Source organism: Cynocephalus volans, chromosome 12, assembly GCF_027409185.1.
Source record: "Cynocephalus volans isolate mCynVol1 chromosome 12, mCynVol1.pri, whole genome shotgun sequence".
Lineage (NCBI taxonomy): Eukaryota > Metazoa > Chordata > Mammalia > Dermoptera > Cynocephalidae > Cynocephalus > Cynocephalus volans.
In genome coordinates, this window is record NC_084471.1 from 67443958 (window position 1) to 67585083 (window position 141126).

At 46.2% G+C, this 141126-nt stretch overlaps 6 protein-coding genes across 9 annotated transcripts in view; all 6 read left to right on the forward strand.

The window, feature by feature from the left end:
• Positions 1–8530, forward strand: part of KRT77 (keratin 77) — a 12825-nt gene extending 4295 nt beyond the window's left edge. For both annotated transcript variants that reach the window (XM_063115804.1, XM_063115805.1), the window contains 8 exons: positions 731–945; positions 2213–2273; positions 2769–2864; positions 4038–4202; positions 5566–5691; positions 5806–6026; positions 6473–6507; positions 6970–8530. In XM_063115804.1, the coding sequence (XP_062971874.1) occupies positions 731–945; positions 2213–2273; positions 2769–2864; positions 4038–4202; positions 5566–5691; positions 5806–6026; positions 6473–6507; positions 6970–7223 (1173 nt within the window). In that variant the 3' untranslated portion in view covers positions 7224–8530. The remainder of the gene's footprint in view (positions 1–730; positions 946–2212; positions 2274–2768; positions 2865–4037; positions 4203–5565; positions 5692–5805; positions 6027–6472; positions 6508–6969) is intronic.
• A 7950-nt stretch (positions 8531–16480) lies between these two features.
• On the forward strand, positions 16481–21933 carry LOC134391882 (keratin, type II cytoskeletal 1-like). Its single transcript, XM_063115802.1, has 9 exons — positions 16481–17146; positions 17993–18207; positions 18517–18577; positions 18986–19081; positions 19247–19411; positions 19530–19655; positions 20219–20439; positions 20980–21014; positions 21107–21933. The coding sequence occupies exons 1-9, from the start codon at positions 16559–16561 to the stop codon at positions 21451–21453; spliced, it is 1854 nt and encodes a 617-aa protein (XP_062971872.1). The 5' UTR covers positions 16481–16558; the 3' UTR covers positions 21454–21933.
• A 29009-nt stretch (positions 21934–50942) lies between these two features.
• LOC134361244 (keratin, type II cytoskeletal 2 epidermal-like) lies at positions 50943–58699 on the forward strand. 2 transcript variants are annotated; one of them, XM_063076263.1, is made up of 9 exons: positions 50943–51557; positions 52622–52836; positions 53219–53279; positions 54087–54182; positions 54855–55019; positions 55330–55455; positions 56250–56470; positions 57618–57652; positions 57753–58699. In XM_063076263.1, exons 1-9 carry the CDS (start codon positions 50943–50945, stop codon positions 58250–58252), a joined length of 2034 nt encoding a protein of 677 aa, XP_062932333.1. In that variant the 3' UTR covers positions 58253–58699. The 2 variants fall into 2 exon arrangements, with proteins under 2 accessions (XP_062932333.1, XP_062932335.1); XM_063076265.1 differs by having other exon boundaries at positions 57618–57650; positions 57766–58699.
• Positions 58700–86929: 28230 nt separating this feature from the next.
• On the forward strand, positions 86930–97166 carry LOC134361293 (keratin, type II cytoskeletal 73). Its single transcript, XM_063076333.1, has 9 exons — positions 86930–87376; positions 88868–89082; positions 89910–89970; positions 90583–90678; positions 91376–91540; positions 94046–94171; positions 94541–94761; positions 95721–95755; positions 96571–97166. Exons 1-9 carry the CDS (start codon positions 86930–86932, stop codon positions 96825–96827), a joined length of 1623 nt encoding a protein of 540 aa, XP_062932403.1. The 3' UTR covers positions 96828–97166.
• A 5915-nt stretch (positions 97167–103081) lies between these two features.
• On the forward strand, positions 103082–116996 carry KRT72 (keratin 72). Of its 2 annotated transcripts, XM_063076375.1 has the most exons (9): positions 103082–103507; positions 105095–105309; positions 110389–110449; positions 110848–110943; positions 111758–111922; positions 112533–112658; positions 115114–115334; positions 115959–115993; positions 116806–116996. In XM_063076375.1, exons 1-9 carry the CDS (start codon positions 103082–103084, stop codon positions 116994–116996), a joined length of 1536 nt encoding a protein of 511 aa, XP_062932445.1. The 2 variants fall into 2 exon arrangements, with proteins under 2 accessions (XP_062932445.1, XP_062932446.1); XM_063076376.1 differs by lacking the exon at positions 112533–112658.
• Positions 116997–128665: 11669 nt separating this feature from the next.
• Positions 128666–135822, forward strand: KRT74 (keratin 74). Its single transcript, XM_063115536.1, has 9 exons — positions 128666–129136; positions 129761–129975; positions 130381–130441; positions 130933–131028; positions 131558–131722; positions 132925–133050; positions 134451–134671; positions 135115–135149; positions 135626–135822. The coding sequence occupies exons 1-9, from the start codon at positions 128666–128668 to the stop codon at positions 135820–135822; spliced, it is 1587 nt and encodes a 528-aa protein (XP_062971606.1).
• The last annotated feature ends 5304 nt before the right edge of the window (positions 135823–141126 follow it).

The following is a 141126-nucleotide window of genomic DNA, read 5'->3' on the forward strand; positions in this document are numbered from 1 at the left end:
AGATTTTTTATTTTTGTTCCCACAATATCACTGCCATGAGCACAGGGCTGTGAATGAGTGTTGAATTGATTCTCCACTCCCTGGGAGTGCCACCACAGAGTAAAAATAGACAGTGGCAGGAATTTCCCACGAGGGTGTCGCGAGCTGTGCTGACAAGCCCATGAGAGCTGATTGCCTAATCTCTTGCTTTGATAAAGCCAGCAAAAATAAGCCATGTGAAATAGTATTCTCTTGTGAACATTTTCCAGCCTACAGTCAGAATCCAAAGGGAATTAACAAGGGCTGGCTCCTCAGATGGTCAGAGTTCCTTCTCTCCTCAATCACAATGCATTTCAACCACAAAGAGAAAGAAACTTGGATGGATTAGTGCTTCAGATGTTCAGAATACCATTTCCTTATGTTGGCCTGGATAAATTGAATGTGGAGGGTGGGAGCTCTATGATGTAAATGGTTGTAGCTAAAGGAAACAAGGCATTCAGTTGGAGGTAATCTACCTTCAAAAGCAGAGTGTTAATTTTAGGCACGTTGACCTTATAGTCATTGGTCAACCATCAGAAATGACATTGCCTTCTGTGTGTCCTGGTCTTAGAGAAAGGGAAGCTCTCCCACCCCTAGAAGAGCCATCCTGATTCTCTAAGTTCTGGATATGCTGTGGGGCTGCTGATTCCCTGCCCATGGGGAAGCTGCTCCAACCCATAGCTTGGGGTGGACTGGGGTCTCTTGCTCTTAGGTGCGATTCCTGGAGCAGCAGAACCAGGTGCTACAAACGAAATGGGAGCTGCTGCAGCAGGTGAACACCTCAACTCGGACCAACAACGTGGAGCCCATCTTTGAGAACTACATTAGTCAGCTGCAGAAGCAGGTGGATTTTCTCAATGCAGAACAGATGCGCCAGAACTTGGAGGTCAGGAGCATGCAGGATGTTGTGGCGGATTACAAGACCAAGTGAGGCTCCAGGCGGGGCAAAGGGGTTGGGGGGAAGCATGGCAAGGATTCACAGGGGCAAGACATTCTGCTTCAGTTATTATGTGTAAGGGGTGGGACCAGGGTCACTAGGTGCAGTCATGCAGACTCCACACTGCATAACTGCAGGGGGTGCCATTTTGCATGTGGCAGCCTTAATAGGATGGTATTGACAGTCAGCTCTCAATTGTGTTGAACAGGGAGGGCAGGATAGCTTCATGGGCATTGGAGCCAAATAAGCCTGAGTTCCAGTGTGGGCTGTGCCCCTTACTAGGTGCCTACAAGTTCATCTCTTTAAGTCTTTAGCTTTCACATTAGTAAAGTGGGAGGCAGTAAGTACTTTCCTTGTTGGATTGTTGTGATAGGTAGATCTGTGATTTCTCAAACTTTGGTGTGCATCAGCTTGCTGAAATCAGATTTCTGGGCCCTACCCCCAGAGTTTCTGATTCAGTAGGTCTGGGATGGGGCATGAGTGTTTGCATTTCTAACATGTTTCCAAGTGACCAAGTGATGCTGATGCTGGTGGATTGGGGACCACACTTTGAAAACTGGTGGTTTAGATGGGATTATGCTTAATAAGTCGTTAGCACTGTGCCTGCACACACTAAACACTCAATGAGCTCTAGCTATTATACCATTAATAATGATGGTAGGGGTGACAGTTGTCCAATTCTATATCAGCTGTTCCTGCGCTGTGCAGGCAACCAAGCAGCTTCTCCCTCACTTTTCCTCCCCATGAGGGGTGTAGCGTGTTTCTGTTAAGACCACCTTAACGTGCTTACCGTGTTGTGCCAGAGGAGAGTTGAGTGTGTGTGAGTCACAGGAAAATTGAAATTCACATTTGGAGGTGTTGGGGGGCAGAACTGTAGGTGAAATATTTTTCCCTTTGAAAATTTTAGTAAAAGTGGTTGTTACTTTATGTTCTCAATTGAAAAAAATGATAGCGTTTGACACATTTACAAAGGTAAAATATCAACATAAAAATGGGCTCTTTGTTGGCATTCTGTGTGGGCTCTGGACTTTCCATGTTGGGTTATTGTCCCCTCTGTTGGCTTGGAGAGCCAGGAACTGGCTCCAGCTGCTCATCAGTGAGAGCACCAGGCTCTTGTCAGGGCACAGTCACGATCAGGGCTCTTTGAGAGCAGGACATAAGGATTTTGGGAAGTCCGAGCTTTCTGCTGTGAGGATAAATTTCAGGGTGCCAAGGTCAGCCCTGCAGTCTGTCTGTGCTTCTTGACTCCCCCCACAGGTATGAGGATGAAATCAACAAGAGGACCAGCAGTGAGAATGACTTTATCGTTCTGAAGAAGGTGAGGGAAAGGGAGTCCCCAGGGGGCTGTTGACCTAGGAGGCTGGGCACAGCAAGGAATCCCTGTGGGATGCTCCACAACATGGACATGGGCACTTCTGGGGCCAACGTGTTGTGTGTGTTGCCCAAATGTGGGGCCCTTGCACTGAGGGTAAGTCTGAAACTGACGCTGATATGACTAATTATGAATCCTTGAGTTCTTATCTCTCCAGGGCCCTGAAAGTGCAACTAAATTAACTGACAGCTCTTGAGCATCAGTTGTGTGGCCTTGGGACTTGGGGAAGGACCTGGGATGCTTTGACGTGTGGGAGTTGTTGTCACCCCTACTTCTGGCTAGGAAAGCCAGAGTTTGCAGTTCCCTCATTTGAGTGAGGCAATGAATTTTCAAGCAAGAAAATAAACCCAGAGAGGTTTTGCCACCTGCCTGGGCCACTACTGAACTGGTGGCAGTCAATGCCTAGGCAATAAAGCCAAACTGTCTTTGCTTGCTGTTCAGGATGTGGACGCTGCTTATATCAGCAAAATGAACCTGCAGTCCAGGGTGGACACTCTGTCTGGGGAGGTCAATTTCCTGCAATATTTATTCATGACGGTGAGCTCAGCCCTTATGTGAAACCCCTTTCTTTTCTGGTGTCTCACAAGGAGGATGGGCTGTACGAGGGGGAGGCCTGAAACCCAACAATTACTTGTATAGTCATTCTCTTATTTCTAAAGTAAAACGTGCTTGTTACCGAAATTTTAGAAATTACGGTTAAAGATTACCCATTTCTCACTACCACTATTAATATGTTAGTATATTTTCTACCAATTCATTGTAGCTAACATTCATTGAGAACGCATATTTATTGGAACTCATCTCCCCAGTCACCCTACCTCTGGCCTGGAGTCAGCCATCCATCCCCTCAATCCCCAATCCTCAGGAATCCGGGTGGGGGCAGTGGAGATTGGGGGCAGGGAGAATCCTGAGAGAGGAAAAAGTGAAGATGACCCTGCTTCGTGGCTTCCAGTCTGTCTGGAAATGAGGTTAACACCAGGACGCACAGGAGCAAAACCAACCAGAAATCTTCATTAATTCGGGGGAGTTGATAGGGCCATTAGAGGACTCTGTAGGAGATGACACTGGATTGTAAAGGGAGTGAAGACACAGTGCAGTGGTGACGGATAATGTACTCCCCCAGCCCTGGTCCCCCTACTGTTCGTGTTTAACTTGGGGGTACCTGCTCTGGGCCAGATGATTTACTTACATTATGGGTATCTTCATTCTACAGATGAGAAAACTGAGGTGCTGAGATATTAAATGACTTGCTCAGTCATCCAAGTAGTCAATGGTAGAGCCAGGACTCAAAAGTGAGTCTGAGTGGCTCCACAGTAGGAGTCCTTTCCGTTGCCTCTGAGAGCTCATGTGGGTTCCAGGAGCAGTCTGTCTGTCAGAGGTCCCTCTGAGGGTGGTGGCCAACCCAGAGCAAGGCAGGGATAGAGGACAAGGAGAGGTGTAAGGGGGGTGGGGGTGGTGTCTGTAAGGCTCGAGTTCAGGCTCCTTTCTTCTCCCTGGAGGCTAAGTGTGGGTCCTATTATTTTTAGTTGAGGCAGTTAAGACTCTCCCCATTACCTCTCCTTGCACACAACAATTCAAAGAACTTTTCCCCAAGAATCTCATCTGGCCCAGGTTTCTGGCTTCCCCAGAGAGCCTTGAGGGAGCAGCAGAGGGAAGCTGAAGCCCCGGGAGGAGAGTGGAAGGAATCAGCCTGTGCTCCCTGCCTCTCAGGAGCTGTCCCAGATGCAGACTCACATCAGTGACACCAATGTCATACTGTCCATGGACAACAACCGCTTCCTGGACCTGGACAGCATCATCGACGCAGTGCGGACCCAGTATGAGCTGATTGCACAGAGGAGCAAGGACGAGGCTGAGGCACTGTACCAGACTAAGGTGAGCGCTGGCCTTGGACTTGGCACCAAAATAGAAATGAATATCTAACAGAACTTGTATTGTCGTTCTCTTATTTCTAAAGTAAAATGTGCTTGTTACTGAAATTTTAGAAATTACGGGTAAAGATTACCTGTATTTCACTACCACTATTAGTATGTTGGTATATTTTCTACCAGTTCTTTGTAGCTAACATTTATTGAGAACTCATATGTTCCAGGCACCACACCAAGTGCTTTAAGTATTTTATTTCATTTAATCCTTACATCAGCCCAATGAGGTAAGGATTATTATCCTCATTTTTCATATAATACAATGTGAGGTTACCTGATTTCCTGAAGGTCTCATAGCTAGTAAATGGTAGAGCCAGAACTTAATTAAACTCAGGTGTGCTGTCTACAAACCCATGCTTTGTTCTGTAATGGTATATTAAACTATTGTTCTGTACTTTTTAATTTATCACTTATGAATAACTTTCTGTGACAGTAAATAGTCTGCATCATTTTTAACAGTGTGATATTTCATTGTGATTATATCCTTATTTATTAGATACGCATGCTTGTAGCTAAGTCATTGGGAACATCTTTGATAACTTCTTTATCATAAATTGACCTGGGCCTTTTTAGATGGTGAAGACTCTGTAGCTGAAGGGACAAAGGCTGATAGCCCAGTCACTAAATTTTGAACAACTGACACTTGATGATCTGCTTTGTGAATTACTTGTGACTCACTCCAATCCTGGCTGACCTCTGTCCCACTGTCCTGCAGACAGGTTTTCTGGGATGGAATGGATTTCAGCACTGAACTGGGGAGGCAGGTAGTCAAGAGTGAAAACATCAGGATGCAGAGATTCCCTTGAGTCAACTCCCCCCCCAACCCCCTTTAAAACCATGTCCTGTAGGTAGAGTTCTGATCGATGGGACAATGTAGACACAGTAACTGAAATAGAGAGGAAAATGTCAATGAACTTGGAGCATGCTGAAGGCCTCTGAGGACATAAAGTTTTGACTGCTAGGGAAATCATCCTGGAAAAGTGTAGGGAGGAATATGTTGGGGTGGAAAAAGAGAGGGGTCTCAGTGTGGGTAAGGGTCAGTGAGAAAGCTTAGGTGTGTGAAAAAGGAGGCAAAAAGGGCTTCAAGAAACAGGTTTGTCTGGCTGGGATGTGAGCTTGCCCAGAGACTGGTGGAATGAGGGAGGCTTGGTGTGGGTGTGGGTGTGTATTTGGCCAGGGTGTGTGGGGGGGCATAGCTCTAGGTGGGCTTGCTCTGGGAACCTCCCTGGGGAGAGCAGCACAGACCCCTTCCCTCCTGGAGGAGCTTGTGGTGAGCAGCAGGTGCTGACCTTGACGCTGCCTTTGACCTTTAGTACCAGGAGCTCCAGATCACGGCAGGGAGACATGGAGATGACCTGAAAAACAGCAAGATGGAGATTTCCGAGCTCAACCGCACAATCCAGAGGCTTCAGGCAGAGATCAGCAATGTCAAGAAGCAGGTGGGACGGGTGCTCAGGGTGGGCTGACCAGACGCACCGCCTCCCACAATGCCCTGCCAGATTGGGCTCCAGAAATTCAACCTGCACACTGTTCTCCAACTGTCTCTGGAGCAGATTGAACAGATGCACTCGGCCATTTCGGGTGCAGAAGAGAGAGGAGAGCAGGCCATCCAGGATGCACGGCAGAAGCTGCAGTACATGGAGGAGGCCCTGCAGCAGTCCAAGGAGGAGCTGGCCCGGCTGCTGCGTGACTACCAGGCGATGCTGGGGGCCAAGCTATCCCTGGACATGGAGATCGCCACCTACCGCAAGCTGCTGGAGGGCGAGGAGAGCAGGTGGGTCCGGCAGCCATGTCTCGGGAGCCAAAGCTCAGGATGCACCCACGAAGCAGTGGGACCGAGTAACTGGAGAGAAGCTTTTCTGGAAGATCAGTATCTCAGGGTGAGCAGAAACATTTAAATTAGAAGCAGAGGATGCGTGAGTTGGCAGAGTAGAGAGGTGGTTGCTATCATCCCCCCGCCTCCAAGCTGAATGTCTCCATACCCCAACTGAAGCCATCACAGCCAGGTGGTGACCTCCAGTGCTATCAGGTTCCATGAAAATCCTGCAACCCCTCTGGCCCCACCTGCTCCCTGACCTCTGCCCATGCATACACTTTTCCCTAAGGCTTGGGAACAGCTCTCCCTTCACACCTACGTCTCTGCTCCTGCTGTCTTCAGGCCCCTGCCTTCTTTCCTCTGGCTCTGTGGGTCTGGCTGATGCGTGTGCTTTGGTTTTGTAGGATGTCAGGAGAGCTGCAGAACCATGTGAACATCTGTAAGTAGCAGAGTCCAGATACAGAGTCTGTCTGGTTGGTGCTGGGCAGAGAGAGGGTCGGGGAGGGTGGCCAAGTGACCGGGAGGGAACTGGCAGTCTGGCATTTTAGCTTCTAGTCCCATACAGTGAACACCAAAGTAAGCAAACATAACCACAAATCCAGGAATGATTCGTTGAGACAAATGGTTATGATTTCAGGTCTGCTTATCTTAATTTTTATACCGCCCTAACAATCAGCCGTGGCTAGAGCTATTTAGGGTATATATTCAATAAACAATGAAAATGTGTTACTTAAAGGAGCCCTGACATCCCTCTGTAGTAGGAAGAGTACTTTTTAAGTGGGAATACTTTCGGGCGCTACCGGTGATCAGGGATGTAGGGAGTTGCAGGTGCAGGGGTGGGTGCGGGGTGGGGCCCCTGCCGGGTTTTCCTGACCTGTGTGCGCCGCCCTCTTCCCCACAGCGGTGCACAGCAGCCAGGTGAACATCGGCGGCGGCGGCGGTGGCGGCGGCGGCCGAGGCTCCGGAGGTTACGGCGGCGGCGGCGGCGGCGGGGGAAGTTACGGGGGCGGGGGCTCCCCAGGGGGCCGTGGAGGTGGTTATGGGAGCGGCAGCGGCGGGAGCTACGGAGCAAGCAGCAGAAGCGGCGGCGGCTCGTCCCGCGTGCAGATCATCCAAACTTCCACCAACACCTCCCACAAGCGAATCCTGGATTAGAGGCCACCCTCCTGCGACGCCGCACCAATCTCTCCTGTCCCTCGCACCCCGCTCCCCTCGCCCCACGCCCTGCCTGCCTCCCTCTCGCTTACCTTCTGATGGATCTCGATAGTTTTGCCAATAAATCCGAGTCTAGGTGGGGAAGCAGGGTGGAGAAGCCCAAAGGGCAGCTCTCTCGTTGGAGGGCACTCAGCCACATTCTCACTCAGACTCCGCTCCTCTGGCGCTGCTCCCGTCCCTGGGGACATCCAGAGGCCTACTTTTGCTGCGGGGAAAGAGAGGCTTAGAGCATCTAAGAGGAGGATAATCTGAGTTGATGTCTCCACCCCATACTCCCTTTCCTGCACTCTGTAAACAATAATCCACCGGGGCGCTCACAAAATGATCCCTTCGGGCAAGTAGCTGGTTGCAAGGCAACTAGCTTGGACAGGGGAACCTCCGCACCAGGGGACAGTCCCTGCCTCTTGGTCTGCAGCCTGTTACTTTTATGTTGATGGAGAGTGTAGATTTGCCGCCTACTCAGATGCCTGTAAGTCATGTCTGTTCTGATTCTGAATCTCTGTCTGGAGAAGCATCGTCCCCTGGGTTAACAGACCAAGGTGGGATTATTTCAGAGGGCATGGGGGCATGAGTACTCATCCAAAGGAAGGACTGTTCTTAGCAGTGGATGGAGGAGTGGATGGACAATCAAGTTCTGCTTCTGTCCTGTACCCTCCCGACAGCTCCATGCTTTGGAAGGCTGAACCTTCCTGAACTCTGCTCCATAACGACCCTACCAAGAATAACTCAGCTGGCTGAGCACATGCAGTCTAGCCCTGCTCCATCCAGGTGCCCAGGCCTGAGTGGTCCAAGAATCTGATTTGGGTCTTGGGAGGGTTCCAATCCTAAGCCAGTTTGGAAGCTGCTGTTTTTTGCAAGGCAGTATACTGCTCTTTCCCAGACCTCATAAGTCCTTTCTACCTCTGTTCTCTGTGGCTCTGAGCATTTGTGAGAATTTGACTCCTAATTTTGGGTCTTATGTAAGATGCTTGAGATGGGCTGGAGGGAGCAGGAAGGGGGAAATATCAGCCAAGTGATGCGCCTTGAGAGAGGGAATGTGGCTTTACTTCTGAGATCTAGAGTCATCTCCGCTTGCCTGCATAGTCCTCACACAGCCTCCAAGTCCAGATTCTCTCGGGGCATCTGATGGACTCAGTATGGGTCCCTTGGGGAATGCTTGTGATTACATCATTACCTGGTTCAAAATTGTACCTTGAAGGGCTTGGCATTTTTGGTGTTTCCATAATAAAATTTTCTGTTATCTCAAACTGCTGTTTGTACAGGAGACGAATTATTCCTTTTTGAATTTCTGTAGGCCTCTGAAATTGCTCATATTTAGGAACTTCGAGTTTACTATTTTTACTATTTTTTCATTGCACAAGGAATGCATGATCTTAAAGAACCTTGTGGATATAATTTTATTAACCCTTAAAGCAGCTGATCATTCAAAAGTCAATTACACATTTGTTCAGTGGGCATTAGTTAAGCTCCTACTGTGTGATAGGCAGTGGCCTAGGAAGTGAGAATGCAATGTCAAATGAATCTTCTGAAACTTAAGGTGCTCACAACTCAAATTATATATTATGGGGAAGGGAAGGTTCAGAGGGAGGAGAAATCAGAGTGTGTATGTCTGTGGACCTCCTAGCCTGAGGGTGGAAGCAAGGCCTATCCTGAGGACACAGGCAGACCCACCAAAACAGGAGCAGTGGGACCCGCAGCAAGTGCCAATGCTGGGGAAGGGAAGTTTGGTCCCAATAGCCTTCCGGAGGACTGGAAAGTAGAACAGGGTTGGGGAAGAGAGGTGCAGGCAGGGAGGTCCTGGAAGGGCCCTCTGGACAGGGGATTAGTCGGCTCAGAGACTCAAAGATAAGAGAAGGTGAATGTGTGTGGGCAAGAGGGAGCAGCTGGGCAAGAGAAACCAAACTGGGTGGGACAAGGGGCTGAGGCCCATTAACTGAGTGGGGGTTGTGAGCAGGAGTGTCGTTAATCGATGCCTCGAGGGAAGCACAGATGGACCTAGCTGAGGCATTACCTTTTCCTATGTGGTATTTCTGAGTCTGTGTAAAGGAGTCACATAAAAGATGTGACCTACTTTCTCATTCCCCGTAGGAATACAGATGGAATTTGAATATGGGATTCATTGATATATGATGGCAACCCATACTGATAAAACATTGTGTTCCCAGGCACACCCCTACATTCTCTCTGAGAAGTTTCTCCCCATCTCACCTATCTTGGTGGCAGGCCTGTTGGGGGACAGGCTGAGAAAGGGAAAGGTGAGCAGAGGGGCTGCCCAAAGGAAGGAGAGAAGGTGCAGATAGATGCAATGCCCTACACTTGAAGTCAAAACGCAAGAGCACAAGGACGAGGAAGGGAAGACACGGGCAGATAGCAGTGGCATAAAAATGATTTAGCATGAACAGCTGACAGTGAGAACACATGAGTCAATAGGGCGTGGTGGCTGCTGGGACAGCCATGGGAACCAGGAAGAGAGTGGTGTCTAGAGCAGGTTCAGGCTCTTCTGTAGTTAGACCACTCTGGGGGCTCTGAGCCCAAGGACAGTAATAAATAGGAACCTCTTCAGAGGGCAGTGACCAGGACACTGGTGGTGGAGAGTCAGAAACGTGGCCACATAGGAATGGTTGAAGACTCTGTGGAGAAAGTGTCTTTGGGGAAGATGTGACAGTGAACTGTGGGAATCTGAAGAACTCCCACAGGAAAGGAGTGGACCCCAGCTCATGACCCAGATAGACAGGGGTGGGGTGGGGGCAGGGGTGGGAACTACAGCAGATTTGGCTCGATGTAAGAACCATCTTTTATTGATCCCGAAATGGGAGCAGGTACCTGAGGAGTTATCAAGTTTCAGGCAGAGGGTGGTTCACTGTTTGGCAGGAATTTAAGGGAAGGAGTTAAGGAGGGTGGGATACGTGCATGGAGGCACATCACATCTTTGCTGCTCTAAGAGTTCATGTGGTGGAGCCTGAGGAAAAAGGAATTCTTTTATGTTCACTTTATATGGGAAGAAAAAGGTCAGATGCCGGGGAAGGATAAAGTCATGGGGAGGCCGAGGGCTCTAGCCAGGACTGTAAAAAGAATCTAAGTTTTCTGGCACCACCAGACCCATTACAGGGAGTCGATCTGTTATCCCTCAGATCGTGCATTTGTGCATGACGTTCTAAGGGAATCCAGATTGGTTCTGAGAAAAAGCACAGGGGAAAGGCCAACGAGAGGTCATCTTACCCATCCCCCTGGGCAGGAATTGGGATTGTCCCAGAAAATATGGTCCTGCCTTTTCTCTTCAGAAGACTTGACCATCTTAGTCATGGAGGATGGGGGTCAGATGGAGGTGACAATATTCTCGACTCCTAGGAACATTGGAACAGAGATGCCACAGGGCAGGGGTGTGAGAAATAAAGGCCAAAGGGGAGAGGAATCAGCCCAGGCAGGGATCTCAGAGTGTGAATGAGAAGTCTTGATTTGATGTTCTGGGCAAGAAGGAGTTATTCTAGGGACCTGAGCAATGGTGGCTGGCACTAAAAGTCACTGGAGGAGGTTCCCTGGTATGGACAAGATTCCTGTTAGAGACAATGAGAGATCTCCTCCAGAGCAAATGCCTCTCACCTCCAGATCACCCCAGTGAAAACAACAAGCAATTCTATAAAGCATGTACAAAAGCCCCCATGACATTCTCTCACATGATTCTCACTGTCCCTGGGAGGGGTCTAGGGAGACAATGTGTGGAGGCTTTGTAGTCCTTCCAGGGACTGTGAAGCACTCCATCCCTGCCCCTGATCAATGCTATTCCCACGAGGGAGAGCAAAGCAGGCACATCCATGAATCAAGCAGAGGGCCCGTAGGAGGAAGCGCGGCTCTCAGGGAGCTGAGTCCCAGGGAGGGTTTGCCAGCTGCTCCTCCCCTGAGAAGCTGTGACAGGGCGGGGTGCTCTGGAAATCTAAATTTAATTTCACCAGCCTCTCATCTACAGAGATTTTGATCTCAGGACATGGTGAACAGGAGGAGCAACCATTGGCTCAATAAAATTCTAACTCTGTCTGACCCTGGACAAAGCGTACGTTTCTGGGCTGGGAAAGATCTTGGTCTCAGGAAGAGTCTTTTGAGAATGTCACCTCACCCTCAATTACCCAGCCCTTTGGCCCAGGATGTATCTTCAGGATGAGCTGTGTGCCCTGGCAGTCCCTATTCAAACTCAGTGTAGCTCCCATTATTTTGTTGGATTTGTCACCCTGGTTTTATCAGCTTTCTGATCAGTCTGAAAAACTGGATGTCTTCAGGTTGATAATGATCTGTTGCAGGGCTGAGCTGGGAACTTGGGGTGTTGGAAGATTCTCTATCATGGTTCTGAACAGCCTAATCCTAAGCCTGGAAGGGCTCCTAGGGGACTCCGAGTGTGCAGCTGGCTTCCACACTTGTTCCAGTGTGCTCAGGCCTGGGGCTCGTCCCCACCCTGCAGAGCCACCATTCCGCAGTGAGAGTAAGGGCCCAGCCAGCCCTAGCTCCCTTTAGCCCCAGGCACACCTAGCATCCCTTCTTCTCTATGATGGGCCCCTAGCTTCCCTAAGACAAGTTTGTGGGCCCCCCCAAGGCTTTCTCTCATAAGATGGCCTCATTTCAAGAACTTAAACTTCCAGTGAAACAGGGCCTTGTTCCAAAGTTTTCCTGATTATTATATCAGCTTCTGGGTCCTTCCAAATGCAAGGTGAGAGAGAATCCTTCCTCTTCACTTTGTCTGTCATTACTACACTGCAGTTTTCCTGGAAGGTAGATATAGTGCTCGTTTTACAGAAGAGGAAACTTAGGCTCAGAGAAGGTTAGTGATCTGCCAAGGGCCACACAGCTAGAAATGTGCAGAGCCAGGAGTGGGATCCTTGTGCGGGCACAGGGAAGGACAGGCTCCACTGCCTCTCTCCTACGTGCTCATATTCAGCTTTCTCCTTTCTGGCCTCTGCTCTGCTCCAACGTTGCTAATGAGGGACTCCTGGGGACTCCTTCTCCACTGTCTGTCCTAAACAGGGCTGCCCCTAGGTCTGTGTCTCTCCCTCCCGCATAAGAAGCCTCGGCCCCTCCTCTGCTGGCTGTTGGCTTTCAACATCTCACCCCACCTCCCAATTGTCTGTGATTCTCCTTTACTCCTCCCAGCTTTGGCTTTCCCCACTCCTCTGAGATTTCCTTCTCCCACGTCCCTGGTGGAGTCCCGCAGGGCTGGGTGGCTTGTCACTGCATGTCTCTTTTCAACTCTTTTCTCAGTCCCATCCCTCAAAAAGCTCTCAACACATCACCACACCTGCCCCCGCCGTGCCCCGCAGCCAGCCCATGGCAGCCTCATTGCAGCCATCATTCTGGGGTGTGTGTGTGTGAGTCCCTGGGTTGGAGGCATTCTGGCACTCTGTCACCCAGCACTGCTGGGGGTCCCCCTCAGGTGTAGGAGGCTGTGTGGGAGGCTGGGAGGGCACCCAAAGACACTGGGGACTTAGTCTTGCTTGCAAAAGTCTCAGCACAATTGAGGGGCCAGCAAACACACAATCAAACACACACACACACATAAGAATGAGTCAACCAACACACCAACATGCACTTGAATTTGGTAGTAACTGAGCTCAGGAAAAGAAACCAGCAGAGCAGCTGCCTGGTGTTAATCAAGGAAAACTACCTGGAGGAGGTGAGATCTGGACCTGTCCACTGCCCGATGGGGCAGGGGACATGAAGACTTTTGTTCTGAAGCCCTGATGCCCTGGAATAGGTTCAGCCAAATGCGTGGGCATTGAGGTCTTTGGTGCCCCAGGGGTGTGAAGTGAGTTACTGAAGCATCTGGAAGGCCTTCCAGAGAGGAGAAGAGTAAAAGTGGGCTTGGAAGATGCATAGGAACAGAGTGGAAAAGGGGCAAGAGTGATGAAGATCTGGGCACGGCATGGGGGAGGAAGGGTCGAGGCACGAGTCTGGGCGAGAGGGTGAGCAGGAGATGAAGTTAGGCCATGCACAGGAGGAGGCCGTGGGTGAAGCAGGTGGGCACGCTGGAACTGGGCAGCATGGTGGGTCAGTTGCCAGCTGGGTGACCTCAGGCTGTAGTTTAACCTCTACAAACCCAAGTCGTCTTTTCTTTAAAGTGGGGCTGCTGACTACAACCACATGGACTTCCTGTGCTGTGTGAATGAGACGTAGCTCCTGACATGTAGTGGGTCCCTGTAGATGGTAGTGCCCCTCTCATTTTGTCTTTATGTTATAAATCCAGAGTACACAAATGAGCCTGGAATGAGGGTGTGTGTTCACACCTTTGTTCCATGTTTGTTTTTTAATATCTTCACACACCCACCACAATCTGGGGGACACCATGGGAAGCGGAGCACTGGGTCAGCGGCTGCGCTGCACTTCCAGCCCACTGCGTTGCCTCACAAGTGAGCAGCGTGAAGAGGATAGGAGTTTGATTCAGAGATCGGAGGATTCCCAGGAATTGATTGTATGATTGGACAATTTTTTTTTACTTCTTTGGACCTGCATTCTCACTTCTCTGCTAGGCAGGGTAGATGGTGTGGCCCTTGAGTCCCTGTGGGCAGGAATATTCTGTGATCCTTTGTGCACTCGTTTACAGGAACCACTTCCACTTGCCTGTCTTGGAGCCTCTTCTCCAGTTCAAAAGGAAGGCCACTGAATTGAAACCGGAAAACCCAAGTTCTAGATTCAGATGTGTCTTTTCCTAGTTGGAGTGTCTAGAGCAAGCCACTTAATCTCTCTGAGCCTCAACTTTCTGTTTCATAAAATGGGTTGAGAGCAGCTTGGCTGTCTTGTTCTCAGGGCTCGTGGGGACAGTGTTTGTGCGTGTGTTTGGTGCGGTGAGCTATGCAAATGTAAGCTGATGGTGACTTTTATGCCTCCTTGTTCTTTCTAGTTCCTGCGTTTCTCCCTTTTCACAGTAGCACCTAGAGTAAGTTTTATGGCTCTGTAAATTGTCTACTGATTGCCTGGCCATCCATCTCTTTGATTTTTCTCTATGTCAGTTTCTTAGTTTGTGGACAGAAGCACGAATCACTGCAAAGATCTGTGTTTGGCTGGCACACACATGCATACAGACATGCATGCTACACATATGCACACCCTTCCAAAATGCTAGAAGAATCGATTGTGCAGAACGATATGTCTCATGAGGGAGTATGCTGAACTAAAAAATTTTGATTGCCTGTCAGAAAATGATTAGGCAACAGTCATTACCATGCCAAGACCATCCCAGGCCCGATTGTTTTAAACAAGACCTGGATTACTCATTCCCTAAAGAGGTATTGGTTTAGCAGCCTAAGGATGTCAGTGCTAAGACAGAGTCCCAGACAACAGTGCCGTGGAGATGGGGGGCAAAGAGAGGAGATGGTGGAGAGTGAGGGGCACTTACTGGAGGAAGGTGTAGGGCAAAAACCATGGGAGAAGAAGAGGGACACAGCTCAATGGTGGGGGTTGGAGTGAAGAGGATGGACAGTGTCCTGGTTCAGAGCCACAGGGCAATGGACTGATGGGCCTCACAGACTCCTTTTCTCCTGCTGATCTTGCATTCCACTGTGGAGACTTCCCATGCATGTCTGTGATTTACCACTCACAGAGCTGCTTGGAGTCAGCTAAAATTAGAGCTGGCTTCACCCCCTGACTCTTCAACTCTATATTTACATGCAAGTGTGGGGAGAGTGCCAGGATTCTAAGAAGTCTCTGAATGAGAGTCTTTGTGGGTTCTGGTCTTTCCAGATGTCAATACCACCACTACCCATTGATACTGATCAAGTGCTGCTCCCCAGGAAGGCCCCTGGGGTTTTGTGGCTCATCACAAGGCATTCTGGGTCCTCCTGCACCTGGACAGAAGCAAAATCTCCTCACCGAACTCTGTGCTTCCAATCTCCCTCCTCAGAGTGAACTGAAGAAATATTTAAGTACTTGCATGTGCCAGGAGCCAAGGATTCAAAGGCATGAACTAGGCCTCCTGCCCTTGGAGTTCTCTGCAGTGGGACAGCAGGCAGGGTAACAAATTCAGTTGCTGTGCTGTCATACGTGGGTTAGGATCTTGCACACTGTAGCTAGGTATTCTCAGTTCAAACCCCAGCTATGCCACTTACCAGTGGACCTGGGCAGGTTATTCAACCCCTGTGCCTCAGTTTCTTCATTTTTGAAATGGGTAGAATAATAACATCTATCTCAAAATTGTGAAAAGTGAGTTAAATACATATAAAATATGCAGAACAGTGCCTGGTACATGGTCAGTTTTTGATACATGTTAGCTATTATAATTATCATTGCCTCCAGAAACAATTTAAATGTCTCAGATCAGGCTTTCCAGACTGCCATCATTGTCCTCCCTTCCAAATCCACATTCATCTCTTTTTAAGTCCAGTGCACAGCTTGAACCCACTGTCAAGCCTCACCTCCACTCCTTTGCTTCACATAATGTCCTAAATGGCTTCTATTTACTCATCTCTCTGCTCCACATGCTTTTTCACCAGGCATCTGCATGCTGTCCATTGGCACCTGTTTTCTGTTGCTGGTGTCTCTGTCGTGCCTCTGGTGTCTGTCTCCTGCCCTTGTCTATCTTTGAAGAAAAGGAACAACTGGGAAACCTAGAAAATAACATGATTTCCCCTCCTTATCTCTCTAGAGAACCTACCCATCCATCCTGTTTGATGACAGCTTCTCTTCCTTTAACTAGTCAATGCAGCAAAAAAGCTTTAAATGTTTTAGTTATTAAAGACTTTACTCTATGTCAGGAGATATAACTTGGTGAGCCCTGGGTTTTGTAGGGCAAATCTCAGAAATGGGCAAGACAGCTCCTGAAATCCAATCATGGGGCATTGCACCTGCTGTGCATAGGGAGAGAGTATGTATGCTTAGTAGATTAGAAGGGCAAGGCAAGAATGGAAACTTACATACCTTTGTGATGGGGGTCATGAAATACTGCCAAGAAACACCAGGTAGCAGATGTGGGGTCCTATTTTCACAAAATCATGAACACTTAAAGAGAGATCTTGTCTGATAAAATGATTACCACACTAGCCAATCTTGCATGAACAGCAATTTTGAGAGCCCATCCTGGGAGCTAGGTGTGTAGTGTTTATCGTATTGTTGAGGCTCGTAAAAATCTTGTATGGCTGCAGGCAAGCCAAACCCTTAAAAGGCACCGCATCTCCGCTGACTCCAGAGGACCAAGCCCAAATTTCCTCCCTGTATATAAGGGGAAGTATCTGTGCTTGGGGTAGAGGAGTGTTTAGCTCCTTTCTTCTTTCTACTTTGCTCCTACTTTTCTCTGAGTCAACATGAGTCGACAGTTTAGTTCCAGGTCTGGGTACCGGAGCGGAGGGGGCTTCAGCTCTGGCTCTGCTGGGATAGTCAGCTTCCAGCGCAGGACCACTGGCAGCTCCACACGCCGCAGCGGAGGAGGTGGTGGGAGATTTTCAGGTGGATTCTGTGGTGGTGGAGGTGCTGGTGGCGGTTTTGGAAGTCGGAGTCTTGTTAACCTTGGTGGTAGTAAAAGCATCTCCATAAGTGTGGCTAGAGGAGGTGGACGTAGTGGCTTTGGTGGTGGTTATGGTGGTAGCGGCTTTGGTGGTGGCAGCTTTGGTGGTGGCGGTGGCTTTGGTGGCGGTGGCTTTGGTGGTGGTTTTGGCAGTGGTGGTGGTTTTGGCAGTGGAGGTGGTTTTGGTGGAGGTGGTTTTGGGGGTGGTGGATATGGGGGTGGTTTTGGGCCTGTCTGCCCCCCTGGTGGCATACAGGAAGTCAGTATCAACCAGAGCCTTTTGCAACCCCTAAATGTGGAGATCGACCCTGAGATCCAAAAAATAAAGTCTCGAGAAAGGGAGCAAATCAAGTCACTCAACAACCAATTTGCCTCCTTCATTGACAAGGTGAGTTGATCTGCTCAGTGCACTGGAGAGTGGCTCCTGGTCCATTTGCGATTGGTGCAGCCAAGACATGTGTGGATTTGAACCTTGAGTTTTGTGTTTGGATGATTAAAAGCATATTTTATGGAGTGATCTTCTGGGAGTTATGTTAAAAGTGTGCTTGTGAATGTTGCTAATGACTGAACTCTCTCTTGGACAAAGGGGTCTGTGGTCTACATAAACATGGGTCAGTCTGAAATTACCTTTAAGTGTTTTTTATTCCGTTTTTTAGCTGTATTGGGACTTACATTTATTGAATGAAGATAATAGAAATGGGGCTAACTGAACTTTCTAGGGTACAAATGAGAATCCTAGAAAGGTTTTCCTAATCATAAAAAGGGAGCTGAATATGAACAGAGAGCATTGTGATATTATAAGAAAAAGTATGTAGTAAATCAGTGCCAAGCATCTTTTGCTGTCAGAGGCGAGCTCTACCCTCTGAGAATTTTACATTGGTACTGTAATTTCAAATTCAATTTTGGATTTATCCAACATACTTTTGAACTGTGTATATGCCCAGGGAATGTAAACCAATTTTTATAAAAAATTAGAAGGCAAATCTCTTAAATATCATGTATCTATTTCCAAGCATAATTGCAATAATTTTGTATGTGCTTTGCTATTGGTATTTGTATAGCTACTCCCTTCCAAATCTGCTCTGAGTTGACAATGAGTTGGGTTTCATTATGAAGATGGAATTAAAGTTCTTTTCCAAGTGAAGCATGGGCCTTGCTCTGTGCTGGCACTTGGCACTCAGTGGCCATGGGACCTGATTTCAGCACCAGGAGTAATGGGGTCTTGTGTTCTTAGGTGAGGTTCCTGGAGCAGCAGAACCAGGTGTTGCAAACAAAATGGGAGCTGCTGCAGCAGATAGATACCACCACTAGAACCCACAATTTAGACCCCTACTTTGAGACACATATCAACAATCTTAGAAGGAAAGTGGACCAACTGAAGAGTGACCAATCTCGGATGGACACAGAACTAAAGAACATGCAAGACCTGGTGGAAGATTACAGGAACAAGTAAGAAAGTCCTGAATCTTGCTCTAAAAGATTTCCAGAAATTGATAAGTTAAGATAATGAAGCAGCATGTAGCTATGTCCTTTCTTAGGTTAGAAGAAAATCAATTTGGCATTTTTAGAAGCCTCCATAGTCTCAGAAGATGGAAATGGTCTAGTGATTTTCTTGTCTAGAAGAAAGAGGTGGCTGAGATGTCTCAGCCTAATAATTTAATAGAGAGATAATGACAGGCAATGCCACTTTTAGTCTAGAATGCTGGACTTCAGGCCTCACTGCCTTTGCATCTCCTAATCATTTATGCTTTCCTGCAGGTATGAGGATGAGATCAACAAGCGAACAAATGCAGAGAATGAATTTGTGACCATCAAGAAGGTGAGCAAACTTTGTAGGATAGAACTCACATCTGAAATAAATAATAGAAGAGGGTCTCCAATTAGTAAGCAGAAAGAAACCATGATGTGGAGAACAAGGTAGTGGGCCTGATGAATACCTGGAACAGAGGTTTTTTTTTTTAACATTATCATGGACCTGGACTTATCTAGGCACTCAGCTTCTCAATATTTCCCAGCACCTTACATAGTAAGTGGGAGGCAAATTCTCAGAAAGGCAGGCCAGCTCCCTTGACTGGGGTGAGGCAATCTAGGAATTATGATCTATGTGGAGTAAAAAGGTGAGGAGTAGACCCCAAACTCCTCTTCTACTTGGAAAATCCACTCACAGCTAGTGAAAGGGACCTGCCTTAGAAAGAATATGGCTTCATGATGTCCTTTGTTCCTTTAGGATGTGGATGCTGCTTATATGAACAAGGTGGAGCTTCAGGCCAAAGCTGACAACCTGCAGCAGGATATTGATTTCTTCTCAACACTCTTCCAAGTGGTGAGTTTTCTAATTTCCACCAAGTTTACCTAAATGGAGGGCCTTCAAGCCTGAACCCACCACTGCCCAGAAGAATAGAGATGTATCTTCCATCTCCTGTTCCCTCCCTCTAAGTTGCTTTTTGTTTTAGCACTATTAGACTCACTGCACTATCATGTCTTGCAGGAGTTGTCTCAGATGCAGACTCAAATCAGCGAAACCAATGTTATCCTCTCCATGGACAACAACCGCAACCTTGACCTAGATAGCATCATTGCTGAGGTCAAGGCCCAGTATGAGGATATCACCCAGAGGAGCAAGGCTGAGGCTGAGACCTTGTACCAGACCAAGGTGAACGGCCTGAATGCGTGGCCAGTTTCTCTGAAATGTCTTGTCTTGCTATCCTGTGTTACCTATTCGTGTGCCTGAGTCATGCCCATGTCTAACTGATGTGATCCATGATTTTTAGTATGAAGAGCTGCAGATTACTGCTGGCAAACACGGTGACAGCGTGAAAAATTCAAAGATGGAGATTTCTGAGCTGAATCGGATGATCCAGAGACTTAGATCTGAAATTGACAGTGTTAAGAAGCAGGTACATACTTCCTTCTTCTAGCACTCAGCTGCATGGAATGGGGGTGGCCTTCAGGAAATGGGGGTGCTTTCCTAGTTTTGAATGTTGCAATCTATACTAAGGCTACATTATTATCCCCAGTTCCTTTGATGACTATGCTGGTTTCCAGAATTCAGCGGTCATGCTGGGTTCTCTTTAGGGCAACTTGTGAAAATGGCCTAGTAGAGAAAGATGCAGTGATCAGAATGAGTGACCTAGCCCATGACCCAAAGTGAGACTTAAGAGTTGGGGGGTGAGAGGAATGGCAGCCAGGAGGTTTTAGGGTAAGCATTTAGAAGCACGCCAAGTTTGTAAGGGTTGGACGAGTCTTGACTAAGGGCTAAGAGAGGTTCTGATGTCCAAGGTCTTTTAAGGAACATGATGATGAGCTATCCAGAGACAGGTGAGTGTGGGAGATGGCTGAAGGTCCAGTGGTCCTATTGGACTCATGTATTGGCCTCACTGGGGTGGGGAGCTCAATCTGAGATGAGAAGGCCAAGTCGGGATTACGCAAAGGCGTAATGTGCTGGATTCTCCTTTCTCAGATCTCTGGCTTGCAGCAGTCCATCAGCGATGCTGAGCAGCGTGGTGAGAATGCTCTCAAAGATGCTCAGAACAAGCTGAATGAGCTAGAGGAGGCCCTGCAGCAGTCCAAGGAGGACCTGGCCCGCCTGCTACGTGACTACCAGGAGCTGATGAACACCAAGCTGGCCCTGGATATGGAGATCGCCACCTACAGGACCCTCCTGGAAGGAGAGGAAAGCAGGTGAGGAAGGGACCCTGGTAAGAAGTGGTAAGACCACTGCTTATGGGCTTTCTTCCTTGCAAGCTCATTGTGCTTGAAGTTGCAGCCATCTGACTGCAGCTTGTCCTGGGGATGGGGAAATAAAGAGTACCAGTGGCAAAAGGAAAGACTTGGTTTCACTTTGGGAGCCAGAGTCCCAAGCTTTTTCTTTCTCTTTTTTTGAGGGCTATAACATCTCTATGAAGAACTTTGAAATGCAGTAATTTATTCTTCATCCGGGATGCCTCAGATGTCATCTGGCCTGAAGTCAGTGACTTTAGAGGTGGCCCTCATTAGTTGCAATACTCTTGTCTAATTTATATGGTGATTTCTCCCTAATTTGTACTCATGCTGAGAAAAATGACAGAGGTTTGGGAGTCCAGAGGGAACTGGATTAGGTTTCAGATCAAGTGGATTGGAGGAGCCCCAGATGGAGAGAGTCCTCAAGATGGCTGAGATGGCATGGGGAAGGGGTTTGTAAAGCTGGAGTGTCATGAGAGATTTGCTGTTTTTCTCCTACAGGATGTCTGGCGAGTGTGCCCCGAACGTGAGCGTGTGTAAGTATAAGCCGATTTCCCAGGGGTACCTGCAGGCTCTTTTGGGTTGGAGAGGGAGTTAGGATTAAAGATAACTGAGTCTCCCCTTGCAGCTGTGAGCACCAGCCACACCACCATCAGTGGAGGTGGTGGCCGAGGAGGCGGAGGTTTCGGCTCTGGCGGCGGCGGTGGCAGTGGTAGCTACGGCTCTGGAGGTGGCAGTTATGGTTCTGGAGGTGGCGGCGGCGGCAGCTATGGCTCCGGAGGTGGTGGTGGCGGCCGCGGCAGCTACAGTTCCGGAGGCAGCATTGGGGGCCACAGAGGTGGTTCTGGAGGGGGTGGTGGGAGCTCTGGAGGCTCCTCGGGAGGCCGGGGATCCAGCTCTGGGGGTGCCAAGATCTCTGGGGGCAGTTCCAGCGTGAAGTTTGTTTCCTCCAGTTATCCCCGAGGAAGCAGATAGAGAGGTGCTCTCTATCCCGTGAGCTCTCCGTCTCCATCACTACCAAATATACTTGGCAAGACCAAGGTCAATTGTACCAGCCTTATTGGAGAAAAGAGCTATGTTAGTTATGCTGGTGCATCCTATTTCCCCAGCTCTTTCTTTTCTGCTCTGCTTCCCAAAGAAGTTTTCAGATCAGTGGCAATCTCAGTACCCTGGCTATGACCTACTTTCTGCTTTGCCTGAGAAACAGTTCAGTAGTTACAACCGCACACATGACGTTTCAAAGCACCTCCTTAAGCCAGCCAGAGAAAGGCCAGTTAGATCCAGGGTTTCTTTGCTGTGATGGATCAGAGTACATGCTCTGGACAGCTCCTTAGTATTCTATCTCTGTGCAGCTTTGGTTTGTACATAAGGTGTAAGCAAGTTGTTTGTCTTTTGTGGAGATGTCTTAAACTCCCCATTTCCTTGTTTTGCTGCAATAAACTGCATTTGAAATTCTCTCTGCATTTCAGTCTCTTTTGTTTATGGCACTGTCTATTCCGGATGGGTGTTTTATGGGAGTGAAAGAAGACACTAGAGCCACATGGCATATGGGGGAGTCAGGACACAATAAACATGAGCAAGACGGGGAGGCTGATTAGGCAACACTTAACTAGAGTGGAATCACAGAAAGCAAGCTCTTCCCCAGAGGGTGGGGATGTCATGGAGAAATGCAGACACTGGGGTGGTAGGTTTGATTCATCAGCGAAGGTTTCTTGAAAAAGGCAGTGAGCAAGCACATTGGGAAGGAGGGGTTTGGCATTGTGAAGACGGCAAAGTACTGGATGGAAAAGTAATTGTTTATGTGGAACATCCAGGGATGAGAGGGCCAGGGGTAATGTAGGGTCAGCAGCTACTGCAGCCAGAATACAAACATTGGCTTGGGGAGTTCAAGAACCAAGAGTGGTAAGAGAGAGTTGGACGTGCCATTTTTCCTCTCTTTCAGGCCACCATCCACAGCTCTGCTTAATCTAAGAAGCTCCCTGTTTGACACATAGCCTGTACTTGTGAATTAGTACAACGGGCTAGCACAGGAGTCAGAAGCACAGACATTTGGACTCAGATAAGCTTGGGTTTGAATCTTACCACCACCATTTACTAGTTCTATGATAATGTACAAGTTAAAGACCTGTCTACACCTCACTTTTAGTATCTCTAAAATGGAGATAATAATGCCTTCCTTGTGGGAATTATTGTGAGGATTGAATAAGATGATGAATGAACATGGCTGAGCACCACCACGTAGTGCTGACTGGCTATTGTAACATTGCTTGTTGGATGCCAGACAGCTCAGTAGATACTTGTTCAAAAGAACAAGTGAACATCAGCTTCCCAATGATTCTATGACCATGAAAAACTCAGTTAACTTCTCTGAGAATCAATTTTCTTAGTTTCCTCTTAGAAAAGATCTTCCTAGCTCCAGTGTCAGACAGGGCTAAGTGGAATGAGGAGGGTATAATCGACAAAGGTGTCACATAACACAACCCAGGTGAGCTTTATCCTTCCTCTCCAGTCACTCCTTCTGTGGGGTCCCCCAGTTCCTCCCACTTTCTTCCTTGGTCTTGACTAAGAAACACTGAGTGTGTTAACTGCTCTGTGGCCCAACCAGCCATATGTTTTCCCTGCAGTCTTGAACCCAAGCTGGAGTCTTGAACATTTCCAGGTTCTGACAAATCTGTTTAGGTTGTTGCTTGAAAACACTGAGAATTAACCCTTTTGCTAAACACACAGCAACTAGTCTCTGCCCTGAACTCTCAATTCCTTAAATCCTCATATAAACGTCATAACCCAAGCCCCTTATTGCTGACATACCTAAGTCGAACATTCCTTGTTTTGCTGTACACCATGTGGATGCTGCAGCCCACTCTGTATGTAAGTCCTCCTAACAAATAGTTTGGACCAATCACTGTGGTGCTTAGTGCTTCTTTCTTGGGAATCCCAACTGGCCCTATCTCGGGATGGTTTGGGACATTCCCCTCATGGAAACTCCCTGGCCACTACTTTTGGGGTGACACCAGCTGTGGGTTTAGCCAGACAAAACACCTTCACCAGATCTGTTTCTACCTGGACTGAAGTGAGAATTTGGAAAATATTATAATGGAGTAGAAAGGACAAGAAAATGTGATGCAGAGAGCCTGGGTTTACTCCACTGTGATATTTAAAGGGCAAGCAAAGAAAAATAATCCATAGCTTACAGGATGTGCGGATCCTTGGTCAAGTCACTCAGCCATCCCGAGCTTTAGTTGTCTTGTAGGTGAAATGGGGATCAGAATATTTGCCTCTAGACATCAAGAGGATAAAAAACACAGTGTGAAAATACTTTGTGAACTGAGAATGTGTTATACAGAAGTAGTTAAATGTCATTAAAAGGAGAGACAGAAAAGGTGTCTGGTTACTCTGGGCCACCAAGGACGGAAGCACCTTGAGGTCATCACTGTGTCCTTATGAAAGCTCTATAGGGACATCACGAAATTAATTTTCTAATGCACCCAGAGTTGAATGTGCTCCTGAGGACTGATCTATGTGTATCAAACACACAAGAGATGGATGTATCAACCAGAATGTCTACACATTAGCTTCTGGGAGTACCTATATTTCAGTGACTGAAATGCCAGAGTCTCTCCATCTTGTTATCAAGATGCCCGGGACACTAAATTATTCCCAAAAGGTGGCCTAGTACTTGTCTATTTAGAACAATGGGAATTAGGTGGCCTTAGGGGACATGATTTACCATTACCCTCTTCCACAGAAGAGCTGACCTCTGGGACCAACGAATGCAGCACCTCTCTCCCAAGGACACGGTTGAATGAACAGTGATGTATTTTTGTACTCTGGCTCATATTTTCTAGATTCTTTTTTGGCTTACAACATTTTTGGCTGCATTTTAGTATTGGGGATACTCCTGTTTATCTTGTTTGAACTTGGTTTTTCTTTGTAAGGTCAGACATGAACCAGAGACCAATATAACTTACACTGAAACTTATCAAGGCTCGTAAGGATACAAGGATCAAATGAAAACCTGTGTAAGATACATAATGCAGAACTAAATTGAGTAAGATCAGGTGCATCAATATTAGAAAGACAACAAGGGAAAAATACGGATTCAGTTCTGTTCAGAAAACATTTCCTGCATAAATACTACATGTCAGAGACTGGGCCAAACATTGGTGATACTATGATGATTGAGACATGGTTCTTGCCTTCAGAGTGCTTAGAGACTTGGGTGATAGGAGTATGTAACATGTCATTGCAATGCACATGACCCATGCAATGATAGAAACTCATACAGGGCACAGAAACAGTACCTACAGAAGTAAGAGTGATTAAAAGTGATGGTAGGTTTTTAAAGAACGAATAGGAGTTTTTCAGGCAGATAAGGACCATCAAGGCAGAGGGAATAATATAGATATAGAAATGGGAGTAAAATTGCCTGAAGTGTTTGAGCATCTGAAGGGGTATGAAATTAGTGACAAAAAATGTGGTTGAAGAAATATCCAGATACAACCAAGAAGGGCCTTATAGGCATTCTGTGGAGTCTGGACTGTAGTTTGTGGGTGGGTCAGAAGTTCTCAGATGGGGTTTTTGGACCTATCGACTTATTACAACCTACCATGTACAGGGCCAGCGGGAGAGAAAGGAGTTGCTTTACCTCTAATAGAATAGGAATTGGGTATGGACCACAGCTTGTCTTGTTCCTGAGTATTCCCTAAGAAATCTGGTCTGCCTATGAGAGATCTGTTCATGGAATATCTTTTTTTCTCTAGGAATTTTATGGCTAAAACAACTGTTTTAGGTGAGGAGAAGTTGGCAAAAGGATTTAATAGGACAGTGACCTGGTCAGATTAGTGTTTTAGAAGGATCACTCAGGGCAGATTGGAGAGATCCATAATGGAGGCAGGAAGACTTATCAGGAGACTATTGCACAGGTAAAGGCGAAAGATGATCAGGACTTGCCCTTTAGTTCAAATTCTTGGAGGTGTAGAGCAGCCAGGAATAAAGACATGCATTCCAGAGGTAGTTAGGAGTCAAATCATCAGGATTTGGGGATGGATTGGATGTAGGGTGGGGTGGGGAGAGGCAAAGGAAAGAATTGAGGGAAGTTTCCACATTCCTGGCTTGGGTAATAACAGAATAAATAGCAAGAGGGCTTGTGGGGAGAGATGATGAATTAGCAGGTGCGTCTCCTCCATTCAGGTAATGTCTAGGCCTAGAGGTATAAACTGAAGAGTAATTAGCATCTGAAAGGTAGAGTAAATCATTAGATAACTCAGGAAGAAGGGGTAGAGGGATAATTACAGAGAATCCCGAGTAGGAAACCAAGAGGTATATGGGAGAAGCTTGCTCGAATGGAGAAAGCTTAAATGATATGAGACCAATCAGAATTCTTCAGGGACTATCCAGCAAAGACATTGAGGTCCCCCAGATCTAATGATGACCTTTTGATATCCTAGGCTTCAATATTTCATCCCTTGGTGAGCCTACTGTGGATATGATGCTTGGTGTTTATCCAAGCAATAATATTCAGCAGGAGGGAAATCCACAAACACATTGTGTTGTAAAAATTCTATCATCTACCACTGAATTTCCTTTCTTTGTGGCAACTGCTGTCCTGTTTCTTGGGTGTCCTTCCAAAGGTGCCTGTGCACAAAAAATGCACACATATATTTATTCTCCTTTCTCATATGTCCTGCCACCTGGCCTTCCCACCCCAGCGGACCTGACTGTCTCCACCCTTTTGGGATTTGAATTTCACATTCTTCAGCAGATAAACCTTTTGGAATTTTACTGTGGCTTCTTACAACCCATTGCCCAATTTCTGCATTTTGAACTTACATTAAGATATCTGCAGATAATTCCTCTCTCTGGGTATGGATTCATGTGTCTCCCCCAAAGTGTTGCAGCTGGAAGTACAAAATCTTGCCCTCAGCCCAATGGCCAGCTGAGCCGTGGGGTTCTCTCTGGGTCATTCTTCCTTAAATGGGCACAATGTTGCAGCCATCAAGTCAGTGACCAGTCCATCTTCCATAATTGGCCAATGTTCTTTTTTTTCTTCTCATAACCATGTGGCTCTTACACAGTCACTTCTTTAATAGAGATTTGGGATTCATCTAACTCCAGAGAATAATGGATGTCCCACCTTCCTCTGTCCCGATACACTAATTGGTTCCTCTCCCAAAATTCCAGGCCTTAGACAACTGCTTAGTGTCCCTGGGAAAACAGCAGAATCCAGCAACTCTCCCTGGACCCCTTGACTCTCAGATCCTAGCTCAATTCAACTCTGCCATCCTGACTCCTTCCTATGGGGAAGAGTTTTCACTGGTCTCGGGGGCTGTTTTCTTGCACTTTGGAAGAGAGAATTCTAAAAGATGATCTTGAACTGGAGCCTGCAGTATTCTTGGAATTTTAGGAACTCAAGCACTGCAGGAAAGACTTCATTGAAATAGAAACCTTCTGTTGGTCCTTTGGAGGAATCATAAGCAAGTCTCACACAACTGCCCAATTCTATCAAAAACAGGTGTGGGAATTTTACAGGAACTTTAAGGACACTGATAAAAGTTCCTTTTGAAAAAGAATATTCTGTCTTTAGGTCAGCAGCTGTAAAGGTATCAGTCCCAGTGCTCCTTGCCTTATAGCAAAAATTAAAGTAACACATTTTACTGTCAGGAAAAGAAGTGCATAGATATTTCATGATTACATATAATTTAAAAAAATCAACATAATATACCAACTTTAAAGGAGAAATTAAAGGGAAAAATTGGTAATAATACTATACATATTTCACTTTGTAAGCTCTCTGGCGAGACTGCACTGGCAGACATAATGAAGCAGTCAAATGTTTGCACCTATACATAGACTTATTATGCATTCAATCACCTACAAATGCACAGCAAGCCTGCTCACAGCAGCAGAGAGCATGCAGGGGTGTTCAAGCCACCCAAATCCACGTGCTCCTTCCTCAGGAGTTCAGAGTGCTGCTTGACACAGAGGACTAACCCACACCATGGAGAAGGTGCAGGGAGTGAACCAGCACTTACTACTGTGCTCAACCAGATCCAAACCTACGATACCCAACTGGACTTTCAAGATAGATAACTTCTACAGGTAAGTGTCCCTCCCCTGAAAAAGTACCCCCAAAATTAAGAGAAGGAACTATACCACCAGATGCCCTGACATCAACACAGAGATACAAGCAGCATGAAAAAATAGGGAAACATGACTTTCCCAAGAGAAGACAATAATTCTCCAAAACCAGACTGCAAAAAACAGGAACCTGGTGAAATGACTGAAGAGGAATCCCAAATGGCAATCTTAAGGAAACTCAACATGATGCAAGAAAATAATAGATAGAAATTACAATGAAGTAAAAACAAAAATGAAAACAAAAACAAAAAAACCAAACCAGGACATGTATGAGAAACTCAACAAAGAGATAGAAACCATAAAAAAGAACCAAACATAAATCCTGAAACTGAAGAATTCACTCAACAAAATAAAAAATACAACGGAGAGCTTAAACAACAGGCTAGAACAAGTGGAAGAAAGAATTTCTGAACTAGAAGACAGGTTTTTTAATTAAACCAGTTGCACCAAAAAAAAAAAAAAAAAAAGAGAGAGAGAGAAAAAAAAATAATTTTTAAAAAATGAAGAAAACTATGAGATCTATCAGACAACCTTAAGCATCCAAATATCCATATTATGGATGTACCAGATGGGGAAGAGAAAGAAAAATGCATTAAAAGCCTATTTTCATTAAATAATAGCCCCAAACTTCCCAAGTATTAGAAGAGAGATGGTCTCCTGGATCCAAGAAGCTCAAAGATTCCTAGACAGATTCAACCTAGAAAGGACCTCCCCAGGACACATTATAATCAAGTTGTCAAAAGTCAAAGACAAAGAATTCTAAAAACAGCAAGAGAAAATAAGCTAACTATACTGATCTAACCACCACACATTCTACACGATTATTGAAAATCCATGTTGTACCCCACCTGTATTTATAATTAAAAACAGAAAAAAAAAAGAAAAACATCAAATCATGTATAAGAGAATTCCCATCAGACTAACAGCAGACATCTCTACAGAAACCTTACAAGCCAAGAGAGAGTGGGATGATATATATTCAAAGTGCTAAAAGAAAAAAAACTGCCAGCCAAGAATACTATACCCAGCAAAGTTATCCTTCAGAAATGAAGGAGAAATAGTATTTTCCCCACACAAACAAAAACTGTGGGAACTCACTACTACAAAACTGGCCCTACAAGAAATCCTCAAGGGAGTCCAACATCTGGAATCAAAAGAATGATAACTATCATTATGAATACATGGGAAAGAATGATATCCTTTAGTAGAACAAACACACAAATTAGAGAAAGAAAGTGTATCTTATTACTACAAAAAAGCACCAAACAGCAAAGACAAACAATAAAAGGGAAAGAAAGGAACACAAGAAATATATAAAATGACCACAATAAATTAATAAAATGGCAGGAATAAGGCCATACCTTTCAATAACAACCCTGAATGTAAATGGATTAAATTCCCCACTAAAAATATATAGATGAAGGGCTGGCCCCGTGGCACACTCGGGAGAGTGCGGCGCTGGGAGCGCAGCAGTGCTCCCGCCGCGGGTTCGGATCCTATATACAGATGGCTGGAGCGCGGTGCGGCCGGTCACAAAAAGACAAAAAATAAATAAATAAATAAAATAAATGCTATTATAGAAACAGAAAAACATAAACATACTTAAAAAATATATATATATATAGATGAGATGAATGGATTAAAAGACTAGACCCAGCTATATGCTGCCTACAAGAAACTCACTTCAACAGTAAAGGCACACAGAGATTAATAGTGAAGGGATGGAAAAAGATATTCCATGCAAATGGAAACCAAACATGAGCAGGATTTGCTGTACTTACATCAGATAAAGTAGACTTTTTAAAAAATTAATATTATTATTTTTTTACATTCTGTGATGTTGTTGTGGAGCAGTTGGGAGGGAAGGGGAGAAGGGAAAGGGGAAGAAAATGTGATGGAGGAAGGAGGCGGGGCAGGATTGTGGCCTGTGGCACCCCTCTCATTTCCACAGGGGAGACCAGGGGGCTTCCAGCAGTGGCTTGGTCATTGCTAGGCTGGGTGCAGATGTCAGGGCTGTGTGGCAAAAGCCCTCACCCCCTACCACCCCACCTTGGGAATGTGGGGCCCTTCTTGCTGTGGCTCGGTGGTCATTGCTGGGCTGGTTGCACATGTCAGGGGGGAGCATGGCTGAGGCTCTCAGCCTCCCACTGCCCAGGCCCGGGAGAGCCTGAGGCGCTTCCTGTAGTGGCTCATGGTCATTGCTGGGCTGGTTGTGGGTGTCAGGGGGTCATGGCTGAGGCCCTCGGCCCCCTACCACCCAGGCTTGGGAGAGCCTGGTGTGTACCTGTGGTTGCTCAGTGGTAATCACCAGGCTGGTTGTAGGTGTTGGGGGGACATGGATGAGTCCCTTGGCCCCCCACCTTCTGGCTTGGTACAGCCTGGGGCACTTCCTGAAGCAGCTCAGTGGTCATCATAGGGCTGGTTGCTGGTGTCGGGGGTGTGTGGCTGAAGCCCTTGGCCCCCCACCACCCCGGCTCAGGGCAGCCTGGGGCACTTCCTGCAGATGCTCAGTGGTTATTGCTGGGGTAGTTGCACATGTCAGGGGTTTGTGGCTGAGGCCCTCATCCTCCACCCTTGGGTCTGGTCATGGGTGTCAGGGAGCATGGCTGAGACCCCCGGCCCTTCCCCCTTTCTGACTTAGTAGCCCAGGAGACTTCTGGTCCTTCTAGGTGTTATAGGTGTACTTTGGTGAAATGAGACCTTTACTAGGTAATATCAAACTTTGTCTCTGGTTGCGGATACTTTGTTTTTACTTTCAGTTCTGTGTTGGATTATTTGCTGTTCCCACCACTTAAACCGTGCTCTGGAACTAATCTGTTGTCCTTTGTTCACTTCTAAAATGGGAAAACTTCCTGTAGGGACCAGTACTTGAGCTCTGTGGTTGAGCTAAATTGCTGCTTTGCTGATGATTCCCTGGGGAAGGCTTTTTGTGCAGCTCAGGTTTTAATGGTTGACTTTATAGGTACTTCCAGGTCTAGTGAAATCTGGTGCACCTGGGTTATGTAGAAACTCTGGTCTGGGCCTGAATCTTTTCACCAAACTGTACCCTGTGCAATTCTATATTCCTGACCAGTCTCCTCTGAGTGGTCCTACACTGATTGGGGGGCAGATCAGTTGTCCTTGCTGTGCCCAATGTTACCCCAGTGGGCCTATCTCCCCCACTGCCAATGCTCCAAACATTTCTTATGAGATGGGCTGCACTCTTGTCCCTTGTGATTACTCACCAGCCTCTGAGTGGCTCCTTTTCATTCAGTTGTTGTAGCTCCTTGCTCCTATGTGGGTCCATGGAAACCCTGTTAGTGGTCTTGCTGGACTGGGGGCCACCAAGGAACTCTTCTCCCCTGCTGCCTCCAAGCAACTTCATTTGAAGGGCACAGCTGTGGCTTTTGCCATCTCCTGCTATGTGTGTTTAGCAGCTCCAGCCTGGAAGTGGCTGGGATTCAAAATGGTCAGAGAGGTTCTTTCTTTCTCTCTTCATGGTTTCTCCTGCCTTCATGCACTTCATAGGTCTCTCCTTCCCTTCCCCTGAGCTCTAGTGGCCCCAGCTTGGTTGTTGTTGCTTTTTTATAGTTGTAAATTGGTTGATTTGTGGGAAGGAGTGACACTGGGGACCATTTATTCCACTATCTTGACCAGGAGTCAGATAAAATAGACCTTAAACCTAGAACTGTAAAAAGAGAGAAAGGAAGACATTATATAATAATAAAAGGATCAATACCGCAAAAAGATATAACAATCATAAATATATATGCACTCAACATTGGGGCACCCAGATATATAAAGGAAATGTTATTAATTTAAAGGGAAAGATAGACCCCAATGCAATTGGGGACTTTAACATACCTCTCTCAGCATTGGACAAATAATCTAGACAAAAAACTAGCTGAGAAATATTGGATTTAACTGGCAGTGTAAACCAAATGGACCTGACAGACATTTACAGAACATTTCATCCAACAACTGAAGAATATACATTCTTCCTATCAGCACATGGATCATTCTCCAGAATAGACCACATGTTAGGCCACAAATGAAGTCTCAAAAAATTGTAAAAGATTGAAATCATATCAAATGTTTTTTCAGTCCACAATGGAATAAAACTAGAAATTAACAATAAACAAAACTTTGGAAACTGTACAAATACATGGAAATTAAACAACGTGCTCCTGAACCATCAATGAGTTGGGAAAAAAAAAGTAGGAAATAAAAAAATTCCTTGAAACAAATGAAAAACAAAACACAACTTACCAAACCAATGGGATACTGCAAAAGCAGTACTAAGAGGGAAGATTATTACAATAAGTCTTACATTCAAAAAAGTTGAAAGGTCCCAAATAAACAACCTAATATTACACCTCAAGGAACTAGAAAAACAAGAACAATCCATCCCCCAAATTAGTAGATGGAAAGAAATAAAAAAGATCAGAGTAGAATTAAATGAAATACAGACCAAAAATATACAAAAGATCTATGAAACAAAAAGTTGTTTTCTTGAGAAGATAAACAAAATTGACAAACCATTAACTAGACTAACCAAGAGAAGAAAATGCCCAAATGTCAAAAATAAGAAATGAAAAAGAAGACATTACAACTGATTCCACAGAAATACAAAGAATCATCAGAGACTATATGAACAACTATATGCCAATAAATTTACAAACAAAGAGGAAATTGACAATTTTCTGAACCCATACACCCTACCAAGACCGAACCAAGAAGGAATAGAAAACCTGAACAGACCAATATGAGTAACAAGATTGAATCAGTAATCAACAGTCTCCTAACAAAGAAAAGCCCGTGACTGGATGGCTTCACTGCTGAATTCTACCAAACTTTTAATGAAGATTTAATACCAATTATTCTCCAACTATTCCAAAAAAGCAAAACAGAGATATTCTCCCAAACTCGTTCTATGAGGCCATCATCACCCCGATACCAAAACCAGACAAAGACACAACATTAAAAGAAAACTACAGACCAATATCCTTGATGAACTTAGATGCAAAAATTCTCAACAAAGTGCTAGCAGACAGCATTCAACAGCACATCAAAAAGATTATATACCATTATCAAGTGGGATTCATCCCAGGAACGCAAGGAAGTTTCAACATATACAAAACAATAAATGTGATACACCACATCAACAAAATGAAAGATAAAAACCATATGATCATTTCAACAGATGCAGAAAAGGTATTTTGTAAAATTCAACAACACTTTATGATTAAAACCTCCCAACATATTAGGTATAGAAGGAAAGTATCTAAACACAGTAAAAACCATATATGACAAGCCCACAGCTAACATCATCCTGAATGGGGAAAAGTTGAAAGCTTTTCCTCTATGAATGGGGATAAGACTCTTACACTCCTATTTCACATAGTACTGGAAGTTCTAGCCAGAACAATTAGGCAAGAGAAAGGAATAAAGGGCATCCAAATTGTAAAAGAAGAAGTCAAATTGTTCCTGTTTGCAGATGACATGATCTTATACCTAGCAAAACCTAAAGAGTCCATCAAAAAACTCTTAGAGCTGATAAAGAAATTCAGTAAAGTTGCAGGATATAAAATCAATATACAAACCCAGTAGCATTTCTATACACCAACAATGAACTAGCAGAAAAAGATGTCAAGAAGGCAATCCCATTTACAATAGTTACCAAAAAATGTAATACCTGGGAACAAATTTAACCAAGAAGGTGAAAGATCTCTACAATGAAAACTGCAAAACACTGATGAAAGAAATTAAATAGGATACCAAAAAATTGAAAGATATTCCATGCTCATGGATTGATAGAATTAATGTGGTGAAAATGTCCATACTACCCAAAGTGATCTACAGATTCAATGCAATCCTTATCAAATTACCAATGACATTCTTCACAGAAATAGAAAAAGCAATGCTAACATTCATATGGAAAAACAAAAGACCTTGAATAGCAAAACCAATCCTGAGCAAAAAGAGTAAAGCAGGAGGCATTACACTATCTGACTTCAAATTATGCTACAAAGCTATAATAACCAAAACAGCATGGTACTGGCATAAAAATAGACACTTGGGCCAATGGAACAGAATAGTAATCCCAGAAATAAATCCATGTACTTACAGCCAATTGATCTTTGTTAAAGGCTCTAAACACATATACTGGGGAAAGGATGGACTCTTCAATAAATGGTGCTGGGAAAACTGGATATCCATGTGTAAAAGAATGAAACTAGATCCCTATTTATCACCATATTTAAAAAAATACCTCAAAATGAAGTAAAGACTGAAATGTAAGACCTGAAATTATAAAACTTCTAGAAGATAACACAGGGGAAACACTCCAGAACATAGGACTAGGCAAAGATTTTATGAGTAAGACCATAAAACCTCAAGCAGCAAATGTAAATATAAATACATTGGATTACATCAAACTATAAAGCTTCTGTTCAGCAAAGAAGACAGTCAACAGAGCAAAGAGACAACCTACAAAATGGAAGAAAATATTTTCAAGCTGTACATCCAAGAAGATGCTAATTTCCAGAATATACAAGGAACTCAAACAACTCAATAGTTAAAAACCAAATAACCTAATTAAAAGATGGGCAAGGGAACCAATAGCTATCTCTCAAAAGAAGACATACAAATGGCCAACAGGTATATGAAAAAATGCTCATCATTACTAATCGTCAAGGAAATGCAAATCAGAACCACATTAAGATATAATCTCGTCCCAGTTAGACTGTTTATTACAAAAAAAGACAGAAAATAATAAATGCTGGGAAGATGCAGAGAAAGGAGATCCCTTGTATATTGTTGGTGGGATTGTAAATTAGTACAGCCATTATGGAAAACAGGATGGAGGTTTCTCAAACAACTACAGATGGAACTACCATATGACCCAGCTATCCCACTGTTGAGTATATACCCAAAGGCATGGAAAGCATCATGTCAAAAGGATGCCTGCACTCTCATGTTTATTGAAGCTCTATTTACAATAGCCTGGATTTGGAAAAACCCTAAATATCCACTGACAGATGATTGGATAAAGAAAATGTGGTACATATACACAATGAAATACTACCCAGCCATAAACAAGAATGAAATTCTGTCATTCGTGGCAACATGAATGAATTTAAAGAAAGTTATGTTAAGTGAAATAAGCCAGGCACAGAAAGGGAAATACCACATGTTCTCACTCATATATGGGAGTTAAAAAAAGAGAACAAAACAGAACAAGCAAACAAGCAAAAACAAATAAATAATAATAAGTTGAACTGTCAAAAGGAGAGAGAAGAACTATGGTTACTGGAGTCGGTAAAGGGGAGGGGGAAGGAGGAATAGTGAAAGGCTGATTAATGGACACAATAGTATAGTGAGATAGGAAAAATAAGCCCTATTGGTGTACAGTTGACCCAGAAATCTATAATCAATAATGTTTTACTGCATATAACCAAATGACTAGAGGAGAGGAAATCAAATGCACACCACAAAGAAATGATTAAGTTGTGGAATGATGAATAGGCAAATTACCCTGAATAGATCAATACACATGTGTACATGTATTAGAATATAACTCTGTACTCCATAAATACATATAATCAATATGTTTCAACAGAATTTTTTTTAAAAAGTTGGGTGGGAGGCCCAGCATAATCTGGATTCTGGTCATTAAATAAATGTCAGTAACAACCCCTCATATCACAGTGGACAAGCAAAAAATATATCCACAGATTTCCAAAAGATCCCTAGGGAAGTATTGTTTCTTTAGGGAATTTTTGTGGCTGGGGACATTTTTAGAGCATCCGGGGAGAATATGAGACATGTATTTTCAACTGTACCTTTTTCTTTGTGTGTGCATATGTGTGTGCATGTGTGTGTGTATCTGTGTGCATGTGTGTTGGGGAAGGATTGCAGAAAGGCCACATTTCCATCTGAGAGAATATTATGTGGACCCCTGAATTGTATAACTTTCTTCATTAGTTTCTGTTTTATTTGCCATTAAGAAAGCTTATTCTCTTCAAAAAAACAAACAAACAAACAAACAAAAACAAGGTATAAAGGATCAATCACTGAGGATGGGGAGAAGCGAGCCAGCATGTTGTCATGGAAACCGTGAGGTGAGCACATTCATGGAACAGATGGGAAGAGAAGTCAACGAGAGCCAAAGATTCACAGAGGAGCAGCAAGTTGAAAAGGGTCCGGAAATACCATCAGGATTTGGGCAGGTGGAAGGGTTGGAGTGGGCACTACAGGCCCACCAATAGGCTGACTAATTTATGGCTAATAGGCTGACTACAGTTGAAAGCCAGAAATGTGGTCTATAATGTTGCTTCCTGGTGCTGCACTTGGCTGGAGTCTTGTGCCAGGTCAAAGGTAGAGTGGAGGTGCCCATGAAGCATTTGGGTGGTGCCAGCAAGTTTCAGTTTTCTGTTCAAAGGATGGATACCCAAGATGCCCTGGGATGTCTGTGCCACTGTGCTTGCCCCTCCCATACCTGCTGGAGGGAAAAATGGCGCGGTCTTAGCCAACTTGTGATCTTCCCAGGTTCACGTAGGGTTATTTCCACCCCTCCCAGGTGCCCGCGCCCAGTTTCCAATCTGTCAATAGGCTGTTCTGCCTGTGCAGTATGGAGTGTCCTCTGCTGGTACCGAGGCTCCTTTACATGCAGTGATGGGACCTGTACTATGCCTGTCACCATAAAGTGTTGGCTCCCAGGGACAGGGAGGATGAAGATTAAGTAATTTGGATACTTCAGAAAGCTTTTCAGGAATAATAAAAAAGAAAAGACTTTTTCTTGGTTCTTTTCATTAATGGTAAAGACAAAGAAGCAGCTAAGTCCTTCCTGGGACAGAGGGTCTCTGATAGTGGAGAATGGTCTTGTCCATGGGTGTTGAGCTCAGTACTGAGTATTTTGAAGGTTTGAGGGGTCCACTTTAAAGCTAATGTGAGCTCAGAGGCAACAACTGGATGGAACACAGAAAGAATTTGAAAGAAGACCAAAGAAGATGACTGAGGATGGGACGTGATGGTCACTTTCACTGAAGATGAACCACATCATTGCTGTATGGAAGAGGGTCAGGCCTCTTCTTGGTTGGAAGTTACAGGGATCACTCTAAAGAAGAACTTTCACCCAGGCCCAGGTGTCTGAAGATGGTAGGAGCTGTCTTGAGATATGACGAGTTCATCTTCATTAGAGATCCCAAGTAGAGGGGCCTTCCCAGGCAGGGGTGGTATAGAAGAGACTCAAGCCCTGGTTGGGATGTCGGACCACTTCCAACTTGATATCCCATGGCTGTCTCCTTTCCCCATTCTCTTCCCAATCCTCCAGATTCTTCATCCTCTCTTTTCTTTTTGCAAGAATCCAAGATTCAACTTCCAGAATATTTTGACCAGTTATTTGAAAAAGCGTAATGGTTTGAGCTGATCTCATAGGTGTTTCTGTTTGTTCAGTTAAAATTCTATAGAACTGTAGGGTGGACTACACTTAACAAGATTTTTTTGTATAATTTCAAATAGCTAGAAGAGAGGATTTGGAATGTTCCCAGCACAAAGAAATGGCAAATGTTTGAGGTGATGGATACGCTAATTACCCTGATTTGATCATTACCCATTGTATACATGTACCCAATACCACATTGTAACCCAGAAATCTGTACAATTATTTTGTCAGTTAAAAACAATTTTTAAAATGTTGGCATTCAGTCCTTGAGCATGGGTTGTTTATGGTTCAGTTCAATTCTGCTCGAGTTCCTGTTGTGCACCCAGTGGGGCCTGAGTGCTGGCGGGCAGGGTCTGTGGTGAGGGAGAGGCCAGTGTGGGCTCCACCGCAGCCGTGCGGTCCTTTACAGCTTCAGAGACTTCCCGCCTGTGAAAACTCTTCCAGCCACCTCGCCTCATATTCAGAGAGGAGAGGTGAGAAATAGTCCAATGGGATTACTGGGATGTATTTTTTATCTCCACTCAAAAAAATTGTACACACAGCATAGTAATAATATGAAAGAAAATTAACATAAGTTCACCTCAACTAAGAACTATTACATTTCCGTTTTCATTCCAGACCTTGTTTATATGTAAATATGAATTAATGCAGCTGAAACCAGAAAGTAGGTACAACTATTAGCATGTATTTTAATACTGATTAACAACATTTTCTTCAAGGCCCAGCTAAATGCCAAAACTTCTGTGAAGCTTATCCCTCTGACCCCCTACCCCCGGAAAAAAATGCATTGTTTTGTGTCCCCATCCCAACTTTTGTAATATAATATAGTATAGTTAGCTCTGCATATGTCTGTCTGTCCTAATTATTTGTGATGTCCTAAATGGATGGGTGAGTGGGTGGGAGGCATACCTTATTTATTTCTGATTCTTTCAAACAAAAGATGTTAAAATCTCTTATAAAACAACACATGGGGCCCTTAAGTTTGGTCTCCCTCAGGTCTGGTGAGGAAACTTGGAGTTTAAAATGGGCATTCATTGGTTTTACTGGGTGTCTTGCCATCTGCCAGGACAGTGTTTCCTGTGGTGGGGGGTGGAGGGGAGATGGCGAGGGGGCTGCCTCTGGCAGGCTGAGTTCACCTGGCCAGGAGAAGCAGATATGCCTGCCCAGTCCTGGGCTGGTGAGGGCCCTTAGGGATGATCCCTAGGGAGACAAGTATCTGGGAAGTTAAGGGGAAAGGGACTGGTAGGGCCTAGAGCCCAAATCCCTTAGGGAAGACCTCAGGGGGTTAACACTTTCTGAGAGTGGGGGTCCATGTAGGGTTGTGGGGGGTTGCAGTCAGTTATGTAATTCTCATGTAACTGGAGAATTTCTCATGGAGTGAAAGTGGGGGCTATCACAATAGGTTCTAGGAGAACTGGGCAGGGAAAGCTGCATTAATTTAGTGGGGATGGCCTAGCCTCTGAGGCCATTTCTAGTCATGCTGTGGACTCCTGACCCACAGCACAGTACTTTGATTTTTACTAGGGAGATGAGCAAAAGTCAATGGATAGGTGCTGTCAGCTATGCCCGTGGGACTAGTGGCCTTTGGAATGGAAGACTTGGTACCACCCCTCTTCGTTAAGACTGATCCTTCAAGATCACCAAATATAGAACATGAACAGTTAAACATACAGAAGGACATCTGATCTTGGTTTAAAAAAGCCTGTTTCGGACGCTCTCTCATCAAGACAGCTGTGCCTTGCTCAGACACATACAGACATCAAGAAGATTGTCCTGAGATTGTATGGGACAGAGGCTGGGCCCTGTTGGGTGAATTGGATGGAAGCAGGGTGGAGGCAGGGGACAGGATCATCAGTGTCCTGGCTGAGAACCTGATAGGACACCTCTCATGGGCATCTGTTGGGAGGGTCAGTGCCAACTGGTTTCTTTCCTGGGCCAGGCCTAGGGAAGGGGTATTGTTCTCCAAATACACCACAGTTTTGCACATCTTTATGCTGTTAGGTCTTCGCAAGTGCTTCTCCATATTCTTGGAGTTCCATTCTCCCTTCTCTGCATGTAAACTCTTATTCATTCTTTAAAAGCCAGCTCACATGTCCTCCTCCAGGAGGCCTTTCTTGACTCCTGAATCACTTTTCCGTTTATGTTTCCTTGAGTCCAGTACATATGTTCAGTGGTGTGCTGGAACTGGCTTGCACTACTAGCTCATGAAAGCCAATTGTGCATCTCTCTTCTTAACTCTGAGTTCAGCAACATCATGTTGATAGCTTGAAATCCACCATGTAGTTGTTTTTACAGCACAGAAATTGGCAAATGCTAAAATAAGGGCTTCCTCCCATTGCAGAGCTAGTTGTTAAACATTTACCAGCACCCAACTGTCTACCCCGTCACTGTCACCTCTCCCCCAGGGTGATGGAGAAGCAAAGGATTACTCAAAGCCCATTTCTTCTGAGCAGTGAGAAGCCCCGAAGGGGTTAATTTCCATGAACCCTCAAGAGAGAGGCATTCCTTGGAAAATTAACACTGAACTGGGGTCTTCTCTCAGTATTTATTGTCCAGGCCAGAAAGTTACAGAAAAAGAACATAGGTGGTTACAAAAGATCAGTAAGATAATTGTCATGGCAACAATCATTAGATTTGGCTGCACCAAGGACATCTGCCCTTAGAGCCAGCAATTTTGCTATGTTATAATTCTTTGTCTACAACAGAGACTTTAGCCCAGGGCAAGTTTCCTGTCTTTCACAAGCTTAACATTTCTATGTATAATTTTAAAAAGTTAGGCTATACCTGTAACTACAGGGCCTTGGAAGCGAGGCCCTGTGAAATACATTTGCTTTATTAATGTTAGTGTACTCCACATATCGCAGTGCATTCACTTAGCTCCCTTGCTTGAGTCTTTCTCATCCATAGGATAATGATTTCCTAGGGCAAGGACTGTGTCTTCTTCACCTCTTCATCCCAGGGATGCAGCAGAGTGTGTGTTCCACTGCAGGCAATCAGTAAATTCTGGTCATTCATTCAATTGGGTGGACATTAAGCACTGGAGGAATCCAGAGGGAGGGACTGCATCAGGTCAGGGCCATCTGTCAAGAGGAGAGAACATCTGATGATGTTGGAGGTTGATGAAAATGGGGGGTGGGGTGGGAAGTAGGTGGGATCCTGGAGGAATAACCATTTCCAGAGTTATGGAATTCTTGTCTGAGAAGAAGATCCTGTGAGGCAATCTCCACTTTGGATTGTGTTCACCTGTCTGCATGCTGAGGTGTGCATGAGACAAGGTCTGAGGGGAGGCCATCTGGCCCCTCCCCTAGCTCTAGGTCCTTAAGTAATCTCAATTATATGGAAGACAGAAAGCAGTAGGGGGCAGATCGTTGGCTTAGCGTTCTACACCCATCAACCTATACACCTATACACTTCTACCCTCCACATTCCTACTATGCATGCAATGGAGTAGTTGTTTAGTTCCTTTTGTTATCAGTCTTAAGTTTTTCCTGATGTCAGCACAGTTGATTTCCTTTTGTCCTGGTGGAGCTGGAAGAACATTCTAGGCTGCTGAAGAACATGATGTCTACCTCTATGTCCCTGAAAGAAGAATGAGATGATCCTATAGCTGAAAACATCCATTATCAGCATTCACAATTTAACGTTTGGGTGTCTTCATTCACATCGTGTTAACTGCTAGGGTGTGTTTAGGATTAGAGAAACTCCTCTGGGTTCCAGAGGGAGTGCCCTGTTTTTGGCTGCCTTCTCCCCAGCAATCTCTCTTGGCTGATAATAGGTAAACAAGGTTTCCATGGTGAGGACATCAGGCTTTGAGGCCAGGTGGTGTGACAGAAGCCTCATGCCACCACATTGCACTTGTGATCTGCCATGTGCCACCATGGAGAGGTGTTCACTTGGCAGGACCAGAGGAATTGCAGTTCACCCCTTAGCAAGACAGTCACCAATTTGTGGTCATTGAGGGTTGGGGATTATCTTGCCCCTGAACCCAACCTATGAGCCCTTTTTCTTGCCATCCACAGGGGTGTGAATAGGAAGAAGCAGTTGGTCTGATGCCTCAGCAGCCCTGGGGGAAGCGTCAAATGAAAGATTTAGAAACCTGTTAAAGATACAGCTGCTTTTTGCTTCCTATTTTCCATCATTATGGATAATTGAGTGTTGACTGTGGTATTTATTAAGCCCTTGCCTTTGGTCTACCTGGGGCTTTTTCTGGCTCTGAAATTCAATGCTGTCAGGGCTGGTGTGGCTTGGTGGAGATGCTGCTGGGCTGGGCTCCTGCTCTGTTACCCTTTCACCTTGGAACTTGGATAAGCCACTGAACTCAGTTTCGTCTTAAAAGGGAAGTTATCAGCAGGGGTGTTCTCTAACATGTTGCTGAGCTGTTAGTACAGATGCCAGAATGGGGCGGCGAGCCTTTCAGCAGGCAGAGCTCTCTCATTAAATCTCTGCATTGGGAACAGCAAGTTAGAAGAGAGTGGGTAGGGCAGACGTGGGGTTCCCAGAAGGATGGGGGGTCTGAAGACATTGGTACAAGCCCTTGGTCTGCACATCACTCATCCTGTGATCTCAGGCAGGTCTCATCACTTTTGTAGAGGCTCAGTTCACTCGTGTATGAAATGGGTATACTAATCTTTGCCCTAATTATTTCAGTAGATTGTAGAGTGCGATGACACAGGTAAGGGTGACCTGAAGTGTGACACGAAGATAGTGATCATCACCACTGCTGTTCTTCCTTGAGAAGGTGCACGAGTGTAGTGGAGGGGTAGGGCCATGAGAAGAGGTGCTGTTGGGGCATCTGAGAAGGGCTGCTCCCTTGGGGACTAAGGTGGGGTCCCATCCTTCATTCTTGTGTGTCTTGACGCATTTGAGAATCCTCCTTTCAAAAGAAATATCTATTCATGGCATGAGAGCTCATATCCTAAGACCATTACTACCAGCCCTGTAATTAATGGCCGGCTAATGCCTGAGCAGGAAGGAGTTGACCACCAGCTGGGGCCAGGACTGGGGAAGGGAGAGGAGCTCCAGGGTGCAGGGAGGGACTGTGAGGTGGGCTTGTGAGCTACGGGCAAGGGGTGCATGGTCAGGTGGCAAGATGCAGTCTAGGAGATCATGTTGTTTTAATTTTATTAGCATAACGTTGGAAGTTCTAGACATTTTCTATAACTTCTATAGACAATGGGAAAGGAGAAACATTTGCTTTGTGCCGAGCATTGTGTTAAGTGCTATATGTATTATTTATTTCATATCAACTCTCTGAAATTGCATAGTACTACTATGTTCCCACTTTACAGATGAGGAAGTGGAGGCCACAAAAGAGTAGGTAACCCTTCTAATAAATGGTGGTGCTGGAATTCAGTCAGCGCATGTTGGACGAATCCATGTCCTTCACCAGTGCACAGCATGGTCTTTGTTTATTAGAAGGTACCATGCAGGGGTAATTAGTTGTCACAGCCTTTTCCCCTAAACAGAGAATCCCTCAGAATCTTTTCTCTCAAGATACTATAGTCATTTTTTTTTTTACACTGGGATGGAGAATAAGGAAAAGATCCAAGGAACCAGGAAGAGGCCCCAACAACCCAGCTTTGAAAGCCTGGGGTTTCTACCACCCAGTTTAGAGCAGGCAGCTCTGCCTTGGACTTGGCCTCAGAAGCTTCCTCCTCAGTCCTTCTCACTCCATCATTCTCACACAGGATGATGAGGAGCTGTGCCCTCTTGGTCCTTCGAAGAGACCGTGGTCTGCCCTGGCAGGGGAGACTGCTCCCCACCAATGCCAGGCAGAGAGGTGAGAGCAGCTGCTGAAACACCAGTGAGGACACGTAACCTGGTATCTCCCAACCTCACCAGTGCGTCTGACCCACATCCCGCCCCTCCATGGCCTGGCAGTTGTCCTTCCTCGGCTCTCAGGGGGACCAGGGGGTGAACCAGGGGGAGGCTGCTCACCCCTTGACAGATGATTGTCCGGGTTTCAGGGCAAAGGCAAAGTCTACTTTTCCAAGGTGATGTAAGCAGCCAGCCTACCCTAGCATGATGCTCCCCAATTCACTATCTGGGAAGCAGGTGTCCCCAAGAAGGGCCAGGATGCCAGGCACCACTGCTGCAGGGCTGGGAGTGTAGGAATCTTCTGCAGGAGCAAGGATTAGGATGATGCAGAATAAGCTTGGGAACCCAGCTGAGCTCAGTCTCCTGCTGCTAATCTGGGGAGGAAGGGAAGTGGAGGTGGAAGATAAAGGAGGAGGGTGGCCGGGAAGTAAGAGATCTAATTCCAGGGGTGTGGGAGCTGTTAAAATGCTGTGCAGACAGCCTGGACTTCTGTCAACAGCATTAGAGATTAGCAGCAGGACGGGCTGCTCACTCTCCCTGCTTCCTTATGGCTCCCCTCTTCTGCTTTCAGGTGGATTCACTCTCCTGTTTGTTTCTACCTTAGTCTCTTCCCCTGAATGGCCTCTAGCCCCCAGGAGACCAAGCTCTCTGTCTCCCAGCCTTCCCACATGGCTGAGACCTCCTCCCGCAGGGAGGCTGGAGGCTCCTGTACAATGCAGGTGGTGACTCCCCAGCCTGCCTCTTCTCCTCCGTTGCACCCAAAGCAGGGCTCCCAGAGATTGGGCAGGGCTCTTAGGGATGGGGCAGGGTGAGGGCCTCTCTGCTTACTCTTCTTGTTCAAACAACACCTGGGCTCAGTCCCAAGCAATGCTGTCTGTGTCTGGCCTCTGTCCCCAAAGAGAGCGGGATGAAGGCCTCTGAAACTTGTTCTTAAGAAGGCAATGACACAGTAGGGAGACCGAGTCTGTATTCACACTTGGAGTGGAGGAGGAGGATTCCCAGATTCCCTGTCCTTTCTAGATTGTAACATATAGGCTCCCTAAGATAAGGAAGGATAGAGGGACCACTCCTCTTCTTCACACTCAATCTGACCATCTATTACAATCCTTCCCCCCCCCCCGTCCCTTACCATCTCCCTCTGTCCACACCCATAGCAGCCCTTCCCTGCCCTGTGCTTGGTTCCCCTTGCCCCCTATCTCCACCCTCTTGGGCCTGAACAGAAACCTAGAGCACCCTGACACTGCAAAGGCCTTTCCACATGTGCCCTGATGGTTGGTATCTGCATAGAACAGGGCACTGGAAAATGTTGGCAATGATCTGGTTTCATGGGTTTGCCTAGACAAGCCTACCACAACATCCCCATCGTAAAATTCTCTTATCATCATCTCTCCCTTTCTTACCTGAGAAACACTATTTCTGTTTAATAGTGAATGGCATGGAGTTAAAACTTTACAGAGAGAAAAACAGACACCATCCTGGCCTTCTGATGCACAGACAGTGAGTTGACTCCATGGGTACACTAATGGCTCTCCAGAGAGTCTGGGGCCTGCCCTGAGAGAGCAGGGCCCAGGAAGCCCTTAGCATATTACATTCTTGTGTTTAGGTGCCAGCTGAAATGCTGACTTGGAGGGCTGGTGGGATCCATGCAGACCCTCCACCTTCACCCCCTCCCTCCAGGGATCTTCTCTGGCAGGCTCGATGACATTTGCCTCTTTGGGTATTGCTCTGTGTGGGGGACACAGCATTGAAGCATGCTAACCCAGACCAGGCTGGGTGTTGAGACAGATGCCAGGAACAGCACAGGTACTTGTGCCAAGGGAGCAGAGAGAGCCTGAGATGATCTCCTGAGCAGGAGATGCTACACACCCAGAGACTCCAAATCTCAGACAGTCAAACTTCCTCAGACTTTTCTGCATGGCTGATGTGGAGCCCTGGAAGAGGAGGTGCAGTCCTCCACCTGCTGCCGGGCGTGCTGGTGAGCTCTGACGCTGAGGAAAGGGGAAGAGCGAGAGGAGGAGTGGCAGACCTGGATTTGAGCTGCTTTGCTTGTCTTTCAGAGGTGGTGAAATGCTACTTCCAAGAGACAGCTCTTTATCACTCTACTCTATTTCTAGGTATCTTTTAAAAGGTGGATAAATAACTCCCTGAAGAGCTTACAGCTGGGGAATCAAGCCATAGTGAAACCGTGCCTCTCACATCCTGATTGCCCCACCCTGCAGGCAGTTCTCAATTCTTGCCTGATGACAAGACCCTCCTGAAGCTGATGCGGAACCTGCCGGTCCTTCTCCCTCCTCTGTGGCTTCCCTCTGTCTCCTTTGCTGCTGCCACTTCTTCCTTTGTCCCTTAGTGAGGTGATAGATGAAAGTGGGTTCGTGTCTGCATGTTTTATTTCCAGGTGATCCCAGAGCTTTCCTTGGCTCTCAGAGCTTCAGCTATTAATGCCCTTTTGAAGCCCAAACAACATCTGAACTGGAGGGAACCTTACAGATCTGTAGACCAGGGCCTCCATCTTACAGAAGAGGGAACCAAGGCTCAGAAAGGTGGAGAACTGGCCCTGGACTCTGTAGTCAGTTGGTCACAGAGCTGCAAGTATTGTGCAGGTCCTCTGCCTCCTCCGCTAAGGGTCTTCCCATTCCTGCTGGTTTCCACTCAGTCTACAGGTGAGGAAAGGGAGGTGGGCAAAGGAGGTGATGTGCCAAGGTGACATGGTTGGTTTCTGGCAGAGAGACTCCAACTTTACTCCTAAACACTCTTTTCCCAGTTTATCACACAGCTTCTCTAATGACAGTATTGCTAAATAGAGACAAATATATGTCTTTGAATACCTGATGGGCAACGAGGTCTACCTATGGCTCATAACAATATAACTTGTGTCGTAAATTTAACACATCCCAGATGCATGACTGTACTAGCTCGATTTAAATGTTAACTGCTTAGTTAGCACTGATTTCACTTGCTTTTTTAGAATTGAAAAGGAAAAAGCTGTCCAGAGAATTCTGAAGAGTTATCTTCTCTTTTTCTTTCTTGATAAGAATCCCTGTAACAAGCAGTTCATCCAGAATCAGGCCTTTGGCCGCTCCTTCCAAAATGAGACATCCCAGCACCCACAGGTCTGAAAGTGTCTCCAAGAACTTTGTTGCCAGTCCGAGGGACAGGAGCCTCTTGAATTTTTTTAACTCAATTAGTTTTCATTCTTGTTCTTTCTCTCATTTTTGGGGGGGAGGGGTGTTTCCCCATCTGCCTTTTCCTATCACTATCCCCAGCTCACCCAACACAGGAAGCCTCGAAAGAAGAAAAAGAGCTTATGGGGGGGATAGTGCGGGGGGGGATGCTCCAAGTGGTGGGGAGGGTGGAGGTGAGGCGAGGGCTGGGTGTGTCTGACGAACCCCTCAGGGGTGCTTGGCACAGGTACTGCTGAAGAAATGGCAAGAGTCCAGGTAGAGGCACAAGAGTGAATTACAGCTGTCAATGGCAGCAGTGCAAGTCGAATGAGGAGGAAGGCTCCCCAAGATCGAGGGGTTGGGAAGAAGGGGCAACATTCAATTTGGGGAAACCTGGAGAAGTCTCTGAACTGTGAGTAGGGTGGGAGTGGTATAATTATGAGCCCATTTTTCTGAAATCACAGCCAGCGTGGGATGGGATATTTGACAGCTGTCTTGTTCTTCCATGTTTGGGTGGCTATATCGGTAATGGACAACAGTGGGAATAGTGGTGCTGGAGTGGGAGGAGAACGTGGGTCCAGGGAAGCAGTTTGGCTAGAATGAGGGTTGGGGCTGGGAACAGTGAGAGCTTTTCATGGGGGACCCTTTTGCGGTTCTCTCTGTGTGAGTAAAGATGTGTTGCCAGCAAGAACACACATGCACACACGTCACGCTAGTATCACTAACTAGAGGGCATTTTAGCAAACAAGGCACATACATCAGTGATTTGAAGGTAGCCCATGACATGAAACTGAGTTAATTCAACTGTGGACTGATCTTACTGAGAACAAAGCTAGGATGTGTAACTTCTCATTTTCTGCGTCAGATATGGGGCCCAGGAGAAAATTAGAACTACATGTGACATTCGTGGCCACAGCAGTGGGAAAGGAAGTGACATTTGCTGAGAACCCACTATGAGCCAGGCACTGTGCTGGAGTCTCCCTTTACTGATTTGCTTATCCCTACTGGCTTGATGGCTTCAAGTTCAACTGTCCTGTGTTGAGCCCCTGCTGTGCACTGGGCAGTGTCCCTGCCCTCGTGCCTCCTGTTTCTGGGGTCTGCGTTGTTTCAGAGCAGTAGGCACACCTACTTTCCTGATAAGCCTGGTATGTGTGTCGGGGATGGGGTTTTGCACGGCAGGGCAGGGGCGTTTGGGACTTCATGCTGTGGGCGGACCTGGCCGCCAGCCAGCCTAGCCTCTCAGTTACAACCTGTTTGGCCAGGGCACCTTAAAATCAACAGCCATGGTTTTCACTGTAAGAAAAGGGGTTGACTGAAAAAAATAAAATGCTAAAAAGACATGTTAGGTAAGAAAGGAGGAAAGTCCTGGGGCTGAGAAGGAGAACTGGGTCAGGGGCTGGGACTACAGACTTAGTAGTGAAAATAATTATTTACAAAGAAATGCCCTGGAGGGAGAGATTGAGCAAGTGGTTCCTTTTGGGAGCCTGTGAGTCTCCTTTCCCAACTTGCACAGAATCGTTGGAGTTTGGAGCTCTCTGGAGCAGCACCTTCCCTCCTGATGGAGCACACTGCAGTCAGCAGGCAGCACAGAGACCGGCACCTGCTCTGGTTGCAGGCTGGGCTGCCCAACAGTTTTCCAGTATCCTGTTGGCTATCCTGTTTTCTGAAATTCTTTCTTGACATTCTTGGACTCTATGGATTTTGGCCCCTTGAGCAGCCTGAACGCATCAACAGGGGCTGGAAGAAGAGGATTTTTGCGTTGTTTGCTTTTTTTTTTTTTTTTTTGGTTTGTTGGTTTAAATGCAAACCTATGGTTTTCAGTTGGAGGCAGTGCGAGCCGGACGGCTTGACGGCTCGGCAGCTCTGTTCAGCTGATGCATTGAATCTTTGGGAAGGAGGGACTAACCTCACTGGCCTGTGAAGGGAAGCCCCTGATCAAGGGTGGGACAGACACCTGAGACAACTCCCCAAGTGGATCTTTAGGGAGCAGGTACATAGAAGGCTGAGAAGACTCAGAGCGTTGTTAACGTCACATTCACACATCAGGGAAAACCTGCAACTCCAAACCATACAAATGATTTGTGCATTGTAGGTTTACTCCTTGAGTGACTACTCTGTGCTGAGGGGATGGAGTTTTGGGGTACAGATAAATGTAACTCTGACTCTGCCCTGCAGAAGCCCAGAGACGGCTCATTATAACGAAGCAAGGACTGTGATGATGAGGCTGTAAGGGGATATAGGAGAGAGGGAAGTTCATTTCTACTGGAAGAACCTGGCATCGGCACCCACACCTGGATGAGAGTTTATTTCCCATTGGCTAAACAGTTAAACCCCTCTCTGCTTAACACTGGGATTTGCTTTTCTGTCCCACTGATGAAGGAATGTGCTTTTGAAAATCTGTGGGGAGAAGCATTTGGGATCCTGGGCTTGCTGACAGCTTGTTCAAAGAACTGGAGAGTAGGAAGAAAGATATTGTTCTCATAAATAGCAAAGCTTACCAGCCTTTATACCAAACAGGTCTATGTCCTTGTGTGGCAGTGGGGATCTGGGATAAATTTTCCCATTTTACAGTTGAAGAAATTGAGGACCATAGTGGAAGTCAGCAGCAAAATCACAGCCAGACCAAGATTATTAACTCCCGTTTCACTTCCTTAAAGAATGCAAAGAATGTTATCTAGAAAAGCACATTGAGATTATATAAAAGGTATAATCTAAAAATATGGAAATAAAACATGTTACATAATATTCAAGTTGCATTCTACCTTCCACATTTCAAGAGAGGAGAAGGACTGTCCTTCAATGTGACTTTCAAAAATTGGCAAATGAGCCTAGAAAGGGAAGACTCTCAGTGGAGAAAGTGAGAAGGGAGACCAGGAGCAAAGGCAGAATTAAAATAGAGTAAAACATGCAGACTGAGTGCCCAGCACAAGCCTGGGGCATGGTAGATGCTCAGCAAGTGTGTGTTCCTTTTCTTCATTAAGACTCTCCTGAAGTTGGCATGGCCTCAGCACAGTCATGGTGGAGTAATGGACAATTAGGGTGTCACTCAGATATCTACAGATAATGACATATTTGGTTTTGGATTGAGACTCGCTCCAAAGCTTTAGCCTTATGATTTCTTTGCATGATATAACTATATAAGCCAGATTGGAAAATAAGTCAAAGAGACACATGGCTTTACTTCCTTCAACATTCTTTTATTGGAAATCAAATACCTTGAATAGTTCCCTGCTTTTACCCCTGTCATAGGGTATGAAATAGGATTGGAAACTTGGTGGAGGGGTGCAGGAAGGTAAATAGCTCTTATTGAGCTTCTCCTATTAAACGGGAACTGTTTAGCACACACGTGTATCATCTTTTTCTGTTTTCACAACAGTCATATGGTTCTTATTCTTATTCACTTTTTATAGATGAGAAAACTGAGGATCAAAGGGGATTTTGCATGATCCAAGGTCATTTAACTGAAATACAATGAAATTGGGATTTAAATCTTATGTTTTTTACATTATTTTATGCTAACTTTAAATTTTTTTATTTAGCTTTAAACATCCTGGTTCTGTAATTAATGGCATCTGTGTGGAGTGCATGGTCATGGCCATTAGAAGAGAGAATAACATGCTGAGGGTGAAAGGAAAAGGAGAGAGTTCTACCCAAAACAATAATGATACTAACATTTGTATTGTGTGTCATGGTTTTCAAAAAACTTCATATGAATTCCTCATTTTATGGCTAAGAATACAGAGGATCAGAATTTAATTAAAGGTCACATAGCCAATAAATGGCAAAACTGGGACTCAAACCCAGAACTTTTGACTTTGAATTCAATTCCATTACTCTAAAGTGCCTCTCCTGCATAGTTAGCCACATGGATAAGGGAAAGACTATGTTTGAGTTTAGGTGTGAATGCTCTGTGCACTTGGGTGCTCTGGCCAGACTGGGTGGGTCTTCTGATGTTCATCCATCTCTGGATGTCATTGAAGAGCCTGACTTCCTAAATGCTTCTTAGAATCACCAGGCAATACATGATTACTGACTGAATGAATCAATATACAGCAGGTCTCTGCGTTGTGCAAAGGCTTTGACTGTAACCTTTCATTGCGCTCCCTGAGTCACACAGACCCAGGAACAGAGAAACTTTCCTTAAGCCCCTCATTCTCTGGGTTTTCATGTAGAAAAGTGATTGAGTCAATTAAAAACTTCTAGTTACAGGGAAGAAAAATTTGCTCTACTCAGTGCCTGATTACTATGTTTATTTGGCATGGTATGGGAAGGAAAGAGCCAAGACGTTCTGAAAAATGACAACTCTTTTGCAGTATCCTAGGCCAACTTCTTTCTTTAAGAGGATGCTGATTTCCTCACATCACATCTGTGTTCTGCAATGTCTCTCCTCTACTTGTTGAAGCTCTTCCTGGGGAAGAGGGAAAAGCTAGGAGGACTCTAAGACTGGTACTGTGGGGTTCTCATAGTCTCTAAATCTCATCCTTCTCATAGTGGAACTGGGTGGTAAGCCTGCACAGGCCCAGGTGGTAGCCGGCCTCTTTTGGGTCGGTCCAGAATAGGGAGCAGCATTCTGCAGAAGGTCCTTGTTCAGATTGAGAAACCCAAATCCTGATCTCCTCTTCTGATGATTTTACAAAAATCAAATTGCGTGACAGATGCCCAGATAAACAGAAGTTTGCAATCAAAGCAGGTTCTGGGATGCAGCTGATTAGTAGATTTTTAATGGCTATTAGATTGATAATCACTCACCAGGAATAGCTTCCAGGCAGACCAAACCCATGCATAAGTGGGCCCACACCCATGTACACCAACACCTAGTTGGCGGGTATAAAAGGGGACCCTGACAGTCTCCCAACAGCTGTGTTGAATCTCCAGCCTTGACTTCTCTCAGGAACCTTTGGCTTTCCTCACTGGACAAAGGCATCATGAGTTGTCAGATCTCCTGCAAATCTCGAGGAAGAGGAGGAGGAGGTGGCAGAGGATTCCGGAGCTTCAGCAGTGGCTCAGCCGTGGTCTCTGGTGGAAGCCGGAGATCAGCCTCCAGTTTCTCCTGCTTGAGCCGCCATGGTGGTGGCGGAGGGGGCTTCGGTGGAGGCGGCTTTGGCAGTCGAAGTCTTGTTGGCCTTGGAGGGACCAAGAGCATCTCCATTAGTGTGGCTGGAGGAGGTGGAAGCCTTAGCTCCAGTGGTGGATTTGGTGGCAGAGGAGGTGGTTTTGGAGGCGGCAGTGGCTTTGGTGGCATTGGTTTTGGAGGTGGCAGCGGCTTTGGAGGAGGCAGTGGCTTCGGAGGCGGTGGTTTCGGTGGAAGCGGCTTTGGTGGAGGCCGCTTTGGAGGTGGTGGTGGCTTTGGAGGTTTTGGGGGTCCTGGTGGCTTTGGGCCTGGAGGATACCCTAGTGGAGGCATCCATGAGGTCTCTATCAATCAGAGCCTCCTGCAGCCTCTCAACGTGAAAGTTGACCCAGAGATCCAGAATGTGAAGTCTCAGGAGAGGGAGCAGATCAAAACTCTCAACAACAAATTTGCTTCCTTCATTGACAAGGTGAATCAGGAGAAGCTGGATCCTTCTGATACTCAGGATGCTCCACTTCCAGTGCTAATTGAGAAGGAAACAACACGGATTTGTTTCTTCTAGGAGCCATTGATGTAGATGTCATAGCCTGGGTTATTTGCAATTTCCTAATGAGAAAGACAGTGGCTGGCTTTGTGGCCTACATTTTCTATAACAGTCTGCAGTTAGAAATTATTTGTCCCTTTGGCTTCATTGTTTCAGTCCAAATAAATAATATTTATGAAAAATTCTGAAGATCATAGAAAAATGATATAGGCAAGTAATGGACTGACCAGTTCAGGTCACATGACAGCAGATATTGGAGGGGATTGGTGAAACATCTTCTCCAGGGGTCGTCTTTCCTTCTCTAGAACTTACTACTCCATTAAATTCTGGGAAGCTGAACTGAAATATCTGCTTGGGGATGAATGAAATTCCTGCCTTCAAGAGAAGCATTCTCAATTTTGTGGCCCATAAAGTCTTTATTAGTGTCACTTTGGAGTGTCACTGGGTTTTCTCCTATTTAGAGCCAGAAGAACCTGTCTTGGTTCATCTGCCTTGAAATAGGCAGGACTTTACAAATCTATTCAAGAATTCCTAAATTCTTAAAGGAAGTTACAAGACTCTTAAAAAACCAGGCCAAGGAGCCCTGCCCTTCAGTACTATCGTACTCAGCACCCTTAGGAGCAGTGCGAGTGGATACCTGCTTTTGGTTTTCCCCAGAATTTCTGGGACCTTTGCTGGGAATTCAGCTAGGATGGGGGAGGGAAATGACCTGGAGTCTTGGGAGCAGCTGCAAGCAAAGTAGTAGGTGGTGAAATAGGAAAAAGTGTTCTCTGTGTGGAGAGGGCCAGATATGGCATAGGCATCTGCAGAACTTTCTAAGTGTGAGGTCAGGGATCTCAGAAGCTCTGCCTGGCATGACACAGCATCCAGATGGTGAGGTTGAAGCTGTGTAGACTGCTCTAGGTCCCGAGGCAGAAACAGGGCTGCCTCGGGCTAGTGCGGTGAGAAGAGGATCCAGAGCTTAGGTGCTCTCCTTTTGCTCATGACAGGTGCGGTTTCTGGAGCAGCAGAACCAAGTGCTGCAGACCAAATGGGACCTATTGCAGCAACTCAATGTTGGCACCCGCACCACCAACTTGGACCCCATCTTCCAGGCGTACATAGGTAACCTCAAGAAATACGTGGATGGACTCTCTGCAGAAAGGACATCACAGGATTCAGAGCTTAACAACATGCAGGATCTTGTGGAGGATTATAAGAAGAGGTAGGTGGCAGGATAAACTCTGAGTGGAAAGAAATATTGAGCTGAGCCATCCAATCGTTCCCCTTAAAAGCCACTCATCTCCCAATTGTATTTGTGGTGATATAGGGGAGAGGCATCTGTATCTTTGTCAATTACTTGTGAGAGCTTAGGGGTTTAGAGATTATATGTTTTACATGTTTGAGAGTTAATTTATGGAAATCCATCCTCATTTTGGATATCATAGTTTTAACTTAGACATTTAGAGTGTGTAATATTCCCAGAGAATGGGGCATTTTGAGTGAATCCAGTAGAAAAAGGAAAAGGAACAACAACAACCAAAAAAAACCAGAAAAACCCTAAAACTAGAGCTAATCTAACTGCTGTATCATCTGGGTCCCAACAGGTATGAGGATGAAATCAATAAGCGCACAGCTGCTGAAAATGATTTTGTGACACTTAAAAAGGTGAGCAAGAGAATGTGTGTTTCATAACCCCATAGTGTCCAAACAGACAGGCTGGAAAACAACTGTGAGTGCAAACAGCAGTAGTCAGAGAAAGGGGTGGGATGTGGCTGTGGCCAGTGTCCTTGGAAACGAAGTGTCTCCATTGTTCAAACTTCTGGAGACAATTTTCAAAGGTGTCCTGCGTACTGGGTAGAACGCTTCCCATTGATAACCCACTTAAAGCCTATAATGGATCATGAAAAATGCAAACACAAAAAGCACTTTATTCTTTTTCTAAAAAGCTGAGGAAGGAATGAGACTTTCCTTAGAATGCCTGCTTAAAGTTACTGTCAGTTGTGCTGACAAAGCTTTGAGCTAGAAGACCACGTGTGGGTTCTCAGCCTGCTTCCTGCAAGGGCTTTGGTGTGTAATCCAGAGAAATTCAGAGAGTTGAGATGGACAGACAAAATGGGAGAGTTGAGGACTGTAGCAACCTACAGAGGCTATTGTACCCCAGCATGGGAATGCACAATGTCTTCAGCAGGAGGGAGAGAATGGTTGGCAAAGCTTGGTCCCATCTGGGCTCCGATGGTCTTGGAGGAGTGGGCGTGAATGTGGGTGTGGAGCCCCTGGAAGAGGTGCATGATGGATTGCATGCCAAATGAGGTCCATGGGGACGTGGCTCACCTGGAGGTGCCTGGGATGTTGGAGAGCAGCTAACAGGGACTGGGTGGAGGAAAGTGGCAGAGAGAGGGTGGGGCCCATACAGGGAATCATGCAAGGTGGGAGGGAGTGCGTTTCATCAGAGGCCTCTGACCTTTCCTGCAGGATGTGGACAATGCCTACATGATCAAGGTGGAACTGCAGGCCAGGATGGATGTGCAGAACCAGGAGCTTGAGTTCCTAAGAGTCCTCTTTGACGCAGTAAGGAGGCTGTTCATGGACAGACCCTTACTTCCCACCCTTCCCAACGAAGAAATGTCCTTCCTAATTAGTGAAAAGGAGTAGGAATAGGGTTTATGGACTGGCTGACTTCAACTTGCCATCATTCCAGGCCACTCGGAAGCTTCTATAGCACAGGCTTTGGGAGAGAGGAATTTTCCCCTCTGATGTCATAGGAAGTAAGGCCCAGGAAATGCCAGGACAACTTTTCCTTCCTCCATCCTCCAGATGTCCAGCTCCCCTTAGGAAGAGACCTGTCCTGTGCCCTTTCCTATGCCCAACATACTTCAGAGGTCAAAATGCATTACATCTACCCCTTTGCCCCTGTCCTAGTGCATACACATGATTTCTGAAACAGGAAGTAAGATTTAAGGTATTTGCTATGGACCAGCTTCTTTCTGTGGGCACTTATTATAACTACATAAGTGGTGAGGACTGTCAACTAGGAGGCTCAGAAATACAGACACCCCTCCCCACAATTCTCAGAACAACCTTGGGAGTAGCCTAGGAGTAGCGGTTAAATCATTTTCAATCTCACCCAGTATAGGCTTAGTCTGAGAGTCTGCATTTGCCTAACACCAGGCAGAGGAGGCCTCCTCACTGCCTGTGGCTGTGGGTAGGGAAGTCATGGCCAGACCTCCCTGTGTGTTGCAGGAACTGTCCCAGGTGCAACAGACTGTCACTGACACTAACGTCATCCTGTCCATGGACAACAACCGCAACCTCGACCTGGACAGCATCATTGCTGACGTTCAGGCCCAGTACGAGGAGATTGCCCAGAAGAGCAAGGCCGAGGCTGATGCGCTGTACCAAAGCAAGGCAAGTACTGGGAATGCGGGAGAGCCACAGTGCCTTGCAATGAGCCAGGGTTCACCCCAGCCAGGAAGTGTCCAGTAAGATGATTGGTGTTTTTGTCTAATGGAAATTGGGCATCATTTCCAGAATGAATGTTGAGAGTGGCACCAGGTCCTTTTGGGGATACGAGATGGTCCCCCACCTCCCATGAGTGCAGCCATGGCATTCAGCTTGGATGACCCTCCCTGGACTCTTAACCAGCCTTTGCTTGGCTCATCTCAGTCTTTCCCCAGGCTGAAGCCCCCCTGTGACTGTCCTCCTCTCCCCATATCAGTACGAGGAGCTCCAGGTTACTGCTGGGAAACACGGAGACAGCCTGAGAGAGCTCAAGATGGAGATCAGTGAGCTGAACCGCGTGATCCAGAGGCTGCAAGGGGAGATTGGCCACGTGAAGAAGCAGGTGAGGCATGGCCCCAGTATCCATCCAGGTTTACTGTTTGGGTGGAGCTCAGAGTGGGGTGGAAGATTATATCTCAGTGTGTGAGTGTGTGGTTGTTTTGTGAGAGACAGAGAAGAAACTGCAAAGTTCTGATCTAGCATACATCAATCCCCAGTTCCTCCAATTTAACATAATTTAGGGCTTATAACAATTTTGAGAGTGGCCTAAGAAACATTCCAAAGTAAAGATTAATGAACGGAAAGGATTGTGTTCACTTTTTGATTGTTTATGTGAGTGAAAGGGAGCCGCAATAAATAAAGCAGTAGTTTGACATGCTGTGGATTGAGGACATAGCTTCCTATTGTATTTGGTGCAGGCCCTAAGCACCAGCCAACTGGGTTAACGGAGGTGCAGTGTGTGTTGAGGGGAGCTGGCCTGGGGTTGGACATGAGCTTTGGGATAATGTGGGGGCAGAGAGTGGGCTCCGTAGACAGCAGCAGTTCTGGAAAGCAGTCCACATCTAAAATTTTCATTTATAAAATGGGATAATGATTCTGACCCTGTGTTGTGAGGATCAAGGGGTGTTATGGGAAAAGCCTAAGGATCCAGGAAAAGGTGATGTGGGAAGAAGATGTCTCAGAGACAGCAGTGAGTCCTAGCAGTTATTTGCAACTTGCATTAACTCCAGGGGAACACAACACTTCCCAGGCCAGTGAATCTGGCTTCCCATACCCTGAGCACTTCTGTTCCCTGTCCCCCTCTGCCAGGCAGACTCCACTCTTTTCAAACAGAAAGTTTCCCTCCTTCTGTCATAGTGTAAGAGTGTGCAAGACGCCATTGCTGACGCTGAGCAGAGGGGAGAGCATGCCATTAAGGATGCCAAGAACAAGCTCGTAGACCTGGAGGATGCTCTGAATCAGGCCCGGGAGAACCTGGCCCGGCTGCTGCGTGACTACCAGGAGCTGATGAACGTCAAGCTGGCCCTGGACGTGGAGATCGCCACCTACAGAAAGCTGCTGGAGGGCGAGGAGTACAGGTGAGGGGCGCTGGGAGGGGAGAAGGGAACCCCTGGCTAGCCTCTCCATTCTCCTTAGAAGCGAGACAGAAACAAAGGCAGAGAAAGCAGAGGATGGGGCAGGGCCTTTGAAGGCTGAGAGCCGGCATTCGCTGTGCTGCAGGCAGAATTTCAGGACAAGAAGCATTTCTGAGTTGTGCATTATCAATATGGAATGGCTAATGAGGCATAGTAAATTAAATTAAATTAAACAATAAGTTAAACATCCTGGTCTCTTCTGAAAAAGAAAACAAAATGATGTGAAAACAGGTTAGTCCTAGACAGTCTGCAAATTTGAGTGGCCTCTTTTGCCTCCACTGTGTGATCAAGAAGAAGTGATATTATGTGTTGGAATGTGCCGACTGGCTGTGACATGCTCACCCTAGCAGGTGCCAGATCTAATTCTCTGCAGGTTTCTGGAATGACAAACAGAACCATTTCCTAACCTTCAAGGAGCACCCTTGGCTTGCTCTGTAGTACAAGACCTTTGTCAGTGTTATGGCATCAATGGTGACTTATTCCGGTTGAAGCAGCTGGAAGGGGAAAAGCTACCCCAGGCCATCAGCAAACCAGTATGACAACAAGGGAGTGGCTTTCTTCAGGCTGTTGCCCTGTATCTGTCTGAGAAGCAATGCCTCCTCTCCCCAGCTCATAAGAGGAGGTGGGAAAGATTTCAGTTGGAGAAGAGGAGGGTAGGGAAAGGGGGAGGAGTATGGGAGGCTGTACAGAGCTGCAGTTCTTTCTGAATTGAATAGTCACAGTGCAGCCTTATTTTAAACTCTGGCCTGGCGTGGTTTCTGAATAACAAAATCCCTAAAATGGATTTAAATACAAAAATAGGTTGCAAAGTCAGAAGCAAATTAGCTTTTCAGTCACTTTGGATCAACGATGCAACTGTTCACTTTTATGAGAGCAAAAAATCAGGATGGATGTAGATGCAAGGCCATGCATAAATGTAGGGTCTGTCACCATCCCAGTGATCTGGCAGCGTGGAAGAAAGTGGGTAGTGTAAGCCTCTGGTGGATGATTTTAGAGGCCGAGCTGCACATTTGTAGTGGGAGTTGTCAAACAACATCCACAGAGAACCTAAGTGCTCTGCCACAGGTTACTTTCTCCCTCTCCCTCACAGGATGTCTGAAGACCTCAGCAGCGGTGTGACTGTGTGTGAGTAGTGGGGCGTGGCCCTGTCCTATGGGGTGCTGGGTAGGGTGGAGGCAGGCAGGGGCGGTCAGAACTTTTGTGGTCATACCATCTCTCTCTGCAGCTGTGACAAGCAGTACCATTTCTTCAAATGTGGCATCCAAGGCTGGCTTTGGCAGCCATGGTTCTGGAGGTAGAGGGTTCGGTTCCGGAGGAGGAGGAGGATACAGCTCTGGAAGTGGCAGTTACAGCTCTGGAGGCAGAGCATCTGGCTCCGGAGGTGGTGGTGGAGGAGGCTATGGCTCTGGCGGTGGCTCCAGAGGAGGCTCTGGCTCTGGAGGTGGTTACGGCTCCAGCGGTGGTTCTGGAGGAAGACACGGCTCTGGACGTGGCTCTAGAGGAAGCTCTGGTTCTGGAGGAGGATATGGCTCTGGTGGTGGCTCTAGAGGAGGCTCCAGCTCTGGTGGAGGATATGGCTCTGGAAGTGGCTCTGGAGGAGGATTCAGCTCTGGAGGTGGCTCCAAAAGAGGCTCTGGCTCTGGAGGGCGAGTTTCTATCTCTGAAAGGGGTGGTTCTGGCTCAGGTGAAGGTTATGGTTCTGGCGTGACCTTCTCTCATATATAAAGATGGATTCCCCCTCCCCCAACTCTCCCACTCCAGAATGTGCTTGTCTTTGTACCTCCGACAGCAAGTCAAGTTTTGTCATCTACCTCGGTTGGTATTTTGGGGGAAAGGGATGCCCACACACAATTTTTGAGAGATCTTTCCAACCCAATTAGAGCCAGTGACACTCACTGTTTTCTGGAGAAGAATCTGCATTCTAGGCTTGTGCTTCTGGCCATGTCACATCCCCATCCCCCTGTGCCCTCTTGTGTTGCCCACTTGGCAGTCTTTTCCCAGATGGGTATTCTGTTGAGGACCCCAGAGTAGCTGGCTGATTCCATCTTGAAGCCTGTGCCTTTCCTGGGGCAGTGCCAGGGGGATGTGTTGCTGTGTAAATAGCTCCTCTCGACTCTGCTCTCAGAAGCGCTGTGGTTCGGTGTCTGCACAATAAACTTCATTTGCAACTCATATCATGTGACGTCTATTTAATGACAAGCCTTGGCTGAAGTGGGCAGCGTAGAAACAGGAGACTAGGAAATGATGAAAGAGGGGCTCTTGGACGAGGGGCACGTCATCCTGAGGGTGGTGTGGCTTGGAAGACCCCAGGGTGTTTTCCTCTGGAGTCAGGGGACAGGTATAATGTTCTCAGAAAGTGTTTGCCAGACTTGGGGGCTGTGGTATTGCCAGGAGGTAGACATGGAGATTTGTGGAAAATTCTGTTTTCTTGAAAAAACCACTTTTCTTGAGAAGTATTTTCCCACTTCTCAAGGGGAAGTCTGCCCTTCCCCTTTTCTGACAGGAGCTTTGATCTGATGCCATTTGATTGATCTGACCTCAGGTCAAAGCAGCTGAGCTCCCCAAGCACCCACCCAGGCTGTCTGCAGCTCTCAGCTTGCATGGCAGAATTCCCTCAGCCCAATCGACACAGACCATGTCTTCTCCACGTCCCTGCAATCATACACCTGCTGTGGGGGCTCTTGGCAAGGCTGACGGAGAAGACCTGGGGAACGTCTGGAGGACCATAAAATGGTCTCCAAAATAACTGACTTCCATTTTCACAGAACATCCTTCTGCTTTCAGAGAAGTCCCATTACACTCAGAAAATAAAGAACCCTTCTTTCCTTCCCTAGTCCAGCAGCCCTCTGGATCCCCTACTCATGGAGGTCCCAGTAATGGTAGCCTTCTCTTGTGGGTGTGAAGATGATTTCAGCCTCTCCCCACAAAAGGCCTTATCACCTGGTTGGGGCTTCCAGGGAGTTCAGGAATGGTTGGGAAGGTGGGTCTGGGCCCTTGGAGTTGGTATTAGACTGGTCAGAGTTGCCCAAAAGGGAATTGGTAGCTTAGGTTGGATCAGGTTAAAGTTCATGAATGTGGTCTTCAGGCTGAGTTGATGTGGCTTAAAACAACTCAGAAAAAAATTCCAGAGGGTCCTTTTTTCTCTTACCCCAGTCCATCTTTAAACCTTGGGTGTGGGACCGACCCCATGGCTCACTCGGGAGAGTGCGGCGCTGGGAGCGCAGCAGCGCTCCCGCCCCAGGGTTCGGATCCTATGTAGGGATGGCCAGTGCGCTCACTGGCTGAGCGTGGGAGGGTTGTGATCCCCTTACCGGTCACAAAAAAGAAAAAAAAAAGAAAAAAAAAAACCTTGGGTGTGACTCGGCTGAGTTTGTGACCCTTCTCCTGTTCCCAGAGGTTGCAGGGAGAGCTTTGAGATATGCAGGAGGAGGCACCAACATAGGACAGATGCCTTTACCTGCCCAGACCTACAGGCTGCAGGTTCTGGGGGATTGGGCTGGAGGAGCTCTGCAGGCTGCAGGTGGCAGGGCAATGACACTGAGGCTGAGAATCCTAGGGTGATCTGCTGCTCAGAGAGGTGTGCTGAGAATGGCCCAGGCCAGGGCATCTGGGACAGGGCTGTGGAGGTGAGAGTGCAGGCTGGGCAGGAGAAGCCCAGGGGCTTGGCTGTTTTGGGGTGTGCACACCGTGTACAGACGAACATGACCTCAAAAAGGGATGAGTGTCCCAGATATTTGGGTCTGGAAGGGAGCGTTAGCAGTCAGTGAATTTGACCTTTCCATTTAGGTAAGGAAACAAGTAAGGCCCAGGTCATAGAAACCAGGCCTTCACCTCCCAATTCACTCACTGTTTAAAGGCTACAGAAATGGTGAGCCATCCTAATAACTCTCTGAAGGAAAAGAGGTGAGGTCGGTTAGGTGGCAGCTTCTATTCCCACTGCTTTAATTCCTGAGACTATCAGGGGTACCCAGCTCCTCACCCCTACCCCACCTGAGACACAGCCCTTCTTTTTTTGGACCCACTCAGACACATGCTACTCTCATGTTGTACTCCAACAGCAAAATTAGTCTTGTATATTAACTCAGAGAGATAGAGTCCTGAGGTACGGAAGAAATCCAGCTCTAAGCAGCTAATGGAGTGGGGGGCTAGCTCTGAAGAGAGACTCTCCTTTCCCTCTTAAGTGTTGTAGAATAGTCCAGAATTTGAGTCACACCCCTCTCACCAGGGTCCTCTCCCCACTTTCACCAAATTTGGTGATTAACTTGTCAGGTCCTGGGCTGGCAAAAGAGATAGACGCAGGCAGAAGGGTTTTTCAAACTCTATTTCCATAGGGAACTGGGCTACATATTTACATTCTGGTGATGTTGCTGAGCATCTGGAACACCGTCGTTTTTATGGTTCCCTCCCTTTCTCCTCCTGTGAGGTCTACTATGAATTCAAATAAACTTCTTTTCTGTCTTTACCAACCCTTTCTTTCCTGCCAACTCAAGTGAGAGTCATTGCACAGCTCACATCCTGCAGGAAGCCCACCTAAGTGAAACACTCATGCTTCCCTTACTTGCTGTGAATTGGGAAGGCCTTGCCCTGGGAGTGAGGAGACTTAAATGCCATGCCTCATTTTTGGGGGGCATTGTTGTGTGACATTGGGCAAGTCATTTCTCCTCCCGAGGCTTGGTTTCTGCATCAGCTGAAGGAGGTGGAACTAGATTGTCTCTACGGATTCTTCCAGCTCCAATGAAAAGAATACTTTCTGTGCTACTGGGTCAGCCAGTGCTTATTCCTAAAGCCTCCAAGCCTAGTGGGGAATTTGGGACAGAGTCTGGAAAGAGGCTTAGGGACCCTGTGTGTGGATGGGTGTGAGCATTGGGAGTTCTTAATTATTTTCATTCTAGTTCAGTAAATGTCTATTGGACAATGACTGTGGGCAAGGTGCTGCATTTGGCTATGTGGGGGATACCAAGACTCACAAAACAGTGCATCCTGCATGGAGTTTAAAGTCTATATGGGGGATGGATGAGAAATTTCACAAACAGCTATTAATATGAGGCTTCTCTGGGAATAGTGGCGTGTATTAAAATTGTCTGGGGCTCTTATTAAGAATGCATGTTCTTGGTTCCAGGCTCCCAGAGTTTTCACTATGGAGGATTGGGGTGGAGCCTGGAAATCTGCAATTTAATAAGCTCCTAGGTGATTCTGATGCTGCTGATGCAAGAGCTGTGCTTTGAGAAGAACCAATATGCATACAGGGGCTAAGTGAGCAGGCTCTGTGGGGGGTTCAATTCCTGGCATCTTGGAATTTAGTAGGCAATCAATAAAAAATCAATCAGATGAAAGAATGTGTGATGTTGAACAAGTTATTTAGCAACTGTGAGTTTTGGTTTACCCATTCGTAAAGAGGTAATAACAATATCTCCCTCGTAGGGTTGTTAGGAAGGTTATATGCAATAATAAATGATAAACATTTATTCAGTAGGACCTGTGCTATCATAATCATGCAGTATAACGGCCATTATTATTATTATTATTAAAGTTATAGACAGTATTGTGGGATTGGGGAAGGCTTCATGGATGAGATGACTTTCCCTCCAAACACTGAAGGATATGTGGGATTAATTAAGAAATAATAACAATTCTACAGAAACTCTTCTAGAAGATAGAAGAGGAAGGAACACTTTCCATCTTGTTTCATGAAGCCAGCATCAACCTAATACTGAAATCACAAAAATGCATTATAAAGAGAGAAACGAAAGACCAACATCCCTCATGAGCTTCAAAAATTTTCAACAGTATGCGAGCAAATTTAATCTAGAAATATTTGAAAAGGATAATACATCGTGACCATGTGAGGTTTATTCCAGAAATAAAAGGCTTGTTCAGAATTCAAAGAATTCATTAATGTATTCACCATATCGACATATTACAGAAGAAAAAGCATATGACTATGTCAACAGATGCAAAAATTTTGACAACATTTAACATCCATTTATTATAAAAACAAACAACAAAAAAATCCTCTTAAAAAACTAGAAATGCAAGGGAACTTCCTTAGTCTGATAAAGGACATCTACAAAAACCCACAGCTAACATCCTTAAAGGTCAAAGTCTTAATTCTTTTCCAAGTAAGGATATCTGCTGTCACTACTCCTATTCGGCATCAGACTGGGATTCCTAAATAGTGTAATAATGCAAGAAAAAGAAATAAAAACATACAGATAGGAAGGAGGAAATAAAACTGATTTTATTCATATATGATGTGTTTGTCTGTGTAGGAAATCCCCAAGTATCTTGCTAGTCAATGTATTTCCACACTGAGAAAATCTTTATTTATTTATTATTATTATTATTATTATTATTTTTTGGCAGTATGGTTGGTATGAGAAACCAAACCCTTGACCTTAGTGTTATAAGGCTACACTCTAACCAACTGTGCTAACTGGCCAGGCTTCTTTATTTATTTATTATTATTTTTTGAGAAAATCTTGATCATTCAGATAGATGGATGCAATAGTAACGATATTTGATTATGTTTCACTGAGAGACACGTGGCAGGAGAAGCTTTAGTTCAAAGTTTGCAGAAAAATGAGTTAATTCAATGGGTGGTTGAACTGGAGTGAATTAAAATTTACCACAGATCAGATTTGAATGTGCATAATGTTTATTTTAAATTCAGCTTTAATGAAGATTAATTTATAAACAGTAAAATGCATTGTATTGCATTTTAAGCATATACATCAATTTTTTAAAACATATGTATATACTCTTGTGATTACTACCACAATAACTGTATAGAGCATTTCCACCACTCCAAAAAGTGAGTACCCTATGCCCCAGGCAACTTTTGATATACTTCTTGTCACTGTAGATTGGTTTTGCCCTTTCTAGGATTTCTTTGAAATGGATATATGGTTTTACATTTCCATGAGCAATGTATAAGAGTTCCAGTTGCTGCATATCCTCTCCAACAGTGGGTATCGTCAGTCTTTCATTCTAGTGGGTGTGTATGCTATCTCATGGTAGTTTTCATAGCATTTTCTTGATGACTTACGTTCAGCATCTTTTTTTGTGCTTATTGGCTATTTTTACATCTTTTGGAAAGGGTCTGTTAAAATCTTGTGCAGATTTTTGTTGGGTGTTTTGAAATCTTATTATTGAGTTGCAAGAGTTCCTTATATATTCTTGGTAACAGTTGTTTGTCAGATATATGTATTGTGAATATTTTCTCTCTCTTTTTATAAATTTTTTGACAGTTGGCTGGTATGGAGATCCGAACCCTTGACCTTGCTGTTGTAAGACTGTGCTCTAAATACTGAGACAACCAGCCAGCCTGTATTGTGAATATTTCTCCCAGTATGTTAATTGTCTTTATTTTTTTAATGACATCTTACAAGCAGCAGAAGTTTTTAATACTGATGAATTCTAATTGATCAAATTTTCTTTGTACTTTGGGCTTTTTGTATCCTAAGAAATCTTTGTCTATCTAATGGTCACAAAAATTTTCTCCTAGAATAAAAATCTTTATTCTAGAAGTTTTATAATTTTAGTGTTTACATTGAGGTCTATATCCCATTTTAGAGTGGCTATGTGGGTATGGTATATGATAAGGGTCAAAGTTTATTTTATTCCCCCAAGTAGATATCCAGTTGTTTGAACACGAGTTGTTCAAACACCAGTTGTTCAAAATACTATTGTTTACTTGTTGAATTACCTTGGCAACTTTGTTAAATGTCAAATGAGCATTTATGTGTGGTCTATTTTTGGACTGTTCCATTGATCAGTGTGTCTGTTCTTACCTCTTATGACACACAGTCTTTATGTAGTAGCTTGTGTAAGTTTCGAAATGAGATAATATAATTCCCCCAACTTTCTTCTTCTTTTTCAATATTATTTAAATATTTTAGGTCCTTTAAATTTACATGTAAATTTTAGTATCAGCTTGTCAATTTCTATCAAGAAATACTGCTGGGTTTCAATTGGAATAGTGTTAAATCTATAGGTCAGGTTGGGGAAAATTGACATTTTAAGTATCTTGAGTCTTCCAATCTATAAACATAGTATATCTCTTCATTGCTTTAGGTCTTTAATTTTTCTCAGCAATGTTTTATAGTTTTCAGTGTACAGGTCTTATACATATTTTGTTAAATTTATCCCTAAGTATTTCATGTTTTAATGCTATTGTAAATGGTTTTTAAAATTTTTAATTTGCTGTTTGTTGCTAGTATATACAGTACAATTGTAAAAAATTGACTCTGTTTCCCATGAGTGTGCTAAGTTCATTTATTACCTTTACTAGTTATTTTTTTGGATTCCTTAGGATTTTATACGTATATAATCATGTTGTCTGTGAATAGTGACTGTTTTGACTTTTTTTCCCCTGCACTGTTTGGTATTATTTCTTTTTCTTGCCTCATTGCTCTGGTTAGAATTTCCAGTACAATGTTGAATGGAAGCAGCAAGAGTGGACATTGTTGCCTCTTTTCCAATATTATAGGGAAACATTCATTCTTTCACCATTATTTGTAATATTAAATGTAAGGTTTTTTGTTTGTTTATTTTTTTAGATGACTGTTATGAAGTTCAGGATGTTTCCTTATACTCCTAGTATACTGGGAGTTTTTATTTTGAATGAACATTGGATTTTGTCAAACAAGTTTTTGGCGTTTATTCAGATGACTTTATAATTTTTCTCATTTATTCTGTTAATATGGTGAATTGCACTGATTGATTTTGAAGTGTTAAACCAATCTTGTATTCCTGGAATAAACTCCACTTGGTCATACTATGTTCTCTTTTTTATATATCGCCAGATTCAATTTGCTATTTTGTTGAGGATTTTTGTATTTCTCTGGAGAAAGGGATGTCTTTGTCCAATTTCCATTAATGTGCTTTACGGGCCAGCAGTGGCCCTGGGACAGGACAGAGTGAAAGAGTGTGAGGAGGAGTAACTTTTACTCTGCACTTTATACTCTAGCCTATTGGTTTGAGTTTTTGCACAAAGAGTATTTTTTTTGTAATAAGAAAAAAACTGAAAAGATATATATATATATATATTTCGAATATCCATTGTGGCAGAACGTTAGGGACTACTGCAGGTTTCTGTGCAGGCTCTGAAGGAAGTCGTATGAAGCCAGAGCCTGCTGGAATGGCTGGAGCAGGGAGGCCCAGAGGAGGGTTTTCCAAGATGAACAAGGGAGCGCTGGGAGCAGAGAGAGGGCTTGGGGCACCATTGCAGCAGCATCTTTCTTTGCCTATTTAGACTGGAAGTTTCTTATGGGATAGGAGAACACTTTCTCAAGTTTATGACCTTCCACAGAGTTTGATCCAGAGTCAAATATGCATGGGTTACTCAAGAAAAGTGATAAGAAAGTGATTTTTTAAAAAGTAATGACATTCCCTAGAATTCCAGATTTGCCTCAAAAGGAGGGGGAGGGAAATAGAGGGGATTGCACAATCATGTTCTGCCTCTGCCTGGAATTCACAGTTCCCCTTCCTGTCCCTTTTGTCATAGTGATCTCTTTGGCCTTGACTTGGTCTCTCTTCTCCCCCTTGTCTCATTCTCCCCCTTCCAGCTTCCTCAGATCCCCTGTTTCCCAACCATCTTTTGTGGGGCTACAGGACTCCTCCCCAGTCTCTGCTAAGACCACCCTCTCTCCTTGCTCTCTCTTTTCCTCTGAAACCTTTTCAAAGTTCACCACCTCCAAACAGGAGTCCCAATCCGTGACTCCTCAGCATATATGGATTCAGTATTTGATTCAATTCAACATTTATGTATTGAGATCTGGAATCGGTCAGCCTTGGTTCAAATCCTGTCTCATCCTCTTAACTAGTTGCATCATTTGGGCAAAGCACTTAATCTTTTGAACCTCAGTTTCCACCCATAAAAAATGAAGATAATAACAGGAGCTACTCCCTGGTGCTATTGTGAGGATTAAAGGAGATTATCTTTGTAAAGCACTTACGTTTCTGGAACACAACGATCAGGCAGTAAATGTTATGTGTGCTGCTGCTATTGGGAAAAAAATGTGCACTTAAACATTTATCCCTGTAAAATGTCAACAGTAAAAACTAACATTTACTTCCATTCCCCCGAACAGTTTATATAACACTCTGGTTATACAGTAAGGACAGATGTCATTATCACCCCACTCGAAGATAACAAAACGGAGGCTGAAAAGCCCATAGTCACAAACCTAGGAAACGATGGAATTGAAAACCATAGCTATGGATCTTACATCCCACATTGTTTCCACTATATCCTACTCTGTTTTCTTCCTTTGCTTGGGTCTCGTCCCCGTGACCAGGTTAGGGGTGCTCATAAAGGGGGCGGGGCTTACTATTGAAGCACAGCTGAGCAGGGAGGGTACAGGATTATAGGGTGGGAGGGACATCTCAGCTCCTCAGCCTGGGCCCAGAGAAGGAGACCAACTGAGGGAGGTCACTGAACCTGCCAGGCACGTGTGTTATTTCACAGGTGACGTCTGCCAGCTCTGCAGTCTCAGGCGGAAGAGGAGAATCAGGGGCCCAAGCCATTGGTCAATGTGGTCACCTGTATTTTCCTGGCCTGGACAAAAGGCAGATGAGAGCCTGAATATTCTCTCAGGCAGCAGCCAAAAGTTATGGAATGACCAAAAGAAGGGGCCAGTGTCCTTGGCTTGCTTGAGTATTTTCTAAAGGAAGGGTTGCTTTACCTCCCTGAAAAGAAGTAGAGCCTTACAGGGCTTGATTGCTTCCATTACGAAAAGAATACCTGTTCATTATTTTATTTTAGTTAAAAAATCTTTTTCTAATTATTAATTTTTAATTGACATGTAATAATTGTACATATTTATGGGGTATAAAGTTATATTTCAGTACACATGTACAGTATGCGATGATTAAATCAGAGTAATTAGCATATCTGTCATTGCAAAAATTGATCACTCTTTTGTGATGAGAGCACTTGAGCTCCTCTCTTCTAGCCACTGGAAAACATACAGTAAAGCATGGAGGGGGCTGCGGCCCTTGGCTCCTTGCTTAGGACCTTATTGTGGTCAGAGAGCATATTTTCTATGATCTTAGTCTTTGATCTTAGTCTTCAAAAAAAAAAAAAGAAAAAAATTTAACAACAGCACAAAGTTCATGGAAATATTTCCATTATATTTCAGCTCTATTTCCACGCAGTTTTTGAAGTACCCTTGTGTTTATATTGTTTTATTGATTTTTTAATGCAATTTATGTTGCTAAACTTAGATATTTAATTTCTGTTCTTGATTTCTTTTTGTTAGGTGGACTTGTTGATTTGCTTAGAAATGAATTTGCCTTTGAAAAGTTTTTTCATCTTCCTCTGTTAAGTTAATTTGGTATTTGCGTGCTTTTGGAAGACTTCAGAAAGTTATCTCAAATAATTGTAGAGATTATAAAATGAAATATGTAAATTTTAATAAGTTTTACATCTTCAGTTTTTGTGAAAATTTGAAGCCTTACTTTCTACACAGTATTTTGTTATTCATCTGCTATTCAGTTTATGAATTTATTTGAACAAATAAATGTGCACATCCTTAAAAGAGCATAAAAAAAGAAAACATACAATAAAACATTGTTAATTATAGCCACCTAGTACTATTGTAGACCACTAGAACTTATTTTTCCTGTCTAGCTGTAATTTTGTATCCATCAACCAATGTCCCCCTATTCTACCTCCCCTTCCCAGCCTCTAGTAACCACATTTCTACTCTCTACTTTTATAAGCTCAACGCTTTTTTTTTTAGCTCCCACATATGAGTGAGAACATGTGACATTTCTGTGCCTGACTTATTTCACTTAACATTTTAAATGGCTGAGTAGTATTCCATTGCTATATATAACACATTTTCTTTATCCATTCATGTGTTGATGGACACTTAGTTTGATTTAATATATTTGCTATTGTGAATAGTGCTGCAATAAACATAGGGGTGCAGGTATCTATTCAGCATGCTGATTTTCTTTCTTTTGGATAAATACCTAATAGTGGGATTGCAGGATCATATAATAGTTTTATTTTTAGTTTTTTTTTTTTTGGAGGAATCTCCCTGCTGTTTTCCATAATGGCTGTATTAATTTACATTACCGTCAACAGTGTATAAGAGGTCCCTTTTCTCTGCATCCTCACCAGCATGTGTTTTTTTGTCTTTTTGATAATAGCCATTTTAAACCGGGGTGAGATAATATCTCATTATGATTTTGATTTGCATTTTTCTGATGATTAGTGATGTTGAGCATTTTTTCATATACCTGATGGCCATTCATAAGTCTTCTTTTGAGAAATGTTTATTCAAGTCATTTGCCCATTTTTAAACAGGATTATTTGATCTTTTTTTGCTGTTGTTTAAGTTTCTTGTGTATTTTGTATTTTAATCCCTTGTCAGATGAATAGTTCAGAAATATTTTATCCCATTCTATAGGTTGCCTCTTCACTCTGATGATAGTTTCCTTTGCTGTGCAGAGGCTTTTTAGTTTGACATAGTTTTATTTGTCTATTTTTGCTTTCGTTGCCTGTTTTTTACAAGGCTTGTCCATAAAATTTTTGCCCAGATCCATGCCTTGGAGTATTTCCTCTATATTTTCTTCTAGTATTTTTATAGTTTCAGGTCTTACATTTAAGCCTTTAATTAATTTTGAATAGATTTTGGTAATAGTGAGAGACAGGGGTCTAATTTCATTCTTCTGCATATGATTTTTTCAGCATTATTTATTGAAGAGGGTGTCCTTTACCAATGTGTTTTCTTAGCATCTTTGTAAAAAATCGGTTGCCTGTAGTTTCATGGGTTTATTTCTGTATTCTCTATTCTGTTTCATTTGCCCACGTGTCTGTTTTTATGCAAGTATCATGCTGTTTTGGCTTTGTATTATGTTTTGAAGTCAGGTAGTGTGATGCTTCCAGCTTTGTTCTTTTTGCTCAAAATTGCTTTGTCTATTCTGCATCTTTTGAGGTTCAATATAAATTTTAGGATTGCTTTTTCTATTTTTGTGAAGAATGTCATTAGTATTTTGATAGGAATTGCATTGGATCTGTAGATTGCTTTGAGTAATATGGTCATTTTGACTAATAATTCTTTCAGTTCATGAACATGGATGTCTTTCCACTTTTTTGTGTCCTCTTTAATTTCTTTCATCAGTGTTTTGTAGTTTTTATGTAGAGGTCTTTGACTTCCTTGGCTAAATTTACTCCCAAGTTTTTTCTTTTTTCATAGCTACTGTAAATGGTATTGCTTTTTTTCTTTCTCAGCTAGTTTGTTTTTGGTGTATGGAAACACTACTGATTTTTGTATTTAGATCTTGTATTCTGCAGCTTTACTGAATTTGTTTATGAGTTCTAAGAGTTTTTTGGTGGAGTTGTTAGGTTTTGCTATATATAAGATCATGTCATTTGCAAACAGGGACAATTTGACCTCCTCTTTCCCAATTTGAATACCCTTTATTTCTTTCTATTGTCTAATTGCTCTGCCTAGGACTTCCAGTACTATGTTGAATAAGAGTGCTGAAAGTGGGTCTTCTTGTCTCTTTTCTCTTGTTAGAGGAAACGTTTTCAACTTTCCCTATTCAGCATGATGTTAGCTGTGGGTTTCTCATACATAGCCTTTATTGTGTTGAGGGATATTCCTTATATGCCTAATTTGTTGAGCATTTTTATCATGAAGGGATGTTAAATTTTATCAAATGCTTTTTCTGCATCTATTGAAATGATCACATGGTTTTTGTCCTTCATTTTGTTGACGTGATATATCACATTTTTTGGTTTGCATATGTTGAACCATCCTTGTGTCCCTGGGATGAATCTTATTTGATCATGGTATACAATCTTTTTGATGTGCTATTGAATTCTGTTTGCTAGTATTTTGTTGAGAATTTTTGCATCTATGTTCATCAGGTATATTGACCTTTAGCTTTCTTCTTTTTTTGCTGCATCCTTGTATGATTTTGGTATCAGAGTAGTACTGGCCTCATAGAATGAGGTTGAAAAAAACTCCTACTTCTCTGATTTTCTGGAATAGTTTGGGAAGAATTGGTATTAGTTCTTCTTTAAAACTTTGCTAGAATTCAGCAGGGAAGCCATTTGGTCCTGTGCTTTTCTTTATTGGGAGACTTCTAATTACAGATTCAATCTCATTACTTGTTATTGTTCTGTTTAGATTTTCTATTTCTTCTAGGTTCAGTCTTGCTAGGTTTTATGTGTCCAGAAATTTATCCATTTCATATAGGTTTTCCAATTTGTTGGTATATAGTTGTTCATCAATTTCTAATAATTCTTTATATTTTTGTGGTATCAGTTTTAATGTGTCTTTTTTCATTTACTATTTTATTTATTTGGATCTTTTCTCTCTTATAGTTAGTCTAGCTAATGGTTTATCAATTTTCTTTATCTTTTCAAAAAAACCAACTTTTCATTTTGTCAATCTTTTACTTTTTATTTTTTTTTGTTTCTATTTCATTTAGTTGTGTTTTAATATTTATTATTTATTTCTGTCTAATCATTTTGGGATTTGATTGTGTTAAATCTGTTGTTTGAGGATCTTTGAACTTATTCGATCTGAAAGTCCATTTCTCTCCCCAGACTTGGGAAGTTTCCAGCTGTTGCATCATTAAATAGGTTTTGATGCCTTTTGTCTTTTCTTCTCCTTAAATCCCCATAATGTGAATGCTTGTACACTTAAAGTTGTCCCATAAATCTCATGGGATTTATTTATTCTTTTTTATTCTTTATTCTTTTTCTTTTTTTTGTCTGACTGTGTTATTTAAAAAGACCTGTCTTGGGCTGACCCCATGGCTCACTCAGGAGAGTGCGGCACTGGGAGTGCAGCGGCGCTCCTGCCGTGGGTTCGGATCCTATATAGGGATGGCCGGTGCACTCACTGGCTGGGTGCGGTGCGGGCGACACCAAGCCAAGGGTTGCAATCCCCTTACTGATCACAAAAAGAAAAGAAAAAAAAGAAAAAAAAAAGACCTGTCTTCAAGTTCAGAAATTCTTTTTTCTGCTTGATCTAGCCTATTGTTGTGTTCTCAATTATATTTTTTTATTTGATTTGATTAATTCTCTGGTCCATGATTTCTGGTACTGGGTTATGCCCAGAGGAATTGAAGGGTCCCCTCTCTCCACCAACAGGGTTTTGTGAAGCGGATTCACTGTGCACTGCCCACAGACTTGTTGTTTGAGTCTGGTGAGACAGAGCACCCCTGCACACAAGTTACATGAAGCGGTTTTATTACTTACAGATAGGCAGCAAGGGACAACAGAAGCCTAGTATTCATTGTGAGCCTGTCCACCAAGGTGCAGGAAAGCTGCCTAGGGTAGATGGAGTCATGTGATCCACTTGTACCACAGTTGAGGGACACTGAAAAGCAGTCTTCCCTGGGTTTTATATGCAAGGGCTATGGGATTCACTGGGCTAAAGTGTTGAAGGACATCCTGTTTCTTGGGAGTACTGGAGCAGAGCCTGGGCTGTTCCCTCTTTTCTCAGAATGTTGCATTCTTGAGAACTATAAGTTAGAAGGGTAGGAGAACTGGGCTGGTCCAAGGCCACCCAGAGAACTGCCCTGCAGGGCTGACCTGCATCATTTGCCCTGTGGCTGGTAGGGTTGCCTGACCTCATATGTCTTGTCCTGGAGGCTAGGCAAGAGGTCCAACTGTTTAAGCCTGTGTTTGGCTACTGGAGGTTACTAGGGCTCTGCCTTCCTGGGGACTTGCCAGTGCCACGTCAGGGTAGCTGTCTAAAATCTGCAGATCCAGGCACATTGAGAGACTCCAAGCAGCTTTCCCACCAGTCCAGATAGTTCCTCATTCCATGGATCATGGTGGCTGGTATATCTGCCCAGGCTAGCTTCCTTCCCCCCTCCCTTCAGCCCCCCACATGCTCCCTGCTGCCTTCCTACCTCCACGGTCTATGGAACCTGGCTTTCCCAAGACTCACCTGAGTGGAACATGATTTTAGGTGGTTCTATGGCAGAAATAATAACTTCAGGTCCGCACATAAAATAGCAGGTGACTTTGTCCCATTATGGCTTGTCTGTGTCACTATCTCTCCCTTCAAGATCAGACTGGAAAGGACAGACCAGAGGTGTAGTCTACTCTGGAGCTGGCTAAGTGGTCTTTGATAGTAACATGACTATGATGTGTAGGAATGCTTTGTTTCCTCAGCTAGGCCATACATTCCTAGAAGACAGGAATATATCTCTTCTATATGTTCATTTCAGACAGAGTGACCAGACTGGGCAGGACACACAAGTTGTATTAGTTTGTTTCTGTTGCTTATAACAAAATACCTGGAACTGGGTGATTTATAAAGAAAATGAAATGTATTGCTTATAGTTTCTGAGGCTGGGAAGTCCAAAGTCCAGGGAACACAGCTGGTGAGGGCTTGATGGTGACAGTGTGAAAATGGTGAAGCAGAGAGAGGAGAAAGAAAGATAGACTCTCCTCTCTCTTCTTTTAAAGCCCTCAGAACCATGCCTCTGACCACCATTTTTAATCCATTCATGACAGCATGGTCCTACAATCTAATCACCTCTTCAAAGTTCCACCTTTTAATTACCGTAATAGAATTTCCCACTCTCTTAACAGTCACAGTGGGGGCTAAGGTTCCAATATGTAAGACTTGAGGGACACAATTCAAACTTCAGTGAGTTTGGGTGGTAGGACATAATTCAATCCACTACACAAGTCCTGGCTGGATGAAAATTTAGAGATCTGGGGTTAGAGATCCAGGCTTAGAGAGCCCTAGGTTTCTCTCTCCCATCTACCTTTTCACTCCTGCCTCTTCCAGATTGCAGTACCTAGAACTCCAGGTCACTGCTGGGAGAAAGGGCAAGGACCTCATAGTAATTAAGGTGGAGGTCAGTGAGCTGAAGTGGGCCATCCAGAGACTTTGAGCAGATATTGTCATCCTCAAGAGACAGGTGGATCACTGATTTGGCCGCGGTAGCCTCTGGGGGGTGGGGTTGAGATAGATTCTATTTTTCTTTTCTGTATCCTCACATTTTCCACAATGAATGGTGATTATGAGGGTGGGGAAGAGAGAAACACAGGTGGGTGTGCGTAGGGACCTGGTCTTCCACACTCCACTCACTTCCTGCTGTTGGCCCTTGACAGAGAGCTGCCCTGCAAGATTCCATCCTGGAGGCAGAGCAGTGTGGGGAGCTGGTCCTCAGAGATGCCCAGCACAAGCTGGATGAGCTGGAGGCCACCCTACAGCAGGCCAAAGAAGACCTGGCGTGACTGCTGTGCAACTACCAGGAGTTGCTGGGAGCCAAGCTTTCCCTGGACACGGAGATTGCCACCTTCTGCAAGCTCCTGGAGTGTGAGGAGAACAGGTGGGTGACCCAGAGGGGATAGATAGGCAAGTGTCCTCAGTGCATTCAGTCACAGTAAGGTCTCGGTGTCATACAGATGAGACGATTAACTAACTCATTCCTGAAATGCCACCCAAGCTTCATTCAGCAGGGCCTTTGTCCTTAGTGCACATGATTAGTGCTGATCCTGGCCCTGTGTGCTGGAGTCCTTAACTTTTCTAAGCTTTCCCTCACTTGGACAAGAGGAAAAAGTGGGGGGCGGTGGGTGGGGGGTGGGGTTTCTCTGCCCTTGACAAAGGTAGAGAAAAAAATTCATAGTCTTCATTAGCTTTGCCCAGTTCAGCATGGCTGGACTGATCCCAGGCTGGGGAAAGGGTGGAGAGGCAAGTGGGGCTGAGGGGGTTGTGAGCAGTGGCCATGAGGTACCAGTGGGTCAGAGGATGAGCAGGGTAAGCTAATTAGGTCCGCTGTCCTCATTACCCTATATGGGAATTGATGCAATTCCCAGAGTGAGACTGAATTATGAATTACAGAACCAACCCAAGGTATTCTTCCTTCTTGACATTGATTTGCTAATTATTCTGATTGTGTTTTATGCCCACAGTCTATGTGGTGAAGTCACCAACAATGCGAGCTACTGTAAGTAGCTGGGGAGATTCTCTTTTGCTGGTTGGTCAGGAGTCACCCTTCCGCTTTTCCCGAGAGTAAGAGGGAGGAGCCTTTGGCTAGGAGGGTGGGGTCCTAGGGCCCTGACCTTACTCAGCAGGCACTGGTTGTGTGGCCTCAGATGAGTCTCTTCTTGTCTTGTGGCCCCATGGAGGGGATTAGAGCAGAAGACCTGCAGGTTCCTTCTGCATGCAGGATCTCATGCTCTCCTCCAGGTGGAGGAGGGAGGCCCTGCCTTCAGGACTTTGAGCCTGGAGGTGGAGAGATGGCCCAGATGATGGGTGGTGGGAGGAGCCCTGGCATTGGTGGCCACTATTCCTTTATGGGACACTTCAGAAAGATGCATCTCAATGCTGTGTGTAGGATGGGTAATCAGAGACACAGGAGGGGCATTGGGGTGCCCAGAGATGCCCTGAGCCTCCCTCCCTATCTCCTGGCAGTTGTGGTGTCAAGCACAGTCTCAGCTTTTGGTGCTGCCCTGTCTGGCTTCAATTCAGAGGACAGAGTCTCTTCGAGAGGAGGCAGCACTCTCAGAGGGTCTGGTGCAGCACCTGCGTCCATGTCCAGGGATGTGGAATCCTCAGGGGCTAGTTGGAGCCTCATAGGGTCCAGATCTCAAGCTGGGGATTCTGGAGACACCTATTCTGGTGTGGGAAATGAGGAGTCCAACTCAGGGCACGGGATCTGTAGGTCTCTTTCCCGGAGTCAAGGCCAGTCTTCTGGCCCTGATCCCTCTCGGTATCTACCTGTTTCATAGTGCACATACCTGCTCTGGCCCTACTCCCACCTTTTTATTTTCTTTGACAATTTGGAAATGGGCTCCTGGGTCAAAACAAGTTCTTTTTTCCCCCACCATACATCCAGAGTTTGGGTCCACTAGGAAATCCTTCACATGGAGTCTCAATCAAGGTGTCGGTCACCTTCTCCCCTGCCTCTCCCTGCACTACTGTAGTGCTTTTAATCCACATGGTCTCCTTCCCTGGTGTGGAAGCAAGAACTCTTCTTCTGTCTTCAGTCCTGAAGTAAGGGCATAAACAAACACCCTTTTTTCTATTATTTCTATTAATTCTCAGTTATCCTCCTTAATGGATGTCAGCCATGATACGGATGATCTGCAACTATGGTTTAGCAAAACTTGTTTTTATTTGATTTTATAAAGCCCCATATTACCCATTCTGGGGCATAGGATTCTCTGCTTCCCATGAATTCACAGACCCTGGGTTGTACCAAAGGGAGGAGGAGAAAGGAAGATCTCTGGGGACCTTGAGGATGAGTGGGGGCCAGCCTGGCCTTCCCCCTTCCCCCAAGAAAGCCGGCATGGATCACCTACCTGGAGAGAAATAAAAGTGGGCTGAGTTCAAGTGTCTCCCCTTCTCCAGGGATGAGGATAGAAGCACAAGAGAAGTGAGTATGTCTCAGGGACCACACTCCAGCAGACTCCAGTGTACAATAACTTCCAGTGTGGCCTGCTGGGCTAGAGGGGTATGAACAGAGCCCTAGACCCCCACTGTTTATAGGAAAGATCGTGTATCCTATGATGCCTTTTAAAGGGTTGCATACTCCCACATTTCCCCCTCCTCCATACTTTTCTAATAAACTTTATGGAAAACTCGTTCTGTTTGGGAACTTTTAGATATTCGCTAACCAGATGGGCCTTGAGTATTGCTCAGCACCCCCAAATCAACACCCTGCAACACACACACACACACATGCTCACATGCACACATGTGCATACGTGCATGTACACACACACTCACACCTGCACACACACACACACACACACACACACACACACACACACACACACATGAAAACATGCTGCTCTCTCTCTGTTCTCTCCTTGCTCAGTTATCTGTGTTGATGGAAGGGCACATTGGAAGGACATGTTATTTTTATTTAGCTTTGAAAGGAGGGCAAAAATGACCCTTATTTCCCCTCTTTATTGGGAAAGTTCAGCTTCTGTTTTTAAGACAATAACTTCAGGTCCTTCAGCCTTGCTTGGCAGCCAGGCGGGTGTCATTATTGCCTAATTAAGGAGTAATAGTGTTGTTATTATTATTGTTGTGAGGATTATTATCAGGTAAATGACCAGAGGATATGGAGTGAGAAGCATCAGTCTGGGGCTCAGGTCACCAGGGCAGCTCTGCTGTTGTGTCTCCTGCTTTGCCCAGAAGGCAATTTCCAGCCCAGGCCTGTACCTGGAGCCCTGAGGTGTTGAATTGGGAGGTGATTCTCATCAGTTCACTGTCATGAGCTCTGTTCTGAGCACTTAGGGGAGGAAAGATAGCCAGGGACAGGATGGACATAGCTCCTGCCTTTGAGCAACTCCCAGGCTTCTGGAGAGGGAGCATTAATTCATTCAACAATCATTTATGGAGCACCTACTATGTGTTAGACTCTGTCCTTGACACTAATACAAAAAGGTGACCAAGACCTCTTTCTATGGGGAAGGCAGGCAAGGGAATGTGCTGAGTACAGTGAGACAGGTGCTGTCTTGTGGAAGTGCATATCAGGAACAAGAGACCCACTTTAGGAAGATAAGGGAGACTTCCTTGATGAAGAGCACTCAGAGCTGAGACCTAGAACCTACAGGCTGAGGAGGAGTTAGCCAGGGGAAGGAAGTATCTAGGTAAAGGTGCTGTATTCCTTGTGACTAGAGCAGCATTTGCACATACTATGGGTTCAGCAAACATTGGTAAATGAATGAAAAGGAAGTTGGCAAAAGCTTGGCTCTTTTGGCTTTTTTGGAGTAAGTTCAGTTTGGTGGTGCTCGGAGAAAGATGTAGCAGGAGAGGTGGGTGGGGCCAGATCATGACATGAGGGCCCTTCTGGGTAGAGTGCCACCTTATTCCTGTTTGCCTGGGACTTTCCTGGTTTTAAACCAAAAGTCCCACATCTGAGAACACACCGAGTTTCAGTCTAGCTGGGATGGTTGGTTTTCCTGCTCCTGGGTCACCTCAAGAAGTTTGGACTCCATCCTGCAAGTTTAAGCAGTGGAGTGATTCAGGGCCAGAACGCTTACCTAGCAGACAGAGTGTGGAGAGCCTGCTGGTTGGACCCCAGTATATTCTCTCCCCTTCTTCTGCTGAAACAGAAATTTAGATGAGCATATGGCCACCCACCTAAAGAATACTTCCCAATCCTCCTTGTGAGTAACTGTGGCCGTAAAACTAAGTTCTGGGCAACGAGATGTGAGTTGAAATATTATCATGCTCCCGATTGTGCCCATAAAAGGCAGAGCTCCTGAGAATAGGTTCAGGCTGTGAAGAAAAAAATGTGGGACTTAACTGAGGAAGTTTTAGAAAACTCTATAGGCTCAAGCCCTGTTCCAGATCTATTGAACAAAAATCTCAGAATCAGGGAACTGGGTTGTTTTAGAAAGATTTCAGGCAGTAGTGGTTAAGAGAATAGACTCCGTAGTGAGCTGCCTAGCTTCCATTCTGGCCCAGCTGTGTGACCTTGTGCAAGTAACTTAACCTCTTTTTGCCTCAGTTTCCATACCTGTAAAAACTGTATGTTAATTGTAACTTCTTGATAGGGTTATTTCGAGGATTAATGTGCATAGAATGGTGCCTGGCATACAGTAAGTGCTCAATAAATGCTGCAAAATGTCATTGTGGTTTATTTTTAAAATTCTTTTAATTTTTATTGAATCAAAATTGGTTTTACATATTTTTTGGGTTCAACATTGAGATATGTTGAGCAAATCAATATTACTAGCATATATATTGTTACAAATTGCAATTATTCTTTATGCCCCTTGTCCAATCCCACCCATCCCCCTTTTTCTCCCCCTCCCCCCTCTAATCACCCAGATTTCTTCTTTCCCTCTGAAAGAATAATGATTACTCTGTTGATCTGCCCGAATGATCTGTCCAATGCTGAGAGGCGTGATCAGGTCCAGCAATACTATCATAGAGCAGGTGTCTCCTCCATCACTATGAAATGGGCTCTGTGGAGACCGACATCCTCCTCCTTTCTTTATCTCTGCTTGTGACTCTCCTTGTGTCAACTCACTCCAGTGGCTGGAGGACCATCTGCGTGCTGGTTGTGGCATCTAGCCACCTTCACAGAAGCCATGGTGATCATGGTGGCTGTGGTGGGCCACCCACATGGAGGAGATGTTTTTGGCCTGCTCCATGGTGCTGTCAGTGTGCCTGGTAGTGGAGAGTGTCCGATATCCGGTTCCATGCCCTGGGTCCCTGAGTGGGTCCTGAGATGCTGGCATGGTGTGCCTGGTTGTGGGAGGGAGTTTCAATCTCCTTCTCCAGCCTCAGGTACACGGCAGGCCCCAAGGCACAGGTGTGGTGTGCCTGGTGGTAGGAGGGGGATCCGGTCCCCTTGTCCATGCCCTGAGTCCCAGGGCAGGCCCTGAGGTGCTGGCACAGTTTGCCTGGTTGTGGGAAGTGGGTCCAGTCCCTGGCTGCTAGCCCCGGGTCCCTGGGCAGGCCCCTAGGCATTGGTGGTGTGCCTGTATGTGGGAGTGGGGTCTGGTCCTTTGCTCCAATCCTCGGGCTCCTGGGTGGGGCCCCAAGGTGCTGGTCCTGTGAGTGGTTGTGGGCAGAGGTCCTGCCCCTGGCTCCATGCCTCATGTCCCCTTATGGGCCCCAAGGCATTCATGGTGTGCCTGGGCTGGAACTAAGTTTTTGTCCCTTGCTTACTTCTAAAACAGGGGAACTTCCTGTGGTAATCGGTACTTGAGCTGTGTTGTTGAGCTTAATTATTGCTTTGCTGCTGTTTCCCTAGGGAAAGCTTTTTGTGCAGCTCAGGGTTTAATGGTTGACCTTATAGATACTTCCGGCTCTCCAGATACTCAGTGCACCTGAGTTGTGTAGAAACTCTGATCTGGGCCTTAGTTTTTTCATCAAACTCCCCCCCATGCAATTCTGCATTCCCGACCAGTCTCCTCTGAGTGGTCCTTCACTGATTGGGGGGCAGATCGGCTGTCCTTGCTGTGTCCCAGTGTTCTCCTGGTGGGCCCATCTCCCCCACCACCTGTGCTCCAAACACTTCTCATGGGACGGGCTGTGTACCGGTCCCTTGTGATGACTCACTGGCCTCTGAGTGTCTTCCCTTTTTCAGCTGTTCTGGCTCCTCACTCCTGCGTGGGCCCACGGGAACCCTGTTAGTGGTTTTGCTTCCCTGGGGGCCATCAAAGTCCTCTTCTCCCCTGCTGCCTCCAAGTAACTCCATCTGAAGGGCACAGCTGTGGCTTCTGCTGGCTCCTGCTCTATGTGCACCATCATTAAAGTGACCGCAGCCCAAAATGCTGTGAGCAGTTTTTTCTTTCTCTCTTTGTGCTTTCTCCCAACTTCATGAGTTCCGTAGGTCTCTCTGCCTCTTCACCTGAGCTCCAGAGGACCCAGCCTGGCTGATGTTACATTTTTATAATTGTAAATTTGTTGATTTGTGGGAGACAGTGATGCTGGGGGCCGTCTATTCTGCCATCGTGACTGGAAGTCTCTCTCATTATGGTTTAAATTTGTATTTCCCTACCACATGTTCTCACTCATAACCAGGAGCTGAATCGATAAACAAACAAATAAACAATAAAGAGAGACAGAGAGAAAGAAACAACAATCACAGTAATATGTTGAACTTTTAGAAAGAGAAAAGAACCATGGTTACTAGAGGTGCAAAAGGGGAGAGGAAGAGGAGACGGAGGGGGGCTAATGAGGAATTGGTTAAAGGACACAAAGAATGATTGTGTATTATAATGATGAATAAGCTAACTATCCTGATCTAACCATCATACATTGTACACAATTTTTTTTGTTATTTTTTTTGTTTGTGTTTGTGACTGGTAAGGGGATCGCAACCCTTGGCTTGGTGTCGTCCGCACCGCGCTCAGCCAGTGAGCACACCGGCCATCCCTCTATAGGATCCAAACCCGCGGCCTCGGCACTCCCAGCGCCGTACTCTCCTGAGTGAGCCACGGGGTCAGCCCATTGTACACAATTATCGAAGATCAACATTGTATCCCACATCTATGTATAATAAATATCTTTAAAAAATATTTCAAACATACAGAAATGCAGAGAGAATGATGTCATAAAAACATCCACCACCCACATTTAATAAATGCTAGCTTTTCACCAAATAAATAAATAAATAAATAAATTTGTATTTCCCTAATGTTAAATATCATTTCATGTGCTTATTTGCCATTTGTATGTCTTGTTCAGTGAAATGTCTCTTAATGTCTTTTGCCCCTTTTCTAATGGAATTGGTTGTTCTTTTATTGAGTTTTGAGAGCTCATTTTATATTCTAGATACTAGTCTTTTGTTAGATATGTGGTTTGGAAATAATTTCTCCCAGTCTGTATCTTGTCTTTTCATTCTCTTTAACAAGGTCTTTTACAGAGCAAAGCTTTTAATTTTGATGACCACCAAGCTATTGATTTTTCTTTTTATGGATTATGCTTCTGATGTCATGTCTAAGAGCTCTTTATCTAATGTAGATAATGAAGATTTTCTATTGTTTTTCTAAAGTTTTATAGTTTCACATTTAAGTCTGTGATCTGAGTTAATTTTTGTATAAGATCAAGGTTTTTGTTTGTTTGTTTTTGTTTTGCCTATGGACAAGCAATTGTTCCAACAGCATTTGTTAAAAAGGCTACCTTTTCTCCACTGGATTATTTTTGACCCTATTTCAAGATTAGTTGAGATTCAATTTATCTATGTTTGTTGTGTGTGTGCTTTTTGTGTCTGTAATGGGTTGAACTGTGTCCTCCAAAAAAGATAGGTTAAATTCCTAACCCCCAGTACCTATGAATATGACCTTATTTGGAAATAATGTCTTTAAAATTTTTCCTTGAGACTTCCTCTTTGACTAATAGATTATTTAGAAATATGTGCTTAGTTTCTGTGTGTTTGGAAAGATCCTGTTATCTTTTACTGAATTTCAGTTTGATTCCTTGTGGTCAGAGAACATACTCTGTATGATTAAAATTCTTTTCAATTTGTTATTTTATGGCTCAGAATATGCCCTATCTTGATATATGTTGAAAATATTTATTCTGTTTTTGGTGGGTAGAGATTTCTAAAAATGTCAATTAGATTCTGTTGGTTGATGGTGTTGTTGAGTTCTTTTATACCCTTGGTGATTTTCTCTCTAGTTGTTCTATCAATTGTGGAAAGAAGAATATTGAAGTCTCTAACTATAATTGTGAATTTGTATTTTTATTTGGTTCAATCAGTTTTTGCTTCACATATTTTGCAACTCTTTTGTTTGGTGGGTACGCATTAGGAGCACTATGTCTTCTTGGTGAATTGGCCCTTTTGTCATTATATAATGTCTCCCTCTGTCTCATAATTTTCTTTGCTTTGAAGTCTACCTTATCTGATGTTAATATAGCCACTTCTGTTTTATTTTGATTAATATTTGCATGATGTATCTTTATTCATCCTTTCACTTTCAACTTCCATGTATCATTATATGTGAGGGATTTTTTTTTGTAGACAGCAGATAGTTGTCTCATGTTTTCTAATACCCTCTGACAATCCCTGTCTTTTAATTGGTGTTTTTAGACCATTTATATTTAATGTAGTTATTGTTATGTTAGGGAATAAGTCTGCCATTTTAATTTTTGTTTTCTATTTTTTCTCTTTGTTATTCAATTCTGTCTTTTCCTGGCTTCCTGTGGATTACTTGAACATTTTTAAGAATCAATTTTGATTTATCTACTGTGTTTTGAGTATATGTCTTTGTATAGAATCTTTAGTGGTGCTATATATTTTATTATATATACATAACTTATCACAGTTTACTGCTATCATCATTTTACCAGTTCAAGTGAAGTAAAGAACTCTGAACTCTTTACATCCCTTTACTCTCTCTCCTGTATAATACATTTTCTTAAATATTTCCTCTGAATACATTTAGAATTATACCAGAAAGTATTATAATTTTTGCTTTAGCCATCAAACATAATTTAGAAAATTCAAGAGGAGAGGGAAAATTTATTGTATTTACCCATTTTTTTTTATTACCATGTTCTTCTGGTGTTCCAAGATTTCTTTTTTTATAATTTCCCTTCTATTTACAGAAATTCCTTTTCTCATACTTTTAGGGTAGGTCTGCTGGCAACAAATTCTCTTAGTTTTTCTCACTTGAGAATGTTTTTATTTCCCCATCATTCCTGAAGTATATTTTTACTAGGTATAGGATTCTGCATCAATAGTTCTTTGCTTTCAGTACTTAAAAAATGTTGTGCTATTCCCTTTTAGCTTTTATAGTTTCTGATGAGAAATCTGCCGGCCTTCAAATTGTTTTCCTGTAAAAGTAAGGTGTTGTTTCTCTTTTGCTGCTTTCAAGATTTTTCTTTGCAGTTTTCAGCATTCTGGTTATGATATACCTTGATGTGAGTTTCTTTGGGTTTCTCCCATTTGCTCAGCTTTTTGAATCGGTAGGTTTTTATCTCTTGCCAAATATGGGACATTTTCAGTCCTTATTTCTTTGGGTATTTTTTCAAACAATCCTCTTTCTCCTCTCCTTCTAGAACTCCAATGACCTGAATGTTAGAAATTTTTCTATAGTCCCTCAGGTCCCTGAAGCTCAGTACATTTTTTTCTTCTTCACTCTATTTTCTCTCTGTTGTTCAGATTGGGTAATTTCTATTTTTCTATCTGCTAGTTCACTGATTCTTTCCTCTGGTCCCATTATCCATTAAATTTTTAATTTTGGTTATTGTGCAGTTAGCCCTCTGTGTCCATGGGTTTTGCATCCCTGGATTCAATCAACCACGGATCAAAAAATTCAGAAAAAAATGTGTCTGTACTGAACATGTACAAACATTTTTTTCTTGTCATTATTCTTTAAACAATACAATGTAACAACGACTTACATAGAATTTTCATTGTATTAGATATTATAAATAATCTAGAGGTGTCTTAAAGTACATGGGAGGATATGTATCAGTTATATGCAAACACTACCCCATTTTATATCTGGGACATGAGCATTGCAAATTTTGGTATCCATAAGAGGTCCTGGAATCAATGCCCCATGGATACTAAGGGATGACTGTATTTCTTAGTTCTAAAACTTTCACTTGGTTCTTCTTAATATCATTTATGTCTTTATTTGGACCTAATTTTTCATCTGTCTAACATGTTCTTAATTGTTCATATCAGTATATTTACCATGGCTCTTTGAAATCTTTGTCAGATAATTCTAATGTCTTTGTCATCTAGATGTTGGCATCTATTGATTATCTTTTTTCTCATTCCATTTGAGATCTTCCTTGTTTTTGCTATGACAAGTGAGTTTTGATCAAAACTTGGACATTTTAGGTATTGTTATGAGACTCTGGATCTTATTTAAATCTTCTGCTTTAGCCACCTTCTTTTGACATTGCCATAACAGGAAAAGGGTGTGGGTGCCACCTTGTTACTACTGGGTGGGGGTGGAAGTCCAGGCTCCTCACATGGTCTTCACTGACACCATGTGGGTCAGAGACTTGTTACTGCCTGATGGGGATGAAAGTCCCATCTCCCTCCTTAGAGCCCCAGCTGCTGGGGAAGATGGCAGTTGGGGTGCCTCATGAATGTGAAAGTCTAGGCTTCCCACTCAGCTTTTGCTGATGTGGATGTGGGTGAGGCCACAGTTTTTTCTGTGGTGTTTGAATAAAGTAGAGTGGTCATTGCCTGTAAGTTTTCTGTCTTGCTAGGATTCCCTTTTCCTGATACTTTGGCTAGAGAAATCAGGCTTTTGTTAGGGTTTTTAAAAAATATGTGCTCTTCCAGCTTGCTGCCTTCTTCTACCTCCAGTCTGGGATATAGGAGACAAAGAGAAAAACTGGGGAACTCACCACCATGTCTTTCATTGGGTTCCAGGTCCCTTCCCAGTATACTGCCTTCTCTCTACCTTTCAGAGTCTTCTTATGTTAGTGAAGAAAAGTATGTCTACCCCATATTCCTGGATGAGGAAGTACTAAATATTCTTTTGCAACATGGTTTAAATGTCCCTGGAGGTGACAGGAGGTTGATTTCCTGCCTCCTTTGTGCTGAAATCATCAGAAACTCTTGCCCTAGAGGACTGCGCAAGTGAAAAGCGGAGGTGACTTGGTAATTGTGTGAAGATTAGATAAGGATTCTTCTGGCATTGAGTTCCCCCTGGTGAGGGCAATGGAAGAATGTGAAATGTAAGGGAATAACTAATTAAAAACTCATTTAGAGGAGTTTTAAAGACGTGTGAAATATAAGGGGATAACTAATTTAAAGCTCACTTAGAGGAGTTTCAAAGACAGGTGCTAGGGATCCTCTTCTTAGTGGGAATGATTTTGAGGGGCACCTAAGAGTCTTTTTGCTGTCTCCATGACAGCCTGAGACTGTTTCACCCCCGTGATTCTGGGGAGTGAGTAGAAAGGACCAGAGGGAGGATGGGACCTGGGTATCATCCTCAGGAAAGTTTTTGGCTGTAAGGGAAGATTGACACACAATCTGAACACAGATAGAGGCACCAAATTAGAAGAGACAATTGATGTAATACATACTGCTGTCTGGACCATCATGTGGGAGGCTGGCCAGAGATGAATGGTTGGATTGGGACAAGTGACCAGAGGAAGTATCCAGGGGTGCTTCTGTGGCAGGTTCACAAGGAGAGAAGGCCAGGGTAGGAGAGGGGAGGTGAAGGCCATGCAGAGAGAGCACCTACACACCACACTACAGAGTTGGTGTTCCCAATGGGATACCTGCTTCTGGCGCATGGGGGTGATCTCAAGGCCTGTGACATGCAGCAGTTTTTAGTTTTGCTGTGACTTGGGTGTGAATCACCTTCACTCTGATGCTGGTGTGCTGAAAAGAGCCAAATTAGGGAGCAATTTTGGCTGGAACACTAAGCATCCTCATCACAACACAGTTTTGTTTGTCCCCACTCATCACGTCTTACGAAGAAACTTGCAAAGGAATAGAACCTTTGTGCTTAGTGAAAAAAGACCAAAAAGATTGCCATAGCTTTTAGTGAAACTGAGGACCTCTAAGAAAGCGATTGTTCTTACCTACTAAATATCTGTTTTGCATTAAAAAAGAAGGGGATGTGAATTTGGCAGTTGCTTGGTACAACAGTATGAGGGGCATACCATACCCCTGTATAAAAATAGGACATAGAGATTGACAAACTGTTCATTCAAACACTCCAGCTAGTGAAATAATTGCATTTTTATTGGGGGAAATTATATACTATGGATATATTTGGCATTTGGGAATTGTGAAACTCTTGGGTCATGTACTTTGGCAATATCAACGGTCTAATGAAATTCAAATGTTCATACTTCCCCCTAGAATTGTGAACTAGGTTTCTGTGTTCTTAAGTCAGAACTCCAGAGCCTAGCACAGTCCTCAATAGAAATTTGTTAAATGAATAAATGAATGAATAAACAAATAGATGGCTGGTTGGCTGGTTGAAGGACAGATAAATAGGGCCTGCGTAGCCCTAATGTAGAGCTGGGAGACCAGCCAAGAATCCTCAAGCCTGGAGCCTGTGTTTTTTGGGACATTTTCATCCTCTGGGATCACACAAAGAAAAGGCTCATTAAATGTTTGATAAAGGAATGACGTCCTCAATTATCTGTTGAAATTTGTGAAATTTGGATTATGACCACTCCTCTCCAGGTAGACCAAATGATTGAATGAATTTCTGTGTGTGTGATCAGCTCTTTCAACACTGTCAAGTGCTACACCAGTGTCAGCCATTGTGAATGGTGATAATGACCATTATTTCAAGGTCAAGAGGGGGGCAGTGGGATGGTACAGGAACAAAGAGGTCAGGGTGCGCAGGTGAAGGTGAGCAGGGAGCCTGGCTGGCACTGAGGAGCAGGGGAACTGCCTGAGAGGGCACAGCAGGGGGCTGGCAGCCGAGGGCTGGGCCTGGATTCCTTGCAGCCTCTTCTGTTATGATCTTGACCAGTCATGAGAACTGTTTCTAGCAGCCCTGGGAAGTTATGCTACAGGAGTCTCTTCCTAACCACATAAAAGCAGCTCAGTCAGGGTCCCTGAAGCAGCCCATCTGATGTTGGCACAGTTGTGAGATTTCTCATAGATGACGCCATCAATTAAAGGCCTCCCTTGGCACCCCCGCAATCCCAGCCCCCACTAGTCCCTAGAGAGGGTAATTGAGGCTGTGACAAACCTTCCAGCCAAGATCTTTCTAGGGATAATTTGGCTAGGCTAATTACCCCATGTTAATTACATAAGACTCAAATTACATGAGCAAGTCTTGCAAGCCTAGCACTTTGGGGTTTTCAACTTATTTTACCCAGTGTCTCTCATTTTGCTGGGAGAAAATGACTTCTTGCTCCCAGGCAAACTAAACCCACAAATTAGGGCAGTTGTTCCCTCCTGAACCCTATAAAGGTAGAGCCCAAGATCACAGGCTGGTGAACTGCATCTCAGCTAAGGGTTTGATTCTTATTCCAGCTCTCTGGCCTCTCCAGTATGAGCCGCCAATTCACCTGCAAGTCGGGAGCTGCTGCCAAGGGGGGCTTTAGCGGCTGCTCAGCAGTGCTCTCGGTGGGCAGCTCATCCTCCTACCGGGCAGGTGGCAAAGGGCTCAGTGGGGGCTTCAGCAGCCGGAGCCTGTACAGCTTGGGGGGTGCCCGGAGCATCTCCTTTAATGCGGCCAGTGGAAACGGGCGAGCAGGGGGCTACGGGTTTGGCCGGAGCCGGGCCAGTGGCTTTGCGGGCAGCATGTTCGGCAGTGTGGCCCTGGGGCCCGTGTGCCCATCCGTGTGCCTTCCGGGAGGCATCCATCAGGTCACCATCAACAAGAGCCTCCTGGCCCCCCTCAATGTGGAGCTGGACCCTGAGATCCAGAAAGTGCGTGCCCAGGAGCGGGAGCAGATCAAGGTTCTGAACAACAAGTTTGCTTCCTTCATTGACAAGGTGGGACTTCCCAGAGAAAGCTGAGCACAGAGCCCCTTCCTTCCCTCACCTTCACTGTCCTTGCTGGGACTCCTTGTCTGAAGCAGAGTAAAAGCAGATACCTTCCTAGGATGCAGACACAGCTCAGGACAGGGCAGGGAGGAACTGGACAAAGCCCTGGACATCAGAGCTGAGGGATGCAGGTCAGAGTGGGGAGAGCAGCTTGAGAACTAAGTCTGTGAAGGTGTCCAGGAGGCAGAGAAAGTGGCTTCTGGGTTAAGAAGAAGGACAGTGATAGGCAAAGAGAGGCCTGTGACAGCCTGGAGTGTCCAGAAAGCCATGGGACCCAGCTCCTCCTTTCATGGGACCTGGATCAGCTCAGACTCTGTCAAATGACAGACTCGGGCTATATATACTCATCCTATAAGGCGAGGCAGAGACCTATCACGGTGCACGAGAGCCGTGGTCTAAAAAATGTTTCCCAAACCAGCAGCAGCAGCACCTGGACACTTATTGGAAGTGTATGTTCTCAGGCCTCACCCCAGATTGACTGGACCAGAAACTCCTGAGTGGGGCCAGCAATCGTGTTTTATCAAGCCCTTCAGGTGATGCTGGTGCACGCTCAAGTGGTAGGAGGGTCTTGGGAAATACAAACTTCCTGAGCCTAGGGGAACAGGGGACGCTCACCAGGGGTGACAGTGAGTAGGGCGGGGAAGCACGAGTAGTTTTCCAGATGGAGGTGGGAAAAAGATGATCTGGGGAGAGAGAGCACGTGCAGCATAATAGCACTTGTCTGGGAAATGGGGAGAGCTTGAGTTTGCAAGAGTATTGAGTGAATGGTGGAGGAGGGAAGGCGGTGCTGGGCACACTGTGCAGAGTACAATAAGGAATTTGGACTTGACCCTGTAGGTGATGTGGAAACACCAGAGGGTTTTAAGCAAAGGAATTATCTATTTATAGATTGGGGAAATGCTCTGATTGAGATAATAGAGACTCAGACATGAAAGCAACATAGGAGGGCAGGACACCCTAGATCAGCTGAGCACCTGCCTTCTGGCTGGGCTGGGAGAGGCCACGAACAAGGAGACAGGTAGTAAGCAGACTGCAGGCCAGTCCACCAGGCCCCAAGCAGAGGGCCCAGGAGTGAGAAGGCCAGCACTGGCCAGCTTGCCTGTCTAAGGACTTGCCTAGGAGAGACAGACCTGGCTGAACACAGACAATGGTCCAGGCAGGTTGAGATAGGCGTGGAGGAGACGGGCAGCCTAAGTCTTGACAGATGCAGAGGAAAATGAAGATGTGGGGCCCCTCCTGATCTTAGTGAGAGCCTCAGTCAGATGAAGGACACGGTGGGGAGGGGCACAAGTGGCATTTTTTAAGGACTGAGGCACATTTTAAGCTAACGTAGCACAAGAAAACACAGCTTCTATCCAGAAAGGAAAGCTCACATCCTCTCTCGCTGTTGCCTGAGGGTCTGTGGAGTGGGTTCCAGGTGTCTGTTGATGTGGGTTCCAGGTGCGGTTCCTGGAGCAGCAGAACCAGGTGCTGGAGACAAAGTGGAACCTGCTGCAGCAGCTGGACCTGAACAATTGCAGGAACAACCTGGAGCCTATTTACGAGGGTTACATCAGCAACCTGCGAAAGCAGTTGGAGACGCTGTCTGGGGACAGGGTGAGGCTGGACTCGGAGCTGAGAAGCATGCAGGATGTGGTAGAGGACTACAAGAAGAGGTGAGCAGGGACACTGCACACAGGCTGCCCTCCTCCTGCAGCTGGGCATTCCCAGCAGGCACTGGGACATTTGCCTCTGTCCTCAGAGGGACCGAGCTGGGGCAGGGTGACCCATCTGAGCTCATCTGCCCAGGCAAGACCAGAGCTTCTGTCTTTTGTGGGCAACCAGGTGAGCTGGACAGTTTACAGCCAGCCTCTCAGGCAGAGTTAGGGCTTTCCTGGCAGGCAGACCCCTCCTTGGCCTGCTCCTTCCTGCTCCCTGTGCATACAGCCTCTTAGTTCCTAAGCTCACCCAGCGTGCCCCTGAGTTCTAAGGAAACCCCCAGTAGGGCAGGAGCTGGAGTTGGGCTTCCCCTCTCATGTCCCTGAGGTCTTGGATATTTAGGCCATGCTCTTTCTTATCCTGGGACAGAGTTCTGGCTTCCTTGGAACTCCTGCCTCAGGATGAAGTGGAATTGTTGGAAGGGGTGTCAGGCAGCAAGGGCGACACAAAAATCCTGGCTGGAAGGGACAGCCGGCAGCTCCTGTGATTTGAATGCTGGGTGGGAGGAGAAAGAACCCACTCACCCCCCAGACATCAGAGGAAAATCCAGACCCCAAACCATCCAGTCACCAGTCTCTAGAGAGGCTTACTTCAAACTCTGCCCACAACTCTGGCCAAACAGTCTTAGTAAGTTGGGACAGACTTGCAAAGATAATAATGTAATATTACCTGTTGAAAGACAAGTATTATGGACATCTCTTTTCTCATTTCACAATGAGAACATGCAAATGCATACAGAGTCACAGATACACACTCCCTGCTCACTGTGGTGTTTTTCCTGCAGGTATGAAGAGGAAATAAACAAGCGCACGACTGCAGAGAATGAATTTGTGGTGCTTAAGAAGGTGAGGTGTGTGCACGGCCCTCAGTCCCCCAGTGGTGAGGTGTGGGGGTAAGAGTGGAGAGGAGACTGAGGTCTGCTCCCTGCAGAAGGGCCTGGAGTGGAAGTGTGGAAGGAGATGGAAGATTAGCTGCTTAGAACACCTTGGGACACCTTCATGTTTGTCTAGCACATAGTACTTGGTCAGCTCCCTATTTTTTGGTAAAAAAGAACAGGAGCCCAAACAGTCGATCTCCAGCTCATGTCCACTTTAGCTGGGGAACAGACATGCTTTGAGAGGGGGCTGCAGGTTTATCTTCCTACTCTGCCAGTCTCCAGCAAATCGCCTTGGCTGCCCTCAGTTCACTCTGACTGCTGAATGACCGGCCATGTGGGGGACAATGCTCTCAAACCCTCTTCTTGAGAAGCAGAGGCAGAAGGAGTTTCAGAGGCACCAGGAAGTAGCCCAAGGGCTTATGGTGTGTCCTGGCTGGAAGTCAGGTTCTTGCCTCCTGGGTCTTGAGTTCATTCCCCAGGGCAGCTGGCCACAGGGTTGGGCTCTGGGGTGTCAGTTCATAGGAGAGGCCTTCCTGCGTTTGAAGAAAGGTGATGTCAGGGGTCTCTGGGTTCTCCCCAGGATGTGGATGCAGCTTACATGAGCAAGGTGGAGCTGCAGGCCAAGGTGGATGCCCTGGATGGAGAAATCAAGTTCTTCAAGTGCCTGTACGAGGGGGTAAGGCTCCCTCCAGCCCTACCTCTGGCTCTGTCTTCTGGAAGGACAGACGTGATGAGCAGTTACTTACTTATAAGTAACTTTAAGAGCCCAGGGACCTCCAGCATTTGGGTGCTGGGAGCTTTGTAGATCAAAGCTGGGGGTGACAATCTATCCTGGCTCCATATCAGTTCCCACCTGGCTTCTGGATGCCACATTCTTCAGGGAGCCATGGGTTCTTAGGGGCATTCCCTTTGAACTTCAGCCAAGCATCTTCTCATTCCTGCCTGGCTTCTTTCTGCTGGTTGGGATGTTTCCTGGGGTTTTGGGCAGGAATCCCCAGGAATGGATGCGGGGAATCCTCACACACTGTCTACCTCCTCCATGAACATCTGGCTTCATCCTTAGCCCATTGGCCCAGTGTCTGTGGGCTCCTGTGTCTTTAGTATTCCTTGTGTGGTGGCTAGGCTGTTTCCCTCTACCTTTCCCACTTTTGTCCTGTCTCAGATGTCAGATATTTGTGCTGTTTTCTTCTTGGGTTGCTTCAAACCCATTCAGCAGTTTTTAGGTGTGGTATTAATATCTCTGTGCTGCTGAGCTCTGTTCTTACAAGCTTCGGGGAATGCAGTTCACATCTGTTTGTGACAGTCTGGGGCCATCACCTTGGCACCTTCCTCTGGTCATAAAAGGCATTTGTGCTTCCTTGTTTTCCCTGCAGGAGATTGCTCAGATCCAGTCCCACATCAGTGACACATCTGTCATCCTGTCCATGGACAACAACAGGAACCTGGATCTGGACAGCATCATAGCCGAGGTCCGCGCCCAGTATGAGGAGATCGCCCTGAAGAGCAAGGCCGAGGCTGAGGCACTGTACCAGACCAAGGTGAGGCTGCACGCCTTCCCGGAGTCACGAATGCTGGGGCCTCTGGTCCGGTCTCTGTTTTGTCTGCCCCATGATCCACCGTGGTGGCCCACAGCTCTGTTGGAGCACAGCACTGTCCTTGGCACTGGGAGATTCCTGAAAGGAGGAGAAGACACATGTCCTTGAGATCCACTTAGATGCTGACAGTGACAATGAATGTGGTACAGAGTCCGGATTAGGGATCTATGACCAGATGGGTCAGGTCAGGAGCCGCTTCCCGGAAGCAGAGAGTTTTGAACTGAGTCTGGGGGAGGGGAACACGAGTAGTTAGCATCTCAACTCCCTCATTAATTATAATAAATTAGGGGGTCTCTTCAGTATCTGGGATCAGGTAACTCCTTCCTTTTCACTCAAGTTCAATGCCAAGGATAAAGTGGGAGTTTGAGTCCTTAGATCTTAACTCCTTTAATGGGTCATGGGTGGGAAGTGATTCTTTAGATAATTTGGTTTCTTGGATCAAGATGGCAACTTTCTAATTGTTCCTTGCTGTTTATCAGGCTCTTTCTCAAGGGAAATCCACACTTTGGGATACCTTATCTCATCCTCTTTCTGTCTTCTTGCTAGCCTGGGACAGAGCAATTTGGCCTGCAGGAGGGGAGGTGAAAGGCTTTCAGTGCCTGGGAGACAGCACAGGCCAGGGCTTCCTGATAAAGTTTCAAACTCAAGTCCCCATTCCCCAAATCCTTCCACATTATTGTTGCAAGCCAGGGTCAGGAATGCTACACAGCCCACTCTGGGTGGTCAGTAGCTAGTGTTTAACCCCAGGCTGTTACCCCTGACCAATACTTTCCAGAAGAATTAGGCAGGTGTGCGCAGTCATGATTGTTGGACCATTTGTTGTTTGGGACATACCTCCACTTCTCCAGTTAGTATTCTTGCTGAGCAGAATTTTATTCATGGAGGCTTATAAGGGCTTATTTTAGTTTTTTCCCTTTTAAGATGAAGAATGTGGGCTCAGGGAGTTCAGGTAACTTGCCAAGGGCATTTAGCTGATAAGTGATGGAGCTGGATCTGAATCTAGGTGACTGACTGCACATTCAACTGTTTTAGGCAGAAAATCAAGGTGACTATGGGTAAGAAGCATTTACTCTCAGGGCTTTGTGTGGGTTGAGAACTGAATGGCAGGAGGATTCAAGCATGTCTGTCTCAGAAAGAGGCTGCTTGGTATCAGCCATGTGCAGAGAGGCTGTCCTGCTCACAAAGCATTGCAGAGAAGCAGTGAAAGGCCACCTGTCCTAGGGTTAGCACCAAAGATTAAACACCAGGAGCAGAGAGAAGTCCCTCTGCCTTCCAGAGGACTTGACATCTTTACAAGGAATCCCAAATCTGGGGCCATCTGGGGCTGAGCACCCAGGGAGAGACAGGGCAGTTCACTGCCTTGATGCTGAAGGTCACACCTATTTTGTGTTCCTCTTAAGCCAAATTTTGGGGTTGAACTGGAATTCTCTCTATTGACTAATGGATGATAGCAGAGGCAGGAATAATACAAAATTAGAAGACCCAAAATTCTGGCTAGTGGTGTTGGGGTACAGCTGAATCCACCTTCGCCACCCACACAGCATGTTCCTCCATGCTAAGCCCTTCTTTGTCCCCAAGCCCAGCAAGATTTTCAGTAGCTGAGGGCCCAGCTAAGCTATCAAGGGAAGGAAGTCAGAAAATACAGATGGACGACTCATCAGCTCCCTCTTTTGTTCATTCTTTCATTCATTCATTCATTCATCAGACCTTTTCTGAGCACCGACCAAGTGCTGTGCTAGGTGCTGGGAATTCAGAAATAAAATGGAAGGTCTCTGCCACCCTTTATTCTGGATATGATGGAGAAGACATAGAAACATATGATCATAGCACAGTGTGGCAAGATCTACGGACATGTTTGCCAGGGGCAATGCGAACGGAATTGCACCCAACCGGGGCACAAGGAAAGGCCTCAGAGGAAGCGGCTGCACTGGCTGAGTTGGAGCTAGCTAGGGAAAAATGGAGGATGGATGGAGAAGGGTTTTCTATGTGGAGGGAGATGCTTACACAAAGACTCAGAGACGTGAGCGCACGTGGGACATTTGGAGGGACTGTGGAACAGTTTGACACAGCTGGGGAGATAGGTGCTGGGCAGGGGCAGTGAGAAATGGGCTCCTTGATGCCATCCTAGAAGTTTGGATTTGACCTTGACTTTGAATAGGTAGAGGAGTGTCATAGTGGAGTTGTATGATATAAAGTTTCAGTGTGGAGGGTATGGGACATTCGACAGTCCTTCTGGCCAAATCAAACCATCAGTGAGATAAACTGTGTTTAAGGCAAACATGTCCAATGAACAAGTGGTTGAATGGGAGGCTGTTGATAGACCTGGTGAAGTTGGAGACCCCTACCCACTCTGCCATGGTCCCCAAGCAAAGGCACAGTCTCTGTGCCAGACTGAGCTCAGCCAGGCCCTGAATCAGTATCCCTGCTTAGGCCCCTCTCTCCCCCTAGTTCCAGGAGCTGCAGCTGGCGGCCGGCCGGCATGGGGATGACCTCAAACACACCAAGAATGAGATCTCAGAACTGACCCGTCTCATCCAAAGGCTGCGCTCAGAGATCGAGAGTGTGAAGAAGCAGGTGAAGGGGGTTAGGGGTTCTTGACTCCCAAGGAAGAGGTGCACTGCTTAGCGCACCTCTGTCTCTTCTCCTTCTCTTGGTCCTCCGTCTCAGAGCCCCTTCCTCAAAGGCAGTCCCTGCTCTCCCCACACTTAGCTCCCATCTGAAGCCCAGAACTGTTGCAAGGTCTTTTCATAAAGCCATGGGGCTCAGAATAACAAGCCTCCCAGTCTCCGGTTGATAGGACTCCACTGTCATGAATGTGGCTGGGTCTCTGTTCTAGGAAATGGGCAGGACAGATGAGGGTCCAACCCCTGTGAGCACACTGGGGGTAAAGTGAGGTCTGGGTGCTGTAGGACTCAGGGGCAAATGCTGCTTGCTAACCCTCAGTGCTCCAGTCTGGAGACGGCCATTGCTGACGCCGAGCAGCGGGGGGACAATGCCCTGAAGGACGCCCGGGCCAAGCTGGATGAGCTGGAGGGCGCCTTGCACCAGGCCAAGGAGGAGCTGGCCCGGATGCTGCGGGAGCACCAGGAGCTCCTGAGCCTGAAGCTGGCCCTGGACATAGAGATCGCCACCTACCGCAAGCTGCTGGAGGGCGAGGAATGCAGGTGAGGGATGGAGGGGTTGGAAGAACCTTTGCAATCCTCCCGCTCAGAGTTTCCCAGAGTGTGAGGGGGCAGGCTGCTGGAGGGGTTGGAGATGCTTCTTAGTTCACCTACAAACATAGCCTTAAACAGCATCCAGTCAGATAATGTGACAGCAATTCTCTTTTGACTCTTCAGAGAAAGTCTCAGCTTAGTTCTATTGTGTCTTTAACACCTCTCAGACACCTGCAAGTATGCCTATTAATAAGTAGACATAGATCCCGGGTTCAGAGTCTGTGCACAGACAATATCTAGCCAAAAATTTTAATTGCTTTATTTTCATTTTACTTATTTTTACTGCTACTTTTTTTTTTTTTTTCTTATTTGGTTAGGTAATACTGGTTTTCTATTTACCCAGGTGTTATAAAACTTCCTTTTAAGAGAAAAGCATTTTTGTTACAAAAGGCAGAATCAATGAAAAATATTGAATATATAACAATGTAGGTTGTACATGGTCATGGCAACAATTGGAATGAAGCACTGATGTTTGAAAAACTGTTCTAATCTAGCACTGTTTTATAACTGAGACAAAGACAGAAGTTACTAGTCCTAAAATTGTACTGTTAGTTCATCAGTAGCAACTCTTGGTCCTAATATTTCCATACATGTATTTATTCAGGCAGTAGCTTCTCAAGTGTAAAAAAATGGGTTTAAGAGAAACCCAGCAGGAGAGATCCTAGGAGTGGTGACAGTGTTAGGGCTCCAAGGTCATGGGAGTCCCCAGCCCTAAGGGGAAGAGTAGATTGAGGGGGAGAGGGAGGTGCTCAGAGTCACACATGTGCAGTTGTGCCCTCTGGCCAGCTGCAGGGGCTCGTGGAGACTGAGCTATCCTGGCTGATGATTTATGGGCCAGCATTCAGGCCCTGGTGAGGGTAACTCTGGGATTCTAAATGACAGAGACCTGTCCTTTTCTCTCTGTGCAGGATGTCTGGAGAATACACCAACTCTGTGAGCATTTGTGAGTATTTCACGCCTCTGAGAGAATAGTTTTAGTCCATCACCAAACACAGAGCGAGTGGGTGCCTACTGCTGGGACCCCCGGTAACAGCCTGGGCTCTGCCTGGTAGATCACCATTGTCATATACCAGCTTCCCTTTCTGAGACCGGCAGCTTCCCATTCAGCTGCTTCTTCCCTGGTGGATTCATCTCTCCATCACATTCTGACATTGCACACTGGCCCCTTCCCCAGAAGTCTCACTCATGCTGGGAGGAAACTCTCAGTCCCATCCCCTCTTCTGCTACCCCCACCCCAGCCTTCCTGCATGAAGGAAACCATGAGCAGGAAGGTCACACTTCCTCACTGAAATACAGACCTGTGCACACACACTGTGCAGATCAGTTTTAATGCTGGCCCCACAGGGTTCAGCTTAGTCTTCTTCTAAGGGTGGGATCAGCAAAAACTTACCTAATTCAAGTACTCAGGAAATTCTTTGACAAAAATTAAGAATGTTTTCTAAAGTTAAATGCAAGAACTTGTTGGTTTATCTGAGGCTTAGGCATCATCTGACCCTTGCGGAAAGACTTTGCTTCATCTGTTAGTTCAAAAAAATGACAATGTGTCTAATTTGAGGATCCTGTGGGATCTGAACTGTGCTGGTGCTTGAGCTGCTTAGGAATTGAGCACGTGTCACTAAACCCAAGTTTACAGTTGATGTGAAGTGTTTCCTTAAGAGGGAGACATTTAAGCTAGCTGAGGGTAGGAGTTTGGAGGGGACTTAGGGTCACCCCTGTCCTTGAACACACACTGATCCCTCCTCCCTCCATCTTTCACAGCGGTCATCAGCAGCTCCACAGCCGGGACTGCGGGCTCAGGGGCCGGCTTTGGGTTCAGCAGTGCCAGCACCTGTGGCTACTGGCCCAGCTCTGTTGGTGGGGGCTATGGCATACTGTCTGGGGGCTGTGTCACTGGCAGTGGGAACTGCAGCCCCCATGGGGAGGCCAAAACCAGGCTGGGGAGTGCAAGTGAATTCAAGGACTCCCCAGGGAAGACCTCAGCTCTGAACTCACCCACCAAGAAATCCACGCGATAACGTGAAAAACAGCTTGTTTCCCAGCAGTCTGCCTTGCCCTGGAATTCTCTGGACTCCCTTCTCTAGAAAACCCCTCTGTCTCATTTGTCATTATCTCCTTCTTGCTTTTTCTTTGCCACTGACATCTCCTTGACTTCTCTGCCTTAGTCCTTCTTGATATAGAATCAGAATGCTAAGGCTGGAGCCGTCTTGCTCATCCTCTGCCTCCACACAAAGAGACCTCTTAACACAACCTCCCCTTCCTAATGAAGAATTGACCCTTTTTCTGCCACATGGCCCCCTTGCAGAGGAAGTTCTCAAGAGTAACCCCAATCCTCCTGCTGTCCCTTCCACACTTGGCTTAGGTAGGTATTTGGCCATGTGCTCCCTGGGTACATGAGGTTTCAGGTCTACTGATAGACCTGCAAGAACTGTCTCCTGTTAGAGCAACATGAGCTGAGTGAAGCGCCTGGCTATAGGTAGGTTATAGCTTGCATGGTCACTGCACATTATATAGCTGGGAGTACTTCTTGAGGCTGGTTCTATCATCTAAGAGATTCATTCTCTCATTTTGTGAGTTCTAGTCTTTGTTCAGGCCTCACTTCCCTGCTTCCCGTGTCTCATCAATAAACTCATAAAACCATGCAGAGCCAGGCTGCTTCTCTTGTCTAAGTCAATCTTCATCTCAGGCCACATCTCTTCTGCATACGGAGGGGTCAATGAATGGGAATATGGGACATCCAAGATCTGCTCTGCTCCATAGAACCCCAAAATATCTTTAGATCTGAATGAAAGAGACCCTACGCAAAGTGGAGGATCCCATCGTCACCTCCACTGGACTTCTCATGCTCAGGATTCATCTCTACCCCCCCTCCCTGGTGGATGCAGCCTCTAAGTCATGCTTTTCTAAGGCCACTGGTCCAATGAATGTGTGATCTTGGAGAACATTCAGGTTATCAGCAGGGAGGAAGAGCCAATACTTGCCTGGTGGCAAGATTTAAAACTGGTCAAGAGGCAGCAGTAGAAGGCTGGTTCTAGAAAGCCTAGGGCTTGAGTATGGCTGTCCCTGTTCCCTGAGAAAAAGCCCCAAAGTAGATTCCTCTTTAAAGTAATAATCCACGTTCTCTCAGTCCTTAGTAAAGTTTCCACTGAGTTGAGTCTGGATGTGTATGTATATGTATATGTTACTGAACACAAGTCTGCCTGCCCACCCCAAACAAAACCCTGGTTTGGCTCACCAAAGTTTGTTACCCCAGGGCACTCTTCTCCTGGTTTGGGTTGCCAAAATCTTGCTACTGAATACAAATCTGGCTGCCTGCCCCAAACAAAAAAGTGACCCAAAGTCAAATGTTTGTGGAATAGGAAGTCAGCTTTTATTCAGGAATATTGGTGACCTGAGGAGAAATGTTAGGATAACCCATCTCTCCAATAAACCAGAAGGAGAATGGCCAGACTAAAACCATCTCAAAGACTTAGGTTTACTGAGGGGTTTTTAAAGAAGGGGTTGAGGGAGTGGGATGTGGAGGGAGTCAGGTTTCTTGCAGTCTCTGTGCAGCTTTGCAGGGCTCTAGCTGTCCTTGCTGGTGCCCATGGTCAGCTTCCAGACATCTGGCCTTGATCACTTCTTGGAATTCTCCAAGTCTCATAGAAGAACTGTAGTTTTGCAAGGTACTGATTAGCTTTTGACAGCCTTCTATTCAGTGAGCAAGATAAGAAAGTCAAGGGATAGGAAGAAAAGGAGAAAAAAAAACAAAAACAAAAACCTGTGTCTTTTTAAAGTTTTCCCACAGCCCAGGTGGTTTTAGGTCCCAACATGGCTTCAGTCCTGCTCAATGGAACGTGTGTGTGTGTGTGTGTGTGTGTGTGTGTGTATTTAAGTATGGAGCCATCTCTCTTACACACACCACTTTGTTTCCAAAGCATCCGTGTGCTCAGAGATTTCTCATAGGTCCCCAGGCTGAGATGATGCTGTCAGAATGCAATAGGAGGCAAAAGCAAGCATGAGGCTAACACACATTCAGGTTGGGGCTCAGGTTCTGTGTGTTGACAGGGCCCCTGTGGGTCTGGAAGAGTCCTAGACTTCAAGTCACTAACTCTGAATTCAGATTCAGACTCTGCAACTAACTCATGATCATGAGGAAAGCTCTCAACCCTTTTGGGCCTCACTTCTTTAGCTATAACATAGGCAGAATAATACCCCCAGATTGTTGTCGGGCTAAAATAAGACACCATGAGAATGTCTTGTGCAATTCCTGGCACAAAGTCGATGCTTATTAAATGTTAGTGGAAACAGAAGCTTGTCCTCTGTCCTTTTGGTTCAAAAACGTGACTTAATTAGCTCACTGAAAGTGGTATGTAGCTGCTGGTAAAGCAGTTCACAAGATCCAAACCTTAAAGAGCCCATCTTATAAACTATAACACCAGTTTATTTTTTGTTTCCCAAGGGAGAACTGGTAGGTAGAATAACCAGTCTCAGGAACATACTCTTGATGCCAGTGAAGAGGTCAGTTCAATGAAAATTTATGAAGTATCTATCATGTGCCTGGCATATATAAGTGCTGGGGATATGGTAATGAAGAAACCTGGTCCATGCCCTTAATGGAGACATAACCAAAAAAACGTAACTGCAATATGGTAAGATATCAGCAACAAGAGAAGATACAGAGGCACATAGAGGAGAGTGAAGAACTTCAGGGAGGTCAGGGAAGGCTTACAGAGGAAGAAATATGTGTAGAGGTTTCAGAGGATGGATAGAAGTTTACCAGGTGGGCAAGAGGAAGAAGTGGGCTTTGTAGCCAGAGGCAGTAGCATGACAAAAACAGGTTGCTATTGCCGGAGTGTGAAGTGGAGGGCTGCAGGAGGCTCGGCAGGCAGAGAGGGAGTGTGCAGTGGCACACAGAGTTGGGGAGGCAGGCAGCAGCCATATCAGAAGAGCCCTTTTATGTCTGCTAAGAGCTGGGATTTTTTCCGGTAGAGATTGATAGAGAAGTTAACACCTTGGGTGTCAGATGGACTCTGAGTCAGGAGTACTCTGCCATTTACTCTGTGACTTGGGTAGGGTACTTCTGCTCCATAAGCCTCAGTTTCCTTACCTGTAAAAAGGAATTAATAATAGTAGGTACCTCATAAGGTTGTCATAAGAATAAAATTGAATGAAATAACTATGGGAATTATTTAGTTCAGAGCCTCACACATAGTAAATGCTCCATAAATGGTTGCTGTTAGTATTACTAGGTATAAACTATTCTTTCAAGAAGCTTATCATCCAAAGTCCACAGTTTACATTAGGGTTCACTCTTGGTATGATACTCAGTATCATACAGAGTAACTTCACTGACCTAAAAATCCTCTAGCCCTAAGCATATTAATAGATCTAAAAAGTCCTGCAATAAGACACCTGCTTAACTTTTTTTTTAAACCCAGCATGGAATTTATCCCCACACTTTTTCCCACATGATGTCTATGAATTTCTCAAAAGCTAATCTTCTAGGGCAAAAGAGACCTGGTTTAACCAGCAACACATTTATTTGCAAGTCCCAGCTTAAAGTGGTTTCATCCATCTTTTGTTGTAGAGCTCTGGTTTCAAAGGGCAATGTTCCTGGCTTAGTCTACCAATCCATAAAGGCAAGAACAGTTCTTAACCCAAGAACTAACAGCAGAGGTGGTCACCAGGGCCTGAGGTGACACAGTAAGCTGCTGTCAGAGACAGATGAGAGCCCCTCCTTCCAGGCCTCAGCCACCTTTGATCTGCCCACATCCCTACACATCTGATGCCTCTGAAATCTGCATGTGTCACTTCTGTCTTTTCACAATCTCTAATAAAGGTGATCCCTGGGCTGAGGAATTTCTGATTCATCCAGCCAGTCAACCCCTCATGGAAAGATAAGAAAAGGTCATCTTGTCTGTTGCCTAACCCTGAGCAGAAGAGCCCTGGTCTCTGTGGGACCAGAGTCTCAGCACCTTAGAAAGTTTCCAGAAAAAAGGTGATTTCAAAGTACTGTGGTTTGAATGTTTGTCCCCTCTGAAACTCATGTTGAGACTTAATCCCTAATGGGGTAGTACTGAGAGCTGGAGCCTTTAAGAGGTTATTGGGTCATGAGGTCATGATCCATTCATGGGTGAATGGGTTAATGGGTTATCATGGGAATGGGACTGGTCACTTTATAAGAAGAGGAAGAGAGACTTGAGTTACCATATTTAGCCCCCTTGCCAGGTAATGCCCTGTGATGCCTTGGGACTCTGCAGAGAGTTTCCACCAGTAAGAAGACCCTTGCCAGATACAGCCCCTCAACCCTGGGCTTTCCAGCTTCCAGTACTGTAAGAAATAAACCTCTTTTCTTTATAAATTACTCAGTTTCAGGCATTCTGTTATAAGCAACTGAAAATGTACTAAGACACAGAGACTCCCTTTGTAAGCCAAGTCTATGTAGGGATTCTCCTCTTTCAATTTAAAGCCTGTTCTTGCTTTTCTATTCTCAATGGCCCAAATTAGAATGGCCCTTGCTTGTGGGGGAAAAAAAAACCAAAAAAAACTGACTAAAGTTATGGGGCAGAGGGAAAAATCTCAGGAAATAATGAAAAACATAACCTTGAGCTTCTCCAAGGGCCCACTGGTCACCAAGGCACACTGACATTGCCCCATCCTCTCCAGAGGGAAAGGACCACAGCCTCTCCTCTGAGGCAGCACAGAGAACCCACCCTCTTCCCCACCTGGAACACCCCAGACTTCTCTATCTGTTCATCCGTGTCCGGCGCCACTTTCTTCACTCGTTGATGCTGCCATAATGTTGTTCCCTGTGGGGTAAACATGTTGGCTGTTATTATGCCTTGTGATGAGCTCAGTGGAGGCTGTGTCAGCTAGTTACCCCCAGGTGCCATCTGGCCACCCTGCGAATGCCCCGAGGGGAGCCCAGTCTCCAGAGTATGACTGAGAGCACAGCAATGAGCTCTGTCCTAAGCACCAGTTGGTTTCACAATCCTCCTGAATGTCCCTGGAGCCAAGGCCTGGGCTGGGCATAGGAGGGCCAGGGGAGGCAAGAGTTAATCCAGGGGGCCCTGTCAATCTGATGGGGGAAGGGAAAACACACCCATGACTCAGACAGAGAAATAAGAGTGATGAAACATAACCCCACTGGGGTGCCAGAGGAACAATAGGGCTGGTTCTAAGAGAAGACCCGAAGGCAACTTAAGTCAGAGAAAAGGAAATTGGGTTAGATCAGAGAGAGATCCAAAAGTGGTTATATGGAAAAAAAAATCTGGAATCTAGTTCTCAATTTAAGATCTAAGGAGTCTTCCTTGTCCCTTCTTGACCTGTTCCTAATAACCGATCACATTTTGATGCTGAATCAGAGATGCTGGGGTAGCAAATGTCGTGACCAGAGGTTTCTTGGTTTGGATGAATGAGCCTCTTCTGCCATTAAAAGAAAACAAAAACAGCAACCAAAAACCTTAGGAAAGACCATCTTCCAAACCACACCTAAAACCTTCCTGTGCCATCTCCCTGGACCTTCTTCTCCACTTCCCAGTTAGTATCTTTCCTCCTCTTAATCCAGAAATGGTTTTCTGGAGAAACCTTTTAGCTCTGGCTGAAAGTCACTTCCCAGCACCTGTGACCAGAGGTCTCACTGGCCTTAAGTCTGTTACTGTGTCCTGCATCCCCCAACAGACTGAGAAGTCCCTGCAGATGGTGCCAAGGACCCCTCCCCCTAAACTCCCTTGTTGGCACTCAGCTGTCCTCAACCAGAAGCCTGGGGAGGTAGGAGCCGGCCAGGCTAAGGAGGATTCTCTGGAATATTCTTGACCCTGTTCATGTCCTTCTGAAGTAGAACCAGCCTGGACATCTGCTCCAGGTACCATCCCACCTCCCCCACCCCGCAGAGGCCAGGCTCACTGGAAGTTTCCACCGCGATCTCGATAGTGATAACCCCGGTAATTGGAGGGCAGCACGCAGAGATAAGGTAGCCAAATTATTATTATAATGCAGGAAGTAAGCAAAGCAAATGCAGGGTATGGACCATTTTATAGGGGATTCATGGGAGTTCAGGATGCAAGAGACAAAATCTTAGAGGGGGGTGGTAATTTCCTAAATGAAGAACCCAAGAGGCCAAGTGACCTAAAAGGTGTTCCTGACATACCAATTAGGCTGGCTCCTCCATGTCCTCGGCCTCGCGCCCGACTATTTAAAGGTCCAGCCAGGGCCGAGGGAGCCAGCGCTGTCCGCGCCCCTCTCCCGCCGCCCGCCCGCACCGCGCGCAGCAGCCCGCGTCCTCGCTAGCATGAGCCGCCAGCTGAGCCACTGCCCCGGCGGGGAGCGCCTGGGCTTCAGCGGCTGCTCGGCCGTCCTGTCGGGCCGTCTCAGCAGTAGCTCCGCCTCGTTCAGGGCTGGGGTCAAGGGCTCGGCCGCCTTCGGGAGCAAGAGCCTCTTCAGCCTGGGGGGCGGCCGGCGCCTGGCGCTCAGCGCTGTGGCCGGGCGCGGCGGCGGCCGCCTGGGCGGCTTCGTGGGCACCGTCTTCGGCAGCGCAGGGATGGGGCCCGCGTGTCCGTCCGTGTGCCCCCCCGGGGGCATCCCTCAGGTCACCGTTAACAAGAGCCTCTTGGCCCCCCTCAACGTGGAGCTGGACCCCGAGATCCAGAAGGTGCGCGCCCAGGAGCGGGAGCAGATCAAGGCGCTGAACAACAAGTTTGCCTCCTTCATTGACAAGGTGGGTCCGGGAGCATCTGCCTGTCCCCGCACTGGTGCTCCCCGTACACAGTGGTACCCGTTCTGCCACTGGTGAGCGCGTGGGAACTTGGGCCAGTTATACATAGCTTCTCTGCGCCTCTCCTTTTTCATCTGTAAAATGGGCACGACGGTTGTAATAAGGATGAGTTGGGATGTTTGTAAAGTGCCTAGAATAATGCCTGGCACACATTTCCAATAAAGGGGAGCTTCATTCCTTCCTTGCGTGGGACGGGACCCTAGGAAGGGAGGAGGTGCCCCAAGAGCAGGAGACCCAGTGGATTGGGTTCTTTGAGGGCTCCCACTATCTGACAAAGAGATGGGGACACACATCCAAGACAGGGACCCTCAAGGGACACAGGCCAGGGAATGCCACAGGGCATGGTCCTTGGTGAATGGGGAAAGGCTTGAAAGGTAGGAAGCAGGGTGGGTGTGCAAGCCAGGGAAGCTTCTAGAGAAGGTGAGAGAAAAGAGCCGGAAAATTGAAGGGTGGGTCTGAGGGAAAATTTGGAAGGAGGGCAGGACAAGTTACATGTATGTATTTGGGGTGTGGCCAAAAATTGGGATAACAGAGAAGATGACTCTGGAGATTCAGAGGCAGTGACCCCAGTGACGGGGGAGGAGACTAGGAACGGGCTTCTCTTGTGTCCGCCTGAGGCAGAAGGTCTAGGTCAGGAGTGATAAGGGACGTAATAATAACAATAGCTGACACGGAACCATTCCTCAGCACCTGGTGCTGCCTCAAGTGATTTGTCACTTGTCAATGCACCACCCATGCTTCTGTTATTATTCTGCCTTGCATATGAGGAACTGAGACATGGGGAGGCTAAGCAATGAGCCCCAGCTGACAGAATAGTCAGGGTGAACTGTGTGTCTCACCACCATGCCAGGGAGGGGGAAGAGGAGGGATGGAGGGAAGGGGGCATGTGTGGAAGAAACACAGCCACTAGTCTAGAGGACATGGGTCATTCTCTTCCTCCTTCTAAGCCTGTTGCTCCCTGGATGTTTCCTTCTGTCCCTCAAGCTAAGAGAGAGGTGAGGAGAGAATGCTGGTGAGTAGCAGAGCCTGATGAAATTTAGTCCAGACACGTGAAACCTTTGGTCAAGTATGAAGGAACCTTATAAAGACGTGATAACTCACTTTGAACAACAAAGAAACAAAAACCAAGAGCAATTTAGACTACACGAAAGAAAGAACGTCCTAACCACCACAATGACTCCTCAGTGCCAGTCACTGCTTCTCTCCTGCATCCCATTTCCCTTTTCTCAGAAAACATTTATAGCTAGAGAAACTACCTCAGTCACATAAAAGCTCACAGAAGCAGAGGCAGATAATATCGCAGCTGAAGCCTGCTTCCCGATTTCTTTTAGACTGGATCTTATTCCTTGTCTTGGAGACCCAGATGAGCATGTCCCCGTGGCTGAATCTACCCTCTGATGAGCCTTGCTCTTTCCTGTCTGTCTCCTCCCAGGATCCCAGGATGGCTGCTGCTGATTTCTGGGGCCCTCTCCTTACTCTTGAGAGGCAGCAGCTTGGGGACTGTGGGCCATGACCACCTTTGGGTTCCAGGTGCGGTTCCTGGAGCAGCAGAACCAGGTGTTGGAGACAAAGTGGAACCTGCTGCAGCAGCTAGACCTGAACAACTGCAGGAAGAGCCTGGAGGCCATTTATGAGGGCTACAGCAGCAACCTGCGGAGGCAGCTGGACACGCTGTCTGGGGACAGGGTGAGGCTAGACTCGGAGCTGAGGAGCATGCAGGATTTGGTGGAGGACTACAAGAAGAGGTGAGTGGGAGGCAGAGAGTATGCCACTGGAGGGCCTGATTGCAGATGGGGTTTCAATTGGAAGCCAGTATTTTTGCCTTCCCAGTTGCTTTGCTGATACCATTGTTATTTCCTTTCCCATCAGGGAGCGAGGCACATCTAGGCAGAATGGCACTTGGGAAGAGACTAGATCTACCCAGGGTGGTGCTCCAAATTGCCTAGGAAATGTGTGCTCAATTTCTAGCATTAGAAATAGAGGAATGGGGCAAGAGAATTGTCTCAAAACCAGATGGACAACCCAAATGTCGTTCCTCTCCAGTGAGGTTTTTCATGGCAGTTCCCAGAATGTGAGATACCTTACCAATCCCAGAACAAATTTTAAAGCTAAGCAAAAATTAATTTTTTAAAATTTATTTCATGTTGAAGTGTATCTGTGCTGCTGAATCCCACCTTCAAAAAGAATAATTGAGTGTGTTTGGAACCAGAGACTGTGTCTCCCTCCAAGTTGAGCCAATGATGAGAGAGTAACAAATCCAGGCTCAGTAGGATCTGATATTTTGAAAGTTTGCTTCCAGGTGCAAGGATTTCTAGGGATAGGTGACTTCTTCCACAGTTCAAGGAGGTGGAGATGGTCAGAGCTGAGATCTTTCTCCTGCTCCACATTAAATGTGCCTGTCCATCACTGTTCTGAAGTGCCCCCAAAGCAGAACCCTGGACTGCACCCTGCATGGAAATCCTGAGGGAGGAGGTAGCATGGTCCCTGGCCTCAAAGAGCACACAGATTGTGGGGACAGGCTAACACGGCAGATAGCCACTAGTAAGTGGAAATGAATACAGTGTGAACTGAGATCAAGTGGAATTAAGATGGAAATTGGAGCCCCGGTGGAGATCTGAGCAGGGTCTGGAAAGAAGAGGGCTGCCAGGCACAGTCCAGAAGTGCAGGACAGAGGCATTCAGGGGCCGTGCTGTCTCTGGACCTTTCAGAGTGGAAAGGCTCAGTGTTCCAGAATTACACTCGCCAGCCGAGCCACCATAGGTGAGTCTTGATCCTCTGTGAACTTCAGTTTGAATATTTATAAAAATACAATACTGATACCTACCTTGCTACCTAAAAGAGCTCTTGAAAGGATAATGCCAGACAGTAATGTATTAACGACTCTTGAAAGAATCAGTGTGTGACAAACATAAGGCATTGTTTCCCTGATGTCAGAAGTCCTGGATTTGAATCCTAGCGCCACTATTAATGAGTGTTGTGATCTTGGCTAAGTATTTTAATGTCTTTTGACTCATTTATAAAGTTGTGATAATAATAGAACCTACCTCAAAGGGCTGTTGTGGGGATTAAATGAAATAATGTATATGAAGAGTTTTGCACAATGTTTAGCATGTAATAAGGGATAAAGTAAATATTGCTGCACTTATTATGATATCTTAAAATTAATTTCGTCACAAATCTCTTTCAACTGTAGGTCCTCACGCCACTTTTTTTGTGCCTCTCATGATATATCATAAGAGATCCCATTCATAAATTATCCTTGAGTTAGAATTTTCGGTGCATTTATGTTCCTGTTAAACTATGAATTTCTAGAAGACAGGCAGTGGGTGTGTCTTCAGCATCATTGTATACTCTGAGGTTTTTTCTCGTAGACTCTCTAAAATAATTTTAAAAAATTCCTCACAATTAAAAAAAATTGACATCTAAATTGAAATTTTCTCCCAATTAAAAAAAATTAACATCTAAACTTTTTTTTATCATAAATTTAAGTAGTTGCAAAGGATGTAATTTCAAGCACATTATGTATATTGCGGTTTGAAATTACAGCAGCTACATTACTCATTCAAATGTTCCCCATTGCGTCTAGGGGGCATGGTGGTTTCATACTTGCCATCCGTCATCTAAAAAGTTAATAAACATGCTCTGCTTTAAATATTATGATTTTACCTTGATCCTTTTCCCTTTTGAACTCCAATTTTATGCCAATGTAATATATTTTTATGCCTCTAAGTCTTTTATCTATCACCCTAGCTACCACAAAATACGCATGTAACTTGAAATTTTGAAAAGTTTACTTCTTGTGATCATAAGTTTTTGAATGTTTAAAGATTTATTCTGAGTTGAGTTATACAAACAACAAAATGTATTACTAATTTTGTTAAATAAGTATTAAATGTAACAAGTAAAGAATAATTTTGGAGATGTATTTCTTTGTGAGTAGAATGGGGCAGATTTTTTTCCAACTGGCTTAGTTATCCATGTATAAATATTGATTCTCATTAGAATGAGATAGGATTCTAGTCCTACATCTTTTTTTCATTCTTAGGTAAGTGCTGTGAAACTTTATTCATTTAATAGATTTTAATGTAAGGAGTTTTACAAGAGCAGTGTTATTCAGTTCTCTGAATGCCTTTTCAGTTTTTCTGCTTTTTCTTTCTTCCATAGCACTTATAATTTTCTAACATACTATATAATAGAGTTATTTATTGTGTTTATTGTTTGTCTCTTTCTGCTCCATAAGGGCAGGGATATTTGTTTTGTTCACTTACTTATCCCAAGTGCCTACAAAGTATCCCACACTCAACACATATTTCATGGATGCATGATTACATGTCAGAATCATATAATGACTTATCATTAAACATCATTTTTAATAATATGTCAGCTGGCAATTCAGGGTCCTTCTTTCTTTTCTTGAAAGCAAAATATTGGAAACCACCTGACTTGCAAAAAGGATTTCTTTCCTAGTAAATAAAATCATTGGCCTTTCAAAATTTTCAATATAGCTTTACGAAGACTAATTAAATGAACACTATGTATACAATTTATTCTGTCCCTTAGGACTGTACCATATTTAATCCAATAGATCAGAAAGAACTTGAAACATAAAAATATGATTAGTATTCAGTACACTTTTTCTAATTCTTTATTTTAAAAAATAATGTGATTCTATCACATTTTTATATATGTGTACACACACACGCACATATATACATGCACTTAGACATTTTGAAACCTTGAAAGTGCAGATTTAGCTCATTTCAATTTATAGAAAATTCTAGCATCATTAGAAAAGCTAGCTTTCGTTGTCAAACCAGAGAAATAAGAGTTGCTTTTTGTCAGAAAAAGTTTGACTTCATTTCTTAATTCAAGTAAAAAAGGAAATATGTACTTTGGGGACCATTCTAAAATCCACTCAACAATAAATAAGGAACACATCTTTGTACAGTAGACTATTGAAAACATTCAAGATTAAAATGATATAAAACTAATCTAACTAATAATCCATTTATGTTATAAGACACTATAAATCAATATGCACTTTCTCATGGTTTGACTTTTAATTATGCATTGTAATGTATTTTTAAAATTACAACTAATTTATAAAGTCAATAGTATTTTAAAATGCCTTATAATCCTTTGTAAATGTGTGTATGTGTATATTGAACTCTGGTGTTTGGTCTCTAGAAGTAAATAATGAAAAATTATTTATAACTAATGTCATTGATTTTGATAGCCATCTTGATCAAACATTTTCTATGTATTTTATGAAATAGAAAGATATAAACTACTAAAAACTAATTGTTCTGGCAACTAGCATATGCTTTTATTTTTGGTAAGAGGTAGACATTGTTAAACATTTTATGAGATAATATGAGAGATATAGATTAGCTGCAGTAGAAATAACTATTTTGTGATATGATTTGATAAAAATGTTACTCTTGAATTACTTTATTATTTTATTACTTTATTACTACTTTTTGAATAACACACGGAATCTGAGATAAATCATATAAATTGTTTTCCATGTGCTTTATCCAGTGTAATTAGAAAAATCTGGCAGCCTCAGAAAACTTTCCAGTCATATTTTAAATAACCCACTTCACTAGCCTGTACTGTTTCTACCTCAGCCATCCAACAGTGCTTTTGGGGGGCAAGGGGGCTGCCAGCGACATGCCTTAAGAATGAGTAAAGAGCTGAAAAGAATTGCTTATGTTTAAGTATATGAGGAAAAAAAGCTATTTTATAGCATTAATTATTTCTTTCTTTTCTATTTTTTTTTATTGTGGTAAAATACACATAACATAAAATTTACCATCTTAACCATTTTAAGTGTAGAGTTCACTGGTATTAAATATATTTACAATGTTGTGCAACCATCACCACTGTCCCCTCCATACCCCTCCATAATTGTTTTCGTCTTGAAAAACTGAAACTCTCTACCTATTAAACAATAACTTCCCATTTCCCATCCCCAGACCCTGGCAACCTCCATTCTACTTTCTGTCTCTATCATTTTGAGTACTCTATGGGACCTCATTTCAGTGGAATCATAAAATATTTATCTTTTTTGAGTGGCTTATTTCACTTAGCATAATGTCCTCAAGGTTCATCCATATTGTGTTATACTGCAGAATTTCCTTTCTTTTTAAGACTGCATAATATTCCACTTTGTATATACCACATTTGGCTTATCCATTTAGCACTGATTATTTCTTACCAATGCTCTATTTCATTTGCTCTCACAAATGTCCTATTCTACATTCTTTGACAATAGTAAGGGATGGAAAAGGTAAGATCTTTAAAAAAAAAATGATCAGTACTCTTACCTCCTCATTCTACAATATATCTGTGTTAAGAACATCCCAGACCCATCCAAACTGTTTCTAAAACCTGGCTTCACCTGGAACAGAAACATGTATACGAAACAGGAATAACATCAGTGCAAAGGTAAGAAGAATGTTTTCATTAGGTGCTGGGAGGTTTTTGCACCCTGGGCCAATGCACCATATTAAAGTGCTGCATGGCAGAGGGGCTAATTGTGACAGGGAGGTGAGACAGTAGAATCTGCATGATGTCTCAACCACGGGTGCTTTCTCAGGCAGGTAAATTTTCGAGCAGACTGCACGCGAACTGAGGAGTTGGACATCAATTCTTTTAAACCTGTCTTTGCCCATATTCCCTTAAGAAGGCTGTATGTGCCCCTTTGAAGACCACTGCCCTGCAGCTCTTGGCACAGAGGTGACCACTAACTGCTCAGTGAGCATTAGCAGAACTGAATGATCCCAGCAGCAACACTGCCTACTCTGTCTCACCCCATGCAGGTATGAGGTGGAGATTAATAGACGCACAGCTGCTGAGAATGAGTTCGTGGTGCTCAAGAAGGTAGGAAGGTGCAGGAAGGGCTGGAAGAAACCTAGAGGGCTTCTTGACCACCTGGCACAGTGATGTTTGTAGGATGAGGAAAGGGACCTGTGGGTCACTCTGTCCCTTAGGCAGGGGCAATTCTGAACTTCCCAGGTCCCCCTGCAGGTCCCTTGCCTGGGATGCGTGCTGCTCCCAGAATCTGCCCGCTTAGAATGTGGGCACTTTGCTGTACTTCTGGTGCAGCCATCGCACTGCACATTAGTTGGTTTGCTCTCAGGGTTCAGGCCTCCCCCATACAGCATGGAGTGAGGGAAGGAGAGAGAGCTAGGGAGCCGAGGCTCCCTGTGGCAGGGAGGGAGGGGAAGGGAAAGCAGCTGGCCCAGCTCACAGCAGCCTGAGGGCCATGTGTTCCCCAGGATGTGGATGCGGCCTACATGAACAAGGTTGAGCTCCAGGCCAAGGTGGACTCCTTGACGGACGAGATTAAATTCTTCAAGTGCCTCTATGAAGGGGTAAGGATTCGGCTGACCTCTCTCATGTGGTCTGCTCCTCTTACAAATGGCTCTGGCCTTGGGCCGAGTGGTTGTGTCACCGAGGGTTGGGAGGGAGAAGCCTTTCGGCTTTGTGCAGCTGGTCTTCACTGGGGCTCTGCTGGGTGCTTAGTAGTGGACTAGGCTTCGAGGGGACCACAGTGGAGAAGAAAAGATTCCTGTCCTCCAGGAGCTCACGGCCTGGCAGGAAAAACAACATGCAGATGAGTTTCAGGAGAGCAGAGGAAGGAGTGGTGACTTCTGCCTGGGCCATCAGGGATGGTTCCTGGAGGATAAGGAGAAAGAGGAAGGGTTTCAGTGGTGCTGAGGAGCGTGTGGCGTTCCAGCCTGCAGGAGCAGGAAAAGGGAAGACCAGAATCGTGCACTGTGCTGAAGCATGAGGAGTGTGCCTTGTGAGGCTTCCTTCTGCCCTTCGAGGAGGGGTGCTGAGGCCTGGAGAAGGGGAAGGTGGCTGGGACTCCCTAGGGCTTCTGCATGCCATGCGAAGAGCTTGGACTCGGTTCTACGGGTGGAGGGTGGCCACTGCAGGTTTTTGTGGAAGGGAATGTAGAGGGGTAGTAGCGGTCCTGAGTATGTGGTGGAGGGCGCGTCCCTCCATTTGAAGATGAAAGCCCAAGGTGTTCATTCTCATGCCTGGCAGGCAGTAGTGCTGAGGCAGAGTTCAAATATGGAGGAAGGGCAGAAAGGGGCAGTGAGGGATCTGTCCAGGGAGGACCAGGAGAAGTGGTTCCCACATGGACCCCCTAACTGGCTCCCATCCCCCACTGTTCCCCAGGAGATTGCTCAGATCCAGTCCCACATCAGCGACACATCTGTCATCCTGTCTATGGACAACAACCGGGACCTGGACCTGGACAGCATCATTGATGAGGTCCGTGCCCAGTACGAGGAGATCGCCCTGAAGAGCAAGGCTGAAGCTGAGGACCTGTACCAGAGCAAGGTGAGCTGGGAGCCAGGTGTGCTGAGGCCCCATGCATATGTGTGTGTGTGCGTGCATGCACATGCATGCATGTGTGCATGCATGTGTATCTGGGCTCAGCAGAAACCTCTTTGTCTTGGAATTGGGCCTTGTGGAAATGCCCCTGCATGGTCCAGGGAGATCAACCAGAGTCTTGGCATATATGTTGGGGATATATATGGGGCTTAGCCCTTCCCCTGCCATGGCCCCTTGGATGATAGCTGAGGTCACACCAGCTATAATCCTGATAACTTTGACACAATTTCTGTTGGTAATCTACATACTTTGGCTCTTCTCCTTGTTTCCAACTTTGGCAAAATAAGAACAGGAAATTCAGACTCCACCAAGGCTTTTTGTTTGAGAACCCAGGATCCCATGGAGCAGGACCCTTCCTGTCCAGAAGGAGAGGGTGTTCCTCTCCCTTCCTTCCGCTTAGTCCTTTCTTTTCTTTCTCCTCCCTCCCTCCTTCACTGGTGCCTACACTGCTTGAATAATGAAAACAGCACGTGGTCATTCTCCTTGTGCTGAACACCCTCAGGCAGGTGAATTCTCAGCTGTCCTGTGCTCCCCTTCTCTTGTCACCCAATCTTAGATCCAGGAGCTACAGGTGATGGCAGGCCAGCATGGGGATGACCTCAAACTCACCAAAGCTGAGATCTCGGAGCTCAACCGGCTGATCCAGAGGATCCGCTCAGAGATAGGGAATGTGAAGAAGCAGGTGGGTTCTATGAAATGAACCAGCTAATGGGGTTTATTGAGCACCCATCTGAACAAGACAGAATATGGAAAAAGGATAAGGCATGGTCCCCTCCTTAGAGTGTTTATAATTCATCAGGAGAGAATGATCAGAACACATGGAAGGGTAAAGTCTTCTACACATTGCAGCATGCTCTGTAAGTGCTTAGGAACCTGGAGGGGCTAAAGGTGAATGAGGACCAAGGGCAGCTTTCTGCAGGAAGTGGGATTACCCTGGGGGGTGGGAGGCAAAGAGGAGAGGGGAAGACGTCCAGGTGAAGGGGCCAGCAGGAGCAATGGCTTGGGTAAGGCTGTGCATGGCACCTGTACAGGGAACAGTGCTGCCTGCCTGGAGCAGAAGGTCTGCAGTGCCGGGGGTAGCAGGAAGCAGAAGATGCCACTGGGCAGGAGGGGTGGATCATGGGAATCCTTCGAAGCCAGGCAGTGGGGTTTAGACCTGATGCAGTAAGTAAAGGGGAGCTGTTTGCAGGTTTCACGTGATGATTCCTTGTTGGAGGAAGGAGAATCCAGTAGTGTAGGCACCAGGGAAGGAGGGAGGGAAGGGACGGAGAGGAAGGGGGGTCAGTGAAAGAGAACAGAGGACAGCAACTGGATTCAAGTGACAGTCTGTTGCCATCCCCTGAGTGGTAGAGAAGGAGCAGTCCCCTGCCCTAGACTGGGCTCCGGGCCCTGCATTCTTCAGCACATACATACCTTCCTGTGGCTGTGCTGTGCTGTGGGAGGGACACACCTGTCGCTCTGGAGCAAGCACAGCCATGATTTTCCCAATGTGTGCAGAGGCCAGGACAAGGACTTAAGGCTCTCAGCTTCCTGGACAAGTCAAGTTGCCCCATCTCTGCACCCCCACCCTCTTGCTCTGTGCGCGCGCACACACACACGCGCGCGCGCGCACACACACACACACACACACACACACACACACACACCTACCCCTCCTCTGTGCAGTGGGCTCATGGCAGTGGGAACAAGAAAGACCAGCATTAAAGAAGAACTTATGGTGTTTTTGTTTAATCAAGATCTGCATAAAAGCAAGAAAAACATCGTCGACATTCGATTACAGTGTTTAATGGATAAAATGTCATGTGTTCATGGTTGGGCTGGGTTATTCCCAGAAAGTGACATTTTGTGATCAGAATGCCACTGTGCTTTGGTGATCGGAGATATCATCTGTGGGGAACAAGTGGGGATCCCTTGTGACGCTGGGTCCCCATCATGGCTCCTTATGAGGGCCCCCACCAAGATGCTTTCCTGCCCTTCTGGCCTCTTCCACCAAAGAAACAGCCCACAGCTTCACACGCAGAGTCTCTTGGTATTTGGTGTCCCTAGAATCCACGTGATGTTTGGTTTAAAGAAACTTACAATTTCATGTCCTCTTGACTCATGCCACACTAACAAGAACCAAGCTTTTGGTGCCCCCAGGTTTACGCTGGGGGTCTTGGTCAGTGAAAAAGAACCAAGAACAGGACCTGGATTCAGGTGACAGGGTCTGTTGCCATCCTCCGAAAGGTTAGACCTCCACAGTTAGACATGGTTTTCTGAGGCCAGGCAACTGGGTCCCAGGTGTCTCTTTGAGCCACTCACCCAAAATGCTGGGGGCGTTGGCACTGCTGGGGGCTGCCGAGCAGAGGACACACAGTCTAGAATTCCACTGGCTTCAGGATCAGCTGCTTTCTTTAGTGTGAAGCAAACTTGACCCCATAGAAGGGAGCACCCCAGAGAGAGAAGCTTGGTGCTTAGATTCCACCAAAATCTTAGCTGGGTGGCCAGAACACACATGCAGACTGGAAGGCTCGGGAAGCCCCCTGGAGCGACCGCAGGCAGGCAAGCACAGCCCGTACAGCTTCCTCCAGTGAGTCGCCTGTGAGCTGGTCAAACCTGTTACTTATGCAAAAGTGTCTTTTCAGCCTGTTGCCTTTCAGCATGATTCTCTGTGTGATTTTGGGAGCCAGACTCTAAGTGTGGCAGGTTTATTGGACAGACATTTTATTAATAGGAACTTTATTGGCCCCCATTTTTACTTCACTATTTACAGGATCTCCTAAGATAAGCAGAGCTGAATTAAGTCTAGCTACCCAGAAACCTTTTTCAGGGTTGGCATTAGAATCTCACACATCATATTTCAGAGCAGGAGGGGAGGGCAGGGACCTCATGCCCAGGTAGCCCATGCTGGCAGTGCCCCTCCCCTCCCTTCTCCCAGGTGAAGACTTTCTGCTGTCAGGTGCTGAGGCATAAGCTGGAGTGAACTGTGCCTGGAGTCAGGGGAAGGACAGATTCACCTCTAGTGATGTCCAAAGTTGGCCAAACCAGGAGGATCTCAAAGCATTTACTGTCAGTCAGGCCCACACGAGGGAAAGTTGTCTGAGGAGGATCTCAGAACGGGGCTCTGACTTGAAGTGCTGAATCCATTTGCTCCTCAGTGCTCCAACCTAGAGACGGCCATTGCCGACGCTGAGCAGCGGGGCGACTGTGCCCTGAAGGATGCCCGGGCCAAGCTGGACGAGCTGGAGGGCGCCCTGCACCAGGCCAAGGAGGAGCTGGCCCGGATGCTGCGCGACTACCAGGAGCTCCTGAGCATGAAGCTGGCCCTAGACATGGAGATCGCCACCTACCGCAAGCTGCTGGAAGGAGAGGAGTGCAGGTGAGGGGCCAGACACCTTTTGTCTGGGCCAGTTTTTTCTCTGTGTTAGTAGGAAGCCTGAAGACAAGCAGTTTGGTTCTGTTCAGGTCCCACTGAAGTAAAACTGTCCGGCAAATGGGCTTGCCAAGTGGTAGGGAAGGCCGGAGGTAGACAGCAAGAACGACCAAGTTGTAAAATCCCAAAGAGGTGGTGGAACAGGAAGTAGTAACGCCAGCAACGTTTGAGAGAGAGCATCCCTGGGCCCTTTGCAGTGCTTTCTTGCAGGTGGGCAGTGAAGGGGCAAGATGGCCTCAAGAGTCATCCAAGTTCAAGGGGTTCAGTGTGGCCGTGAGTTCATTTTTCTTAATTGTCTAAGACCAATGGCATAACTAGAGGGAAGCGGAGGCATAATTATCCCCCCCACAGTAATCCCAGAGCCTCTTCGGTGGAGAGCTGATTCCTTGCAGCAGGTTTTCACATCAGTTCTTCATTTCTTGAGAGGTCCTGCTGGGAAGTACGGAAGTCTGCTGGATGGGGTCGGAGGGGCACGTTCTGAGAGGAGAGGCTTATTCACAGAGGTGACTGCCTGGATAGATGGGGCAGTTGCTCATAGACGATTTACCTGGTTTTCTTCTCCTTCTTCAGGATGTCTGGTGAATATCCAAACTCCGTGAGCATCTGTAAGTACCTGCAGATCTTGGTTCTGCCCTTGGCCACCTTACCAGAAGTCTAAGATCCTCTAACTCCATGATACATAAGAGAAATCAGAATCAGAGAGGGTTCAGGGGAGACTTAAGGACAGAAAGAGGGAGCTGGATTTAGTAACCAAGAGGAGGCAGTAGGTGGAGAATAACAATATCATGAAATACGAAAGTACAAGCTGTAGAAAGATCAAACAATTCCAACAGTGCATAATCCAACAGTCTGTTCTAAGTATGATGCTTAATGGCTACGTTCTTTTTCTATTGAAGCCAGACCAAAATCAAGGCCCTGGATTGCAGTAAGAGGGATAAGGGGGGCCCAAAATGCTGAATGATGACAAAAGACAGCTGACATGACCTCCTCCAGGTTTAAAAGCTGGAAAGAGCAGGGCAGCAGCTGTGTTGCTGAGAGGCGAGGGGACTCTCCACAGTCTTTCTTCACCAGCAGCATCAGAAGGCCTTCCTGTCTTTCCTCATTTGGCCCTACTCAGGGGGAGGCTCACTGATAGGGCCCCACCTGGTAAGAGCTTACAGCCTGATATTGACAGATTGGCACAGACTAACAGGAAAAGGTCAAATATATGGAGCTAAGTACATAAAAATGAAGCCATATAGGATCGGTGCTGACCAAAATCTCTTACTAATTTAAAAATACACAACAGAGAAAATCTATGTCAACATGAAGCTCCCATGGGGAGAGAGCTAAGAAAGAGACCTGGAATGCCCCAGGGAGGGCTGTGACGCAGTGCTTAGGGCTGACTGGGGCTGGGGTCTCCTCTCACCCACTGCAGCTGTCATCAGCAGCACCAATGCTGGGACAGGAGGGGCTGGTTTCAGTGTGGGCTTTGGCGCCTTGAGCAGTTACAGCTACAAACCTGCAGTGGCAGACGTCAAGACCAAAGGCAGCTGTGGCGGCGAGTTCAAGGATCCCCTAGCCAAAACCTTGGGCAGCAGCTGTGCAGCCAAAAAGGCCTCCAGATGACAGGCGGTCAGCTCTGAACAGAAGGCTTCAGATCCCACGTGTCTCCTCTCTCTCCTCCCCCTGTCCCCTCTCCAAGTCAAGAAGTGCTTTGTCTGTAACCCTAATCCCAGTCTCATCTCCTCCTCCTATTGTCCTCAGTGGGGCAACACCCTGATGCAGGAAGTCCAGTCATGGGCTCTCCTGAGACCTCCTTCTTGGTCACCTTTATTGGGTCACTGCCCCAAAGGCAGAGATGACATCCACGTGCAGGATGTTCTGCAGTACCAGCCATGAGCTCCTCTGCCCCCAGGCCTCTCTTGGGCCTTCAGTGCCAGTGGCTCTCTTTGTCCTCTGATTGGGATTGTGTCCAGTTCTCTGCTTCTCCTGCAATAAATGATCATTGTCATCTGATTCTCAGTGTCGGATCTGTTGCCCAGGATGTTGACATCTGTGTTGCCCTAACTCTTCCTGATCTGACTCTTGCTTCCCTCTGGGTCCCTGGACTCATGTGGGTCTCTGCCATCTGGTCTGAGCCAGGTAGGCTGTGGGTGACAGACAATCCTGGGAAACAAATGAGATTTATTAGTGCTGCTGATGCTGGCAGGCTCAGCTCTTCGTGTGCATGGTGTACCTATTCCACACAGTGGCCCTTGAGAGACACGTCGGGGCTGTCAGACATTAGAGCTTCGGCAGGGCACCTCACACAGGTTCTCAAAGGTACCCAGTGTCCCACGCCCTCTGCCCGCTGTTGCCGGGTGGTCATTCCTCCTTTTCCCTGACCTCCTTGCTCTCCTGCCACCCACTCCCCAGTCCTTCTCTCTAATAATGGCCCTGCTTTCCTCTTTTAGCCAATTTCTTTTTCACCCTAAAGTGGCAGGCCTGTATATATATGCTTATGGATGTGTGTGTCTATTGTGTATATAAAATAGTGGCTCTTCTAAGAAATATTTAGTGAGCCAGGCATTGGTCAGGCACTGGGGATACCAGAATAAACAAAATAGGCACAGACCCTGATCTCATAGAGCTTACAGCATAGTGGGGAGAGAAGGAAGCAACTAACAAAGCCATATGTAAGACGATATCAGGCAGAGTTAACTGCTAGGAAGAAAAACTAAGTGGCGTAAGAAGCTAAGAGATTCAAGGGTGCTCTTTTAGGGGTGTGTGTGTGTTTGTGTGTTTCTGCATGAATGTCTGTTTCTCGGGGTCAGTTAGCACAGCTGACTTGAGCAAAATCCTAAAGGGCGAGACTATCTTTCAAGTATGAGCCTCATGTGAAGGGAATTCAGGGTGCCCAGGATCCTGTCTCCTCCCACATCATGCCCACCCTTACACGTCAGCCTTTCCCCAAACAGGCCTGACTTTGCAAATATGATTTTCTCAACCTTGGGTGTCCATTCCCCATTTATCAAAAGCTGGCTTATCCTTCGTGGCCTAGCTGAGATGCCACCTCCAGTATTAAGGTAGTGTCTGGTCCCTCCAAGTAGAATCCTTTAAGTCATTAAGCATTAAATGAGAAGTCACATTACAGCTGCCAGCCCAACAACTTCCACCCTACCCCCCCCCCATTCTATAGGTGAGCAAACTGAGGCCCAATGGCTGAGTGGTCTGCTCAGGTTCACAGCACTGGTAAGCAGCAGGGTCTGGATGGTGGCTCACATACCCAAGCACTGTCCCCAAACCTGTTACAGTTGGTGCTTACTGTCTTGATATCATGTCAGCTGCTCACACGTCTGTCCCCTCCCTCCACCCCCTCACATCCCCTTGTTCTGGGGTCACAGTCAGCACTCAATATACATTTGCCACAGGAATGCATGGTTAGTCCAGCGTACCTTCACTGGGGAAAAAGAGCTCAATGCACACAAATGTGTCTCAATGACTTGGCATACAAATGATGAAACATGTTTGTATTAATACATTTGTGCTTTTTGTTTTTTGACTGGTAAGGGGATTGCAACCCTCGGCACGGTGTGGTCAGCGCCACTCTCAGCCAGTGAGCGCACTGGCCATCCCTATCTAGGATCCGAACCTGCAGCCTCGGCACTACCAGTGCCGCACTCTCCCAAGTGAGCCACTGGTCCGGCCCAATACATTTGTGTTTTATATGCATTTGCGTGCATGCAGTTTATATCGTTTATTGCTCAAAGTGGGATGCTTTTGTTGCAGACAAGTGCTAAACTGGGTCCTTGGACAACAGGCAAAGCCAGGACTGTCAGGCAAACAGTCCCCATAAGTCTCACATTCTGGCTGAAGAGTCATATACCTGGCTTCAAATTCTGGCTTGTCTAATTACCACTTGTGGCCTAGTGCAAGATCCTGCCCTTGTAAAGTAGGAGTAATACAAGCTGGCCTTTATTGAGTGCTCTCTATCTGCCAGGACCTGTTCTCAGCACTAGCTCTTCTAAGCACTTCATGTCTGGCAACTCAATGAATTCTCCCAACAACCAGATATGTATTATTCCTATAAGGTGCTATTATTATAATGTTCATTTTACTCATGAGGTTATTGAGGCTTGAAGGGGTTAAATAACTCACCAAATGTCACACGGTTAATAATTGGCAGAATTGAGAGTTGAACCCCAGCCCAATTCTGAAGTCTATGCTTTCAGTTTAGACACCTGTCAAAGAACACACCTCAACAGAGACCCAAGGATATGAAGAGAGATAATGGAAGTAAAATACTGCCTGGAATACAGTCTGCAGCCAATAGATGTCCACTGTTGTTATTATAATTGTTATTCATGAGTGTTTGTGGGACCTCCTGTGTTTGCCAGCTGTGCATTAGCTCATGTCCGAGGGTTGTGGATCAGTATCAGGACTGTGCCCACACACCTGGCGAGATGGGCTGAGTGAGGGGCGGAGGGCGCTGGGTCTGTTCACTGAAGCACATTCCCATCCAATCGCCATCTTTTTATTTCCAAGCAAGGGAAAAAACAAAACTCGATGCCTCTATTTTGTGCGCACACTGCCCTCTGCCTGCGGCCCCAGATACTGCATCTTCCATTCCCGCAGCCCTGGAGGACTCTTCCTGCAACGGAGAGGGCGTGATCTAGACAGGCTCTGTGAGCCCCGCGGAGCTGCCAGCTGGAGGAGATGCTGTTTCGCTCTCTGGCGTGCCCAGGCTGGCCCCAGCCTCCGTGCTGCCTGGGCCCAGCTCCTGCCTCCTCTCCCTCTCCTCTCTGACCTCTCCTCTCACAGGAGGGAGGAAGCAGCTGACGCTTCCACTGCCTGAACCTCCTCACCTCTAGTTATAGAACTGGGGCCTTCACACCGCTCTCCCTCAACAGGTGCCTGACAATCTCGTGCTGATACAGAGATTCTGGAGTGATCGCCCCCATGACTCAGTGGCACCCCCCCCCCCCCCAAGCCCTGCCTGCATCGTGTGCAAACCCCTGCCCTAGCTGCAAGGGGGAGCTCTCTGAGAACTCTTTCTCTCTCATGCAGTAGATGGTCCAGGCATGGAGGAACAGCCAGGGGGCTGCAGAGGAAGGAGGGCATCAGAGCTGATACAGACAATCTGGGAAGAATTCCTAGAGGAGGTGAAAGCAACATAAATTGTTGGAGATAGGCAGCTTCTTAAAGACTTTTTCAGTCCCTTTTGGCAGCTGCTCAGGTTTGAGCTGCCCTTTGCCTGCTTCTTCCAATTTCCCTTCCAGGGGCTCTGCCACTTTTGCCTCCTTCGGGGTGACAACTGCACGAAAGATGGTCATTCCGTAGCATCCCTCAGTCCTTACATTTATGTTTGGCAAATGCTTCCAGGACCACCAGAGATGTGGAGGGTTTCTCCTCCCCTGCAAACCACCTTCCGTCACTTTGTCCTCCTGCTTCCCTGGTGAGTCGTCTACATCACATTTCTACTTAGATGCAGACCCCCGATGGGAGGTTTTTCACCTAAATCTCTCCTTCTTGCTTCCAATTCACCATCCCCAGGAGGGCTGAGCTATTCATTTTAGACCCAGATCTCGGGGATTCCACATTCTTCTTACTGGAACTCCAGATGCAGCACAAAGTTCTAGATTAAAGCTGCTCCCAGCTCAGGGTCTGAACCATGGTTTGGTGGATCCAGGGCTGGAAGGGACCTAGAAGTCATCCAGCATGTAAGGATATACACTCTGCAGTCAGCCAGGTGTGAATCTGAATCCTTTTGTTGGTTTGTTTCTTTTGCTACTTATAACTGCAGCTTGGGCAACTCAGTCTCCCTGCTCTTTTATTTCCTCATTTGTAAAGTGGGAAAAATAAGATAATTTGCCTCATAGGGTTGGTGTGAGGACGAAATGAGTCAAAATGTGCAAAGAGCTCAGCACAGTGACCAGTGCACAGACAGGCCTGGACAAATGCTCGCTCCACATTTCACCTGAAGTGCACCTGCCGGCTGGCTTCCTGCTCCGTCCTACTCCCGTCACACTCTCCTCAGCCCTCCTGGCCACATCCATTTCCAGGAGGTTGTCTCCTGTGGCTGCCGGTTCCCCTGGGCCTTTTCCTTGGCTCCTTATGATGACAGGCAGCCCCACCCTTGCTCCTCACTGCCCCTCCATTCCTTTTACCCTAGCTGGGACCAGTGTGCCCCAGTCTCTCCACTAGCTGGTTCTGGCTTCCAGACTGCTTGCTCCTTGGCATGTGTCCTTCTCCCCCACTCTCTGATCTGGATCCCGGCTCATTTCACAGCCTGCTTCCTTGACCCACAGCTGACTCAGTGGGGCCCACGGCACTGGGGAGATGGGGACTGATCTGATCTCCTGGCATCAATGTCTCCTGCCTCCTTCTGTGCAGGGGGTTGAGGAGTGGGGTGGTGGGTGGTAGAAGTTTTCCAGGGGGCTCAGCTGTGGTCTCAGCTCCAAATGGGGCAGCTTACGCTCTGACCCTGAGCCTCAGGTGCCAGCGTCAAGCACCCCTGAGCTTCCCTGTCCAAGTCTCTAATTCCATGGCAGATTTGTCTCCTTGAGATGGGTGCTTAGGGCCCCGCACCCCACAGCAGTGAGGAAGCTCCCTATATCCAGCAGGCCACCTATTCCTTCCATCCCAGCTGGGGCTGCATGGAAATGTCTCCCATGGAACTCTGGAAGGCTCAGGTCACCCCTTTCTTTAGCCTTGGGGTTCACCCTCTGTTCTCTCCATGTTTTTAACCCCTCCCTTTAGTACCAACCTATCCACTCCCTTGACCCAGCCTTTTTTAGCTCCCTTTTCCTAAAGCACCCACTTCCCTATAAGTTATATAAGAAATAATTTATATTTCTTTCTTGATGTCCTACTTTTCTGTTTTTTCTCTGAATTCCCACATTGTCTGTGGTTATCCAGGCCCCTTGGTGCTTCTGCCCTGCCCAAGTATTTCTCCTCTTCTCCTGTCCCCTTCCTAAAACCTTTCCCCAGGGCCCAGCAGGCTCAGTTATAATGGGGCACAGGGAAAGGGCCTGGCCCTCCCCAACACCTGAGGCAGAGGCAACCCCAGGCCTGGCCCACCACCCCAGCATCTCCCCAGGGTCGGGGTGGAGATGGGCTTCTCCTTCCTGTTTGGATAGGATGATGGAGATAGACAGCCTGTCATTAGTGATGATGCGGCTTAATTATAGCCTGCTGCACAGCCCGGCTTGTTTACTTTGCCAATGGGCAGAGGAAGAGGCGGATCAAGCATTGAACTTCACAGTCACGATTAAAAGATTAAGGCATTTCCCCCAGCTTCTCTGTTCTCTTTCAAAAAAGAATCATGCATTAAAGGGGTTTGGGGGTCAGAAAATACCTTACAAACTTTTTCCAGAAGTGTCTGGGGGTGGCGGGGGTCTGTGATCAGGAGATGGGTGAAATAATGCCCGAACAGGGGCCTGGTGGTATTTTGAAATGAGCAAATGGGAGAAAATGTGTTCTTTCCAGGACAAGCTGGCACTTGTCCTGACATACCTGTGTGCGTTCGAGCTAAGAGAAAAGCTCCCTGTGATGACTAGGTAGGTGGTGGGTGGAGCTGTCAAGAATCCAGAGAGCTTTTCTTCTAAACAAGAGGAGAGAAAGAAGACTAAAAAGTGCCTGATCTATAGTAAAGGGCTAGGGGCCTGGGCAGTCATAAAAGCCTTAGGAGCCAGAGTAGTAAGAGAGAGAAATGAGCAGGAGGAGCTGGGTGGGATACAACCCAGGATGTGAGGAAGGCAAAGGATACTCAGGCCAGAAAAAAACTTAATCTGCAGACCACTGAGCAGAGGGCAGGGCAGAGTTCCAGGAGGACAGAGCCCTGGGGCTACTGGTGAGATGGCAGCTGTGGGCTCAGCAAAAGACCCAGGGGACTGGAAGACTGAGCTGGGGCAGCCCTGGAGAAGTAGGCAAGCAGTCTGGGGAGCAGGAGACTCTGATGGCCCTCCCTTGTGCAGGAGAGAGAATTCTGATCAAAGGCTGCAGCTCACCCAGACAGCGTGAGCCTGTCCTTGAGATTTAGGCAAGCTGCCCAGGGCTGCCCTGGAGGGAAAGGTAGGTTGTGCCCAGCACTAGAGCACAGTGAGGGGGCAAATGGGGTCTGAATCTAGCCATGCACCCTGGTAAAGGGCTGCATCTGCCCAGAGGAAGGGGCGTTTTTTACTAATTGGCATAAAAGCACTCTATGAACTCAACAAACACTCAGTTTCTCTCTTGAGGTGGGAAGGGTGGGACATGCCCCTCCTGAGCTGGGCTGCAGCAGAGAGGAGGAAGGAGATGCTGAAGAGGAAGCAGGGAAAGCTCTAGACTCAGAGGAGGGTGTTTGCAGAAAGTCACTCCCCCATATTTATCCAGAGGAGTGCTGGTAGAAAGTTCTATGAGACTCTCAGTGATATGGGAACCACACCAGGTTTCAGGTCACTAAACACCCTCTGCTAAGTTTTTAGTCAATAGAGGCTTACTGCACAATGTCTTCTACACTAATGTGGCACCAAGAAATGGGAATTTTGATCATGTTGACTGCCCATGTGGGATCTCACTCAGCAATTCCTGTAATGGAGTAGCCATTCAGTAAGTGTGAGTGGACTTAAATCTAAATGGATGGCATCTGGTCACCTGTTTTCTTAATAATGTGAGGAATTCTTGTTAACACAAGTGAGTGTGTGTGGAGGGAGGGGAACTAGTAGGGATGAAGACAGACCAGTGAATTGCTTGAGTATTTAAGTTTTACAGACTTGGAGAGATGGGACCTTAATGATCTCTATAAGCTACTCGTGAGTCTTGTACTCCGCACTCTGCAGTACGGTGGGTGGTGTTTGGGTGACCAACCGTCCAGGTTTTCCCAGAACTGTCGAAGTTGTAGCATGTCCTGGAAACCCCTCAGCCTCGGGCAAACTGGAAAATAGTATTTAGATGCTCCCAGTCCTATTGTCCGGGTGCTTCCTCTCTTCTTCCATGGCCAGAGGTGCCCCTCTCCCTTCTTACTAACACAGGACTCCCTGCTTCACTCTGCACAGCCTCTGCCACTCCACCCCAGCTCTGTGTCTAGAGCCCCCATTGCAGCAATGGGCTCTGCCCCACTTCTCTGGTACAAATCCCATCTGTCCTCAGACTTGCTACTCCAGGAACCAGAGAATTGTATGTCAGGAAGGTGAAGAGTTTTGGGAGGGGGCATGGGGCGAGTGGGAGGAAAAGGAAATGGGAGGACTGGAAGGAAAGCAGACGAACTCCATTGTTTTAGCCAGCTAGCTTTGGAGTAGGATGGGAAAACAGGCTCCTTTCGAACTGGTTTAGACAGGCAGAGGGTGTTAGGTTTCCACACTGAGATCATCTTCAAAGGGAAAGCAGAGCTTTCCCCCCCCCCCCCAGTTCTAAGGGGCTGTGGTTTATCCCCAAGTCTTCTTACCTCAAAGTTAACTCAAAAATCCTTCAAGCTTCTTCCTCTCCCCATTAATGACCTTGGTTTACAGAATTGGGTTCCTTTGACAGCTGTTCTATGCCCAGGGGCAGTCAAAGGCCAAAGGGCTAGAGAAAAATGTTTTTCCTTACGCATCCTCAAACCAAGCAGATGTGACTTTGGTTATGTCCACTTGGGATTATTCATGGCATTGCATTCTATTTACCTGAGTGACGAGTGACGAGTGACGGGCTTTGCAGAATGGGGATTCTTACCCTCCAGGAATATTCTAAACCAAGATAGTGGGAGATTGTGGCACAATGGACTCAGCTCCCTTGGGGTTTCCTGAGGTACCTGTATCCCCCACAATTCATGAGTGACACAGGCCCTATTTTTTAACCTGAAGCACTGGCTCTGTGAAGTTGCTTCCCCTCAGGACTTTTGCATGATTCCACACCATCTGCAGGGAGAGGGGAACTGTGTAGGCCTGCTCCTCCATCCTGTCTTTCTCTCCACCTCTGCTCGCCAAGTCGGACCCTCCCCTACAGTCCGCCTGAGCTTCTCACTGTCCCAGGGAGGCACTGTGCGCCTGCCTGATCTGGCCTACCTTCCAGTTCCCAAACCCCACCCCAGAGAGCAAAACCTCTGTTTTATTCTGGTTTTTTTTATTTTATTTTATTTTTATTTTAATTTATTTTTATTCAAGTCAGGAGAAAACTTAGGGTAAACAAAAAGTAGATTTTCTTGTGCTTTTTTATTCTTTTTTTTTTTTTAAATCAGAATATCAATAACAGCTTGTCTGCGTTTCTCATTTAAGCACAAAATCCAATACAGGCATGTAGGATTAAAACTATAGCAACAACAATAGCAAAACAACTGTCGTGAGTCTATATTTTGTCTCTTCCAGTGAGGAAAGAGAGCGTCTTAGACATTTCCACAGAGCTGTATGCACAGTAGGTGCTCAATTTAATACTTACTGAATGAAACAATCTCTTGAGGCCTTGGGACACTCATTACTCCAGTGGACTCAAGACCAGGGTGTGGAGTGTGATGACTAGTTAAAGGTAGCCAACACGGTGAAGGTGGGACCTGTCAGGGATCCTCCTGTGAAGGCCGAAGACAATTCTCCTGCAATGAAATTCCCCAGGAATCAGTTAGGAGGAGCCACCTTTGTGTGGTCATGATCACAACACTGTTGTCGGGAAATTCCCCTCTGCCTCCACCTCTTTCTTCTCTGTCACAAGCATCAACATCACCACCATCATCACCGTCACCATCATTAGTCCCTTACAGACCAGCCTCCAGCACAGAGCCTAGCACAGAGCAGGCGCTCAGTAAATTCTTTCGGAATGAACAAAAAGGGTACTGGGACCCCTAGCCCTAGTCTTGACCCTCTCCAGCCCATCTCTTCTGAGCACGGATGGGCTCAGTTCATTCTGCAGCATTTTCATGGGCACCTGAAAATCTGCTTTTTGTTTACCCTAAGTCTCGAAGATCCAGCCTTGTGCCTTTCCTGCTTTACAAATGCTCTTTTGTTGAGGTCCCTGGTAACAGGTCCAGCTCTCCTGTCAGACTGGGGCTCACACTCAGCCAGGCAGGAGGTGCAAAGCTTGGCCCCGGAGACTCGGATAACCAGAACCACATTTATTTCCCCTTTGGAGTCCCACAGGAAGGGCTACTGGGGATTCTAGAATAAAATAGCCCCTCGTGAAAGCAAGTCCTTTCCTGTCCTCTGCCCATCCCTATTTTGGGGGACTTTCTCTCTGAATGCTGAGTGATGGCCATCTGGAGCAACCACCTAATGCAAGCTCCCAGTCAGTGGCCTCCTGCCCTTCTCCTCATCTCATATGTGTCTCAAAACCATAAAGACACGAGCACGAGGAACAGTCTTTGAACATGGCAGACAGTCCCTGCATCTTTGCCTCTAACTGTCGTCTCTGTCACATAGCAGGAAGTAGGGAACGTGGACTTTGAAACTAGATGCACTTGAATTCCAGTCCCAGCTCTGACTTACTAGTTGAGTGACCTCGGGCAGGGCAGGTTCTTTCACGTCTCTAAACCTCCGTTTCTTCAAGTGTAAATGAAGTTAGCGATGTGAGGTTTAAGTTAGATCTCGTGAGTGGTGCTGGGCACACTGCCTGGCCCAGGCAAAGGGAACAGTGAGCCCTAACTCATTCTGTTATGACCGTCTGCTGGAGATATAAGCCCAGCCTCTGGAGGTTTCTAAAACCCAAACAAAATTAGCCATGCCTCCTCAGCGCACCTCTGGTCCATTGTTCATAATTCTGGAGATTTGGCCCTGGATTAAGCTCTTTGTGTAAGTTCCTGTCATTGGTCTGTAGGCTCCTTAGGGTCTGGGGCCATATGCTGCTGGTCATCCCTGGGTAAAAGGACTTATACCATTTGTTGACATTCACATACCAGCACAGAAGGGAGGCAAACCCAGGGTCTGCTGCACAGGTAGCATGCCAGTTAACTTTCTGTGTGATGCTGCCCTTGCAATCTGGCTTAGAAACCACAAGCAGCCATGTCTATTATACCCTCCCATGCCCTACTACCAGGCTGGGAGACAGGGGTCCCTGGAGAAGGAGCTTCTACCACTTCCTCTGGGGCTGTGAGGAAAACCCTCTCTCTGTGAGGGGGACTGTCCTCTGAAGCAGTGGTCCAGGCCCAGCTCCCTTGCTCCTCCCCTGCCCTCCCCAGCAGCAGAATAAGTTGTCTACTATCCTCTGACTGGTCTGAATGGGGTAGGATTCCCAATTTGGTTATAGGAAGTGGTCAGAGTCCTGTATTAGGGGCAGCTACCAGACCTAGTTTTGAAATAATTTTTAACACTCCACTCTACAAGGACTACCTGAGCTATAAAGGACTGCTCCTTCCATTTCCAAAATTCAGTGGCTCACTGAAGTGATCAGGAAATTGGCAGAACATCCCACACTGAACCCAGTGGTGAAACTCAGGGGCCCCCATGCCTTGGTCACTTCGGCCATGGGGTTTTTCCCCAGGGAGTGCAGGACTGATGTTCTCCACAGTGAGACATGAGCTAATGTCCCAGCTCCTGCCTGATCTCCTGGGATAGGACAGACAACCTCACCCAAGAGAGATAATTCAACTGGAGGAAATTCCAGCTGCCTGGAAAAGTTCTCACTATTCAAAGTACAACTTCAAGGTCACCACAACCCAGGCCCTGCATAATACAGAAAGCCCCAGACAATATCCCTGCTAGGGGGTCATGCAGTCGTGGAGTAGCCATTCCCACCATCTTCCTGGAGTCATCCATTGCTGGACAGCTGTGGTCCTTAGCATGACCCAAAGAGTGGCACCCTAGAGCTTCTTTTTTGGACTAGATTTTTGGGGCTATCTTTCAAAGAAGAATCTTCTTCTTTCCAAGTCTGCTCTTCTCTAGCAAAAACACTCCAGCTCCTCAGCAAGACTGGGTAATATGGAGATGGCTTCTTTTGGAAGGAAACCTGAAGTTTTGAAATGAGTCTTCTCCTGATAAAGCAGGCATTTCCCCTGCTCATTGCTGGCAGATAAGCAAGAAGGAGGCAACACTGAAAAAATAAAGCTGGAAGATCTTGGAAGGGGATAACTCTCTAGGTCCCTAATTAGGGAGCACAGATAAACTCCAAATTAGACCACTCCAGTCTGCAAGGACAGCATATTCCACTCACTATCAGAAGGTCTTTGTTCCTGCAAAGGGCTTGGAGATCTCTATTCCACAAATTGCCCATGGCCCCCGGCCGTTCAGCAGGGGAAAGGAAATCGTGAAGAGACGCCCTTTTCAGGCATCCCAGGCTCAACAGGGATAAAAGGAGGCAGCACACTGGGTGCCCCATCAGTGTGTCCTTTATCTATGGTGACTGCTTCTCTCCATCTCTATCAACTCCATCTCTACACCATGAGTCAGCAACTGAACATCAAATCTGGTGGTGACAAGGGCAACTTCAGTGTACATTCAGCAGTGGTGCCCAGGAGGGCTGTGGGCAGCGTAGCTTCTTACTGCACAGCTGGCAAACGGGCTGGGGCTGGCTTTGGCAGTCGGAGCCTCTATAGTCTTGGGGGCAATCGGCGTATTTCCTTCAACGTTGCTGGTAGCGGAGTTCGGGCTGGAGGTTACAGTTTCGGGCATGGCTCTGGGTATGGAGGGAGCCGGGTCAGTGGCTTTGTGGGCAGTATGTTTGGCAGTATGGCCCTGGGACCTGTGTGTCCAGCTGTGTGCCCACCTGGTGGCATCCACCAGGTCACCATCAATAAGAGCCTCCTGGCCCCCCTCAATGTGGAGCTGGACCCCAAGATCCAGAAAGTGCGTGCTCAAGAGCGGGAGCAGATCAAGGAGCTGAACAACAAGTTTGCTTCCTTCATCGACAAGGTGGGTCTCAGGGGAGGAGGATAAGGCAGTCTGATGAGATACAAGCAATGTTCCTGCTGCCTGGCAATGGACTGGGCACTGTGGGTGGGAGGGTGCAGCTGGGCCTTGGGAGGATTCCCTGACCATAGGGGAGGAGACAGATCTGTAAGCGAGGTGGAACAAAGGAATAAATAAAAATGGGTTGCCTTCTTTGGATTTTTACAGAGAAGGGTGGGAAATTGGGTGAAGGGTAGCACCCTGGGAAAGAAGTAATGGGTTTCTGAAAGGTAGCTGGATGGATCTCTAGCTCTTTAAAGACCACGAAGGGCTAATAGAATCAGCAGTATTCAGAGGGAAGGGCTCATGGCACGGAAGAAGCACTTAGCTGAGACATAAGGAAGAACAGCTCCTGGGACCAGAGTCAGGAATAGAAGGTGGCTGTGAAATCTCCTTCAGTGAGTGCTCAGTGATTGGTTGTTCAGAAGGCTATGGAATGAGCATTCGCATGGGATGCCAAGGGTGGAGGGTCAGGATTTGAGCAAAATGACTCTACAAAACTCTGTTTAACCTTGGGAGTCAGTGGTGGATGTCCTGGAGCATGGTAGCATCCATGGGGGTCAAGGTGTCTGTTGATGTGTGTTCCAGGTGCGGTTCCTGGAGCAGCAGAACCAGGTGCTGGAGACCAAGTGGGAGCTGCTGCAGCAGCTGGACCTGAACAACTGCAAGAAGAACCTGGAGCCCATCTTTGAGGGCTACATCAGCAACCTGCGGAAGCAGCTGGAGACGCTGTCTGGGGACAGGGTGAGGCTGGACTCAGAGTTGAGGAGCATGCGGGACCTGGTGGAGGACTACAAGAAGAGGTGAGCAGGCCCCACCAAGGTCCACAGGTCTCATTCCCAGTGGTGATGGGCTCACCTAATCTCCATGCCATTTTCTTTTTAGGAGGGGAGGAACTCATATCTCCTTCTCTGGTCATGGGGAAAGGGCCTCTTTGATGAGAACTTCCTCCCTGGTTGATAGAAGGGAGTTCCTATACTCATTGACCCATGGGAAGGTTCAGTTGCTGGCTTGGGGAGCCCAATAGGTCCCTGAGTATTTTCCTCAGATGTGTGTGAGGTAACCCAGGGACATCTTACTCCCACCACTAGCCTTTTTGGTTCTCCCCCCAGGACCTCCTGCTGGGGATTCTGCTTGCCCAGCCAGTGGGAAGAGTTTACTTGGCCAAGGGGACTGAGGCCCCTGCCATCTTCTCTTCCTGCCCACAGATATGAGGTAGAGATTAACCAGCGCACAGCTGCCGAGAATGAGTTTGTGGTGCTCAAGAAGGTAAGGGAGAGAAGAGCCTATGGACTTTTGTCTCTGTCACACCCCATCCTCAGCAACTTAGGACTCAGGACTTCAGCCTGGGCCACCTGTGGAGCGGACTGGTGCCTGAATGAAAGTAGAGTCATAGTCCTGGCCTTCCGTGAGTTGGAGAGGAAGGACAGACACTCAGGACCCAGAGAGACAAACGGGAGAGAATTCTGGTCCAGGAACTAGGCAATTGCTCAGTCTACCTGTGTGACTTGATGAAACTCACTGCCTCTCTGGGCTTTGCTTTCTCCAGGTGTAGCAGAGGAAGAGCAGACCCCTGTTCTCCTTGCCCTGTTCTCAAAGACTCAGTGCATCCAGAGAAAAGTGATATTGAGTGACTTTATTCATTGATATGCTTCCTTCTGTAGGCAAAACAATAGGGAATCAGATGGCTTTGGGTAAGGGGCAGGGTGGCTGGTGGAATAAGGTTGTGCTGACCAGTGGGTTTGGGTGTCTCTTGGCAGGATACAGATGTAGCCTACACAGTCAAGGTGGAGCTTCAGGCCAAAGTGGACTCTCTGGACAAAGACATCAAGTTCCTCAAGTGTCTGTACAATGCGGTAAGGACCCTCCTATTCCCCCAACCCTCATCCCACCTATTTCCAGCTTTGGGCTCCACATGACTCTTCCAGGGAGATGCCAATAGGAGGCATTTAGGATAAACATAATGAATGATGTTTGGATGGAAAAATGCAAAACCTTGCTCTAGGAGACCATGGAAGTACAGGATATTGGTCCTTGAAGACTGTACACACAGGAGAAAGCTGATCTTGGCCACGATAGTGGCCTTGATTACAGATGGGAAAAAATGGTCCCATGAGGTCCTGCTAAAGCACAGATTCTTGGATTCTGTGACACTGCAGGAAGTGCATCCTTCCACCTGGCGTGCATGTCTCTGCTGCCTGCTGCAGATGTGTGGAGCTTCCTGTTGCTGTGAGCCGCTCTCCCTCAACTCTGCAGACACTTCTCCAGAGGGCATGTCTTACCTCCACTTTGGCCCTGTGGCTTCTAGGACCACAGGCCCAGAGGACTGTGGGGCAGAGGAGGGATGCCAGGGGACCCTGACTCTATCCTCATCTTTCAACTCAGGAGATTGCCCAGATCCAGACTCATGCCAGTGAGACTTCTGTCATCCTGTCCATGGACAACAACCGGGACCTGGACCTTGACAGCATCATTGCTGAGGTCCGTGCCCATTATGAGGAGGTCACCCTGAAAAGCAAGGCTGAGGCCGAGGCCCTGTACCAGAGCAAGGTGGGCACTGGGTGGGTCCCCATCCTATACTGGCCCCACCTCCACCAGTGAATGGGAGAGACACATTTGTAGGCATGCTCAATGAAGGAATGCTGATAACCAACAGTTAAATTACATTCTACCCAAAAGGAATCCTCAGCAGACTGTTATCAAAGATAAATCATAAAACTAATATGGATGGACATATTCAGCAGAGAGGGACAGACAGTCCTCTGGTGGAGGAAAGAAGCAGGTGTTCCCATGAAAAACAAATGCATTTACAGGAATTGGGGCATGCTGCCACAGGGGGAAAGAGAGTCACAAATATGGAGAAGAGTAGCTATGCGGTAGGGTGGGTGGGGAGTGAGAGAAGGGCATGCCTGGGCTCTTTTCTGATCAGCATGGGAAGACTTCCAAAAGGAAGTGGAATTCCAGGATTATTATGAATAATGGAGTTCTGCTTTGGAGTAAAACCCTTGGGGCTGTCAGAGAGAAAGCCCTTCACCTGGGCGCTCTCCCGGCCTCCAGCCCCAGTGCTCCTTTCCACAGCAAGAATGGCAGGCATGGCTCATCCTCACTCTGTCTCCACCTGTTCCTTGTTCCCTGTCCATGGCCATTTTCTCTTCCCTGGAGGACTGGGCACAGGGAGGGGGAAAGATCTGAGCCACACGTCTTGAGCTGGCACCCACCAATCCTGCCTGTAACCCACCACTCCCACACTCCCAAGGATACAAGGGGCCCTCAGGGTCCCTCCCCTCTGACCCAGTTACTAAGAAAGTGCTACAGGAGACTGTAAGTCTCATGAGAGCAGGGACCTCGCCTACCGTGCTTCTGCTGTATCCCCAGCACCTGTGGCAGAACTGGGCCTCTCACTATGCCACTATACATATGTGTTAAAAGAATGAAGGAGAAGATCAGAGCTCTTCTTCCATTTAGGAAGTGCTCCTTACATCTAGGAAGGAATGTGAACTGCATCTTTCCTTTATTCAGCCCAGAAAAGCATGTAGGCCATGTGATGAGAAAGGAGCATAGGCTCTGCAGATAGGTTCTGCTTAGAGAAGGGGGTGGACTTCTTGGTCAGAACCACCACCAAAGAGCTGGAAGGATGCCCAGGTCCTGGCTCTGTCACCTCTGCTCGAGTTGCCCCTGGTTGGCTGCCGTGATTGCACAGGACCCTTCCCCTACCTTGTCTCATCACCAACTTCCTATCTCTGGGAAACCAGATCCAGGAGCTGCAGCTGGCAGCCGGCCAGCACGGTGATGACCTCAAACACACCAAAAACGAGATTTCAGAGCTGAACCGGCTCATCCAGAGGATCCGGTGTGAGGTTGCCAACGTGAGGAAGCAGGTGGGCAGCAACCTTGCAAATGCTGAGGCTCAATTTCATCCTTGGTGACGGAGAAAGTGGGGGGGCCCACTCTTTAGGGAAAAGCAAAGCTCCCCTGCCTGGGCTCAGGATGTTGGCCATCCACAGTCCCTCTTTCCCACCCTGCTACAGTACCCCTGCCATCAGAGTGGCACCCTGCTCAGAACTTGGAGGAGCCTCGAGCCTATTTCTCTGACTCCCCCACTTTACAGACAAGGCAACTGGGCTGGAGAGGGGAAGTGACTTGTCCAGGGTACCCAGATGGTGATTACTGATGCCAGCGTTAGGGTCTAGGTTTCTTCTTTCCCAGACTTTTTCTGTGTCCAACAAAACTGCCCCATTTCCCCTTCAGGTGTGCCCCAGTGAGGGCAGGCCCCGTGCCTCCACCTCCCAGTGGACATGGAACACTTGCGGGGTGCGTGTGTCAGGGACCTCTGTGGCCACCTTAGGTTTCTGCCCTCAAAGGGGGCATGGTCCAGCTCTCCCCTGCCCTGTGCCACGGTACCATTTCCATTTCACCTGAGGGATTTGGTTTCACCTGCAGGAAATCTTAAACACTGTGTCAGCGGGGAGATGATTTTAGATGTAGGGGGATTCTTCCCGTGACTTCCCAAAGAACCGGGTCAACTCTGCTAGTGATAGAATCACCAAACTGCAAAATCAGAGCCTGTCCTCCTCTCTGCACTCCCACAACCCTGCATGCAACATGGGGGAAGAGGGACAGCTTTAAGAGTCTGCATTTGGCTGACTCACAGACTTTATGAGGACTGTCCCTCCCTCTCTCAGTACTTAGCATCCCAATACCCCCTGATGTTCATTAGAGTCCAGTTGCTGAGGTTGTGGCTATAATTTAGTCTTAACCTGCTATTCTAAGGGAAAGTCCCTCACCCATTCAGGCCAGCTGTGGGAGCACTTAGACAGACCTACCCTGTAGGGTGCTGGGAGAGTCCAGGAACACTTATTCTTGGTGCTAACAGGTAGGAAGGATCCCTGTTGGGGCCCTTGGCAAGCTGTCTGATCCTTAAGAGCATCCTGGCTGGAGTCTCAGGTGTGATATTCCTGGACCCAGTGTATTTTGAACCTTTAGCCATTGGTGGCCCCCAGCCCCAGGCACTAGAAAACTTTGCAAACACTGACATTTCTTCCTGCACTTCTGAAATTTGACTGCTCCCATAGCGTTTGGTGACAACTCCTTTAAATATCCATCCGCAATAGGAAATAGGGGAGACCCAGGTTCTGGTGTTGGCTCGGCAGCTCTTGGGCCTCATCTGTAAAATGAGGGAATCCTCATCTGTAAAATGAGCTATTTAACTTGGATGATCTAAAATGTATTTTAAAATTTATTTTATGTCCTGACTATCTCCCTGTTCCTTGCCCCTCAGTGTGCCAACCTGGAGACGGCCATCGCTGATGCCGAGCAGCGGGGGGACAATGCCCTGAAGGACGCTCGGGCCAAACTGGATGAGCTGGAGGGCGCCCTGCACCAGGCCAAGGAGGAGCTGGCCCGGATGTTGTGCGACTACCAGGAGCTCCTGAGCCTGAAGCTGGCCCTGGACATGGAGATCGCCACCTACCGCAAGCTGCTGGAGGGAGAGGAGTGCAGGTGAGTGGGGGTGGGGAGGGGAACATCATGGTGCCAAGAGAGGATGGACTGTGTCTCTGCCAGGCTGAAGGGCCATGTGGGAGCCGGAAGATAAGGAACAACAGAGCTGGTGACAGCACAAGCAAGGGAGGTGGGGGTTTGGTGAGCTCAGTGACAGCTTCCTGCAGGGGGGTGTTGGATGTGCTCCAGGAAGCCCAAGTGACTGTATGGTGCTGTGAAAAGAGCCAGTGGGTCAGAGAAATCTGGGTTCAGTCACTGGCTTTGCCATGTACTTGCCGTATGGTCCTGGTTAATCATTTAGTGTCCTCATTTTCTCATCTGTAACATGGGCATTGATAGAAGGATGAATTAAAATGATATACCGAAGCAAGAGCCCAGTAAGTTCTAGCGTCATCCAGACATTTCCCCGGGGCTTTACCCTTCTCTAACTTTCTGCCTTGCAGGATGTCTGGTGAGAACCCCTCCTCTGTGAGCATATGTGAGTACCCTGGAGAGCTGGGATGGGCAGGGAAAACCAGGGGTCCTGGGACAGTGATACCACCTCCACTGCTTGTTTCACCTCTTCCGGAAGTTTCTACTCCTGTCTTGTGAAGCTTCTCCGGCTTCAAAGAAAACCTATTCCCCTTTTGTCCAATGGACACAGTGACTGAAATCATGCCCATCCCTTTCCCTCTTGTCTCTCCCCTGGGGCATGTCATCTAGAAAATGGGTTTGGAATGTGGACTTCCTAGAATCTCCAGGAGGGCAGGGACCATGTGTACCCTACGTGGTCCCCACCTCACACAATGTCTGGACCATAACAGGGTCTCAAGTCATCTTTGTTGTGGTTCTTGACTGTGGAGGGCAGTTGTGGGGATTAGAGAGGGTGTCGCAGGTAGAGGAAACCCTCAGGGACAGCAGCCACTTGCTGGCTGACACCTGCCCCCTTCCCCTGCTCTTGCCCTTCCTCCTCAGCTGTCATCAGCAGCAGCAGCTACGGCTACCACCCCAGCTCTGTGAGTGCTGACCTCGGGGCTGGCGGTGTGGTAGGCAGCTCTGGCAGCTCCCGAAGTGGGCACACCAGGACCAAAGGGGCACGCGTGGGAGACCTCAAGGACTCCCAGGGCAAGGGTGCCCCAGTCAGCACCTCAGCCAGGAAAGCCACACGATAAGCCCACAGCCCAACTAACCTCAGCACCCGAAGAAGAGGTGCCTTCACCACCACCCAAAGATATCTGCCACCACCAAATCCTCGATTGCTGAGTTTTAGGACTGTCTGTGGGACACTTGACTGTCCACATCATGGCTTATCTTATTTTCAAGTTCTGGTTGATGCCGTCTCCTCCCTGGCTCCAGTGGGTGCCATGTGGACTTCACGACTTCTCGTTTTCCTTGCTGCCTTCAGCTGGCAGGAGGCTTGGGAGGCACAAGCCATAGTCACCTTCCCGGCCCTAAGGAAGCTGTGAGCATCCTAGAGAGAGAAGAAGGGAGGCTGAGGGGAAGGGGGATAGTTTTGTTTTGTGCTTAGGCCAAGTCAGTAGTTGTCTGAGAGGTTGCTAGGGTGGCAGGGTAAACGTGGAGACCCACAGCCAGGAGGTGAGAAGTTAGCCAGCCTTTACCTGCCCCACCAGAAAAGTCTTTGCAGGATGTCTCTATTATTTAGGAGAGAGCATGTACATTCTCATGCCACCAGCTGCACCCATATTCACAAAGCCATGTGAAGGAGAATTGGGTATTTTCTGCCACCTGGTGTCACTTGCCCACCCCCTTTATTATCAGTTATAGCTACTACCATTTGTCAGGTTCCTTCTACGTGCCAGCAACCCAACACACATCACCTCTAATCCTCACTCAGTCCCGTAAGGAAGACACACTCAGCATCCTTGGGCAGATAATGAGCCTGACCCTCTGAGAAGCTGCACCAGCTACGTGCCAGCATTGGGCCTGGCTGACTCAGGGTCCTGCCCTTTCCGTGGCATGTCACTGCCTCTGTAACAAAGAGAATGTCAAATTCATGGTTCTTTTTGATGGTGCCTTTTGTCAGGACAGTGGGTATGTGATTTGTCTTCAGTCCTGTCTCTGGGGCTGTGTCCTCTGATTGCTTCTGATTCTCAATTCCTGTTTTCACGAGCTGAGTTCAGTGAGTGGAGCTTGATCTGCTGTCTCTGAGTGGTACCACTCAGCCCAGAACTCATGGCTCATGGTGCAAATATTCCTAAGAATGGCAGCACCTCATCCCTCTGCCTGAGTTAAGGACTCTGAATTTCTGCTGTACATTCAATAAATTGCCCTTGAGTGATGTCAGAGTGCACTCCTGTCAGTCTGTCAACCTCTCCAAATGGCCCACCCCACTAACAACAGTGTGCTCCACCCGCATGTGTGTATAGCCTTCCTAGGAAGCTGGGGCCAACCCAGAGAAGGCTGCTCAGGAGGTGATCTCAGGATGCTGGGAAAGACAGACACACTTGCAAAGCCACACACTAGTACAAAATCCAAGAAGGGCAGCCTAGTGTGGCAATGCTGAGAAGTGACCAAAATGGAGAGTTAAGTAGGGAAGGCTTCCTGGAAAAAAAAGAGAGATTAATCAAATAATCAGGTAGATAGGTGCATAGAGTCCTGGTGGGAGAATCTCTATCATGCCATCATAGTAGGTTTGGATGCAGGTTTTGTGTGCTTATTGGTGGGGTGTTGGAGGTCTCAGATTTTCTGCAGTCATTAGTTGGGCTGGATGGGTTTACAAGTCCCTTAGTTTTGGCTGACAGAATTTAGCCCTCCAGTCAGCCTTCTGATTGGTCTCCTGTTACCCATGTGCCTGGAGATGTTTGCCCCTACAGGCCTCAGCACAACAGGGCCTTTGGAGAATGGGATCTCTGGCCCCAAGCAGCAGCCTTCTATTTTCCTCACTGTGCCTTTCTTGTACTTAGGAGGTCCTCTTCTGTGTGTGCCAGGATGCAGTAAGCCTTGGGAAGCACAAGAGGCCAGGAGTCTGGTGGGCTTTCGGCCCAAATGCCTCCCTCTGATGTCACTGCCATTGCCACTGTGGGTATTGGACTAGTGCTCTGGGAGTTATTGGGCTTCCATGCCACTTCTGCCACTAACCAGTCACTTGTCACACACAGTGGGTTCTTAATCTTGTGATTCATGATCCCTTTGAGATTTGATAAAAGCTACAGACCTCCAAAGTCTATAATGGACTCCCTGAGTCATACACCCCAGGTTAAGAATCCCTGGATCAGATACCCCTCAGGCCCTACCCAGCACTGATGATCTGCGCTACCCAAAACACAAATCCCTAGTGAGTGACCCAGTGGGAAGGGCTGAGACGAGGGGGTGAATGGGACCCACAACCTGAAATAGCCCTTGGAAGAACATGAGAGCCATCATTAGGTCATCTCCTCCAAGGCAGCAGTGCAGGCATACCTCTGACTGAAGGATATGCTGGCTCTGGTGCTGCTGGGCTGTGGAGCCATGTGCCGCGCCTGGCCCTGTATGCATGGTGAAGGGCCTGGGGCTAAGCAGATATGACACAGTGTGTCCTCTGATGGTTGTTGAGGAGGGTGGAGGGGGCAGCCTCCCTGGCTGCAGCTTCTCTGCCTGAGAAATGGAGAGGTTCTTTGCTACCTGGGCCCAAATAAGACCCTGAGGAGTGCACGGGAATGACTGTGCTCTTGCTTCAGATCTCAGTTTGGAGATTCCTTTGAGGCCCAAGATGGGAAATCAAGGAGGCAGGACCAGAGGGGACAGTTCATTTCAGTTGCATACACCTGTGGCTATTTTGACAAGGGTGTCAGGACCATTCAGCAGGGGAAAGAATAATGTCTTTAATAAATGGTACTGGAACAATTGGATATCCACATGCCAAAGAATGAACTTGGACCCTTATTTCACATTATATACAAGTATAAAAAATAATCAAAATGGATCAACAACCTAAATATAAGAGTTAAAACCATAAAACCCTTAGAAGAAAATGTAGGGATACATCTTCATGACCTTAGACTTAGCAATGGATTCTTAAACATGACACCAAAAGTGTAAGCATCAAAAGAGCAAATAGACAAACTGGACTTCGTCAAAGTTAAAAACTTTTTTACATCAAGGGACATTATCAAGAAAGTGAATAGACAACCTAGAGAATGAGAGAAAATATTTGCAAATCATATATCTGATAAAGTTCTAGTATGTAGAATATATAAAGAACTCTCATAACTCAACAATAAGAAGACAACCCAGTTAAAAAATGGGCAAAGGACTTTAATGGACTTTTCTCTAAGTAAGATACACAAATGGCCAATAAGCACATGAAGAGATGTTCAACACAATTAATATTTAGGGAAATGTGAATCAAAACCATAATGAGGTACCAATTTACATCCACTCAGATGACTAAAATAAATAAATAACAGAAAATAATAAGGAGACATTGGAACCCTTGTGCATTGCTGATGGGGATATAAAATAGTGCAGCTGCTGTGGAAAACAGTTTGGCAGTTCCTCAAAAAGTTAAAAAGAATTGCTACACAACCCAGAAATTCCACTCCTAGATATATAGCCAAAGAATTGAAAACAGGTGCTCAAACAAATACATGCACACACTTGTTCATAGCAGCACTATATATAGCCAAAGGTGGAAACAGCCCAATTATCTATCAGTGACTGAATGGATAAAAAATTATGATATATACTACAATGGAATATAACTCAGCCATAAAAAGGAGTGGTGTGTTGATACATGCTACAATGTGGACAAACCTTGAAAACGTTATGATGCTGACCTAAATAAACAGGGAGAGGCTCTCTAAAAGAGTAATGAGTTTGAGAATATGACATTGCAATGGGAATACACATGCCATAGTAAACTATGTGAGCTCTCAGGGAGGTAAAGGAAGACAAAGTTTTTAAAGGAAAAATGATGGAGGATTACATAATTCTTTTGGGATAATTATCCTTGGCTGCAAGGATCAATAACAAGAGTGATGCCAGTCAAGGTTGGATGACAGACAGTTGCTGGGCAGATGTCTTTGCAGAAGTATTTCTTATTAAGGTTGTGATGGTCTCTGAGCATGGTTATGGTTTGGATTTGCATCTTTTGTGATAGTTCTTGTTATCAGTGATAAGTACATGAGAATTACCCCCATTAGTGGCCTTTCCCTGGCTCTATCTCTCAGAATTTTTTTTTTAAACACAAACGACTCCGTTTTGATTCTAAAAACTTTCACAATGCTAAGTGCAAGAAGCCAAACATATAGGTCACATATTATATGCATGATTCCTTTTAAATAAAATGCCCAGACTAGGTAAATACATACAGATGGAATGCAGATTGGTGGTTGCATGGGTTGGGGAAGGGGAAATGGGGGGTGATTGCTAATAGGTATAAGGTTTCCTTTTGGAGTGATGAAAATTTTGGAGCTAGATAGACATGGTGGTTGTGCAACATTGTAAATATACTACATGCCACTGAATTGTTCATTTTAAAATGTTTAATTTTATGTTATGTGAAACTTACTTCAATAGTAAAAATAAAACTTGGGGGTGTAGCAGAGAAGAAGCCAGAGAAACTGTGTCCCTGAACTTTGCTCCCAGCTTTCCCCACCATATGGCAAATAGCAACCTGGTATAAAATTAGGGAGATCCATGTAGGGCCAGTAGGGGGATGGAGGAAACTTACCCTCTGTTTGACTTCTGGGGAGGCGGACCTCTGATGGCCAAGAGCTGACCATCCCTCTGGACACCATAGGCTCTCTCGGCTAATGAAGTGCTTATTTCACTAACCACCTGTGTCTCAGGTCATAGCGCCTGATGAATGCTCATTGAGTTGAAGCAACAGAAGCCAGCAATCTGCAACATTCGCTTCACCTGCCAAGGCCATGGCCTGTGCACAGTGACTCAGACTAGGACTTTGAGTGTCCGTCTTGCTGAAGTTGCCCAATCAGCAAAAGTGAACACAAAACCTGACTGCTGCTGGAACCGGCTCTCCACCTGGGATTGAATGAAAGATACAAATCTCAGCAATGGCAGATCTACTGCCTGGACTTCCAAGTCCTCAAGGGCAGGCCTGTGTCTTCCTTTACCCCTATAGGTGGAAAAATGCCTGGCACAGAGAGGTTGCTCAGTGAATGTCAAACGGATCACTGAATGCAAAAGAAGGTGACAATCCTAGTGTCTGTGCACCTTCTCTTGGGACCTCGTTCACCCTTTCCTGTGGCTTCTCCCTGTGCCTTTCCGTCTGCCACTGCTCCTCCTATTTTCTGATCTTTACATTTTCCCTAGGTTCCAAACTCAGTGTAGCAGGAGGCTTGATCCATCTGTGTTCTTTGGTAGAGAAAGTCTCACTGAAGTGGAGTCTCTGAGACCTTGTGAAGTCACCTTGTCTGTCCTCCGGCCCTTGGGAAGGGATGTTCTTTTAGGCTCGACTAGTCAGAACCTCTCCAACTTTCATGGTCTCACGGATGTTGAATGAATGAATGGACTTG

Coding starts and splice junctions, on each gene's coding strand:
- LOC134391882 (XM_063115802.1), top strand. CDS start 16,559: ATGAGTCGACAGTTTAGTTCCAGGTCTGGGTACCGGAGCGGAGGGGGC. Junction 18,578..18,985: donor AATTTGTGACCATCAAGAAG/GTGAGCAAACTT, acceptor TTGTTCCTTTAG/GATGTGGATGCTGCTTATAT. Junction 21,015..21,106: donor TGCCCCGAACGTGAGCGTGT/GTAAGTATAAGC, acceptor CTCCCCTTGCAG/CTGTGAGCACCAGCCACACC.
- LOC134361244 (XM_063076263.1), top strand. CDS start 50,943: ATGAGTTGTCAGATCTCCTGCAAATCTCGAGGAAGAGGAGGAGGAGGT. Junction 53,280..54,086: donor ATTTTGTGACACTTAAAAAG/GTGAGCAAGAGA, acceptor CCTTTCCTGCAG/GATGTGGACAATGCCTACAT. Junction 55,456..56,249: donor TTGGCCACGTGAAGAAGCAG/GTGAGGCATGGC, acceptor CTTCTGTCATAG/TGTAAGAGTGTGCAAGACGC.
- LOC134361293 (XM_063076333.1), top strand. CDS start 86,930: ATGAGCCGCCAATTCACCTGCAAGTCGGGAGCTGCTGCCAAGGGGGGC. Junction 87,377..88,867: donor TTGCTTCCTTCATTGACAAG/GTGGGACTTCCC, acceptor TGTGGGTTCCAG/GTGCGGTTCCTGGAGCAGCA. Junction 91,541..94,045: donor AGGCACTGTACCAGACCAAG/GTGAGGCTGCAC, acceptor CTCTCCCCCTAG/TTCCAGGAGCTGCAGCTGGC.
- KRT72 (XM_063076375.1), top strand. CDS start 103,082: ATGAGCCGCCAGCTGAGCCACTGCCCCGGCGGGGAGCGCCTGGGCTTC. Junction 105,310..110,388: donor GTGGAGGACTACAAGAAGAG/GTGAGTGGGAGG, acceptor CACCCCATGCAG/GTATGAGGTGGAGATTAATA. Junction 112,659..115,113: donor TAGGGAATGTGAAGAAGCAG/GTGGGTTCTATG, acceptor TTTGCTCCTCAG/TGCTCCAACCTAGAGACGGC.
- KRT74 (XM_063115536.1), top strand. CDS start 128,666: ATGAGTCAGCAACTGAACATCAAATCTGGTGGTGACAAGGGCAACTTC. Junction 131,029..131,557: donor TCAAGTGTCTGTACAATGCG/GTAAGGACCCTC, acceptor CTTTCAACTCAG/GAGATTGCCCAGATCCAGAC. Junction 134,672..135,114: donor CTGGAGGGAGAGGAGTGCAG/GTGAGTGGGGGT, acceptor TCTGCCTTGCAG/GATGTCTGGTGAGAACCCCT.